Raw genomic sequence first — 106008 nt, 5'->3', positions numbered from 1 at the left:
CACACTTCAGGTGTCACTGTCTCCCGTTAGATCAGAGGTCGTAGATCAGCTGTCTCCAACCACTAATTCTCATTATTGTAATTATTATTATTTAATTGACTTATTCAGCCTTTTCTTGGAAATGATCAGTATTTCTCCTACGTTGAATGCACTCATCTGAAACGAATACGGTTCAACTCTAAATTGTGCCATTTTTGTGTTAATAGTGATATTAATTATGTTTCGGTCATGTTAACTTGCCAAATCTTTGTTGTAATTGATAGTCATATTAATATTCCAAAAGACTGACAGAAACATGACAATAAACTTTCAGGTTTGCTCTGATCATTTACATTTACATGATTTGAAATGATGATAAGCATTGTAAAGGAGACATTTTACTATTTCATCTGTTGCCTTTTACATGTAGAATTTTACATCTTCACTTGTGAAAACCAAACAAAATACTTTAGAAGCATGAAACAAATGGATATACAGGTATAAAGCGGTAAAATATCTTATTACGCTGGTTTGTTCATTGATAGGCTTACAGTATGTTCTTCTTCTGACCTTCCTCTCCACACTGCACTGGAATGCAAAGTTGCCAATGGCAGAGTGGTCAAGAATGTTGAGTAGCAGAGTACCAGTGTTTAAATACAGAAGCAACAGCCAGAGGTATGAGTGGGAGAAAGCAATAGTGGTTGTTAAATAATGGTTTCAGAACAGCATGTATTTACACTAATTGTAGGAGGAAGTTGATGACCATATATGAGGTGATTGGTAAACCATATGAACACTTTCTGTTTTCAAGGGGGGAAAAAAAAATTGTAAAGGTGAATTTACATTCTACAGTCAATGGTGTGGAATATAGAGCCAGGTCTGAATGTTATATCAAATCAAGCAATGTGGTTAAAAAAGAAAAATGCAGCTGTTTTAATTAAATTCACCTGTCCACCTTCATTGATGCAGTTATATTAACCTAAGTCGTATTTTATCTGCAAGGATGCTGAGAATCTCATTATTCAATCTTAAAACAATTAAAGACTATTAAAATTCTCACCGCTGAAAATTAAATTTCCCATCAGCATGTTTGAGATGCTACCTGAAGCACCAATGATAATCTCACCAAACACTTCTTAAAAACTTATTACAATTTATGTTGAATAAAACCTGACCGTCCACATTTTAAAAACCTCCCAATGCTTGCAAACGCACTGCATAAAACTATTAGAGAAAATATGCAATCAGCTGTATATCATGTGTTTTACCTGGAGGTTGTAAAAGCATCAGTAAAGGACTGTGGTCACTCTCTGAGAAGAAATGGACATTATAGTTGCTCTCAGTCATGCCATTTTCAGTAATGTGCTATGTCACTGTATAAAAATAACTGGCATTATGTGTGTGAAGTCATTTGGACTCCAAAATGGGGAACAGATGTAAGAAACCACAGAAGTCATCGCTCAAATAAGTATGACAGAGGGAGGTTTTACTTCCCTTTCCCTTGATTCTTCCCCAATTACCAATTCATGCATTTGATTGTAATGTTCTGACCTAACAATCTCAAGATTTATTTTCTTTTTCATTGTCTGCTTCTTGATAACAAGGTAAATTATTTGGTGATCATGGTGAATGCAGAAGCATTCACCATGATCAGATTGAAGAGTCATTCTAAATGGAAAACTGGATGGAACAAATAGACGTTGAATGTGAAAAATTTGTCTCTGGGGACAGATACGTTGATGCCTGATCAAATGCTCAGCATGCTAAACAACTTTTGGTGATTCTATTTGAAGTAAACCACTCAGTGAATGGTACTAGCAAATTAAGCTGATTAAACGGGAAAGATTAAAGCTATACAGAGACTCTGTGAGTCAAAATTCCTGGGGAGGTCTTCCATTAAAAAGCAAGAGAAAATTAACTGCCTTGTTTGGACCCTGGATTTTGTCATGGTTGAAATTCCCTCAGAAAGAATTCAGCACAATACATCACAGATTTAAACAATTTCCAGTCCATATAGCCTCCATCAGTGTGGTTCAGGCAAACTGACCCCCAGTATAACAATCAAGATCATGTGAACACACGAGAAAGATGACCTCACTGCCAGACAGAAAACATACCCCCCTGTAGCTTTTTATTGATGACCATTGGGACCAACATATTTTTCATAAATGATAAGAATCATGGAAGACTGCACAGTGTTGCAATAGCACTATAAGTGTGGCAAAATCCTCTCACTCACCAATTCTTCCAGACCTTTCTGAAAAGCTTGTGTGTCATAACTCACACAGCCACCCGCGCTTTGCAGCCAAGCCCAGGAGCTTTCTTGGAGGAAATTAAAGAGGATAGCTCAGAGCATGATGAAACCTTCAATTCTATAAACACAAAACCTTTGATACATTAATACTCTTAGATAGAAAAACAGGAAATTGTTAACAAGTACATAAATACAATCAATGCAATATATTTTCTGCAGCAGCAATCACTGAAGCTGTAAAGACTGCTGCTTTTAATAGGAAAAGTCTTCAAAATTTAAACTTTTTAACAAAAGTCCAATCCATCCAGTCCTCCATTATGAATGCATCTTCCCATCAGATATCACCGTGGAAACAGGGGGCTGCTAAATTAAATCTAGCCTGTTGAGAATAAAGCTATTTTTACCATCATCATGAGAGTGAGAGTCAATCCAAGCCAGAGCTGCCTATAAAGAGGAGATGCAATCTTGTTTCTGAGTGGATCTGAACACTCAATCAGCAATGTACTTCACTCCAAAGGAAATAAGGCTACCACTTCAAATGTGACACTGATTTCTTTCTCTTTCGTCTCAAATGTTCAGGACCACAGTCTCATAACTCCACCACACATACCTTCATACTGTACTTACTAGTGACAGTGTTATATCTTGCGCAGATGTATTGTGAAGCACTTTCCATGTGCTTGTTTTTTGCTCATGAATTGCAGATTCTGATGCAGAGCTCTAGCTCAGTCACAGCTTCTGCATAGACTATCAAAAGCTGACCGAGCAAACAGTTAAACCAATGTAATATTGCTTCAAACCACAAGAGGGGAGGCATCACCTATTTTATTCCAACTTGATGAACGTGAAAGTACGCTGACATGACAGTCTTAATGTAAAGTGTAACTTGAAGGGCTTGTGTACTGACTTTTCCAGTTATCCAGAGGTAATTTGCAGTGTGGATCAAAAAGGCATGTAGTGGACACATCAAAGGTCAACATTCTTGAGAACATAGCCACATATCAACACAGGCCTGAACCAGCCCGTTTTAGTAATGGCCATAAATCCAAGAATCTGCCTATAAATGCTCCATAGGCTGCAATATATTATATAGATATGCTGGGAGTTTACATACATGTAAACAATATACTCACATTTATATTTTGCAGGAGTAAATTAGATTTATATCACAAAGTTTGTATGATCAACCAGAAAATTGAGAGGATGAGGATGATATGCAGTGTTATCACTTGACCAGTAGGTGGAAATACATGCATATTAAGTGGCTGAGTCAGTGCCAAAGAGCTTTCACTGCAGTGCTAGGAGCAGAAGGAAGAGCATTTAAAATGATAAGACACACATTTACTTTTCCTTTTAAACAAAATAAATATTTGAGTATCCACATTGATTTTTTAAATGCTTTTATATACAGTATGTGTTACACAAGGAACATATTGTGGGTCTGAGAGGACTGTAATTTCATCTGTGCTGTATGTTGTGTATGTATGGTACATTTGATAATAAAGTCGACTATGACTATGACTATAGTCACTATACCATTGAAATAGTGATAGCATTACGTCCATTAGATACACTCCTTGAGGTAATTTCATTTTATCAAACGACAAAAGAGTATTATGCCATGTTCTGCTTACAGTACTCTGACATTGACTTTTCTGAGTTGTAATGGAAATGTCAAGCATATCTTTGACATCTGTTGTCTATGTTGATGTAAGCGACCTTGCCAAAGAAATTCCATAATACCAATATAGTTGTGCAGTTTACTAGTATGTTAACATGGTCTAAATCGCATCCAATATAAAATCTATCTGTCTGTCAGTCTGTCTGTCTGTTTATCTGTCTGTCTGTCCGTCCGTCCCTCCATCCATCAATCTGCCTGTGTTGAGAAGCTGCTTTTATATGCCAGCTCCCCTGGTGTCTAGTAAGCTACCTTCAACAGTATCACTCAATAGAGGGCCTCTATAACTACCAGGCCAGTGGGGCTGTGGCAGCATCATATACCCATGTACTTAGTGGCAGCCAAATTTCTAATCTAACTTCTAGGCCATACTGCAAACTCGGGTGTTTGTACATGTAATATATTTATTTTTGGTTTGGTGGTAGCATGGATTGATTGTGATTTCAGGGGTCCTGTGGATGCTGTGCTTCTTACCGAGGCATATTGCAGGATCCCTGTACAGAACAACCTACAGGGTTCTTACCAAGCTGTCAAACTTTGGCCATCAAAAGGTATTTGACAACATGAGAATGAAACCCAACAATCACTTTAAAACTATAAATTGCTTACTGCACCTTATTTATTCATCTTCTTAACTGCTTATCTGAAGTGTTTGTTGTGGATTTACTGGAGCCTATCCCAGCTGAATTAGGCAAGAGGGGGGGGGGGGTATACCCTGAACAAGCTGCCAGTTCTTTGCTTGGTCACAAATCTAAAAGGTCTTTTAATGGTTGTGTGTATTTAAAATATTTGTTTAAAATATACAGTACGGTAATCAGAAAAACTTGCTTGACCCCATGCTCTATCTGCATCAGCACCTATTCAAATTATTCATTAAATTTTATGACTAGTGAGGAGAGGAAATTGCACAATCCCTAGTTGATTAGAACAACTGTTTTGGAGCCTGTGTATTACTCATAAATATAGCAATAAAGTACAGATCAACAAATGGGCTGGATGGGTAGGCGGGGGTTATGCCACAGAGTTATTTGCAGACCTAGAGGCATGTGTGCTGCATACTGATAATGCTGAAACCCCAAAGACACAACATGAATCCTCAGATGCCACAGAGAGGTGAGAGCTTTCTCTGCGGAGAGATGTTGAGCAGTGAACATTAATTTATAAAGTGCGAAGGGGCAAAACATAATCCATTAAGTGTACAGGGGTTTTTTAAACATATTTTTATAACAAAATAAGCTGTGTATTTCTGGAAATCTGATATGTTGGTGTGCACATATGCCCCTCACACAACCATCAAAAGACCTTTTAAGAAGAAACTGTGGAGAGAATGAATTAATGATGTGAAGATGTATTTGAATTTCAAGCTCTTTGATGACAATATGTGCCCCCACCCCCCACCCCCATCCCCTTCATCTTGAAGAATGGAGGGAATAATTTACTTATAATCTTCAGGTGACTAGAATGAAATGATTCACATTGATTTGGAACGTCTCCGATCTGGCCCTACATGAGGCAGTGACACATACTGTGTTCCCCCACAAATAACACATACCAGTTGATCTGTGTATAAATATACCTTGTCTTCTCATTTGTTATTTATGCTACATTGGTAGAATCATCATTCCACTCTAGGAACATCCCATATTTTTTGTCTCCAAGTTTGATTAATTTTTGTTTTACTGAGTGGGTGGTGAGAATTCTATCAAGAATACTCAGACTATGTGTGAGTTTAATTAACCACATATTAACTGTGCTTGTGCATCATTTGTTTTGCATGTCAACTGATTTACAAATGGCTACAATCAACCTGATATAAAAAAACACTTTTTTGCCTGATCCAGTTCTTTAAAACACGTGCATTTACGATGCATCACATTTCGTTGACATCCAAGAGACATCTTCAGGTCTTGTATGAAAGGTAAACAGATTTTCGTAGGAGACTAGTTGATTTATTTACTGTAATAAAGAGATTAATGTGACCGGGATGACTGAGAATATTCACTGACTTTTATGAAATACTGTATATATTTTCCAAACAATGAGATAAATCATCTTTAAATGTTTGACAAGTACAGTAGCTGTTCCCTGGTTGTGGAATTGTGCTCATCCTGGTTTAAATATCATGGATGTCAGTGTCTGGGGTCTGAAACCTCTTAAAGATAGGCTTGCTGTTTGGGTAGTCTACAGGTTCACTGAGATTCAGTGAGAATATGTAACACACCAGGAACATCCGAAACTCACAATTAAACTTAATTTTCTTTAGTATTCTTTCTTTTAACTCAATACGACAAAAATAGACATATATAGACAAAATAAAAAGTATAAGGTATGTAGCTTATCTTCTTCAAGCTTTCTTTTCTTTACATTTCTTCCCTTAAATTATTTTATGGTCCCCCAAGGTTAATGGTTGGGAAGCTCTATTCATCTTTTCTGTGCTTTAAGTTATTAGACAACTTTCAAATTCGTTAATCTTTGGTCTGTTTTTGAGCATTATGGACCATTGCTAACAGAGATTTAAAAAAGTGAATTGGATTATAGTTCTGCGCTGGTGACAGGCATATTTTGTATGTGTACATTGTACATTGATGTTCTAATGTAACTAGGAAAAATAGGGAATTATTCATTTTGATAACAGGACATCTTTGAAATCTCTGTGATATATTAGTTATATGTGATATTTATACTTTTATCCTTCCCTTATTTGGTGGGCCATTTATCTCTTTTCAGTGGGAGTATAGCCTCTGAAATTATTATATTATGCTTATGTTGCTTATCTTTCGCATTACACATTTGACATCAGTAAAGACTACCAAGAATCTACACTAAAGATAATGCAACATACAGTATATACCAACTGCTGCTTACATGCTTTTTGTTTGCTGAGACAGCACAACATTATCCAGAGCTTTCTGTGTCTCCTGAGGTATTTTCTCCACAATGAACACACTGTGACTGTAAAACCAGAAACAGGTCACCAAGGGCTATACAAGTAGACAATAAATATTGAAGATATAATTGGTGAGTTGTGCACTCACAGAAATGGATTTGGCTTCCATGAAACTTTTCAGAAAGCTATGCCAGAATCAAGTAGATGTATTAGTAGATGCATTAATCACTATTAGTTTTCCACTGTGAGTTTAAAGGATTGAGACATCTCAATATTCTGGGAAACTAATTCACAACTAATTTTAGTCAGTGTTTCATTTTTGTAAGGCGATAAAGAAATTTAACAATGAATCCTATAAGTGACATTTAGCCGTTTAAATAGTTGACATTTTGATTTGTTACAGAAGGAAAAGTACAGATTAAAAAAACTCTAGATAGCATTGGCTCAATTCTATTAAGTGTTCCAGTAGGCCATTCTACCTGAGCCAGTATCCACATTACTAAAAGTAGCTCATATACAGGACATGGAATGAAGTCAGTAATCATCAGCAAAAAAAAGAAATATTAAATGTATCAATTATGTGTCTGTGGCAGGGGGGATTGCTTAGCTAATAAAGATGCTCTATTATTTACGATTTCTTTTTAACTCTTCTTTCTTAAAATGTCCTTATTCTGACATTCTCTATGCTTTTTCTGGAGCAGTACACTATAACAAAAACCAAATCCCCCCTCGGGAATCAATAGCGCATGTGTCAATAAAGCACCACAACTGACCTGTTCCCCTGTGAAACACTCCCATCATGATGTCACAAGACATTATGAAGACCTTTTCTTGGACTGTTATCACAGTGCAAGATTCCTCAGCGATGGCAGCTTGATAGTGATTGTTTTACACAAAATTAATTGAACATAAACAGTGGCTTTGCAGCTGATAATACAGATGCTAAGTTACTTTCCAACATCTGTTCAGATGAGTGTCTGGCATCAGCAGTCTGAAACAGACTCTAGACAGATCAGTTCCAGGTCTGCAGCATGAATGAAAGAGTAATCTGCACACAATACACCTGGAATGATTCTTTCTTCCTGGGCCCATTCCCCTAACACACAGACAGACACGCACGCACACACACACACACACACACACACACACACACACACACACACACACACACACACACACACACACACACACACACACACACACACACAGGCAGACAAACACACACACACACACTCACACACACACACACACACACACACACACACACACACACACACACACACACACACACACACACACCTCTTGTTATGTTTCGTGATTATTTGTAGTTGTAGTGTCCCCAGTGTAGTGTAGATCAAGCATTACAATGTTTTACCTAATTCAAATGCACTTTACAGAGAATTTACATTACAGCCCAGTGCCATAGTTTGAACAATATCTGAGCTAATCTCTCCAGATATCTCTGGATATCTGAAAAGGTCATATAAAGTATGACATTAGAGAAAGTGTTCACTTAGTCTGATATTTGCTGAGTTATTTCGACATGATATGAAATCTTAATCTATGAGGTGCTAATGTTGCATTTTACAAACCGTTCTTGCCATGTTTGTGTGATCAGCACTTATCTACGTTCCTGAAACCTAATTAGAACATCTTCCAAATCATGGCCCGCACAGAAAATTAAATGTTTCATGTTGTTTCAAGGTTGTATTTAATATGAACGTTCAGCTGTTCACCGGTTGGGTGGAAAAGAAATCAAAGGAAGATAAGAATAGGGAAAGAGAAAGAGAGACAGAGAGAGTGGCAGATAGGCTGGATAGAGTCAGTGTCAATGTGGTTAAAGTTGTGTTTCACATTGCTAAAGTCAAGGCACAATTACAGCTGCGTGGATGACTGTATGGCAGCACGGAGGAAGAAAGGAAGCAGGACCCCAGTTGATGGATAGATAAGGGGTGGTACTGGTGGGCTTGGAGGTGCAGGTCCACAGAGGAAGGTCCACAGCGGATGGGCGGATGAGGGGTGGAACAGTATGATGACACAAAGGAAGAGAGGCAGCAGGAGGTGAGGGGTGATACTGGTGGATGGGAGGTGCAGGTCCACAGCAGATAATACAGCTCATGTATTTTAATAGTGAATGTCGGGGGTCTCAAACTCATTTTCACTGAGGGCTACATCAGCATTATCGCTGTCCTCAAAGGGCCTGATGTAACTTATAAATGTAACTAAATGTAACTCCTAAATGTAACTAACTAACTAAGTGTACTCCTTAATGTTAATTTATTACTTATTCAAGTTAAAAACATTACAGTTGCACACAGAAAATATGTTTGCTTGTTGCTCTGTTGTAACATAAATTCATCAAACACAAGTTAGAACTATGTTCAAAACATTTTTTGTCAAAGTTAAAATGGGCTTGATTACTGCATGGTGGGAAATGTGTTTTTTGGTCAAAGCACACTTTTGACCTACTTATTTTTAATACCTGGACCTTTTATGCTCTTGCGGGCCACATAAAATGATGAGGCGGGCCACATTTAGCCTTGAGTTTGACACATGTGGTGTATGCACTTGATATGTAATTTGAAATGGACCAAAGAAAAAGAAAAAGCAACACATGGCCATTTTCTAAGGAGGTGGACACATGTAAATGAGACCAGAATATAAAGGTACTGTAAGTGACTTTGAACTCATTATGCATTCATTTCATCTGACTTTTTATTTGGTTCATCTCTAATCTCAAGAATGACTTATTACTCAGAGGACAATATCATGCATTGTTTTTGACATTGTCCAATGAAAAATAAACACTATCAAAAGTATGCAAGTTATGTGAAGAAACCACAAGGATATATAAAGACGTTTATCTCAACTACACAAAAGAAAATTATTTTACATTTACCACATATAATCTTTATTTGAATCAGGCGACAGGTGATCGTTTCATTTGAACCAGCATGTGTGCTGGTTCAAATGGATATTGCAGATTTGTATCTGCACTTCACAAACAACCTGTGTATGCTTTTGTCTTACATTTGTTGGAAATTTGTTCATTTATTAAATTAACTGAATTTTACTTTACTTTTTCAAGGAAGATATTTGGCCTTGTACATTTCAGTTCATATTGTCGTAATGATTATTGGGCATACTCTATTGCAGTCAAATATACAACGACATTTCCTAATAAAATTGGAGACAGCAATTCTTGTTGTTTTCTTCACACCATCCAAGAGGTACCAGATATAATGTATCTTTCTCCATCCCACCATCCCAGCCTTTTTCTTGGGTTGGCAGCAAGACCAGCCGATGAAGGCAAATTCAGGATACAATCTGATATGGTTAATTGACGTTCGGTTTAGGATATATTGGACAGAGATGCTGAAGGAATTAGAGGGGTGAAACAACGTGATGTTTTGGGTCGCATCAGCGCTAAACAACAAGACCATCATGTTTCAGTTTCTCAGTTGCAAAAGAGCTGCGACATTAAGAATAGTCAAGCCAATTATCAAATGAACTCCAGCAGCTTGACTGGAAGAAGATCAAAGCAGCTGGTGGTGCTTTGGCAGTTCCCTCTAAAAGGATTTGTCTGGTCATTTTTAAACATGGTTGGTTTGCAAGCTTTTAAGGTGAAGAGTTCAATTGAGTCAGATGACAATTGCTGGAATTGAATGAGGTGAGTGGTTGCTGTTGCTCATGGTGTGAAGCAGTCAAGCAGTGGAAGAAGTAATAATATTGTGCAGGGGTGCAAGAAGTCAGTTGTAAAATTAACTAAAAACCAAGGCAGTCAGACTGCGACATCCCGCGACTTACCCTGACCTACTTCCAGGGTAGGCCAGGGTAATCAGTTTTTTGTTTCATTTTTCTATCTGCAACGGTTACAAGATATTTGGTGGACATACTAACAAACGAACGAACAAACGGAAGAACGAACGAACGGACGAACGAACGAACGAACGGACGGACGAACACTGACAATTACAATACATCACCGCTTTAAAGCGGGATGTAATAAAACTAAGTTGAGGGGAGAAAAACACTCAGAGATGAAAAGAAATCCGAGATATGCAGTATTTTTATAATGTGTAGAATGAGACTGGACAGAATTAAAAGATTCATTATGGATTGCAGAAATTGAACAATACATACAAAATTGCACACTAAGGCCAGAAACCAAGACATTTGTGAACATAGATGCAATGAGTAGGGTATAAAATATCTGTAAAATGATAACTTGCCTTGCTATTAATCACTGATGGGTGATGTGAGCATTTCAGATGTAAATGGGAAGGCAATGAGATTGGTATATTTGCGGTGAATAATCATAAGATATTAGCTGGATTCATTTTAAGTTTTAATAATAGTAACCAATTGATTGCATATTCTCCTTTAGACCCACAGGCGATACCATTAACAATTTACCAGAATGAGGTTACAGAATTCTAGCGCCTATTTAATTATGCTGGATATTTAGTCCTTAGTTCACAGATGTACTCAAACGGTAACGTGGCACCATTCCACATACAGCCTGCTCCATTTCCATTGATTGGTCCTTCGTACTAAAATTGGAAACAGCTCACCCAAAGACACTCATGTATGAATCTTAAATGAATAGGAATGAATGCAGATGAAGAATTAAAATTACTTTTTTTAACATAGTTTTTATTCAAAGATTAAACCGAAGACAGGGAGATGTACACATAAATGACGATACAAATTGAAAAAAACAGTTTCCATAATATTACACATTAAATTGCATAAAAAATAATCGTTTAAAAGAGACAGAAAGAAAAACCCCATAGATAAATGAAAATGTATTTATGTATATATACACATACCTTCTTATCCTTTCTTATGTACAGTACGTAAACATATTCATGCACATTCATACATAGAGATGTATTAAAATGATTATTTAACTTACTTTTGGGCAAAAAGTAATAAAATGATTATTTTAACTTACTTTTAGGCAAAAAGATCCAAAATCTATTTTACGTGGCAACACATCTGGGGTGTACACTGCCCTTGCACTCAATCTGGGATAGGCTCCATACCATACCATAACCCCAAGGGGTAAAAGAGGCTGAAGGTGAGATGGTCATCTCATCTTCAAGAAAATGGATGGATAGATGGATTCTGACTGTTTTGTCTGCTTCTTGGTAAGCTAAGTAAAGTCAAACTAGATTTTGTGTCATTCCTAACAAAAGAAAAATGTAATTATTGATACGCTCCAAACAGAATTAGTCATTACTTGAACCCAGAGAGAACCCACACAGACACAGGGAGAGCATGCGAAATCCACACAGAGTGGGACTCGAACCTGGAACTGCTGTGTTGTGAGGGGACAGCAATACCCACTGTGCCACCCGGACTTCAGGTCTTCAGTAATATTATAATTTTCTGATATGCCAAATTTGGAATTTTCATTAGTATTAAAGGTATACTTTCAAAATTAAGAGAAATAAAAATTTGAAATATATCAGTCTGTGTATAATCAATGAATATATCCTGAATTGAAACCAGGCCACTGTGGTAAAGACAGCCTTAGAACCTTAAGGTACAAGATCTACCAGGGCAATCAGTTTGTTTAGTTTGTGGACCATGTTCCCGACGTCAGAATGATACATATACCACTGCAAAGACATTTAGACAAATAGTGTTACCGTTGTGGATCCTTTGGCTTCCAGAGAGTCAATCAACAGCACTGCTTCTTGGTATTTTTGGTTTTTCCCCCAAAGAAGAGAACTCACTCACAAGATTGACCCTCTAGTCACACTTGCCATCTCTTGCCAGCACTTCTTTGTCAACTCAATCTACATTTTTCAGGTTCTACCAGGTGAGTGTGGTGGAGTTTGTTTGTTTTTTTGCCTCGCTGGTACCCATCCGTTGGATATAAACAGGAGTAGTGGTGTGAGAGTCAGTGACAGTCAGGACACTACCGATACCTGTCAGCTTAGCCTTTGCAGTGATGGCCCAGAGGGACTTTTCCATCCCTATGGATCCCTATTGGATGAGGATGTTGTGATAAAAGGCCGAAACACCCAACGAGTTCAGGGGTGTTCAATGGATAATGGGTTGAACTGGCAGCACCAGGCAGTCACTCCCCCAAAATCTTCCAACCGACCCCACTCAGAGAACATTAATAACTGTTTGACTGAGTTGATCATCATGGGATAATATCAGTTTCTTCACTCAGAGAACAATGTTTGCAGTGTAACCTACAGGTTCATCACATTGAGCAAGACAAACAGGACATTTAAAGCAATAAGACATGGAAGTTTTGTCGGGTCAAGTTTTAAGTTATTTTTTCTATTTTTAGTGTCACAAAGACAATGACATATGCATCAGTTTGCTGCTCAAACAATTTTGTTTTAAAAAAGCTCTTTCATGGGTTTGCCAGTTCAATGTTGTTGTTTTTTTGGTTTTGTTTTGTTTTTTTGCTTATGTAGCATCCATGTTCTTTCTCTTGTTGTGATCGGGTGATGTCTTTTTGACAATTTGTGCAAAATTTTGGAAATTTTCCAATCCCATTGCTGTAATCATACTATCTCATTGTGGAATAACATAACTTGAAAAAAGTTACAATTATGTAGTCCAAGAGTCCACTATCAAGATGGAAATACAGTACACCAAAGCTTCTACTATCCTTTGAGAAGTTACAAGATTTGAAAATTGAGATTAATTTCTGTATTCCCAGAACTGCTCTTGGTCTAATGTATGAAGTTGTCTGTTACAATTAAATTGTCATTTAAGTTGATAATTTCTCATGATCATACTATCTTGTGCTCTCATTCAACAATTTCTTGCCTCACACATGCACAGGTGCACATGTGCACATGTTCACACTCAGGAGCTGACCAGGGCAAGCACAGTCCTCCGGTGTTGAAAACTGAACAGATGAGAGGTATGACCATTTAACCTCTCCTTTCTCATGGACTCAGTGACAGTTGTTGAAAGAAAGAAATGGTCCATTTATCTAAAATGTTCCGATATTTCATAGAATATATACAGTAAAACTCCAAACATAATTTTCCCAAGATTAACCTGAATGTCTATCTCTAGGGAAAAATTTGAGCTACTTATTACACTTAGATTTTGGTACACAAGTCTGATGATTACTGTTGTTGACAGAAAACAGGAAACCCTCAATTTTAATCAGTGTTGTTTTGGTCCTCTCATCGTGATATGAGAGTGCTAAATCACACCAACTGGACTTTGAATGTAAATAGAAATTAATAACATTACCTTTTGGGCTGTGGATATTTCTTTTAATAATAAAGAAATATCCGTATAAAAATACAGGAAAGAACAGAAAAACAGCACATGGACAGCCCATTTTGGCAGAGCTATAATCAGATACTGCTTTTTAAAAATATCAACAACATAATTGCAATAGATAACCTCAGTTCTTTGTCCAAGGGTGCAACTAATCACTGGTTTGAGAGGGATAAAAAAAGATCTTCAAAGAGCCTTTGGTAATATGCACTTTCATTGAAATCCAAAAGGAAGGACATCCCATTTTATATAAAACAACTGGCTTAATTGTAGGAATACATTCTCCGATAAAACACCTTTAATAGACACATTCCAGTGCCTCAAGCCTTTTGTGATGATATTGGTCATGTTTTTAAGCGTTAGAGAACACACGCGCGCGCACGCACATACATCGCGCGCACGCACGCACACACACACACACACACTCACACACACTCACACACACTATACAAACTAGTTATCATTTGCGGGTGAATATGGATTGCATGTTATCAATGGCTAATTTATCCTTCAAAGGAAATCCTGCCACGCTGCAGAACGTGTATGGCATTGCCTTTATAAAGTTACTAACAAAAACATCAGAATTTGAGCATGGTCTTTAAACTGTATTGGAATACATTGAAATACTTCCTGATTTAAACGTGTTGTCAAGTTTCAGTATTAAGCACATCACAATTCTGGGAAATAAACTGGACGGGAGTCTTATCTTATTTTATAATACAGCGAATGATCTTTGAAGGGAGGGAACTTGTATTCCCTGAGGCGCGCACTGTGTTTAGCGCAACAGATGAGCACGCAACTAATCAGATCAGAGTTTGCTTTCGGGGGTACCAGGAACAATCATTGCCAAAGATAGGCAGACTTTATTAGATTGTTTTAAATAATTTAATATTTATGAAAGACATCCTCGCCAGTTGGAGCTGAAGTGGAAGATTGCTGCGCTACTGGAGAGCGTATTTTTGCTGCCTAAGTTTGGAGACTGGAATCCGTGGGAGGAAGTCCTGGTGCGCGCGTTAATTACAACCACGTCGAAGTGATATCCAAGACGATATGAACATGAATGACACGGAAACATTCTGTCAAAACAACCAAACTGAAAACTTGACTGACCAGTCATGTTTGCCCTCAACGCCGTCACCTTACAGCGACGCACACCTCGCCACTTTCATGCATATATTCCCTTTAATTTATGGCGTCCTGTGCGCAGTAGGAGTTATTGCCAATGGACTGGTAATCTACGCGGTGAAGGTATGCAAGAAGAAAATGGTATCGGACATCTACGTGTTGAACTTGGCAATCGCAGACATGCTGTTCCTGCTGGTGATGCCTTTCAACATTCACCAGCTGGTCAGGGATAGACAGTGGATTTTCGGAAACATTATGTGTAAAGCAGTCGTGGTGGTGGACGTCAGCAACCAGTTTACCACCGTAGGAATTGTTACTGTGCTGTGCATTGATCGGTAAGTTAAAAATTAACCTGTATAATAATAATAATAAATAATAATAACAACAATAACAATGTATTAGATTAGATTAGATTAGATTAGATTAGATTAGATTAAATATACTTTAATGATCCCAAACTGGGAAATCCACACATAAAACATATTATATATTATAATTATAATTGATATTATTGTTTTTAATTTGTGCTAAGCTGTAAAAGTGTCAAACCTATTTTTGAATATAATCTGATGTAAGGGTTCTTCTCAGTTACAATGTCATATATGTTTATTACTTGCAATTTTATTATAATTTTATTATTTCATTCAGTAGGACCGCCACATTTTTCTGATTAGCAGCATCACATTCACTGGTACATAATCATTACTGGTAGACTATTTGCTGTTTATTTCTGTTGCAGCTGTCATAATTTTTTTTGGTATCACATGAAGTTATTTTTGTGAATTAATTTCAGAAAATACTGGAAAACAAAGATCAGTGAGTCCTTTGAATCAGATTCTTTGAAAAGAAAAGAATTATTTATCCTCCAAATGTTTCATGTGGCTAACTAAATATCTTACTTGACTTCTACAATGTCGCTATTGTGATTATAGTTTTCCATTTGACTATTTCGTCTACACTTAGCCCCTCATCCAAAATAATGAACAATACAATACGTTTCTTTGGATTATAGCAGCTGGTCTGAGTTTAAGAGCACGGTGTGTTCAAAATCAAGTGGCGAACTTATAACAAAACTATTATTAAATAATTCGGGGGGAAAAAAATCTATATTTCATCATTGATATCTCAAATATGTAGTTTCCCTCAAAATTAGAAGCGAAAAGCCAAATTCAAAGATATCAGAAAGAAATAGTTTCAATGTGGATCCTATCAGAGATCCATTCCGACCAGAATCTTCTTAGTCTCATGCTCACTCTACACCCCAGTTTACCACCTACATGTATTATTGGTGTATGCCTATAGTTGTATCTGACTTTTCCTCTTTAGAAACTCTGAATGATACAGCTGTATTCAACAACTCTAAACCATAAATAATTTTGTGTACTAGAGTTATAAAATGCATGATATTCAGAAAAAAAAAGAGTAACTTGGCTGCTTTAAAGGAATAGATGAAAGCAGAAGCAGTACTGTAAGGGTACTGTTTTGCATTTACTGATTCAATTTCCAAAAAAAGAAATTTCAGCTCATCAGAGGATGCCAGATTTGAATGCTAAATTAATTATTAATGGTCCAAGATAATTAAAGTTTATAGGGATGATCTGGAGACAATTGGAAGACTGCTGGTATTGACTGCTGAAGTTTACACCCTTTTATAATCTCACTTGGCATGACAACCAAACACCCCTTGACGGTTAAATCTGAATCAGTTCTGGTCTGAAAATGTTTTATCTCTCTTACAAAAGGCTTCTTCTGTTCCTACTGACTGGAGGGGAGTACAGATGTTTAAAATGTTCTGAGGTCATTAACATTGACACCAACAGTCAATTTTAAGACAGTCACTGAAGACATAAATGGTTCCTTTAAATCAGCGTTTCTCAAATAGGAGAGAGCGGTGTGTTTACTATGTCTAATAATGTTGTCAGCAGACAGCATGAAGCCTAAAAAATTAAGTTGTTAAATAAAGACATTACACCCCAAACATGCTGATATGCTGTTGGAGTTTTTTCAGCAAAATCATGCCGAATATTGCCAGCAATCATCCCTCTTTGTGATGCTACTTCAGTAAACCAGCGAGATGTTAGCATCATACTGTATAAGGTGGAGTGCCAAACATCTCTGTGCAAAAGATAACCCCAAACCATAGCAGAGGAGCTGAAACATTGAGCAGGAGCTGGGAGTTCAGTACAGTAAAATGTGTCAAACCTCGCTTTGAACAGCAGCACTGCCTAAACGAGCTCATTGTAGCCATTAATCCTGACATTTTGATAAAAAATGAGAAAAAAATCAGCACAAATTGTGTTATTTGTTTTTGTTTCATAAGTTAAGGAGTTTTATTTATTGTGCTCCTCAGTTGATATTACTGAACTGAATTTGATTTTTTTTATTATTTATTTTAAATAATTTTATTTTTCAATAACAAATGGTGTTGGTCAAAAATGTTTCCAGTTTAAACAGTTTACAATTTGATTTAAAATGTTTCTGTTATAGACTAAAAAACAATGTTAATATCATTCTTTGTTATAAATTGAACTGCATTTTTTTTGTTTTCTTTATTATTATTATTATTATTATTATTATTATTATTATTATTAAGTTTATTTTTTTCGGACATGTTGATATAACAGACTTCACACCTTCATCACATTTACAACATCAACAACATCCGAAAAAAAAGGGCTGACGGGTAGAAGCCAATAGGCTTATGAAATTCCCGTCCCCCAGAACACCTCTCTCATTAGAATATGTATTTCTTTAATGTTAATAAGGATACAACGTTATGCAGAGGTGTACTTATAACAATTTTATAGACAATTGATATTTATAGTTGCGGCAGAGAATTGTGGGGCGCGAATTGTTTCCTCCTTGCTAGGGGGGGCAGAAAAAAAAAACCAGAAAATAATTGAGAAGCACTGCTTTAAATTGAGCATCGTGTGAAACATTACCTTTTTTTATTATTATTTTCACTTGACTAAAAGAGTAATGGCATTGGCATTGTCTGGGGAGAGATGTCTACACTGCATGGGATGTGGGTTAGTGGTGGTGGTTCAGAAGTCCACCTCTATTGAGGGACAGTGATATTTATTTGATGATGTTTTCTTTTTTTATCCAGCTCTAACACATGTCATCTTTCTACTAGGTACGTAGCTATTGTCCACCCCACATCAGAGAAGAGGACAATCCAGTGGACCGTCATTATTAACATGCTGGTGTGGCTGGGCAGCTTCCTGCTAAGCATCCCGGTCATGTTGTACGCAAAGGTTGTGCACAAACAGAATTTGCAGGTGTGCATAATGGACCTGGACGGACCTGAAGACATGTACTGGTATACGCTCTACCAGTCTATCCTGGGCTTCATCATCCCTTTAATCATCATTAGCACCCTCTATTCACTCACTCTCTATCATGTCTTCAGTTCCATCCGTCGTGTCAAACGTAAGCAGTCAGTTTGGGCTAAAAGAGCCACCAAGATGGTCCTCATGGTTATTGCCCTGTTTCTGATCTGCTGGTCACCCTATCATGTCATTCAGGTGATCAACCTGACCAACAATAACCCCACTATTATTTTTGTCTATGCCTACAACATTAGTATCTGTCTCAGCTACTCTCACAGTTGCATCAATCCGCTCATGCTACTCATCTTTGCCCAGAATTACCGTGAGCGTCTTTGCTTTGGAAACAAACATCAGAACTCCCAGCACTCATCCAAAGTCACAGTAGTCAAATTAGATGCTTCCAGCACTGTCAATGATCCCAACCACCGCTGCACCACCGTCTAATTAGAGATATGTTTTGGGGGTAAACACATCTACATTTTTTGCTGTTGAACTTGCAAAAAAAAGTAACTTACCATTCTCTTAGTTTGTACAGTCAAATCTTGTCAAGAGAAAAATGGTCACGTTGGACAGATGGTCTTCTTATAGATAATGCTTTCCAGTTCGCAAGTAAGACAGAGACATAACAGTTTCAAGGATATTGTACTGTACTCATATATATATACGTATATGTATATATACATATTTGCTTTAACATAATTAAAGAAGGAAATTGGGTAAAATGGACAATTTCTTATCTTATTTATATGTTAACTGATTTCTGTAAATCATCTCTGACCCGAAGACTAGTGTCTAAGGGCACAGTAAGGTTGAGCAATCCTCATGTTGGGGACATTGTTGCTCTAACCCACAGAGACTTTAATGTTGATATTCTTAGACGTATTCCACTGGATGGGTTAGAATCTGAAACATGAAAATAAATTTGTGTGTTTATGCAGCATAAAATGGGACTGAAACTTACCGTGATTTTGAGGAAGTGGATGCTTTATAGAAGTCAAGACTAAATCAGGTTGGACCGTATGCACATAACTTACACAGTTTTCATGTAAATTTTGCCTGATTTTGCCTGTTTTTAAGGTTATGGTCTATCTTAGTCAGCACAGAGTGAGTGTAAGTGAGTGAACCCAACTGTGACAATAACGGATGCATTTGAGTCCTTTGTCTTTGTTCAATCTAAATTCAATGTATATTCATTCAGATTCTGTCTTTGTGACAAGGAGCTTTAATAATTCATGCAGAAACAGCATGAAGGACAGAAAATACTCTTGTACACTATCAGGCCATATATCTAATGTACAAACGCTTGAGATTTAGTGTTTAGAATGCTAATTGCTTTGTCTGCTTTTTGTTCTGTCTTGTTTTTTTGTAAGTTTCCATGGTTGTTAATAGACTATAGCACTAGATGTAATGTACTGTCAATTGAGCAAACAGATCAATTAATGTTCAAGCTGTCATATATGATTCTTGTGAAAAGATGAGCAAAGTGAGCACTGCTTTACAACCAAGGCTGGATTATAAAATAGATAAACGGAATGGTTAGGCCCTTGGAAGCAAAGGTTCACCATTTCAAAATCAGTTTATGGTATACTTACAAATTATTTGTTAGTATACACTAGTCCTATCTGACAGCTGGAGTAACCCATTTTATATCAAGTACTGCTCAACTAGGAAAAGTATTACAGGACTCCATCTTTTCTTTAAAACAGTCAGGCAGTCTTGAGAAATGGCAGTGACTTTGAAAATGCCCAATTGCTTGTGTAAAAACCATCAAGCAGAAACTGGCTTTCATGGGGACCTTCACAGGACAAGAAGGTCAGGACTGACCTCTGCTGCTGTGCATGCGATCAAACTAGCTTCTCTTCGTTGACCAACCAATGCATAGGTTGGTCAACGAAGTAGCAAGGGAGTGGCATTGGCAATCCTTACAGTTGGTTCGGCCATTCTTCTCAATTAAGCTGCCATTTTCAACACAGCAGTCTCACCTAAAATTTGTGTAATGTTTTTGGGCTACAAAAACATTCATCAGGCATAAATAAAGAATGAAAACGAAGAAAATTGTTTTTGTGAGTTTTATTAAATCTTTTCTAAAACAATTTTTGAGCCAAGTATTTCTGAAGAAACGTCTAACACATGGAGAACATCTTGTCACAACCTTATTCCAGAGGTTGGCAACCTGTAGCACTGACAGCCACTTGGACCACTTTGCACAGAAAAAAAAACTCTGGAAGCTGCAAATACTTTTTGACATCTAAGATGGAGATGGTACTCTATACATTGGTTTTTTTTTTAACCTTTGCAATTTGTTTCACCAACTATAATGTGTTGGTTATGAGATCCATGAAGTGCTACAGAGAAAATTAAATTTCATTTTTGTAATGAACACATTTGGAACATTTGGAACTATTAAAACAATTAAAAAACACATGTCATATTAAAGGTCTCATTTATTTAATTAAGAAGCTGAACTGAAATTATCCATGTTGCAAACAAAACATACCGCATGACGTCGTACTTATATTGCCTTTGGTGTTTTGGAGTGTGCAGCTGAGCTTTAACATGCATTAAAAACAAAACAAAAACAGCATTACTTCACTGAATAATGAAAAATAATTTTTTTCCAAAACATATGTGTGAATATTTATTTTACCTGGTAAATTGGACTTCTGCTTCTAACAGCTTTTAGTGAATGTGACCCAAATTTTGAGCAAGGAAATCTTTTTTTATATATATTTTATTTTAATGTTTCAAGATCATAATAATCTTCCAATTTACCATTACAATAAAAACAAAGTAACACAAGTGAAGTAAACTTCAATTGGATATTTATATTCATTTCCCCAAGCCACACAGAACCACAGCATAAACATCAAAGACAGACCTTATGGTTCTCTCTCTTTCTCTTTATATAGGCCTGTATCCCTGGAATAGTTTGCATAAAAGCACAAAGAATGGAATGCATTGTGTTTCATGAAAAGTTATGGCAGATTACTAAGGACCACAATGTGAATAGATTATCCATTATTACTGTGTGTGGGTTTTTAAGCTCATGACAATGCGTAAATGCGTTGTCCAGTGGGTCAAATACGTTTAAGATGTGTAGGGATGTCAAGGTCTGTTCCCTATCATCCCTGAAAAACAAGATTCTTCTGTACCTGTGTACATTCCCAAATCCTGGTTTTATCATATACATAGAATGTCCTCCTCCATTGCTTAGAAGAACATAAACCTAGAAGTAATAAGAGAAAAGTAATTATGCCCAGAGGTAGGGGTAATCTAGGACTTCTAGAGGAGTTTTTTTTTTTTTTTTACTATCTTGCTTTTAACACCAGATAGCCTTTAGACTGGGTTTTTAGTAAAAACAAGAGACAACAGAAGTTGGGAGTGGTTGGATGAGCATCTGTTAGATGTCAAGAATGAGTCAGTTTCACAATTATCACTGTGGCACAACCCTCTACTACCTCTAGAATTTGATTATGAAGTGTTCATGTGAGGTTCCCAGAAGGATTAAAGACATTTATGATAAAATAAGATAATCCTTTATTTTCCCACAGTGGGGAAATTTGCAATGTATATAATGTACATCAAAAATTAACTTAACCATCCTTTCTAATACTATACAACTATTAAAACAGCAGGCAATCCATTGTCAAGTCATGTGGAGCAATTTTATTAATATAAAAACATAAATATTGCAGATTGTAGAAAATTAGTTTAGAATGAGATGCATTTGAAACAGAGAGACAGATATTTATCCCTAGCATTATAGATGAGCACTGCATAAGATTTATGGACAATAGTCAGACTTTCACAGGACCCAGACTTGGAGGTTTTAGTCACTTCTGCAGAGTTGGGAAAGATTCTGAAAGGATTCTGCAGAAGTTTAGTCAGATAGTAAGTTACACAATGCAGTCATGCAGCTTATATCACATCCAAAATAGTGAAAAACAAATAGATCCAAGCTTCTCTAATTTATGTTTCCATGGTTGTGGACAAGTAGGAATATTGAATTATCCTGCTCTGCAGGAAAATTATTCTGAGCAGAACTGTTTCATTGGGTTTCAGAAAAAAGAATTCAATCTTTTCTGTCTGTCCTGTGATTGGGACTATATAACAAACTACAAAAAATGTAAAATTATAAACATGATTTACTACTGGTTAATACTATTATTGGCGTTTTATTCGGGGTGTACCCTGCCTCTCGTCTGTAGCTAGCTGTGTCTCTGTGACCTGCAGAGCAGATAAGTTGCTGTAAAAGAGATGATTACTATTTTTTTTTGTCTGCACGTATTCTCATAGTTTAACCCCATCAAAGGGGGTCAACTTTTTAAAGTTTTTTTTTAATGGATGGATGGATGGATGGATGGATGGACGGACGGACGGACGGACGGATGGATGGATGGATGGATGGATGGATGAGCAGATGGATGGGCGGTTGGATGGATTGATGAATTTATTACTGCATATTGACAGCGACTATGGAGCTGTTCTGAGTCCACTTGACTTTTGCCAGTAGATTTGATTGAAGAGTGAGGTATGTAAGCTTTATGATACATTTGTATGTGTCACTCTTATGTTGTTTTTAGTACCTTTCTTTTAATTTGATCTTTAGGCTTTACACTTGAGCATTAGTAATTTAAGTGGATATTTGTAGTGGAAACAAAGTGGTAATTAAATGATACAGGGACATATCTGGATGCAATGGGTGTTTGTGTTCTCTCACTTCTGTCCACCCTTATAGGGCCAACCCAATCCAATAGGTATCAGCATGCTGGTGCGCAGGTCAGACCCTACAAGAATGCTTCACAAGGTTCAAGTAGAAAGCACATCTCGCATTCACTGCTCAGTGGAGATGACATGAATGTAAAATGAAGGTTGTTTTGCAAACAACCAACACAACCAGTGTCCATAGATGTACATGATGTACAAATATGTCAGGAATCATGAGGAACAGAGCCCAGTGTTGTATGCTAAAAAAAAACAAGACCCCACAAGCAATACTTTGATTATCTGTATTTTGAGGTCGGTAAAACCAAAACCACTTTTCGTTTTACTTAATTTACTTGCTTTCTTATGCTTTTTTTCAAAAATCATAAAGAACAAATAGATGAAATTCAAGATTTTATTCATTGGTTCAGTGGTAATATTCAAGATGTAATCCCTTATTTCCTTTGACCACACCAAACAGCAATGCATGACTATACTCCTCATAGTTTCTTTTTCAAAGAAACTTAAGATATTTATGAATTTAGTAGTTTCTAGAGAATGCTAAGTGAAGTACTAGCGTTCGGTGGTTCGATTCCAGCTGGGGACTTTGTTTGCTTGTGTGGATTTTTCAGGTTTTCTTGGCCCTCCCCCCACCAAAAACATGCACATTAGGTGAATTGGACAAGATAATTGTCCATAGGTGTGAAAGTGAGTGAATGTTTGACTATGTGTGACCCTGTATTCAGCTGGCATCTACCCCCTGCCTTTCAAATGTAGCTAGCTGGGATAGGCTCCTGCGTAACCTGACCGGAGGGCAACAGGGAATATACTGTACAGTAGTACACTGCATTTGATTGTCTCTTCAGTTGGTGCATTGTAGCTTTGCAAATGTCACATTTTTTTTCCCATCATGATGGCAAAACACTTTGAGAATTACGGATCCTGTGTAATCATATTTGGAAGTTATGTACACAGTTAAATAAAATTATCATGGTCACAGAAACTGTGTCCTTGCAATTTCTTTTCCCTTAACTTTTGCAATCCTTTCTTTTCAGATTACATGAATTGACATAGCAAATTTGTGATGCTAATGTTCAAACTGCCCTTTGAGCAAGACAAAGAACACATTTATATATTAACAAAATTCTGTAATGATTCTATTTCTGTAGGAATATAACAAATATACATTGTATGACAACTTTAATCTAAACGGATTTATTAAAGTCAGAGCAAAGACATTCTCCTCTTCTTCTAGTTATTTAAATACAATGACCTAGTATTATTGTTGTTATAGCCAGCATTTTTGTTTCAGTTAAAAATTTAATATGTATCTTCTCTCCATCTCCTTCACAGTCACAGATACAATCTGCACGTGTTCACACATTCCAGTCCTGATTAAATCATAACTATAGCAGCAGCCCTTGGGTAAAATCATGCATTAGTGTTTTTCTCCTTATTACTACTTACATTTACTACTTTACCCAACCTTTTCAAGATGATGCTTCATGCTTACATCACTGGTTGGAAGTTGACTCGGACTACTGAAGAAAAAAATGCTAAACCTGTGTTATCCTGTACTGTAGGACCATCAACAAAGACGACTTAATGAGGACTAAAATGATCTGCTTTGGTGCTGAAACATTAAATATCTGTGATTATTGAGGAAGTGGCCCAGTTTTACAGCCCTTCAGATGGCTAATGAACCAAATGCGTCCATGAAAAGGGTACCTGTACTATTGTTGAGCTGAGCTGCAGGCCGCGCTCCCCTACCTGGGTGTATCAGGTCTGGGTGTGTCTCCCTGCTGGAAGGCTGGAGATTGAGGTGCTCGAACAATCAATGGAGATGAAGACATTCACACAGAAGACAGTGAGGAGGGAGCTGTGGGAAGGAACAGCTGCATTGTCTGGATTTGGGAAGAAGAGACTGCAGAATTAAACTTGATTCAAAGAAGGAAGATGGAGCTGGTGAACATTTAGAAATGTTGCGCGTCTTTGCAGTTTTGCAGTGTGCTGTGGGTTAATCATGCGGTCAGGGTTATGTCTAATGTATTAACGAAGTCATGTGATTAAAGTGCAGGGTAAAATGTGATTTATTTAATATCATGTGGATCAAAAGTTAATTAAAAAGGCATTTTAAAGGAGATTCAAGTTAAAAGTAACTTAATATTTGTGATGTTTGTATTTATGGAAGTTAGAAGCTGCCAAAATTTGTAAGATTAAAATAGTTGAACGATGCTTTAAAATGTATTTAATTTGTTTGGGTGCTTTAAATGTGGTTATTATCTACTTATTTTCAGGGCTAATTTCTAGTAGTTGAAATGACTTAAAAAATTATTTGATTTTGGGGTATATTGTTGTTTGTGGTTTTTCGGGTTAATTTTTTTCTGAATTTCTATTTGTGTTGTACTTGAAGATTTTTCACCTGTGTGGATTCCTGGTTATTGAGTGAATTCCAGTCCAATCTTCTGAAACCAATACCCTGTCAAGTGTGGGAAACTGCTGTTTCAACCCTCACAAGAGTGAGAAGCACTTGAAAACTATATACTGTATATTGTAAATTTCCTATAATGACATTGAGCTACGTCATCCTGTGACCACACCCAAACAAACGTACATCACCATAACACTACCGTTTTTGTATTGTTAAGCTATGATCATGAAGATGGGTTATCATAACCATTATGGGATGGTTTACTAAGAAACTAGTATAATTGGCAGATTGAGATACTTTTAAAGTTCAGCAAAAAAATTATCTCCTTTCAGCATCTAAATGAAACAGAAATGCCATATTTCCAACATTTTTTATGTTGCTTTCAAGAGATTTTGAACTGCTTTATGGTGTCACCTGTTCATGCATAATCATGATAATCATAGGTGTGAATAACTGCATTATCCATTGACTGCCTCTTGAGGCAGTTTTTGATAAACACCTATTTATGTGAACATCACAGATTATTTACTGACAAGGACTAACAATGTGGGAGGCATGTGTGGCTGTTCAGGCAAATAAACAAGAAGATTCCAGTTATTTGGAGGGGTCAATTTGTCAAATTTGTATCAAAAAGTAAAAGTTATTTTGAGTTCAAAACAGGCAATCAAACTACATAAATTACACAAAAAAATGTATCCGAAAGTCATTCCTCAAAGACATCAAGGTTGGTGTTTTTGAAATAAATTTGTCAAAGTATAGTGCATGTGAGATATTTTTAAAACTGATGCCCCATATTTATGATTAGTTATCAAGATTTATGCATTCAATCAACAAATGGGCTGGGAATTGATAATGTTGTGCCACTTTGAAAAATATGGAAAAACACCCTTCAGCCAACCCACAATTCTCATGTGATCAGTCAACATCTATCTTAGCTGACACAATGGAAGTGTTCTTCCCATCTAGTACTGACCTCAATTCCCGGCACAGAGAAAAATATTAACTTCCCCGTCTGAGGGGAGTGTAGACTTAGAACAAGCAGGTGGACGGGGTGGAGACGACACTTATGAAATGCTCCATGAAGCACAGCAGTGAACAATGTGGCAGCAGGCATGGTAGCAACACAACCTGCTGGATGTGAATATAAAGTAGACTTGTGTCAGTGGCGGCAGATGCAAAGTGAAAATGTGCTGAAAGTCCAAGCAATTGCTTTGTCAAACAAAAATACAAGGACAGCTAGAGGCTTGAACACACAGCACATAGCAACAGGAGGGGCAAGCTGTGAGGACAGACAGCATTGCTGGCATGCTGTATGCACACAACAAATTTTATTATAGCATGGCATTTAAATAACTGAAACTTGGACGGAGAATTTAATTGTATCCTGAAATCCCATGTTATGAGAATACTAAACATGAAATACTCTTTTTATGACAGAAATGCCATCCTCGTGTTGTGATATTACATGAGATTACGTTATTATAATTAAATGTCATCTGTGCCTCTACCACAGTCCTATCACTCTGTGTCAGAGCATGTTCTCAGATTTCTTCCACCAGTACGTTAGAACATAAATGTCTACATTCCAACACTCTTAGAGCTTCCAAAGACAGTCTTGTGATGCATCAATTTGTTTTTTTCCACACAAGTTCCCAAAGGGGTTCATTGAGCTTGATGTCTTGTGACTGATGGCAGAAAGAGTGATCACTTGTTGCTGCTCTTTAGGCTAGATATAAAAATAAAAAAACAGAATAGTGCTCTAATGTTTGGCTTGGCTGTTCATCACTGGTAAACATATCCTCCACAACATTATTACATGTCAGGATTTGAAAGCATTTGTCTGTATGTCAGACTGGAAACAGACTTCTCTTTGCTGGTTGTGTAGATGATAATCCACAAATCAACTACTTTTGGATTGTGAACATTCTTCTCACATGTTTCCATCACAATGTTTACCTCTATGGTGTATAAAACCTAGAGGACCCAGTAACTATGATTCAAAATTGTTTTGTAAAAAAAAGACATTTTTAAATCCATTTTGGCTTTCTCTTTTTTGTTTGGTTTGTTTAGTTTTAGTTGTTTTTTAGTACCTTTGATTGTTGAGAAATGCTTTCTCAAGCTAAAATTAGGCTTTTGCAAAACATATACCATTGTTAAACTGAAAACTTTATGGACCTCATGACAAAAACTTGACTCCAGTGAGGTTTCCCAGTGAGGTTTATTAACTTGGTGTCTAAAGTTGCTTTCTTACTCCCTTTTAATTTGAAGCTATTTGTCAAAGTGCCCATCTCCCTTAGATTAGGTAACGTGATTAATCCTCAGACAGGGAGTGACAGAGATGAATAACTCCAAAAGTTAGAAAGGTCCTGGGGAAACAAACTCAACATGATGTAAATGTTTGATACTTGAAAATTGTTGATAGTTGAGTAGAGGCTGACAATCATTTGCAACTAAATAAGTTCCAGTGTATGAATGGGAAAAAATACCCTCATTTGACTCATGGTCCAATTTCTATATTTGCTTTGTAATTTTCAGGCACACCTTGCGGCCTCTGTGAGAAGACAGAGCTCCGTTTTCATTAAGTTGCTTTTGATGAAGTATTTCCATGAAACCTACTCCAGACTGTGAGATGTGGCTGGAAGACCTTAGCACAAGTTGAGAGGCTTTTAGGATTTCCAAAAGGACCCACATTATCAGCACAGCAGGATAGCTGAAAAAAAATCTTGACAGCTGAATCTTCCCCTGCAGGGAATAAGTGGCTGGTTTTTGGATGGATGGAACTAATTTGGGCAATTGTTAAGGGGACAAGAGACAAAGACAGAAAGCGTCAAGTGAAATGCGACTGGAGAGAAATTACAAAATAAAATACAAATAAAGGGTTTTGTCTTTGTTCAAAGACAAAGTCTTTGTTAAAGTTTTCAGGCAGACTCAGAGACCCCAATGGAACTAAAAGACCCACATCTAGAATCACAGGTCAGATGCAGGATTCAGGCAAAACAGTGGGTTTAATGTAAAATCAGATAAGTTTAGTTTGTTCCAGAGTTCAATACCAGAAGATCAGATGCAGGCAGAAGAACAGAAGCATTAAGCTGAGGCAAAATCTGGAAACAGGCACAGGTCAAACTCCAAGCAGTCAAGAAACATACAAAGGCAGGATATGGAGCAGTCAGGAGCATAAAGAACAATCCGACAAGGTGGTATAAATATTATGGTAAATCAGAAAGAAACAACGGGTGTGTGGCAAAATGAGTTGACTCGTAGCTCATTGGCTGGCAGACAAGGTTTGAAGGAGCGGTAGACGGTGAGTCTCGAGCAGCGGTGGGAGAAGGCTGGCCAGTACTGGCTGAGGGCTGAGCAGGAGGGTGGGTATTAAGAGGAGCAGGAAGCTCCAGCAGGGTCCCTGACAGGAACGTGGCTCTGAGAGGCAGGAGACAAGCTGGTGAGCATGAGCCCAGCTGAGGACTGACTGGTCTGTGGGCTGAGATCACTGAGGCTTGGGTGGTGATGGCTGGAGTGCAGAGATTGCTCAGGAATCCATGGAGCAGGAGAATCAGAGATTAGCATAAAATCCACAATGAGACAATGAATGAATGAATAACTTGGGCGTGAGTACAGAGACTAATGGTGTTACCGCTGAGTGAGCTGAATAAACTGTCGACGAATATATTCAAACTATTTTTATCTGATCTTCCTTTTGATCTTCCAATGTGATCCTTTAAAGCAGCCGTAATCAAGCCCCTTATAAAAAAAAAACCCCATCCTAGATGATAAGTGTTCTTTTGAATTACAGGCCTATCTACAACCTTCCCTTTTTTGTCTAAGGTCATGTAGAGAATAGTTGCCAGAAAATCTGAGCGAATAATGAATAAATAAATTACTATAGGATAACAACCTGTTAGAGGAATTCCAGTCAGGCTCAGACACAATCACAGCACAGCGACTGCTCTTCTAAAAATAAACAATGACCTCCTGATGGCATCAGACAGATGACTCCTCTTTCTATTAGGCCTCAGTTTTGCCTTTGATACAGTTGGTCATAACATTATTCTGACAAAGCTAGAGAATGTGGATATCAAAAGACAAGCATTCAATTGGTTTCAAAATTCTCCTGATTACTTATAAAGCTCTTCAATCACAGGCTCCTTCCTATGTAGGATCCTTCGTTCAGAGGATGTGGGACCTTTGGTTACCCAGAAAGTCTCAAAAAAATAGATCAGGTGGTAGAAGTTTTATTTATGTAACTCCATTGCTATAGAACGGTCTTCCTGCTATAGTGTGTGTGGGGGGGGTGGATGGGGGGGGTGAGTGGGTTTTGGGGAAAAATATCTTATTCCATAAAACTTACAGTTGGGAACAACAAGCTGAAATAGGCCCAAACTGCTGGGGGAGTTGTCTCCCTTAAAGGGGTGTGACCTTAGGTGCAATCTGGAGCTTCTACTTCTATTTCCTTTACCTTCCTCTAATTCCCCGAAATCTCCCCTCTCCTATAAAAACAATGAAAAATGATACTGCTGCAGTGTCTGTGTCTCTTTGGCAGATGTTGATCAAGACCTTGCATGGCAGGTACTGGAGACCCAGCGCCGACATTCCTGAAGTTTTCACATCTTCAACTGAAGCCATGACTCAGGGCTAAGGATGCAGACAAGTCGATCTCATCTAAACCTAGACTCTTTGAAACTCAGCAGCCTGTGTATATGTTTGGATGTTCTCCCACTGGCTCTCTTTAACCTATTTATTCAGTTCATTTTTCTTCTTTCCAGACATGCTATTACAACATATTTCACTTTCATCAGTGTTGAAACATCATCCGCAACATCCAAAAAGAAAAAAAAAAAGGGTTGACGGGTAGAAGCCATTGGCTTGTAAGATTCCCGTCCCCTAAATTATCAACAAAAACATCTCTGTCATTAGAATATGCAATCAACAAACTCAGACATTAAAAGTCTTCAACCAGCTCATACATTGAATTTTGACAGATGTTCATACCCTTATCCACTTCCAGACATTAGCCTTTTACCGTAGAGTATAACATGTTTACATTCTTACTAGGAACACAAGGTTTGTTAACATCATGGATAGTCAAAACTAGTTGACCTTGCCAGTGTTCTCCACAAGAATATAATGATCATATTAACCTCTTTCAGCAGACAGTGTTCATACAAGAATTAACCAGTTTGTTGCAGACACTTGAACAGTTTCACATGGTATTATATTGTCAAAAGAAATCAACATGCTCTTTAAAGTCTCAAGTTAATGTTAACCCATGTTATCACAAATACATGTTGTTTTTTTGTTTGTTTTGGTTTTGTTTGTTTTTTTGTTCATTAGTCCATGTTTCTGACGTCAATGGTGTAGATTTTTCGACTGTTCTATGAAATACTTGACGTGTCCAAAATCGTAGAGCTCCCAATACTGAAGTGACTCTGTTGTACTGATCTTTGGTGTAGTAACAATTCTTGTCCGTCTTTATTGCTCATATTTCACCAACTCCTCTGCACTCCTGATCGCCATTGTTTTCATCTGGTCCAGAGAAAGCCCCTTTGTTTTGATGAAGATCCTGCAGTTGTTCGTCCAGGTGTTGTCGATCAGTCCATTCTTCTTCAGTTGTCGAGCTTTTTTGGCAATATCAGCATTCTTTTTAGTGAGATTCTCATTAATGTAGACATTTTTTCCTTTCAGTTTGTAGCCTTGTTTCAGAAGAACAATTTTGTGTTTACGATTGTTGAATTTTATCAGCACTGCAGGTGGTCTCCTACCTCCAGATGGTAATGGGTAACATGTCTCAATCTGGTCCGGATCTATAGTTATCTCCAGGTCCCTCAGTTGAGAACTCTCTTGTTGCTCCAGAGATTCGATGTCAGCGCTAGCCATAGCATTTCTGTAATTCCTCGGCTTGATTTTGATTCCAGTGATAATCACATCATTTATACGAATGCTTTGTTCCAAATAATCCATTCTTTGTTGTCCCTGTTCCAAGACAACAATTTTTTGGTCTCTTTCATCCATGTCTTTCTGCATTTTCTTCATTTTGCCCTTCATTTCTTCCAAGGCATCTAGCACCGGTTTGAGCTTTTCTTCCAACTTTTAATCAAAGTCACTCCCTAACTTATCAAAGTTGCTCTTTAACTCACTCTTTAATTCTTTCATAGAGACCATCTGGTCTTTAGTATCCTCCGATTTTGCTTTTGGTTTTGTCATTTTGCAGAGAATAAGTGAGAGTCAGTCTGGGTATAACCTATCTGCTACTCTAGCACTATCTCTTAAATTCTGTATTTCCTTTTTCACCCCAATGGGTCAAGGCAGAAGACCACCTTCCAGAGGTCAGGATCTGCCCTTGGTTTTAATCCCAATGGGGAGTTTTTCCTGGCGACTGTCGCTTTGTGCTTGCTCTCAGGGCGATCGGTATGATTCAGGGCTGGATAAATAAAAACTAACTTGATTCCACCAATAAAAACCTAGGAAGTGGACTCTGATTTGAATGTTTTTATTGGCCTGTTTTCAATAAGGTCAATTATGTATTCAAATATAATTACTACAATCCATGACTCTAATAATTCAACACCTCCTTTATAAATTTTGTAACAGTAGATATCTATAGCAGGTGCAGAACTTAAAATTAGACTGCATACACTGGAGAAGGGACATCTAGGAAGTGCAGTCTTCCATTCTCATATATCACAGAACTGCCTACATAAACACACACTGGCACAAGAATCCTCCTCCATTTATTGTACTACATCAAGAGTTCAATAGAAAGTTTCCACCTGCATTAAAAACATTCGCTGACATACATTTATTGACACCACAGAATCTAGTTACTTTCTCCAATTAAGTGATTCTCAGTCAGAATGAGCAGCGTCAGGCCTTTCAGTCATCGAGCAGGCCTGTGTGGAAATGGTAATGTAAGGGGAAATAACTGTGATTGAATATCGATCAGGTGCCCGTGCACAGCTCTGAGGCACCTCTACATAATCATTTACACGCAATCTGTCTCCTTATGACCAGGAGTGATAGTGATGACAGAGGATGTAACCACACTGCATACTGTGCTATGTCTCACAATCAATAATATGTGTATACGCACGCGCGCGCGCGCACACACACACACACACACACACACACACACACACACACACACGCACGCACCGAATGCTATGAAACAGAGATTAAGTTACATTGCAAAAATTACTCACCTGGATATATAATAAATAATATATTTCATTCATCCATTTTAGGAAATATGTGATACTTAAAAGTGTCCATGGCAGAATCTCAATTATATCGTACCATCAGCTTCATTAAAAAGATTTGCCTGGACTTGGAAAGAGAGTTTTAAAACATTGATTAAAATATGACCCATCACACACTTCTTTACAACACCTGGCACATGGCACCCCTTTTTTTGTGATGACACAAACCTGACAGTTATAAAAACTGAAAAGTACCATCAAATTTAACATGATTTCAGCTCACAAAAACATTTTTAAACTTTCATGTGTGCGGCTAGACGCTGGGTTGTTTGTCTTCCTGAGGGGACTCCTGCTGACGTCTTTCTGATGCAACTTGGCCTTTAGCACCGACAAACATCTTTCTTAAGATTTCTTGTTGTTTGTGTTCTGTTCAAATTTTTATCATTCAAATACCACACAATCATAAATGGATTTACAGCAAGTGTGTTGTAATGAAAATGTTATCCATATTTAAGACCTAATAAATAAGAATGGTGTTATATTTCTTTTTTATTCCTAATTACAATAATGTGTTTTATGCAAGTTTCATTAAGAATCAGGAAGGAGGTCATGACTGCTGTATTCTAGCCAGGGCAGACACTGTTCATATTGAAATACTTACAGGGGAAAGTATAGGTTAAGCTATTGGCTCAGGTCTCAGAAGGCAATAAAAGACAAGGAGATGAAAGTTTTGTCTGCAAAAAACAGTTATTCAGACCAGAGTTTTGAAAACCAAATACAACCAGCATTCTTTTGCATTAGTCAATCATTTCTTTTGAAGGCAGTTCATTATTGAGCATGCAATTTTGATGCTACAGACTGGATTTTTATAAAAAGTTTTAATGAGTCAGCCAGACAGAATTTTGCATGCAATCCTTCAAGCATGAATGTAAGTCTTGAAAATACTGGTTGGTTCTTAAATGGTAGTGGAAACAAATTAAGTGTCTTTGGACTGTTTCTGCTGTCTTGCATTTGTTTGGTGGTGCTTGGTTTACGTGTTTTTCACGTTAACTGTACAATATAAGCTCATTAACTTGCTCTACAGTCTGCAAACAACAGATTACATGAGGGGTATGCTCATTTTAAGGATTGCAGTAAGTGAGAAATAATCTACCTCAGACTCCAGTTGACTCACATCAAATAATCTTTATCTGTGGAGGCGTGCTCAAATTTCTATTGAAGATCTTCCTGAACATTTTGGTTAAAGCAACAATGATTAACCATACTTGTACTGCTAGTGAGGATGACATAGTTGATGAAGATGATTGGTTGAAAGCTCCAACGGTCTCAACATGAATCTTGTGATCCAGTTCCTAATTAGAGTTCAATGGTTTCAGGTTATTTTCAGTGGTTTTTAGTAGTTCAAAAAGCAAAGATCTGCAACTGTTGCCTGCATGATGGGGGAGAGTGTCTGGTTTGTGAAACCTTTCCACACATAAAAAGAGTGACTGATTTCGCTTCAGCTATCACACAAAGACTTCACTGACACCAGAAAAGAAAGACGTGTGGTTACATGTCCCTGTAAACAAGCATTCAACACTAAGGAAAGTGAAGAAACAGGAAATGTTATTGACTGTTATTAACATGACTGACTAGGTGTTGGCTGGCAGCTGCATATGTTCAAACGCTGGACTTGAAGGCATAAAGATGAACAATGTAATGTGGAATGAGCTTGTAGATGGGTATGTTTTTTTAATCTTTTATTTAACCAGGTTTGTTTAACCAAGTCCTGCTGAGATTAGAAAAGTCTTTTAAAACAGAGACACAGGATTCTACAGTATACTTCAATTTTGTGTATGAGCCAGTTATGTGAATCTGATTGGTCTTCACTTTTATAGATTTTTTCACGGTTACCTTAGAATTAGCATCATGGTAGACTTTGATATGATTTATATCATAGAGGGGGCGGCATGGTGACGCAGTGGGTAACGCTGTCGCCAAACAGCTGAAAGGTTCAGGGTTCAAATCCTTTCTGTGTGAAGTTTGCATGTTCTCCCCGTGTCTGCGTTGGTTCTTTCTGGGTTCTCCGGCTTCCTCCCACCTCCAAAAAAATGCAGCTGAGGAACTGATCCCTCTAAATTGCTTATAGATCTGAGTTGTTGTTTGTTTCTTGTGTGGCTCCGCAGTGCACTGGCATGAAATTTGGAGTGTCCCCCGCCTCTGTCCTGTAAGTCACCTGGGATAGGTTCCAGCAACCCCCGTGACCCATAGAAGAGTATTAAGCTGTCAGGAAGATGAAAAAATGATTTCTGTACTGTAATGTCACAAAGATTAATTCTTTACCTTTTCTGTTACAGTATATGTTTTTGAAAACCTGTTGTAGTACACTCTAAATAAATAAAACACTCAATCATTATAGCTTTTATTTAGTGTCCTTGTATGTTTTTATCTATTCCACCAATTTATTCTTTGATATTTTCAATGATAATCCAAAGTATATACAAATAATGTCCAAGCAGTCAAAACGACTGCCTATGGGATTTCTAGTAGTTGCAGGATTCTGGGAGACCGAGTGTTAATAGGTACATAATCAGAGATTTTTAATTTGTGTGTCTTGAGGAATAAGGGCAGCATTTTTGGACCTACAGTAGGTCATACTGAAGGAGATGCCATTTGTTTTTGAAGACTAATTAGTTTATAACAACTTCCTTATGCTTGAATGTGGTGCCCTTTTTGAAACAGGAAAGAATATAATGGCTATCTGGAAACTAATTATTCTGTAGGCCTATTTCTGCGGAAAAAAAATCACAAATAGATCATTTGGGGAAATAACATTGAGAGACAGTGAGGCAAAAGAATACTTTCGTTAATACTAATAAGCACTGTCTCCTTTTGCAGTTTGATCTGAATTTGATTAAATAGTGAACTTTCCGATAGCTTGTTCAAGTTAGAACCGTTGTGGTTCATCTACTCCTTTCACTCATCTTGACAAATGTTAGACACAAAGACAGAAAAGATTCAGAATTTTTCTCCAAACTAGCAGTGGAGGTAGAAACATCTAAACATGTGTGAACAGATGAAGATGTATGACAGGTTGGGAGGCTGAGGTCTGTTATCATCAGTGAAGTTACATTTGGTTTAGTTAGTGCAAAGTGTCGTGAATGGCAGATTCGCGTCGTTCTCCTTGATATCTCCTGTTTTCCTCTGACTGTGTATGTGTGTGTGTGTGTGTGTGTGTGTGTGTGTGTGTGTGTGTGTGTGTGTGTGTGTGTGTGTGTGTGTGTGTGTGTGTGTGTGCGTGTGTGTGTGTGTGTGTGTGTTTGCGTGCATGTGTCTTCAAGGAATGACTGATTGTTCCAGTCTGGAGCTGCCCCCCTCCTGTCCTGGTCACCTACATGTGATCGTCTCATCAGGCCTTTTCCACATGGCAGACTTCAGCTATCTGCTGGTCTTGCTGTGCTCTGGAAACCGATCCATTCACAGTTTGCTGGTTTATCAGTGTTTAGAACATGTTGCCTGTCTACCTTCCTCTCTGGCCAGTCAGCCTGATTTATTGACCCTGTGTGCTTGATTCATTATTTTTAGCTCGAAAAAATTGCTCAAATTCTTCATCCCGTCTCTGTCAACTGAATGATGCATGTTGGGTGACTTCTGAGAAAATTCAGAAGACTCCGTCATCTCACACCTGCAGCAAACTCTTATCAGGGACACCTGCTCATACGACAGACACTCCACACCCATTATGAACAAAACACTACATAAACAAGTGACTCAGTTGAACTCTCAGTACACTCCTTTGTCTCCTCTCACATCCACATAGCTCATCTCTTCACACCTCACCTTTCACCATCATTGTGATTGTGATATAGGCCTGCTTCGATCAATTGGCTTTTCATCCTGTGATGATGAGAGATAAAAAGTCTTGGCTGTACTCACCCTTAGAGATAGGTGTGGGAGTTCAGAAATTTGTAATGGGCTCAGAGGGGAGCTGCTTCTACACATTAAGAGAGGTCACTTGAAGTGGTTCGAGCATTTGGATGAGATACCCCCAGGATTGGGGAGGAGGACCCATGACACATCGAAGGGGTTATATCTCTTGGCTGCTAGGTAATGCTTTGGTGTACCCCAGAAGAGCTGGGGATGGATGGATGAATGGATGGATGGATGGATGGTACTTTCACAGTACCACTGCCCACAGCTCCCCAGAAATGGTTCTGATGGTCTGGATAGTTGTGTGAGAAAATACATTTTCTTCAGGAAAATAAATCAAAAGCAGATTTATTCAGTCCACTTGGAGTCATGCCATCCTTCTGGGCAAATCAAGGATGTCTTACATGATTTTCTCAAGTGCTTGTTTTTATTTAAATGATATTCTGATGTGCTCCAAAAATCAGAAAGCATAGGTCTCCCAAATAGTGTTGTCTGATAGACAACAGATCGAGAGTGTAAAATGTGAATTTCGCACTCATCCAGTTACATTTTGTCTATGTCATGCAGAATGGCTAGGTGAAGTTGAATCCTGTAAAAATCCAAGCAGTGACAGAGTAGCCCACCTCTGGGACCTGTAAACGGGTTTTACTAACTTTTACCTGTGGTTCTTCATTTCATTTCAGCTGGGTAACAACTCCTTCAACTAAATTAACCTACTCTTCCATCCATTTTAGTTGGACACCTGAGACTGATTAACTTTCCTAGTGTTAAAAGAACTGTTCATTTCTACTTCAGCACTGATCCAGACCCCATTCTCCACTTTGTGGTTACAGTCAATGTTTTAGTCACTGAGGCTGGAACTGTCCTGTTCTGTATCAGTGGTCAGTCTCTTTGTTCCTTATCCTGTCCGATCTAGAATTTGCAATGGGCCCACACATTTCTCTTAATTTACATCTGGCACCAAATACCCCTAAAATTGTTAAAGTACCATTTTTGGTGGCCAACGATCAAGATATATGTGTAGTTCTAAGCTTATTCTACATCTGTTCAAAGTCAAGACACATATTGATTCCTGTCCCAGTCCCATGTCAGCCGTGAACACAATAGACTTTGTCACAGGCCTGTATCCATCCAAAAGTAATACTGTCATCTTCATCATTGTTGACAAGAGAAAAACATGGAAAAGAGGTCTGTATTGTTTGATAGTAACCCAGTAGTCTATTTGAGTTTTTCGTACATTTATTCATTCCTTGTCTACCGCTTCATTCGCTGTGGTGGGTCACGGGGAGCTGGAGTCTACAAAGCCACACAGAGACACAAACAAACACACAACACACTCACTCAGTCCCACAGTCAATCTGGGACCAGCCAATTAACCTGAAGCGCATGTTTTTGGAGGTGGGAGGAACTTGGATGGAAAACGCGTCTCTACTTACAAAATTTTCTACTTAAGAAATTTCTTCCACAATCAATTAATTTCGTAAGTAGAGGTACCACTGTGTATGTATATACTCTACAAATTGGGGAAACAAGGCAAGTTCTGGGAGCTCAACCTATTTATTAAATGTCAACTAGACAGGAGGATGCTGTATTAAAGGTTGACATAATATCGCACATATTAAAGTTTATAGTTTGAAGAAGATTGCATAATTGGGTTGTTTCTGGTAAAAATATGAACATTTATCTCGATAGACACAAACAATAGCAGTGTGTCTAAAAATCTGAGTAAACCTCAAAATTCTTCAAGTAATTTTTATTTTAATGCACACAAATTCATTGGGGACACGTCACATTCTATTTCGAAGCAAGGAAAGTGGAAAAAGTCATTGAATATGATAATATTTTACAGAAAATCAACAAACATAATGTTCAAAAAAATAGCAGTGTTGGCATCTTTCTTTAAAACTCCAAAATGTACTGCATAAAACTAAAAAATACTTGAAAATTAAACTTTCCTGAGATTCTTAAACTAATATTTAGTTGCGTAATCATAGTTTCTGATAACTGCTTCACATCTGTGGTGCATGGCCTTCACCAGTCAGTCTTGAACCCGGACCCCTGTGTTGTGAGGCGACAGCGCTACCCACTGCGCCACCATGCCGCCCTGGCCTTGAGCAACTATGTGTAAAATCATGTAAAGAGGGCAGCATGGTCGTGCAGTGAGTGGCGCTGTCGCTGCACAACACTGCGGTTCCGGGTTCTCCAGGTTCCTCCCACCTCCAAAAACATGCGCTTCAGGTTAAATGGCCCGTCCCACATTGACTGTAGGTGTGGCTCCACAGTCCACTGGCTTCATGCCCGGAGTTTCCCCCACCTCAAGCCCTCAGTCAGCTGGGATAGGCTCCAGCTCCCCGCGACCCGCCACAGTGAATGAAGTGGTTGAGACAATGAATGAATGAATGAACATGTAAAGAGAATTTTCCCTCTTGTGGATAAGTAAAGGATTGCTCTTTTTATTACCAGCACAAGTCATGCCATCCTTTGGAACTCCATGTGTCAGACTGGCCCAATGGCTCACTCTTGTGACTTTGTTGTCAGCAGATTAAGATCAGATTAAGATTTCATGAGTTTAATTTCATCTGAATTCTTTGTAGCCTTTATTTAAATTGATTACCGATTCAACCACCTCCGCATTTTCAGACAGTCATTCCATTATATCACATACCAATCAGTTCTGTTAAACCACAATAAACAGAATAATATACTATCAGGACATTTTAATTGATGTCTGCTTGTCTTGTCTAAAATTAGGCTATTGCCTGCAAGCATGGAGTTGTGGATCATGTAAAAGTGAAAACACATGGACAAAACTTCTAAAGGGCATTATGCCAAACTCTAAAAGAAAACAAAAGAGGTGTTGTCCTTTAAAGGTTAAATTCTGTCCTGTTTCTAATTATTTTCATAGAACTGTCAGTTGTCTAACTACACTGTACTGTACTTGACATGTATTGCCCCAAATTGACCTGGGGTCCATAATGTCTTCTATTCAATTTTACTGAAATGGCCTCCCCAGCAGATACTGTTTGTCTGGGCTGGCTATTAATAGGTAATGAACTCCCTCTGTAAATGTTGATGGGATGTGCACACACCACTGTACATGCACACCTATGCTGCAGCTCCAGTATTTATACTGTCAGTAACTTTTTACTGCATACAGTGTATTTTTCTTATTATTTCTCTTGTTTTCTATTCCTATTTTTTATTGAATAACTGTTAATTTTTCTGTGGTAATCATGGAGCTACTTTCTAAGTTAGCTGAATGTAACTCCATGGCTTCATTGTGTAAACACCAGATCAGATGATCAAACTGAGAACAACCGGTAAACATCACAAAGAATTTCTGGAGACAAACACACAATGCTTGCAAATGGGAGAGAAATTAGTGGAACCAGCGGATGAGTATGGAGAGGAGATAATAAGTCAATCCCTCATAGACAATGAGAGATGGCTGACTAACAAGATGGAAGGCCTAAGCTAATGCAGGACGCAGCCTGATGTGCTTCAGTTAAACATGGTTATTGTGCCAGATAACTACGTTTTCATTGAGGGCTTTCAGATGTCATGCCGTTTGTTGATGGTACAGGAACGGTAAGAGGAGATGTGGAGGTCTTGTGAACTACAACGAACACTTTTATTCTGTTATCTATTTCCTATTTATTATGATTTCAATTGAGCTCGTCATTCTTAAATTCTCCTTATTCTGACTTTCTGGGGGTTTTTTCTGGAGCAGTACAACTATAACAAAAAGGAATTCCCAGTGGCTTTAACACACATGAAAAGTCGAGCGCTGGGTTCTGTCATGTGATGTAAGAATAACATAAATTCAGTGACGCAGATGTGACGTTAGTTGGTTCTGAAAAGTCTCCATTTACAGGGATAGTTCACTACAAAAACTCTATAAACAGAGTCAGTTGCAGTAAATTCTAATGGCATGAGCTAAATGAATATATCAGGAGGTTGATACAGCTATTTCCCTCGTGAGGAACCACAAGAACTTATCCTATCACAACTTCCTTGTTGAATGATTCAGATAAGAGGAATTGGTGTCTTGCTACACTGAAGATGGATGAGAGAACAAAAAATATTTGTGTTACGCTTTATCAGATGACATGGAAGAGGAGACACTTAAATACAGATGTTGCATTTATACATATGTTAAACCAGGACATCAATCTAATTTCAACCACATGGAACTTCTTGAAAATGAAGGCTTTCTATATCTACAGTATACTACTTTTTCCCCACTCCAAATGACAGTTGATCCCATAAGACTGGTCACACTCAGAAATAAGACACTTTTGTTCTCCAAGTGTCAGCTGGAGGTCCACCAGCAAAATTCTGTACAAATTAGTTTGAACTTTGTGGATCAAACGTAGGTATTCCAGCAAACATCAAAACTGTTTGGTGAAATTGTGCGTCAGAAACTGTAGGGCTGCATCCTTGACCTCGCTGCTGGAATTCACATGATCATGTCTATGGTGTAGTGAACACTTTCACAGAATAACAAACTGAACACACTTGAAAAACAGGACAAAGGGAAGCTCAACTGCATGCTTGTCGTCCTCATCGGGGTCTGAACCTGACTCCAGATCGTCGCCGTAACAGACTTGAGTGGGCAAATGCTCACATTCAATGGCATCTGGCACATTGGAGAAGTGTTCTCTTCACGGATGAATCTCGGTTTACATTGTTCAAGGCAGATGGCAGACAGCGTGTGTGGCATCGTGTGGGTGAGCGTTTGCTGATGTCAATGTTGTGGATCAAGTGGCCCATGGTGGTGGTGGGGTTATGGTATGGCAGGCATCTGTTATGGACGAAGAACACAGGTGCATTTTATTGATGGCATTTTAAATGCACAGAGATACCGTGATGAGATCCTGAGGCCCATTGTTGTGCCATACATCCATGAACCTCATTTTCCAGCAAGATAATACACGGCCCCATGTTGCAAGGATCTGTACACAATTCCTGGAAGCTGAAAATGTCCCAGTTCTTGCATGGCCAGCATACTCACCGGACATGTCACCCATTGAGCATGTTTAGGATGTGCTTGACCGGTGTATACGACAGTGTGTACCAATTCCCACTAATATCCAGCAACTTGATAATATCCAGCACAGCCATTGAAGAGGAGTGCACCAACATTCCACAGGCCACAATTGACAATCTGATAAACTCTATGCAAAGATGTGTTGTAATGCATGAGGCAAATGGTGGTCACACCAGATACTGACTGGTTTTGAGTCCCCAGACCCCCAATAAAGTTAAAAAAAACTGCCCATTTCAGGGTGGCCCTTTATTATGGGCAGTTTAAGGTACACCTGTGCACTAATCATGATGTCAGAACAGCATTTTGATGTGGCACACCTGTGAGGTGGGATGGATTATCTCAGCAAAGTAGACAGATTTGTGAACAATGTTTGAGAGAAATGGTAATATTGTGTGTCTGGAATGAAGTATAGTTCTTTAAGTCCATCTCATGAAAAATGGGAGCAAAAACAAAAGTGTTGCATTTATATTTTTGTTGAGTGTGTATATATATATATATATATATATATATATGTATATATATAGATAGATATAGATAGATATATATAGATATATATAGATATATATAGATATATATAGATATATATAGATATATATAGATATATATAGATATATATAGATATATATAGATATATATAGATATATAGATATAGCTCCTCTGTTGCAGCTGTGAACCTGGTACATATTGACTGCATAGGATGGTAAAAAAGATTGCGCCCTTTCACGAACACTTAGCCTGAAGTGGCTAAGAAGATCATTGCTTATAATTCTTGACACAATTTTGACAGTCACTTACACAAAAGACTGATTTAGAATCCTTCTACTAATTGGAAAAAAGGCTTGATCATTGCCTGAGGAGATCTGCCAGACACGGCGTCATGTGGTCTGAGTCTGTGACAATAAAACTTGATCAACATGACTGCTTACTGATTTTATTTATTCACATTTTGATTTGTCAGTGTAGACTGATGTCATTGCCTCACTGCACAGGCTTAGCCCAGCGTAGGAAATCAGACAGAGGAAAACAACAGAGGTGTTTAGTTATGAAGAATGAGATGTCTGCCTTCTGGCTGACATTAAGAGAAGACATACCTGGCATAAGAAATAAAACTTATTCTTTATGCATGTTAAATCAGGAGAGATAAGGGACAGAATACTATTCAGTGACTTTTTCATTAAAGGTATCTGCCCTGACCTGCAGGCAGATAAATACCTCTGTTGAAAGCAAAAACTGGTGGTGGTGGCTAATGAATCTGTCGAGACTAATGAAGCCAAATAAATGATTGTTCATGAATTTATTGATGACTGGGTAATGATGGGAAGGTAGAAAATACACAAAATAGTCTCATGAAATAAAAAGAGGTACAGGGAATGAAAACAACATTAGCAGGATGATAGACTACAATAAATGTTAATTATTGTGCTCCTAATGTGTTCTAGAAAATGCCAACAGGAAATTAAGGCTGATTGTGTGAAAGAGGTGTGAAGAATAGGATGATAATAAATAGAAATAAAGTATAGAAATAGAAAAATAGTCCTCCTAACTCAGCTTTCATTGGAGCTCCAAAGTGTCAGTTTAAGATTAATGTGAAGTATTTGTTTAAAATCTGCTGCATCTACAAGTGTTACATGTTCATATTTATAACATCTTTTATTTTAACATCTTTTATTATATTTTCCTCAATTATTACTAATGTTTTGTAAGTTAGTGGCATGGTTTTATCCCATTTTTTAAAATGGAATGTAAAATCAAAGATCTGAATGTCGAAATGTCCAAGGTTTGAAGACAAAAATGATTTTAACGTCATAGTGATAGCATGTTTAGAATCATCCTTAGGAAATTCACTTTACTCTTTTTGTTCCCTTAAAGAATCAGTAGGTTGAGACCAACTTTATAATGATGAACCAAAATAGTTCTTAGGCTACTCTTAATCTATGTCTTAAGTTTCCCTTGAATAAAATTAAACACTGACACAGACCTGTTCCTGTTTCCCTTGTTCAGTGTTAGATTTTGTCATTTCCTTTCTACTCTGTAGTATGTTGTGATGTGTTTTTCACTAACTACTGCCTGAATTTCTGTAAAAAAAAATAATCTTACAAAATTACTGAGGTCAGGATACTTGTTAGGTAATAAAATTAGATTTGTTTTCTTCCAAAATACAGTTCAGAACAGGATTTTTTTCATTCTCTTGATGACAAGACAATCGTGATGGGCTTGTCTGCTGCCACTGAATCCAGGTCCCGGGTTACGCTGGAGCCCAGCTAACATCAGGTGCGAGGCCGGGCGCACCCTGGATAAGTTGCCAGTATATTGCAGAGCCACATAGAGAGACAAACACCCATTCATGCATACATTTACACATGTGGTCAATTTAGCATACATACAAACTCTGCACAGAATTGAAACAAGGATCTTCTTGCTGTGAGGCAACGACACTGCCCACTTGTTGATATTTCTTTTCTTTTCCATTGGTATTGAGGTAATACAAAAGTAACAGTAAGAAATTACATTTCTTTGAACCCATTTATTCCCATTATTAATAATCTGAGTCACTCAATTGAATCTTACTTGCTGCGCTGAGCTTACTTGTAATACCTTTTATTTTTTTTGTCATGGGATTTTCTGCTTCACAGTAGGAAGGCTCCGAGTTTTGGATCTGATTTTAAATCATGTCCTCGTCTGTGTGGAATCCCTGCAGGTGTTCCAACTTCTTCCCCAAGTCTAAACATTGAATATGGCTGACATAAAATCAAGTGAACAAACTTCTGCATTAAAGCAACAGTTGTCAACACAGTTCTCAGATCAATAGCCAACTGCATTATGAAGTAACAGCAAAAAAAGATTATACAGTCTCTCTTTTTTTGGTTCTTGTTTGTTCTCAGCCTCAACTTAACATAACTTGAACATTTTTTAAATGCACTAGCACAGCAGACTGAATGGCATCTACTGTTAAGATCAGTCTGATTATACGCATGAACACATTTTAGACTCGCATTTAATCAATGCATGACAAACCTATCAAGTATGGAGATAGCAGTGTGAGAGCCTTGACACATTTATAATCTTCACCTATAAAGGGACCAGAATGCATATCAAACAGTGATGTCAATGTGCACTGCATATAAACATGCCCATTTAAAATGATTAACTGCGGTAGAGATGAATGGCAGTTGGTACTCACTGCCCAATGTACATGCCATTTCCTGCGTGGATAAAAGCACAAGGCCAGTCATATTTATTGGACTGATGTTTGTGATAGCAGCCATTTCAAATCAAATCACAAGGCATCAACCTCAGCTACAGTCACTGTCTTTGCTCCCATGAAACGCAATCTTTATTTCAGCAGGTACTGCATTAAACTCATACACTTTCGAGGTTGGTTAGGTTTACATTTGATTATTTACTGCTGCGGCCAAGAACTGCAAAAAGAACGGACATAGATTTGTGAGGCTTTTGTCCATTAAGCCATTTGCTCACGGACGAGTGAACGACTCCACTTTCAGAACCCCGTTAGAAAGATGTCATCATTGAGATGCATGATAAAAGGGCATGAAAACAGTCTCTGAATTTGATGGATTAATTTTGAAGCCGAAATATTTTCTTTGATCTCTACATCAGAAAGCAGAGCTTCTAGCTGGTCTCCAAAAGCCATAAATGGCAAGAATACACAGTCTCTTCAGCTTTCTTTATCCATTTTCTGTTGCAAGCTATCCAGTGCAGAGCTGAGCCCATCCCTGCTGTCAGTGGTCAAGAGGCAGGATCCACGCAGGACAAGTCACCAGTTCATCACAGGGCTGCTTCCGTTATTGTTTCCATTGCTGTGTGCATGTTTTCACTGCATGATTACTTCCTATGAAGATTAAATCAGAAGTGTATCTTCGTGCGATCATGACCTCCATCTACAGACGTCATCCACAAATGATACGTTAAAGAATTTCCTAATCTCTAAACAATCCACCCAGTATGAGACCATTATTACTGAGGCATGAACACATGATCGATATGTTAATGTTGCAGCTGGTTGAGGCAGTACTGACTGGAATGGCATACTTCATTGATTTTGATTTGGTCATGTTTCATCTTGAAGCCTTTGTCCAATAAATAGTCACTTCATATTTCAAATATGACGCTTGTTCTTACACATAATTCCTTCTGAAATATATAGGAGTGTCAACTATTGCACCTCAATACAATTCTATCAAAATACAGAACATGGGTGTGTATTTGTCTGTGAGTTAAAAAAAACCACAACTGTTATCATAAATCCTTTAATATATGAAAGAAGCATATTTTAACACAAGGTACAGTGTAACAGACCATGTCCCACAGTTTTAATACACAATATTTCTTTACAAGGCTACACATCCGTGTAGACAGGTCAAAAATTAAAAAAAAAACACGCATAGATAAGGATTTCTTTTTTGTAATCTGCTGTAAACTACAAACAAAATGAAAATCCTTTTGTTGCCAAGCTTAATGGGATATCCATAGTGGTTTGTGTGTGGCTGAAAGATCTGTAATCACTGTATCCATGACCATTAACAGAGAAATCTGTAAAATCATCATATTCAAAGAAAACATCCAAATCTGGCAAACATCGTGCTTGTCCTGAAATGATGTCATAGCGTGGTATGGAAAGAATAGCCCTAACTACTGTGATATTGTGGTTAATCTGCCCACAAACAATTCAATTGTCCTGCTCATTTGCTCTCTTATATGACTAGCATCTGCTCACAGTGAGGTAAGACTGGTGGATGTCTCATGTGTTGCCCATCATTCTAAAAACACCATTAATAACAGTGCCTGAAGTCTACTGCAGACTCAAAAGCAGGAAAAGGATCAGCGCAAGTAAAGAGGAGTTTTGTTAAAAAATAAAAATAAAAAAAAGTTCTGTCAAAACATTCATGCATGCACACAAAAAAAATCTAAAGAACTGGACTGGAGTAATGATTCAGTCATGAGATTGCTCATATGGTTGCTTGTTATGATTAAAATTGTCTGAATGAATCCGTAAACAAACCTGGAAATAGAAAGAAGTGGAATGCTCACCTTCTTTCATGATCATGAAAACAAATGTAAATACTAGTAAAATGTCTAAAAAATATCCCCAAAGACATTGAATTATTTCACATTTCTAAACTTCACTTTTCATGTGCAGCGTGCTGCATAAGGGCAACAAGACATCCCAACAGAGTGTGGAGCAATGGGTCTGTGATGATATACTTTACATTCATGGTACATATAAGGCTCCTCCTGTGGAGTTATTTAACTGCCAAAAGGGAAATCAGAGAAATTAAGAGGGTGTCTCTCAATCAAAGGCCATTATGATAAAGGACATTAGGACATTTAATTAGTTTGTGTTTTTTCACTCCCTGTATTGAAATACAACAAATGGAATCATCTAAAGCTGTCAAAACGCAGTCCAGTGTTGGGCCTCGTTGTCGATGGCTTGAAGTAAAGCAAAGCCCAGACTGTTTGTAGGATCCAAAGCCTGCTAAGGCAAGAAAGCAAGAACAGTGGGAGTTCAGGGGAGGCTGCATTTCCCAGGGGGCAACATTACACCTGGGGTGGAAATTCCTTCACTCCAACTACCTGTCATTGGGTGAGAGGCACGAAAGACCACCAGGTCTCCTCCCCTGTGAAGTCAGCAAAGGCAGTTAATGTGGAGCTCCCTCAGAAACAGCTCACTTGGCTGTTGGTTGGTTCCCAGCTTGCTTTCTCCTTCCTGCTCCCTCTTCCTTTTCTTTCCCGTCCTTGTGCCCGGGCACCACGTCTGTAACTCCACCATGTGAGCATGGAGTATGTCGCTATATCATGAAAAGCGATGGATAATTCATGTCTTCAAGTCAAAGTAGCGTCACTACCACCCTCACAGCCTGCCAGAGCCAGCAACCCACGCGCTCGTAACACGTGCCGAGGATCGGCGGATTCCCTCACCTTGGTAGAATAGAAAGTCTCTGCTCCCGTTCAGCTGCAGTGGTATCACTGCCACCTGCACTGCATTGCAAGAGCCAGCTCATCATTAATCACATTTTAATAACAAATTGGCTCCAATAGACCCAACACCTGTAAGTCACCTTTGTAAAGTACGCATATTTACTTCCTGCCACATTACTCTTAGCAGTTATTATAGCCTTATTACCAAGGTGACAGTCTGATCATTGGTTTATCCATCCAGACACGATGCTGGCTGCAGAGGGAGAGCAAAACAGCTCATTGTTTAAGAACTGCAGATCTGTGCTGCAGCAAAACACAACACTTCTGGGCCGTAGTCTCAACAACACTCAAGGGGCAAAGGCTCTATGCAGAATCTTCTTGCATGATGAAAGAAATTGGTTGTTTACTATGACAGGAAGGGGTTTTTTAAGACCTTTAGTAAACACGTACAACACAGACGCTTTGAAAAATGACTTAATTTTTAAAGATTTCACAACCCAATTAATCCAACACCTGTTTCCACCCACTTTACTTACGATTACACTAGAGAGGTGAGAGGAGGGGAAAGAAAGGTGTTCTCGTCAAGTTCTTCTGGACTTGAGTGGGACAGATTGATTAGTGAAGTTATTGAAATCAAAGAAGCCCACAAATTTAAATTTATTGGATGGAAAAAAAATTAAGCATGGGGATAATTTAGATAAGAATTTTCAAAAGCTGTGTTGTGTTTCAACAGCAAATGTTTCTACATTTTAAGTAAAGGACATAAATGTGTACTCAGTCAGATTGCTTGAGGCTCAAACTCATTACACCTGAAGTACTAAAATGAATGAGCTTCTCTGCAAAGCCATCAGTTTACTCTGAAAGAAGTCATTAAGACTCAGCCAACCCGATGCACACGCGCTGCGCTCCATGGTTATATTCAATTTATGCCAACTAAATCAAGAGGTGGTTGTTTTGTCTTGTGTTTCACTTTGTTCAAACGAGGCCAGTTGTTAAAAATACCCGCCATGACAGACTCTGATACTGGTGCTGTCAGATCAGGCCGTGCTTTGAGTCAGGAGCATGTGGGTGGAAGAACATGTGACACGTATGCACTGCAGGAGGGGGTAAGATGTTGCCACTGAATGATAGACAGACTAAAGCTGGAAAAGGTTTGGAGTTGTGTTTACGAATCATAGTTCAGCTCCCGTCTGCCGCAACATCAAAAGCTGTTTTTTGCTGCATGTTTATGAGTGGAACTGTGTGTGTGTGTGTGTGTGTGTGTGTGTGTGTGTGTGTGTGTGTGTGTGTGTGTGTGTGTGTGTGTGTGTGTGTGATTGATGTTACTCAAATGTGTTTAACATCTTAGTGGTATGACCACAACCGTAGGTGGCTGTCCTGATTACACGCAGCCTACAGACAAAAACGTACAATTTGATCAAGTTAATCCAGTCATATCACAAACTACATCCTGTGAGGAACACAGAAAAGATAAAGCGCGGCAAAGGCAACTTAGAATGCAATGGTTTTATAATGAACAACAAAGGGCAATATAAAGTGTAAACTTAAAATCAGAATATTCCCTCAGCCTGGAAACAATAACATGGCGAATAGTCTGAATGCCATCAAGTGAAACTTTGTTACTGTAACATATATCAAGAATGTCGTCAAAGTTTAAGCAGCATTCATGTTATATTGAGGCTGTTGCTTATATCATAGTAACAGCATAATTACTATTCTATCTGGAGAAAAAAAAACTGTCCTAACAAAAGACACAAAATTAATTCAAGATAAAATCCATACTGAAACATATTGAATTTTTTGTTTGATTTCTCACTTCAACTGGCACTTCTCACAAAAAGAGACGATAAATTTGCATTTTGGCTATTTGCAAATGCTATTTGTTATTCTTGGCATTCCTAACAACATCAGAATTGCAGCCAGACAAAACCTTGGCAATTAGCTCGTGGCCAGCTGTTATTATTTGGTCTCCATTAGGACTGCCAACAACATCAACAATAGGAAGCTATTTTGCAGTTGAGTGCTGGGTCAAAGGCAAAACAGGTGCCTGGTGAAATTGAACAATGAATGTGTCTGTGATCAAACACATAGAAAACAAAGGATGAATGAAGGACATCTTTGAAAAGACAAATCTGATTTCACTATGTCAAGGACAAAATGTAAGACAAATGTGGTAACATAGCTCAAGTACAAAGGCCCCAAACCAGCAATCCCATGTGCCCGAGGGATGCTCAGAAAAAGACAATCTCAGCAATCAGTAAAACATTTTCCTGTAAAGCAAAGACCAACAATTCAAATCACATAAGGCTGTTCCATTTCATACACATCCTGTAAATCTGATAAAACAATCACTGCAGGGAAAACAGGGCGAATTTGAAGAACTGTCAGTGGTTTCCTGCATTGTGTTATTATAAATTCAACAGACATGGATGGAAAAAATTGATATGCTTTTGAATGGTGGCAGAAAGCATATATCTTCAGCCAGGCCCTGAGGTATTATGAGTTGGGTACAGAAATCCCTGTAAAGAGCAGGAAGGTGATAAAGATATCATGGTAAATTAATGGCACTTTTTCACATTTCGAGTTGGAACTGAAACCTCCTGAATGATTGGAGGTGGCAGGCATAACCAGATGGTGAGTCTTTTCAGGGGAACTAAAAAGCTCACGATAAAGCGAAGGGACACAGAAGAATCCATGTGTGTGCGTGTAGGCCAGCCGGTCAGCCAACCATAATCCTCGGCAGCAGAAAGTGGAGATAAAAACGTTAAAAACAGGCTGTTGGAGGAGATGCTGAACCCCTCACTACGTGGAAAGAAGCTCTCTGAAAATTAAGCTGTAAAAGAGACTTGTTGTCCCTTTATGTTTTTCATCTTTTTGTTGTCTCTTGTTTTTATCCATGGCTTTCAATCTCAGTTGACAGAACATCTTGTGCAACCGTGTCCCATAACTACTGTCCAAAGAACAATATCAGAGGAAACAAAAACTGTGATGTAGGCAGGAACATCTTCAATAAATGTGGGTTAAAATCCCAGCTGAGTGGTAAAGTGTTGACTAGTCCCATATTCGTCTTTTTCCTCCGAGGATCGCTGATAAACACAAAAGTAAACTTTGTTTTTTGGAAAAGTAGACAGAGTGGACAGTCCTCAGCTCTCTGTTGCCCAGCTGGGTAAAATTTTTGTGTGCTGTGTCGGCCTAGCTGGCCTAAGAGACGGAGCTCCCTCACATCACCTCTCCTGTCACCAGTTAGCTTTGACCGCTTTGACATCGCTCACCAGGTTTTGAGCGAGGCAGATCCCAAAAATCTGCAGAGGAGTAGAACCAGACACATTCACATAAAATGAGCTGAGAATCGTCCAGTAAATTTAACAAAAAAACAGCAGTTGTTTCCTTTGTCTTAACAACTGTCACCACTAGATGGCTCTGACGACACAAAAACAGAGGCAGTCATAGCATGGGTTCAACATTTAAGCTCAAATGGACCAGATTTTGTTGTTTAAAAAATGTGAATATTTGTTGAACACAACAACAAATACTTACTTGTAAAAGTGCGATACCAACAAAAATCCCAGCTACAATGATCAAGTTGTCCTGAAGCCACTTCTCAAACTGTCCCACACAGCCCTTAGTGTAGATGTACTTCTGCCGGTCCACCTCCTTCCAAAAAACAGAGTTAGATTAGGAGGTAAAAAAAAAAAAAGATGAATATTATGAATCACATGGAAATATGTTCTGTGGGACGAGATTGGTCTTTTGGTGGATTTAAACAGACTGCTGAGCTCTGACTTATGATTAATTTGAGGCCAAACAAACAACACAGATAGCATTTTGCCCAGTGACTCCCTCGCTGATGGGGAGGGCATGAGAGTGACTGATATGTGAGTCACTTCCAGATTATAACATATCAGTGTCTGGAAATCACAAAAAAATATCAAAGGGCTGAACAAACAGGCAGAAGGCAGAGGTTTCCTGTTTCTGGACAGATGGTTGCTGGCTTTGTTAGATTCAAGCGATGATGTATACGGTCCATTCAGTGAAGGAGGTGAGGTGTAATTTAGAGCTACACAGACACTAGAAAAAGGGGAGGGATGGGTGTGAAAAGGACTCTTTACAATGTGCTCTTTGTTCCTCTCAAACACAAGTCAACCAAGTAAACGCTTTTGTTCTCTGGTAAAATCTGAACGCTAGCTTTTAACCAATGAGAGGTAATGGAAAGCAGGAAACGCTCTGTTATTCTGGCCGCGGACTTCCTCTGAAACTATTTCAGCCCTTTGCCTTTGTTGTGCTTCTGTCCTCCCTGTGTCTGCAGCCCTTCCTCTGTCACAGTGATCATTCCACAACCACACTTCACAGGAACCATCATTTCAGTAAACTGTCAATAGCCAAGGCATTAGGAGAATAGCACATCAGAAAATTAATTCAGACCAACTCCGCGGCAGGTGGTTCCCTGTATTACAGTGTCCCTAGCAACAGCAATCTTTCTGACTGCAGTGCAGTGAGTTGTAACCACCACACCCACACACAGAGGAAAAGGCAGCGGACTAGCATAACCCACTGAGTCAACAATTACAGAGTGTAGTAAAGCTGCTCTTTGGGCTATAACTGGAGCCTAATTACCCCTGTTAGAAGAACGATCTGTTATTACGGTACAAAGCAAGCCAGAGAGAGAGTTTGTGAGCCATTTTCTCCTATATGTTCTTTTTGGGTTAATCAAAAGAGGCAGGTTTTCAATACCATTTCTATCACAATTTTATATACAAATGCTATAAATTCTGACTTTTACCTGCTCCATTTAAATGTGTTTCAAGTGGACTATTAAGCCATTTCACAGGGCCCATTCAAGTTAGCCTGATTTCAAATCTTCCTTCAGCAACTGTTTAGATCAAGTTACAGTCTGTCAGTCACCTTCAGACTGAGGTCTTCAAGATAGAAATAATTAGAGAATGAAGTAAAACAAGTACAAAATTAAGTGCACGGATGAAAGTAGAGAACTGAATATACTAACCAGTTTTTTTCGAACATCATAGCCACACTGAGTGTTGATGACATCCTCCTGCAAGAACAACACAAAAATGTGAAATCCTCTCCACTTCAGCTACTGGCCAGTGTCTGAGATCCAAATAACTATTCTAATGCAGGGGAATATAACTTAAGCGCTTGCTACAGAGGGAAGCCTCTGCAGTATATTACAAATAAAGCTCCAGAATAAGTGCGACAAGAATTGGTATGTGTCATTTTCGATTACAAAATTAATCTGAAAAGTATAAAATAATGAAATACTGACTACCTTAGGGCTGTAAATAATTTTTAGCATGAATTCTGACCATTATTTTTATTTGTTGAACCTTTATTTAACCAGGGAAGTCAGTTGAGAACCAGTTCTTATTTACAGTGATGACCTGGCCAATAGGCAATGTAAGAGACATCTATTTGTTGTTTGAATGGAGTCTTCTAAAATATCGGGTTTTGTTTGACTCACTGTCCAAAAGAGATTGTTTTACTCAAGATCATCTGATATAAGTCACTGAAATAATTAGCATTTCTCCTAAAAGTTTTTTTTTTTTTTAATTCTTAAGTAGCTCTGAAGGAGCGGATTAATATGTATTGATTAACTGCTAGAAATGCACGGGAGATTTCTGCATGATTAATGTATTGCTATCACTGAGTGACTCACTGCAGGGTCTTTGATGCAGCATGAGAAGGGGACTCCACAGCGCTCTCTACTGGGGTTCAGGAGTGTACAGTTGAAATAGATGTTGAGGTTCCAGTCCTCTGGTCCATTAGCCCCACAGCAATACCACTAAGATGAAACGCAGAGACCAAACATCACTCTGGTTATAGACAAGTTTAATGACTGTGACTGGTTCAGGCTAGTCTGGGTAGTTAGTCAGCTTATCGTAACGAGTAGCAACCAGCGAGCGGACAGCTTATCTAACTGCCTTCACAGTGTGGCATGGCACGGCCCACATGGAACACAATCATCTACTCAGCTTCACTCATAAACAGTGTTATCATTTGAGGAACAAGCATATCACATTTAACACACAATTACATTGGCTTGTTGTGCTGTCTGTTCAGAACTGAGCTGAATCAAGATCTGTCTCAAAGGAAAAAATACTAGAGAAGGTATTACCTTCCTCCTACGAGACACATTCCCTTTACTATTAGTCACGTACGAGTTTCACACAGTAGGTGTGGACTCACATATTCCTGGGCAAAGTCGATGAGATTCTGCAAGTCAATGTCATCGCGGTACGCCTTGACATTGTTATTGATGAAGAAGTTGAGCTGGTCTTTGATCCAGTCCTTAAAGACGAAGGCAAGGATCCCCGCAGTCAGCTCCAAGAAAAAGATCAAACCCAGGAACACAGAAAACTGGAAGACAAACAACACACACACACACACACACACACACACACACACACACACAAAGGTAAACACAAAAAGAAACCAACAAATTGCTTACATCAATTAGGGGATCAAAACCCTGTTTTTAAAGGTCTTGTAACATTGATAACAATTATTTTTGTATCCATGAAAGAAGAAATGAAAAGTGAACCACTATGATGTAATGTCGCTGTTCAGGTCTGTTGTCAGGCCTGTCCTGATTTGCTGAGTGTGGTAACAAAAACCGCGGTCCCAGAGGTCACTGTATCATCGGTTTACAGTAAACGAAGGAAGAGAGGAGACGGAGCAAACGATAAATGCACAAAAGCTACATTAGCTCCTCTCACTGACGCCTGACTCACTGCGGTTAATGGACGTCGGCCGGGGCTAACAGCTACTCAGAATTCCAGCAACAAGGCAAGTTTATTTCCATCAGTTCCATGTTGTTACCAACAGAAACCAAATAGATACCAATAAAACTCAAAAACGTTTGTGCTGTCATGTCGCTGGGCTTTAGAAGAAATATTTCTTTACGGATTAGAAGGCAAATGTAAAAAGCAAAGGTGAAGGAAACAGTATCTGGCATAGAGTGATCACATGATATTATATATCTGAGACATGTGACCAGAAAGGTGATTCACATGGCTCGAGAGACACCTGCTACACAAACAGGTTTGGCGTTAGTGTGAACTGCAGATCTAAATGGGTGTGAAGTGCTGCAAATGTTGTTCGCACTCTGAATGTTTGGCGCTGGCTTACAAATTTAAGCAGGAACGTGTTCTCTCTGAGCGCTCCGATACAGCCAGCAAAGCCCAGGATGAACATGACCCCTCCGACAACGATGAAGAGCCACACAGGGTCGAAGCCCCCGAGGTCTGTGATGGATGACAGGTTGGACAGCACACCCTGAGAGACAGGAAGAGAGATAAAACAGAGTGGATAAAGGTCTGATCCTAATACTTTCCAGTGTGTGTTAGTTTTTCCTATCGCTGTTACTTAGTCCGAGGGAAAATTCTTACTCTAGAAAAAAATGGTTATTCTTGAAAAGGGAGTGTGATGTCAAAGAAACAGTGAGAACCTAACACAAGAAACGAGGTGAACTGGAGTCGCCCTGTTTACAGAAAAACGCACTGAAAGCAACACTGTGATGTTATTAGAAGACGATTTATGAAGTTTTCTTTCTCAATAAAATTACAAATGCCAGGATGTTTCTTTGACCATCATGTTTACTATGTAGCAGATCTCTGTATGGTTAATACAACTTATGAAAGTGGCCTTCCTAAGTACGAGTTACAGACTTTCCTTCCTCATTATGTCCTGTTAGCCTCCTCTCGATTGGTCAAACAGAAATGACATCATTCATGATGCCAAAGATTGGACTCATCGGTACATGTCGTTAAGTATCACATTAAAAGATGGCGCAGTGGAAGATCACAAAAACCTCCTTGTGCTTTGTTGATCACACATTTCACATATTCCTTCTGTTTCTTTTTCTCACTGTATAGAGCGGATCTGTAAACATGTGCTGCTCCAGGCAAATGGAAACTCTCCAATAATCCTGGACAACCTTCCAGACACGTGCCACTGACATTAACATGAGACAACTATCACTGTTCGCCATGGTTTCAAAAATAAAGGAAAATCAGTAGCATGGGACTGAGTTGGATTGAAAGGAGGAAAAATGTCCAAATATTTGAACTCTAACAGAGCAACGTGAAGACTGCAGGACAGTGCATTGCTCTCCTTTTATGGCACTAATGCATATTAAAGTGCCTTCATTTGGATTTAAGCAAGAGGCCCTGAAACAATAAACCTGTCTGACTGAGCATAGCAGGATTAAAACTAATTATTTTATCCACTGAGACCGAAAGTCACCATTATGCCTTCCCTGTACCCTCTATTCATCATTTGGCCTAATCCCTTTAAATTATTCATGCTGTTCCACCAAGGTACTCCACTTGCATAAAGTTCATGACCAGACTCTACAAATCAGTATATGCTTCTATAATGGCGCAGCATTTACGGAATTGGCTGGTAAAAATTTGAGACAATTAATGAGCAAATTGACTTTTAACTCAATTGGAGGGACTTTTAATGCAGCCATGATCCACTGCGTGTAAGAGGTTAATGGCAGCACCTGACCTTTGTAGCTTGCATCCTGTGGAAATAAACAGTGACTGACTTACATGCAAATTTAAGGTCTTCATTCGGTGATAGGCATAACGGAGGAACTCGTGGTGGTAATTTGATTGATCCTTTATTGCTCCAAAAGCCCCAGAATTTAAAGGTAAAATGGAAATAACTATATTTGTTTGACAAAATAACAGTCACAGCTAAAACTTGTAGCGCAGTCAGAGCAATGACACCTTCATCAAAGCCTAAACAGAATGAAACAATTTTTTTCCATGTGACAGCTTTTGGAAGATGAGAAACAAAGACTTGAGAAAGTGCACATTTTGTACATTCCACTTTATATCGCAATGAGGAGATCATTAATAGCATCACTGCACTCAGGCCAAATCAAGTAATACCAGCTACTCCCTTGAAGACCCTCCAACTCACGATGAAACTTGGCTTTACAATTAGGAATTTATGCGTTATTAAACAATAATGCTGGAAATCTCCACAATGGCAGTCATGATGCATTTTCACACTAGATTTAACTTTTTGCACTAGATGTGACTGGCACTGAATCTACATTATCTCAAATTTGTATCAGTGGCTCCATCATGTCTCCATACCTCACCCAACATACTGCATATTTCCTCTTTCCAAATGCATATTTCACTGTAACACTCTATGTTGGGTGATCACATGACAACCTCCAGCATTCAGTGGTGGAGGTAATCACACTTAAACTGAAGCAACATTTCATTTCCTGAAACAACTAAGACTTGTTTACAACTGTGTGGTAACATGCCTTTTAGAACAAAGCATTGGCTTCACTTCCTTTATTACATGTCTCAAAGTTCTGTTTCCTTCTAAACTCTCTTCTGTTATTTAGAATTCCAGCTAATCCTGCAATAATACGGATGGGTGAGAGCTTTAGCTCTGCTATTGCAATCATGTCCTTCATCAACACTGTCTGTCAGTGTGCATGTGTTTATACTCACCTTCTCTGCCCATGCCCACAAGCCGATGGCCAAGAATGCTGCTCCTAGTAACTGTAAAACAAAGGGCAGAGATTATGCTTCATCAGACAGAAAGCAAAAAAATATATAATAATACACAGTAGAATTTAATAGCATTGATAGATGGTAAAGGTTAAAAAAAATATTGCAGTTACAAATAAATCTAATCCCTTCATAAAGAACTGTCGGGTGTGGTTTGGATCTAAAACGTATTCCCAAAGGCATTTACAAAGAAACTGTCAAGTATGGATTCTTACATGTTAAAACACAGAGCGATCCATAAAACTGTGACCAACCCCTCCCTTGTCCTGACACAGTATTATAAAAATCAGATGTGTGAAAACACCATCAAAACACAAACACAACCATCTCCCAAACACATAAGGGATTCCAACTATGCACATGCCCTTCCATTTATAAAATAATCTCTTCTAGAAATGAGGGTTTTTCAGAATGTCTTTACTTCTGCACAAAGAGAATCATTAGATCTGCAGGTTTTAGTCATCGGGCTGAACCAATTACAAGGCTGAAAGATCTGATAACCTGAGAGCAAAGGAAACGCCTCTGGTCCAACGACAGATTAGATGTGAGGTACAGCAAAGAGAATGCCAAAAAGAAAAGGAACTTGAAAAGTGTCTACTTAAGACAGCCCTAGTACTGGAATGAGGTAAAGGTACACCGTAAAAGACTGAACAAGACTGTGGTTTCAGGATTAAACTAATGAGGGCGTATTTCAGTAAAAATCGGTTACTTATGGGTAGCATATTTTCACTCCTAAAATGTTATTATCTAATCATCAGTGTCCTCTTAGGGACACAATGTCATTCCTAACAGATGTGGCATGCTAATGAATTTAACTGGGACACACAATAATGGTTGAGACTTAAGCAAAAAAATAAAAAAGCTCAATTGAGACAGGGATAATATTGTTGGGAAGCTGATTAAATCACACAAACAGGTAGTCTGGTGTCAGTCAGTCAGCACACATAACAAAATCAACAGTGTGTCAGAATGCCAAAGCAACAGCCGTTGTGAAGTGTTACTGTAAGATTGGCCTGGTGGTTATACAAGCAGTTCTAGTGAAGGGCGTTATGGCTTCAGCCACAAGGTGACATCCAGGTAGAGCTAAGGTAAGGAGCTGAAGGTCAGGTACATATTCAAACAATATCATATCTAACTTTATATACTATTCCACAAAATATACAGTGGTATGAAAAATTTTGGACAACCCGACAATTTCCGTTATTTTAATGTATAAATAAACGAGTGTTTGGATCAGCAACTTTATTTTGATTTATCAAAAAATTAATGGATACAGTGAAACAAATATATAAATGCTTCAACACTTAAACACTTAATCACAATTATTTAATACTAACTAAATTAACTGTGCTGCAATTACTCTTTGATGTGGAACAAAAATCTACATTGAAAATTACAATTGTGTAAGCAGTGTTATTTTGAATTAGCTTGAGATCATTTTATGAAAATCCATATAAATTCAGCTGCAGAATCTATAAATGCTAAATACCGGTAAATACTAAATACAAATGAGAGTTTTCCACAGCAGAAGAATTGGGTTACCGTCACATAAACATCTGCTGCATTATAACAGTATTATGGTTTGAAGTAGACATGTTTGCATAAGTGCTTCACACAATTCAGTAGCACAAAACAAGCAGTCACTCCCTTTCACTCGTTATCTTCTGTCATCAACTTCCTTCCAACCTTTTTCACAATTTCCCAAGAGGCTCCTGGGCCCTATTCTTTTGCTGGCTGAACTAGATTTGGTTCTGATACCCATTATTTACAGCGTCTTTTCCACAACATGGGTTATTCACTGTGTTCTTGTCTGTCTATGACAACTTTCACTTGATAGTCTCAAGTTCCAGTGATTGCTGTGTGAAAAACAATATTAAGTAGCCAGTGCATCAGAAACACCTGTAACTGTAGGTGTGAGTTAGCTGTACAGCTAACCTTTCCAGTTACAAGTAGCAGCACCTTCAGGTTGCTTTGAGGGAACAGAGAAAATGTTTTCTCCAGACAAAGTGATTTAGTTATTGATCCTATGATTTGTTAGTAGGTGGTGTGTATTGTATTGTGCATAGTAATGTAAAGTGGTTTCCAGGATTTCCCTAAGTTTACTGGTTCAAGGAGGCAGAATGGTGTCTTTAATGCACATACATACTGCTGAACATACAGTGCTAACATGAGACCAAAAGAAAACAAACACGATGTCTGGGTGCACCTGCAAAGCTTCACCAGTTCTTGTGGGACAGCATACCACAGGTATGAGTTTAATAACTTTTGGGATACAATCTGACTGTAACTCTACAACTTATAATCCCAGGTCCCGGAGACAAAGCCTAAGTAGGGATGTGCTTGAGGAAACTGGAAGTCTAAACAGAACCTGTACATTTAAAATGAAAGAATCCAGAACCAGAAAGCTTAAACTGAATGTTGCATTTAGCAACCCCAGGACTTAAACACCCAATGTCTTCAACAGGAAGTTGCCCTGAAATGGGCAACAAAGCAGCTTTAATTGCAAAAACTTTGTGTCAGATGCTGAGTCAACATCACTGTGGCATCAATCTTTGTCTTGACCATTCCCAACGTCAGAAAATAAAAGCCTAAAATGAAAAGAGCCCGATATCTATCAGTCAGGATTTAATGTCTGAAGGTCTTCGAGTGTAAATATACCCCAAAGACAATATGTACCTCAGACTTCAGATGTAGCAATTCAGTTTATGTTGCTTTCTGCCATTCAACTGCTTGTCATACAAGGGAGGCATACCAATCCCCTCACAGAGCCAACACATACAACCTTTGAATATAATATTTGAATATAATATTCACATCAAGCTGTGCCTCATAAACGTGTTAGGTATAATTTCAGCTCAAGGTTGCTAAGCTAATGTTGCTGATTGTTGCTTCAAAGGGGAAAAAGGTAGACAACAAGAAATTGTTTGCACCCCAACATGAGTTTTCTGTTTCTTTTGCATTGTTCTGCTCTAAGCAGGAAATCAAGAAGAGCTGATGACACTGTTATGGACAATATCCTGCGCATGCGAATGCTTGAATTTCATTAACTAAAGCTAGCATATGCACTTTCCAGGCTTATGAATGATTAAAGTGGTAAGTGAGCAATTTAGAAGTATAAGAGGTTACATTATCAAAATCTAGTGTTGCCTTATCGTACTTCAAAAGTATAAGTGCAATGAGGTAAAAGCAAAGGTCAATATTACCTGATTTACACATATAATTTACACGGGGCGGCAGTGGCTCAGCGGTAGAGCCATCGTCTTGAAGACAGGATCGCCCAGCCATCGCCAGAACATCCCGGAGTGTGAGCTGATCGTGGGAGCTGATCGTGGGAGGCTCACCTCCCAGCCACTGCTGAGGTGCCCCTGAGCAAGGCGCCGTCCCCCCTACAAGATGCTCATTGGGGCGCGACCCTCGTGCGCGACCCGTCACTCCACCTCCGTTGTATCACTGTATGTCCTCTCTTACTAATTGCATGCCTACAGGCCCCTAGTGTGTGCTGTGTTCAGGGGCCTGTAACCTCTAACCCATGTGTGTAATTAACACATATATATACATGTGTGAGTGTGAGTGTAAAAACAATTTCCCCAAGAGGGATAAATAAAGTATAGATTATTATTGATACAGGTTATAATGATAGATAGATAGATAGATAGATAGATAGATAGATAGATAGATAGATAGATAGATAGATAGATAGATAGATAGATAGATAGATAGATAGATAGATAGATAGATAGATAGATAGATAGAGATAGATAGATAGATAGATATAGATAGATAGATAGATAGATAGATACTTTATTAATCCCGGAGGAAATTGCATAATGCAGCATTCTATGTCAAATATGGACACTTATACAATAACAATATTACTACTACTACTACAACTAATCTGGCAAACTGCTCACAAAGTGTTTCTCTGCCATAACCTCTAGTGCGTGTCTGTGGCTGAATAGCTGCATTTCATTTGTGCATATGTTATGTGACGTTCATCTAAGTCGACTGAAAAACTGAGTTGTCAAACATTATCATAATGTTGGTAAACTGAAGGTAACAAACCAAGCATGTCTTGGGTACAGAACAAATTGAACAAAGTGCGAGGTTTATAATTTACAGTAAGTTCTTCATCCTGACAGAATAACTGACTGCTAAAGTTTGAGATCTTATCGGTGCAAAACATTTCAATTTATTTCAAAATCATTTAATTTCACTGAATTGAAAAGTACAAGACTGACCAATTTTCACAAAGTAATCACAAAGCATGAACAAAAAAACCTGTCAAAGTATGTCTGTTTCCTCTTTTCTGTAAGTACGTAAATTTTGGAACAAGAATTTTGTAATGTATTGCAAAAGTCATTTTGCAACCTGACACAAAATATTGCAACATGGAAATTTACCAAAATACTCAACTCCACTGGTACCAAAATCTATTTACCTATCTATTGAGAAGGATCTGCTACTTTATAAAACTAACATAACATATCCTCGACAGTTTATTTTATGCAAAAACATGGAAATGAACGATGATGAATTCAATGGCAATAAAGGACAAAACCAACAACAATACTGTATTTCTATTGTTGCTTAATTTACACCTCTTTGTTTGTTTGGAGATGAGATGTTTTAATAGCCCCTTAAAGTCTTTAAATCTCATCTGTTTTTGTCAACAGTTTATTTTTATATACTGTACAGTGTTTGGCTAGAAGTCACTACCTTGATTTAACTAAGCAAATATGTAACAGTATAATATTGAATAGATGTTAACTGTTTGGTGAAACGGAACTGTAAAAAAGGCAACAATAACGAAAGGAAGCGCATTTCCATATACACAATGTGACGATTACTAAATGGATTGCCTCCAAATAGCCACACAGCCTCAAGGCAACCACTTATCGGTGAGGCCAATTGGAAAAAAGAGGGTTCAATTTACTAAAGAGCATAAAGATTGGACTCTGAAGCAATGTAAAAAAGATCATGTGGTCTGATAAGCTCCAATTCACCCAAAGAGATGGGTGCACCAGGGTAAGAAGAGAGGTGGACAAAGAGATGCATCCATCATGCCTAGTACTGACAGTACAAGCCTGTGGAGGCAGTTATGATCTGGGATTGCTTCGGATGTACCAGGCCAGCTGACTACCTAAATATACTGAATGACCAGGTTTTTCTGCCCTGATGGCAAAGGGATATTCCAAAGTGAAAATGCCACGATTCATCAGACTCAGATTGTGAAAGAGTGGTTTGTGGAGAATGACATATCACTTCCACCCATGGATTGTCCAGCGCAGAGTCCCAACCTTACCCGTGTTGAAAATCTTTGGGAAGTACTGGAGGTAGTGGCCTTATTTCATCTCACTTTTTGGGCCTGGAAATGTTTATTTCTACTTACTCTGTTTAATCCCTGTGCTTTCATCGTTGTACTTTTAAGATTTCTTCACTTTGCAAACAAAAAGTACTAGAAATACTCATATCTGCTGCTCGAGTATTGCTGTCAAATAAAGCTGCATGATGTGCACGTCTCTGAGCAAAAGGCTCCTCACTATCTGAACAGAGAGAGTACCCACACCTGAAAAGGTGCCTCCCTCAGCCTGCTGATCCCATTAACCTCACCTAATTAGCAGACAAACAAAGCTCCACACAGCCTGGAAACACACATGCAAGCAAAAATATACACAGCAGACCAGCTCAAGTTTGACGGACTTGACCATGGCTCATTTAAAAGTAGAATTTCTAATGGCTTGTGCTATCTGAAAATTGCCAGGGCTGAGGATATCAATCTATTGTGAACACTTCATCTGATTTTGCTGTACGAGAACACTTCAAAAATGTAGCATTCACACGTCTGTACACAAGGCTGTAAAATCAATATACAGTATTTTGCTGACAAATTAGAACACCGTGTAACCAAAACAGGTTATAGGGCTGAAATGTTTCTGCTGCAGTGCACAATGAGCACAAGGAGTTGGTGCTAGAACAGAGAGGAGCAACAGCCTTCATTGCTATCATATTTTTCCAAAAGACCCAATTGAGACAGACTCCACCTAACAGCTATGCGTCAGAACAGAGATCAGAATGGTTCATGGAAAAAAAATCCCTATGTTGAGTGGTCTTTAGCTCTTTCAGTTTTGTCTGTGGGAAACAACAGATACCACTGAACAGAAAAACACATTAGGAGAGCTTGAACGACAGCAGACTTTCAAAGGCCAATAGTTTGTTGCAGGAAAAAGCTGATGGTAATTAGTAGTGATTACCCTGCCAATAATTATTTCTTTTGATGTTTGTGGTCAACATATCATCCAGAAACGACAAAAATGGCCATTTTGATTTCCAAGAGCAAAAAGGTGGCATGTTCATATTCTCCATATGAACTGAACAGCAACAAAAAAAAATCAACGGCATTAGAAACAACTATCATCACTTAGGAAGCCATTAAAGGTGTCAATTTCTGAAGTTCAGATGAAAAAAAACATTGCTTTTACAAGAAATAAAACTTAAACTCTTAATTTCCAAAGGGACTGATTAATCAATTTGTATTACTTCCTACAGTAAACTGCTTCATACAATGAAAACAGAGAGACCTTCAAATTGTACAGACACTATATTGTTAACAGCTGTCCACCTGTGATGTCACTGCCAGACAAAAATTTTAGTGAAAAGTGTAAACACTGAAATCTGCAGCTGTCTAATAACACACAGCACTACCACAATCAGCACACCAACTTGGTCACGGCTTATTGAGTTCTTAATTACAGCATGCCGAGCTTCCAAACATTTCAGCAGATCAGGCAGAAAATATGATTAAGTGGATGCAAGCAATGCCTCTATTGTTAGCACAAGATGCGCTGTTTTTGGGTGAGAACATCTGGCTGTCAGGAGTGAGCTCAGGCCCTGGAAGAATTTACACAGTAAAGAAAGTAAGAGCTTTATCGCTCCATTCTGTTCACAACATTTGGGACTTTACAAGCATTCTGTCTCAATTTAGGCCCCATTTTCAAGTGTGACAAGAATGCTATAGGAAAGATAAATGGGTTGATCTGTGAAGAATAAATCCCATCTCTCTATTTCAGTAGTGAACAAGCTAGCCTATCAAATCTAGTGTTGTAGCACACAGTTGAGAATAGAACATCTTCCCATGATTATTAACAGAAACATCCAACGAGCTGGAACTTGTTCCACTGATCCGCAAACAGCTCAGACAGGACCGCTGGCCTGGTATGACTGTAAGACAGTCTGAAAGAGTATAATATGAAGCAGCTACAACGATAAGAACTATGACTCAATAATTCCTGGTGGGTTGGTGAGTCATAATGCATTGTATAGTACTTTTCATGTGTAAAAACTAACATTTTGTTTAATACTAGGGTGTGAGATTCACTTGAAAGTGGATCCTGTCTATTTTATAGATCAGAAACAGCTTATGAGCAAACACAGAATCACACCCGGTCCTCCCCAGAGTCTTTGTCATCACCATTCGTTGTTGTGCGATTGTGGGAGTGTGACAGAAAAACAATGGTGTCCTCCAGAGCCCCATCACTCCAGTGGTGGTGGGGGTAAAGGGGTGCTTGAAAAGAGGAGGGACAGTTGGTATTCAGGCCTATGGGGCCTTTTTTCCAACAATGTGTGGGAAGAACGTCTGGGGCAAACAGATCCGCCATTCCTTCACCCACAGACATTATAATACACTAGCTGAGCAGAGGCAATGCAGACGGGAGAGAAGGGAGGGGTGAAGCACACAGAGAAACTTTTCAGACTAAGGAGGGATGAAGATGGAGGGGGTGTTGTAAGCGAGTTGTGGCCTCATTTGCCACTGGCTTAACAATGCAGCTGAGACTGCCATTTCTCAAACTCAAACACAATGGAAACAATATTTATTGCTGTAGCAAAATAGGGAAAGAAAATAATTGTATAATGATACCTACTACAGAACCGCCATCAAATGTCCCTGTATTCTTCTTCAAACTTAATTAAACTTCTCTAATATCATGTTTTGTGTCATATTAGTGTCATCTGTGATTTCCTTACCACCATTTACAAACAATACAGTATAGTGTTTCATCTCATAAAACAAAAGTCACAGGGGTTCACGACTTGTTGTGGGAAAAAAAATCAAGGAATAAGTAAAGGTCAGCCAAACAAATGAAAGTTAATATTATTATCTCATGAAAAGTAGTTTTAGCTCTTTTGAAAGACTTTACAGTCCAACACCTGACTCCTATGAGACACCAATTACTATCTAACTCGACTTTGGCGTAAATTATCTCTCGTATAAACACGAAAAACAGCCAAGTGCAAGTTGGCAAACATTTAACAATTCCCAACTATAACGAAAACAATATTTGACAGATTGAATAAGTTTGTAGTTGGTTAGCTTAATTAAATTAAACGATTGTGAGACACTGGGATCAAATGGATCATGCTTGCTAACACCCACTTACACCAATGGTGCTAATGTTAAGCTAATGACAGCATAATTCATACTTTACTTAAAGTTTCTAACTTCAGAAATACTCTACAAACATGTATTTACTTACCCAGAATAAAATATTGAATCCAAATAAGAAATATTTCACGCAGCAGCTGACTTCTGCTCCCTTGTAATGATGATGTTTTCTATTCATTCTCTCAAGGAGAGTGGTGGCTAACAGGCAAGCTAGGTAACTCCTACGGTCGTCACTTCAATGCCTTGGGAAAACCGAGAATTCTTAAACTAATGAAGCCAATATTAGTTAGCTCCATCAGCGAACCGAAACACTACAAACGTTAGCCGCTGGACAGCATGAAGTAAATCGACCCTATGAGTTTCGAAAGACTTTTCCCTCGCTGAAATATTTAGCTTGCTAGTCCAGCTAGCTCGCAACTTCTATGGTTAGCATTAGCAGCTAACAACAACAAATCCAGGGACACGTAAGGCACAGACATTCATCTGCAGTTTAATCGATATCCAAGTTGCCTGGCGTTGACTTCGTAGCGCACACCGTTAGGCAGTGGCCCTTCGGTTACCTAAACATTTCCTCGATTATCTCTATTGCCACATCGTCGCTGGACATATTCATCCTTGTTGTTTAGTGCTGTAAAACAAGACCCTGCTGCTGTCAAACAAGGAAGCAACTAAACTGGCTTACAGGCGTTTCACCTCAACAGCGACCCCCAGTGTTTGAAAGACACACCGCAGAGGTAGAAGCCGCTGAAACATCCTGATTTTACTGAAGTCGGCATAAAAACGGGCGCCCTACGACCGGCTAGTTATTAAAATGAAAGGAAAAAATTTGCCATGAATAAAATTTTGATATGGCTGACATATCCCATTCTTCCTTAATTTGCTATCAACAGATAATTGGCTTACATTAAATATCAAAGCATGAACTTTATTTAATGCTGTTTGTGTAGGTTCTCAGGCATCCAGGCGAGTTAAATCAATGAGAGCAAACAAAGAGTCAAATGGACTTTCTCATTTTTGAAGATGTTTCACTTCTTATTCAAGAGTCTTCTTCAGTTCTAACTGACTGGTACAGATTCCAGATACAGGTCTCCCCAATGTACTGTACAAGTCACTACATTCCTCACTGCACTGGACAAAACCACCTTACTCTGTTTGTGACATGATGTCTTGTCCTTAGGATGGACAGTTTCTGTCTCGGTGTGTTGCAGGGTTTGAAGTGCATTGGTATCTTGGGTTTACTGAAAATTCTCTTGAATTTTTTTTTGAAAAATCAGCAAAGTTGGGGATGACGTTGGGCTCCTGTTCGTTGTTGTTTTTGTTGTTGGTTTCGTTCAACCAACAACAAAAACATCCCAAAAAACCCCCCAATATGTTTTCATTTGTCTCCCATCTCCTGTTCATTGTTGTTTTTGTTGTTGGTTTGGTTAAACCAATAAAAGCAAAAACAAAGCAACAAATTGTAAGCGTAATTTTTATTTTATATTGAAAAACATGCCCAGTTTCCAAACTCTGTCAAAGTTTTAAAAACAAAATATGAGTTATGGGAGAATATACATCTGAAATGTTCGATTTGGAAAATAGTTCAAGTCATGTCAGTGTTCCTTCATTTGAACTTCTGTCTGGAGTCCTACAGATGGCAGTCTGTGAGCCTATGATGAATGTGATTTTGTTTTTGTTTTTACCTTGAGGGGTAACTATTAGGGATATATCAGTGCCCAACCTATCACTGAAAATATGCAGCATGTTGTACTGGGAAAGAAATCTAGTACACGACTGTGACACAATAGAAATACATCTGCAAATTTGTTTGTTTATGCTAAACACATGTCAGTGCTTTTGGAGATAAAGAAGTTTTCAAGGATAAAACCAGGAAAAAGAATAAGAGACGCATTTGTTTTGTGCTAATTATGCTGAATCCATTAAGGTTAGGTATTTTAATATGACTTAAAACTGTAAATTTATTATGTTTCCCTTAGACCATTTAAAGAAAATTGAATGTAGTAGAATTGCTCAAGGGGTGATGTGGAGACCATATAAAATATGAATACTTATTTATGCACCACCACACAGAATTATTCACCACCCAATTGACTTGAATGAGCAATAATTCAATAATATAGCTCTTGTTTTTGTGCTCTATGCAGTACTGTGATTGATCCCCAATAAATTCTCCTTTACCCCAGCTAAGACACAATGAAAACAGTGTCTCAATGAGCTTTTGAAAAAAATATTTTGCAATTAGTGATACATCTTTGTATAACCTTAATTTCTATTCGTCAAACAGTTCCTTCATATCCTGGGCTTGAGGAAGATCCTACTGTCAAGTTCTTCTAATTTATTGGGTTCCTCTGGGAGAAATTCTCAGTTCTCACTTATTGACTGCATACAGTACATGACTACAAATTCAGACAAAACATATAGATGTATATGTTTACTGATGCTCTGACAATATACAACTCTATGCCCCAGTAAAGCCTGGTACCATCAAAAATGTCCTGAATTACGATCTACTCATCAAATTAAAGATTTGGAATGAAAAATAACTTTATTGGTTCCATTTACTGTAGTTTTCAGTACTAGCAGTTGTCTTATTTAGTCTTGTGGTCTTAATTGATAATGCCTGAAAATATGCTAACTCAATGTTTTCTGTGTGCACCACTGTGTACACACCTGATCTCTGAAACTGAGCAACACATATACAGTATATAGTGGGTACAGGCCCGTAGCACACACACACACACGCACACACACACACACACACACACACGAGGGGTATGTAGGCACTGTAACCATGCAGATGACGGGAAGGTACGGTGGGGGCAGCTCCTTCATAGTGTGCCCCAAATGAGCAGTTTATAACAGGGACAGCGCCTTACTTCGGGGCACCCCAGCAGTACTCAGGAGGTGAACTCGGACCTCTCACTGTCAGTTCAAACTCCGAAATTTTTGTCGAACATGGGTGTTGAGCTGACAACCCTGCAGTCCCCAGTCCAAGGCTTAGTGGACTGAGCTACTGCAGCCCCAGTGATGTGCATTCAAGATTAGGCCATCCAGGTTCACCACTAGTGAATATATTGGTAGAAGGATGCTGAGTTTTGAACTGCCAGGCAGGAGGCCTAGAGGAAGACCAAAGAGGAGGTTTATGGATGTAATGAGGGAGGACATGAAGGTAGTTGGTGTGAGTGAAGAGGAGGCAAAGGACAGGGTTAGATGGAGGCAATTGATTCGCTGTGGCGACCCCTGAAGGGAAAAGCCGAAAGGAAAAGAAGAGAAGGTTCACCAGTAGCAGCCCACCTAAAAACAGAATTTACCAGTGTGTGGCCTCGTGATGGAAGAGATGCTTGTCAGGGCTGTACCCCACCGTTCAATAAATACCGTAAAATATATACAGTAGTTGATTTATCAACCTGTATAAATATGTTGTTATTTCTCTTGTACTGCATATGCACATCACATGACTCACTAGTTCATATAAAATTTTATGATATTAAACAAAATTAAAACGATAGCTCCAGGTTAGACTATGTCCTATTTATTTAATTAAATTTTTAATGTAATTGAATTTAATTTTTAATTTAATTTTATACCATTATATTATACCATTATTCTCAGCTGAGGGTGTGATCAAGTGTAAAAATAAAACAAGAAACAAATATCCTTATTGAAATTGGTTTGTGCTAACTTTTTATTTTGTATTCATGACTTCATACAGTTATGAAATGAGAGAAACACTATCTGTATTAAAAGAATGCAAGCATGCACAAAAACATAACAAAAAATCAATTTGAAAATTCAAAGGTGAAATGAATATTCTCAATATGTGTGGATGTCAGCAGTGTTTGCTTTGACCAGAGGTTACCCAGTTTGAAACCAATCCATGACAGTGATAAACTTAATCCGGCTGAAGGAGCCAGGTCACCATGCAGCAGGTGTCCTTGTCAGTCAAAAGACACATAGAAGTTAATATTTGAGAATGTGCTGATGCTTTTCGTTTGAATGCCACTCAGTGAAGGGATGACTTGTTGTGTTGGCTGGCACAGGACTGAGAAAAATGAAAATGACCTTCAGTGACCCCACAATTGAAAGAGAATGTTTGCTGTGGTCTGAAGGCAATAGTCGGTGACCAACATTATGTTAGTGTGTTGAATTGTGTGATTGAGTGTTTTCTGATTTGTAAACTAGGATATGCATTGGCTGGTCTTTGAGCAAATCAAATATTATCTTAAAAATGACATGGAATAAACAGAAGTGCAATGAAAGTATAAAAATATCACATCAGAAGCTAAAGAGTATGTACATTATGGAGTTACGATATCAAAATACCATTTGTTCCTCCGATACCTTTCTCTCAATCAGTTTCACAACATACAACATTCACTTAAATGCCTTTCCCTATGAAATTTTAGTTGTTCCCTCTCTACTTGTGTCACACGAGCATTTGCTACTCAACCTCAAAGAGACACTGTGCAATAAGAACTGTCAATAATATGAAAAAAGACTGGTATAAAACAGAATGTTCATGATCAGCAAAAGCAAAATAAAAATCTGTGTGTTGGTTTCCTATTGGGCAATCAATAGTCTATTAAATATGGATATCAACAGATATTGGGTATTGAGTGAATTGCCTTTCATCATTCGTTATTAAATGCTGTGAAAACTTTTAAGTCTACTCATAAAGTTTACATTCATTTTAGCAAATGCAGCACAAAAACAACATATTCACACTATGATTATTGCACTGTGATAATTTTGCATAGATTTTCTACTAATTAAACTAAAACAATAAACTGTGGTAACACCTTGGCCATGTGTAATAATGTGAATAACACGTGTTCCTACCAATGGGAACATGCGATGGAAAAGTGATGGAAATTGATTTTAAGCTGTGTAATCAGAATCAGTATTCATCCTATATTTAATCTTTAACACAGTAAGACAGGAGTGTTTTATGTCTGCACAGTCAAATGAGCTTTATATTTACACGTTATTATTCCACACTGCAAAGACTCCAAGTTTGAAGTCTCTTCCCATTTTGACTTGAGTCAGATGAGCAAACATTATGACTCTACAGTAATAATATTTAAAACTAACAGTCTTCTTTAACTGAAACAGTGGCTGTGAAAGTCTGTTTGTTGTGAAGCTGTGAAAAATATTAATTCATTCAAGTGCTTTCAAATCTGTTTGGTTAATTTGACTTTCACGCTTTCTGTTAGATAAGAATCTGACAAGCCACAGCATATGTGTTAGATACAAAGCTTGTTTTCGTCAGTCCATACTCTGAAAGTGAGTCATATCAAAGACTAATAATATCATGATACAACATAGTTACAAAGCAGTACCTTATATAATATTGATATTTTGACATGCCATCAAAAACTCTTTTTGCAATGCCATGAAAATCTATAAAGTGAAATAATGGTTTAATTGCCATTTGCACCCTCACAGGTCAGTAGAGATGGTGCTCCTCTTCACCCTCAGGCTACCCCCCCAGCCACGGGGACAAGTGTTATAGGAGTGGAAACCAGGGGATCGAAGGCCTGAGTCTTCAGACTCAACAGACGCATCAGAGTCAGTGAGGGAACGAGTATTGTATAGCCTCACAGGTGAGCAAATCCTCTGTGTTGGAGTGGGAGGTGGGCTGGTGAAGGAAGGAGACTGGGCCCCCAACACCCGTGACTGTAAAGGGCTGATGGGTGGTTTTTGACAGTCATAGCCATAAAAGGAATGTCCCACAGGTGAGATTGGGAGGCTGTGACTGCTTAGTGCTCCAGGCGACGGGCTGTTTTTACGTTTGGCTGCATTGATGATGTTCTTGGCAAGGAGGCGATGGCTGGCTTTAGAGTCTGCATTATGAATAATGGGAGACATGCAGCGATTGTCTTTTGGTAGAGAAATGGGAGAGGTAGCAGAGGATGTGTGCACAGGCTTGAAGGATAAACTGGTCTGAGAGAGTGCAGGAGACTGGGAACGTGAACCCCAAGGAGGAGAGACTGGAGATGTGAATGTAGATGTTTGGATTGGTCTGGGTATGGAAGCGGTACTACCAGTATCATTGCTTGGAATTGGGGACTGATATCTTGATCCCCAAGGCAGAGCTTGTGGAGATGTGGTTGGAGAAGTTTGGAAAGGTCTGGATGTGTATGTGGCAGTAACAGTGGATGATTGGGTATGCTGGCTTACTAGTGGGGACTGACATCTCAGATTAATCATGGATGTTTGAGAAGGCCTGGGAATGGAGGAGATGCTGGAGGAATGGGTATTCTGGCTCACCATTGGGGAATGACATCTTGAACCCCAGGGAGGAGAACATGCAGAAGTGGCATTTGATGTTTTAATGGATGTAACAGGAGAAAAAGAGATATTCTGAGCTGCCATAGGTGATTGGCATCTTGTAACACTCGGAGAGGACACCGGGGAAATAACCGTGTGACTGGAGACATTGGCCGATGGCTGATTCGTTTGGAGACTAGGAGTCCAGGTTCTACTGGCATGGCCTTCTGGGCTGTTGAAACGTCTGATGAAGCTGGGTGTTCTGGTTAGTGTCGGTGTCTCTCTGGAGGTTTCAAGTGAAGTGTCCCTTGGTTTCTGTTGGACCATGACAAACAATATTTTTTAGACCATTGGGAGCAAAGAAAATATAACACATGCATGGCAAATATCATATTTTTATGATTTTATGGTGTTTAATGAGCTTTGGAATAAATAAATGTAGTTCTAAATTACAGTATATGCATTTAAAATACACACAACAAATCTTGTTCTCCATATAATCCTAACAGACCAATATTTTTGGTGTGAAACTTGATATACCTCAACCATTGAGTCAAAGCTTGACTATGCTAAGTGGATTTGTTTTGATAATACAGTAGCTGCCGCCTGCATTGCCTGTGTTCTCTATGAGCCTCATGACTTTTCAGGTCATCTCTTTTTTCCCCTTCATATGTGTAATTTCCAATAAGCAAAGCCACCAGCACACATCGGTATGATCTTTAATGTCTCTCTCAGGTGGCTGTCATCTGAAATTCCTGAGTGGTCAACCTTTACAGGGATATAAAGTTACTGGACTGAAACAAGAGAAGCGTTACAACTTACGCACATAATTGAAAGTTAAAGTATCTCCACTATTGCAATAACATGAAGATTAACTTAAGTGTTACAGAAAGAACTAATTTGTTTGTATCTTGTGGAGGTAAGTTTTTTTTATATTAATCATACATGTCATATTTGTAAAGTTCACGTCATTTGAGAAACAAACAAGGCCCATGTAATGGGTCGTTCCATTAGTCTGTATGTCTGAGACCCATAAAGACATAAGTAAGAGCAACGGTCAGGCCTTAACATGGATACACATAAGTGAAATTCACTGAAAAGCTTTAATAATTCGTTGTGGATTTAAAATGTCACATATTGTGTACTAAAATAGAAGTGTATTGTGTTGTCTGTGTACATAGCAGTCACAGGCAGGAAAGTGAAACAAAGATATTAAATTTAAGGTTGATAAAAGTAAAGTCAGAAAAAAGAGAAAGAGATACTGGCAGTGTTAACACAGAGCTTTAATGAGAGAAGGAAAGATTCAGTTTAATAGAAACATGAGTCCAACAGACAGTATAGTATTAGGGCAGAAGAGAGCAGTAAAACAAGGTTTATGAAGTAAACCACAGATAAATCCGGTAGTCTAAAGCAACAGTGACTGATGTTGTCCTATATTAAATGCTTCTGGAATTACTGCTTTAACTCTCAAAAAGAAGACATATATAGGTCCATGATGCAAATTAATATGCAGCCTGCAGATCTGAAACATCATAAAATTCAATCACACATCATATATTTAGGTGGAAAATACTGGAAAGCAGAGTAAATTTCCCTGAAGACATTAAGACATAAAAAGAGTTCTCTCACTCTCGTCAGTGAGTAGCATTAAATTTCAAATCATAGATCATGAAACAGATGCCAGACCATCTGCTTAAGTGCTTTGAAGCAGCATCACCCGCATGCTGACAGAACTGGGAGACAAAGTGGGAAAAGAGTGAGGTTGTGTCAAATCATATTTTAAAAACCATTGAAAATTGAAGTTGCTTTGGGTTAAGAAGTTATCTAATTACATGAAGTCACATTTTTATTTAAAATACAGTAATTAATAAACTAATTATGATATTATAAAAATTTAATAGTCAAGATGTTTTCACTTTGACATGTTTGTAAGATACAAACTCTCACTTTTTTGACAAGTATTGCAGCATGGAAACAGTTGCTTTCCGATACATGAGAATAAAACAATTGCATGTGCAAACTATGGCTGTCAGTTTAACGCGTTAATAAGATTAATTAATTACGCTGCAAATTAACGCGCTATAAAAATTAATGTAATTAATCGTGAGTGGTAAGTCAATACGCAAGCATTTTAAATTTGGCCTATTGAGTGACCCATAGGCTGCAGTGACGTCACTTCCTACCTGCGCCACTAGTCAAAAGAGATGGACGCGACACAGGAGAGCGAGGCAAGCCCACTCGGACCTCTGGGTGAAAAGTTTATTTATAAAAGAACAAAGACGGGACTATCAACAAAAATTCAGTGATTTCTACCTTTTTTAAAAGAGAATTTTCATATCACCGAAGCAGCTCCAGCCTAATGTATCATTTAAATGAAAAACATGTCAAAGACACAGAGTTGTCTGTTGTCAGTTCCTGTAACGTTAGCTTACAGTTTTAAAGGAAATGTCTGTTGGCATCTTGCTATTGATGTTGCCTTATTTAGAGGCGTGTTACACTATTCATTTTGAATTGCTGTATTGAGTCAGCTCTAGTATTTATTTTGAACCAGAGTCTGCTTATGTGCCTATTTGAGACTCAGCCTTATTTTATTTCTGAATTTATTTTATTTAACTGTATTTGTATTGCATTTTTGAAAAATGCACCTGACCTAATTGGTTTGCTGATGTTCTTGGCCTTTTTTCTTTTGAATTTCATTTATAAAGCACATTTTATCAATAAAAATGCAGATTTCAAATCTTCTCTTCTTGGTGTTATCTATTGATTAGTCATACACTACAATTTTGTAATGTCCTGGAATTCAAATTCTTTATTTGGGGGCCTTCAGCAGGTATGAGATTAAAATGCAATTAATTAGATTAATTAATTACAAATCCTGTAATTAATTAGATTAATTTTCCTAATCGCCTGACAGCACTAGTGCAAACGTAATCTACTGTTTGACTACTTAGCTAAAAATAAAATTAAACAATATATGAGCTGAAGCGATAAGTGCATTATATTGAATTAAATCCATTAAAATCATGTGTGATGTCCACAAAATAATCTCCTAAATCTAAAGATATTTTCTAAAAATGGTAGTGAGATGGTCTCCACACCTGTGGGGTAATCCCTGCCTTCGTGGCAGAAAATGTAGGTCTTGGTGTCTGGACACCTGAACGTGGAGAAGACACTCGATCTGGAGAAAAAGAGGACATGGAAGAACCAGCTCTTGGCTGAGCAGAGGCTGGACTTGATGCATATTCTTCTCCACCTCTTGTGGGGCTGAGAGGCAGCTGTGGAGACATATGCTGAACACTGAAGTTAGAAGGAGGATTGTTAGGTAAGGAAACCTGTCGAGTGAAAGATTGGGTAGACATCAGGTTCTTGGACTGTGGTGCTCTTCGGGGTAGAGTACTAATGGGGTCCTTGATTGGGTTAAGGATGAAGAGAGAAGAGTTAAGTTGGTAAGGCCTGTGCCTTGACAGATCCATCTCTATCTTGGAGCAACCATTTTCCAATGGAGGTGGCTCTGGAGTTGGCTCTGGTGCTGAAGCTTTTGCCTTTGGTTTTTGCTTGACGGCTTGTTGGGCCTTAAGATTTTGTGAAAGCTGTGCAGTCATCTCAGAGCTTTTGGCCATTGCTTTGACTCTTCCTGGCATGTTTGATGGATACACCCAAGATGGAGGCAGGGACATTGTGGGAGACTGAGACCTAATTTGACCTGTGCTTTGTTTCTCAACAACATATTTTTCCATCCTAGACTGACGCTTGGCAAACAGCTCAGCCCCTTTTCCTGAAACGTTAGTGAGTGTCTGCTCTGGCCTGTGCACTGCCCTTGGTTGAGTCCTAGAGCTCTTGAGGCAGGAAGCCCACTCTGGAGCTCTTGCCTCTTCGACCTTGTCCTCTTCCTTGGCAAGGAAGTTGGAGGCCTCAGCACCCAGTGCCAGCAACTCTTCCTCAGATGCTGGATCAGGTACAGGTCTCTGTCCATGTTTCTTTCGTTCATCTGCCCCCTGCACCAGAGAGAGCAGTTCCGGGTTTGGAGATACCACTGGCTTCTCTTTGAAAGTGAACATTGACTTCTTGTTTGCCCTTCTAGCAGCACCATCCTCAAGTATTCCTGTTTTGATTGGTGTTACCGCTCTCCTTTCTCCAGCAGGTTGTGGAACATAGGTGGAGGGTTTGGGTGATATGGGAGGTCCATAATGTGGCATGGGTGGGTACTGAGATACAGATAGAACAGGGAATTGGGTTGGTGGAGGGGAGAAAGCGGACATGACTGGGGACAGTGAAGGAGGACTGGAGTAGATTTGTGGGGGTTGGTTTGTAAATGATGGTAGAGGAGGTGTGGGATATGATGGAGGTGGAGGAGGAGGTGAAAAGGCCCCTGGTTGCGGAGAGGTGAAGGGAGGGAGAGGTGGTGTGTCATAAGAAGGAGGAGGGGGAATGTCCATAACAGGACTGACTGCCCCTGGAGATGCAACTGTCAGTGGTGACAAAAATGGCCTGGCAGTTCGATTGATGATGGTGTTTGTCTGTTTGGATGTAAGCACAGATGGCCTCTCAGGTCCAGCGGTACTATGGCAGCCATTAAGAAACTTTCCAGGGAGAGTTGGTCTTGTATGGCATCCATTTATCTTTGTCTCCCCAACAGTGTGTTCAATCAGGACCACATCGTTATTATTATTATTTCCAGAGGGAATCTCATACTTGACTTTGTTCTTAAGTTCTTCGTGGATTTCATCTCCTGTTGCTTCCTCTTCTTCCTGCTCTTCCTTGACAGGAAGAAACAGTCTGTCTTGGATAACATGGTCCTCCATGTCTTTTTCTTTGTAGTCGTCTTTACCTGGGTCCTCCATGTTATCACTGACTACATGCACTCGCACAGGGTGTGACAAAAGCGGGTTAGTAGTGTTATTTTTAAAGTTCAGTTTTCTATCCTTTTCCTCATTGCTCTTCTCTGCCCATGTTAGCTTGTTAGCTGAGAGGTTGGTTTTCACATCCTCAGCTCTGCCCTCCTCTGACCCCTCTCCACAACTTTCAAGTGTGAAGGCGTTGACCCTCTGCTTGCGTCGATTGAAGAGCTGCACGCCTCTGGAGTTGGAATTGGAAGGGATAGTAAGCTGCGCAGCTATGATCTGACTCCTGACTCGAGCCTCCTTTAGTTCTTTCTCTGATAAAGTGGCACTCCGGGTCAGATCTAGAGTTAAAAAAAATAAAAAGAGAGAACAGCCTAATAAATGAGAGTTATCTCGGTAATAATAAACAGTTGTAAACTTAGCAATAGGCTACACATACTTTTTAAACTACAATAACTCCCTGAACATAACATTAAAGATCACTACAGTATTTTCATGAACAAATACAGAATCAAAAAGGGCGAACCTTTAACAACTCTGGGATTTAATATCCTCTCTAAAAACCCACATAATTGTTCCAGTACCATATGGTTTTGATAACTTTTTTTTTGGCTGTAGTTTTTGTCCAAACAATTCAACAAGGGAAACAAGGCTTTGCTTTAGTTCATTATAAAGGAGCATGAGACAGAAATGAAGAAAGCATGGCAGAGCAGCATTTCAAATGCACATTTTAATGAGAAAAACAAATAAGCTAAAGTTAATAAAGAGGTTTAGGTCAATGTCTCCTACCGAGACTAAAGAAATAGATGTCAATCATACTGTTACACTTTGGCTGCTTACTCTACAATTGTGAGTGGGGACATGTCTATGTTGAAGTTATCGTTTGTTTTCTGAGCTTAAGAGCTCTGTTTCAGGCAGCAGAGCTATTTCCTCTGCCATCTGCAGTAGTCCCTCCCTGAGCATTCCTCTACCACTGGGAAAACTCCCTGCATGAATTTCCAACATGCCTTTGGTTTCTCTCCCTAGTTAGCCTGTGCAGAACTGCAGCTTAAGCGTTTAGAATCAATGACAACCAAAAATGACATATTGTTACTGCTGTCTATAAACATGCTATACAATCAACTCTTCCCATCTTAAATATAGTGACTACACCCAACATCAAAGTTATTCGCTTCTTTTGGCATAGTAAAAATTTAACACCATAGATTCTGTGATGGACATTGTTAGGGGGAATAACCCATTGTGGTGGCACATGGTTTAACATTCATCTAATTCATGTAAGTTTGACAGATGGAAGATTTTTAACTTCCAGGAGGTTTTCAGACAGTTGGTGGAACCATGACTCTTTCATTTAAGAATGTGATGTATCCCGGAAGTCATATCATTTGAGATAATCATGTGTCAAAAACATTTATTTTCTGTAAATAAGTACTTTCAAAGGGTTTCCCGTGGAGCTCATTCTGTTAGCAGTTTTTCCTGGCACAGAGTAGGCCATAAAGCTACATGATTACTCCCCAATAAACAAATAATATCCATCTGTCATTAATTTTATACATTTAAAGTCTACACTCACCGTAATAGAATTAACTTTTGCAAGGTTTTTGAATTCCTTTTTTATAAACTCATTTGACGTTCAAAAGTGAAGGTTTAGTAACATTTTTACCATATTGCTTTGATAAAGTTGGGACTATAGAGCCTGCAGTTATTTTGGACAGTTGCAAACAATTTACATGAACAAAATATTGGATGATGTCAGTGGGGTTTTTTTCAGCAAGGAAGTATTTCAACATTATCATAAATTATTATAATAAGTTATCGAAACTAAAGGTAACTGGGAAAAAAACAGGATGTGATTAAATAAAATGTTATTACCCACTTTACAAATTTGTGATAACAATATATCAAGGGTGACAACATTATCAGAGGGCCACCATTGGAATCAATCAATTATAAACTGCTGAGAAATAAACAAACCTGTACACAGGTAAAGAGATGTACACATTATTATAGGTACTTACAGAAGATTCAGTAGTTTCTATCAAGCTCTGCAATATGGGTTAGTATTTTAAGACAAAGCTGAGTTGTACCCTTTTAACTAGCTGTGTCTTTTTTTTAAAATAATTCAGACTCCTTTAATGTTTCAGAGGGAGAGCAGTGAGGCTTGAAATGAAGTGTCCTCAATATAAACGTCTTGCCTCCAGGGACAGGGAGACTGGTTATTGAATAACATACAGGTGTAAACCCCATCAGACATTAATATCATGGCGAAAACAGAGAACTGATTTGAAAACAAAATACAACCTTTTAACAGACTGTGGACTTACTATAAATGAATATGTACAGTCGATTTGAACATTGGTTATTACCAAATTAAATATTCCAACCATTTATTTATGGCATAATATTGAGGCCAATAATAACGATGTTAGCTATGAACAACAGGAAAACAGTATGATTTGAGGGGAAAAACCCCTCTTTTAAAATGTACAGCATTATCGCAGGTGTCAAAATTGAGTGACAGATTATACAGCAAGGCTTAAGTTAAATGAACTTCAGTCACAACTTTTTCTTCTTTGAGGAGAAAAGTGCCTTACACATTAACTTAAATGATGTCTTCAGAAACACTACAAAATAGCAAGTGGTATAATAAGACAGACAAGTACAAGCTTTACCTCCATTTTTATTCAAGGCTATAAAACATCCTAATGATGAAGTTAAAGTAAATCATTAGGGATTTAATCTTCCATCTCAGCGTCTAATCCCTTACCTTTCTCATGTCATATTCTGAGCTCCGCTGGTTTGAAGTACTTCCACAAGAGTTTTCAATTTTAACTGCGTCTGATAGTTTTACACCCCCTTTCTGTAGCGAGACACAGGATCAGATTACTTTTTCTGTGCAGTCCAGCACACAGACAGGGAGGGAGGGAGTCTGCTGGAAGCTAGATGACAGACAGCACAGCCTACAGCTCTGTTTCACTTTTGCAAATCTGTGGCACCACCTCTACAGGGTTTCCACTTATTATAAACACAGAGACATGCCTCTGAGGGAAGAGCTCAGGGCTTCTGCTGTGAAAGTATTGATGTTTTCGGCAGCTTGACACGGACTGCACTTTGTTATGTTAGTTCTGGAGTGGTATCCAATCAATGGCCGTCATTGAGTGACTTATCTCTTATGTCCTGTGACGGTGACGAAGTGTCTGACAATTGTTGCAGTCTCTAAAGTGGAAAGAGAGACAAGATAGAACAGATTATCTGTGTATGGATTAAAACGTTGAGACTACAGGGGTCTAGCACCCACCCTCTGTGTCTGGATTTCACCATGAGTGTATTTATTGAGCATGCTCCCCAACCGCCTGCCCTCTCTGAACCCTCTGGGCTCTAAGCTCCAAGGGCAGTGCAGGAATTTCCTGTCTTCCTGCAGAGTCAAAGCTAAGCCCTGGGCAATTATTCAAAAAACTCCACATATCATTGTTCAACCTCTTTTTCCACTTTCTCTACCTCATCCCTCAACCTCTTGGCCCAGGGCAAACAGCAAACTCCTACACAGCAGGAGGATTTAAGTCAGAGGCCAATCCCACATTTGTGTATCATAGGTCAGATTACGTTATTGGATGTTATCTCTCTTTGGGCGATGGCCGTGGGGTGACTGGGATGACAACACCAGCGCTGTGGGTGATGTGAGAAGCACTATGGAAAGACAAGGATTAACAAAGGTCCTGGGATTTTACCCACTGAATGTGACCTAATGTCTCATTTACTCCCATGGGAGAAATAAAAGAACAGCTCAAAAGAGGAAACCAAGCCCTGATGATTGTATTGTTACATTTGTAGAAATGTTGTCAATTAACTGTGCTTTGTGTTGCTTTTGGTTGATCTTTGCTCCATTTGAGAAAACTAATTGGTAAGGAATGAGTGATGGGAAACTATGCTTGACTTAAAATGTCCATAGGTTTATATATGGGACAATTAGAAGAAAAAAAGAAGAAACACACTTTTGTTATCTCCCTGGGGAAATTATTTTTCCGCTTCAGCCTTTTTTTTTTACACACATATGTATATTGTACAGGACCTGAAATACACACACACACACACACACACACACACACACACACACACACACACACACACACACACACACACACACACACACACACACACACACACACACACACAAGGAGCCTGTAGGCATGCAAGCAAATAGTAAGAGATAGAGCATCGGGCAGCTGCTTCATGATGCGCCCTATGAGCAGCTTGTATGGGGATGGTGCTTTGCTCAAGGGTGCCTTGGTAGTGCTCAGAGGGTGAACTCGCACCTCTCTATTACCAGTTTACACTCAAAATTTTTGTCCACATAAGGCTTGAGATGGCTATCTCTGGTCCCTAACCCTAGACCTAGTGGACTGATGACTGATGGTCATTACTGCTCTGTTGTGCTTCCTTACCAAGTAATATCTTGTAGACTATCACACCCCAGGGGTAATTAGCTTCCCAGATGAAATTGTTCAGTCCTGCTCCATGTTGTAATTTAACACCATAATGGTCTGTGTTTTTTTGTGGGTTGTGAATGCCTTTTTTGCATATTTTACATACATCAGTTGTAAAAGTAAATAAAACTTTCAGAAAAAAGTTTCCTAAAAGCATTTGCAACGCATTAGCCCATTATTGTCTGTGTCTGCATTGTCTATTGACTCCCCTTTGACAGAGATGAATGATTACAGTTCTTTCACTTATAGGGCGGCCACTATTTTCATTTTAATCATTTAAATTGTTGGTAGGTGACAGCAGCTCTGTCCACAGGGATTTGACTTGGGCAATGGGGATAGCTGGTACAAAAGCAGTGTGGACCACAGTATGATGTGAGAACTGAACTGATAGATGAAGAATTGGCAGTTCACTGCTGAGGTAACCCCCATTAAGACATTAAACCGCTGACTGCTCCCAGTATGTCACTACGTGGCAGCCTGTCACTCCGCCATCTCTCTCTCCCTGTTGATGGATCAATATAATTGTTCTATTTTTATGGCATGGATTCCAATGATTATCAGAATGCCCGACTTGTACAGGTATACCTCGTCCTACTTCATTTCAAGTTTTGTCATTCTCGATTATACGTCAGTTCTCTAAAAACTACACGTAAAAATAAGTTTACGTCATTTTATTTGACTTATAAATAATAACAATTCTTGTATTTGTTTAGAAACTTAAAAAAGGTATTTATTTTATCATTCATTCATAAACACATTGTCTGCGATGTATGGCAAACATTGCCAAATTGTATTTTTAAATTTTGATATTTTTTTCTGTACTATATTGAAAAACAAATTGTATTTGTTTCTAAGCTTTATAGATTCCTATTAACCATGTATTAATGAACATGCATTCATAAATGAAGTACAGTCCAGAACCAGGAATAATTATTTTCAGTTTAGCCTGGAGTCAAGTTAATTCGACAAACGTCGTTTTTTGACTTACATCATGCTTCCTGAAATCAATTAATGATATAGCATAAGGTATACCTGCATTTGTCTATTCCTCTCTGTTGCAGGCTTTCTATTAAATATTGATTAATAATGGTTAATGATTAATGATTGCAATTCAGGCCACAATGTCATATTAAGGCAACACTCCAACAAACTACTGCAAATACATTTGTAACTATGTCATTGTATAATGAAGCAACTTAGAAATAATACATGTTGTTCTTCTTTTGTTGTTGTTGTTGTTGTTGTTTTTTAAGAACAGATACTACACTTGATCTTAGCCAAAAGGCCAAGAAGCGATGTTGTTCTTCTTGGACTTCCCTAAATAAGACCAGAAATCCCAAATAACTAAAGACTTACTTGTTTTGTGACTCATCTGTTCTTTGTTGTATCCTGTCTTCTCCCATGCTGCATTGCACTCCATCCCAGGTGTTTGCACACTTTGTGTTGCATTGAAAGTTTTCCTCAATCCTCCTGGACTCCAACTCACCCCTCTCCTGAGAGACATATGTCCCTTCTCCATCTCCATCTTTATCCACAGTTGAAAATTCCTCTGCCAGAGCAGAAACAAAACTCCTCAGCAGGGAAATGTGTTTTGTTCTAGTCAGTTCAATAAAACTCACAGTCCATTTGGAAGATGAAAGATTTAGTCCTTGCTGGCAGGCACTGAATGCATTTAGAAATAAAAAACACACATAAAGGAACGAAGAGGGTAGAAGCTCAGCTTTCCAAGTTGCTGCATGTGGTCATGGCTCTCTTTTCAGCAATATTCCCTCAAATATTCTGTAGGCAGCCAGAATTTGACAGCAGAAGTGACATCTTACTTAAGGTCCTTAGAAAGCCTTATTTTAGACCTAGCTGGACCTTCCAATAAAGTCAGCTTCGATGTATGAATATGTTCCTCTGGATGCTCTCCACAGAAGTTGTAGTTTGTTGTGATCTCCTAAAAATCTGGCAAGAAGTGCGGAGAAACAGTCCAGCCCTCTTTATTTGCATCTTTCCACTCCTTTTTTATTTCCCAGATCTTGCTCCCCCTCTTCTACAATTTTGGTCAGTAAAACATGTTTTCAGTCTACATCCCTATCTCCAGCAAACAGATTGTTTTTCTTTGGGAGAAAAGGTTCTGCCCTTTATCTTGGAGATCATAACTCTATGGTGCCAACAGTTTATATGATGGTTTCCTGCTGTGAGGTACATGTGAGGAATAACATTCAATCTGAAAAGGCTGTTCCCGAGACATTCAGAGTTCCAATGTCATTAAGCTTTCTTTGTTCTGAAGGCCTGCTTTATTTCTCATGCATCAAAATCATACCCCACTGCTGACGGGAGGAAAATTATTCTTATTTTTTTTGTGATAGTTTTGATTAATACGTAAAAGGTTTGTCATGAATACAGCAATGCTATAGCTTTCAGCTCCACAATTCAGATTTGAAGTTTGGACTAGGCTGTAGAAATGATGGGTTGCTTTCTTTTATTTAATCCCTATCCATGCCCTTTTTATGTCCAGGTCCACCTGCAAAAACAGAGAAATATGCAGGTTAAAAGGAGTTACAGTTTCATCAATGCTGTCTGCAGTTGTGTCATCTGAATCTGGCAGGAGAAAAACTGGATGCTAAATCTATCAGCATCTTTCAGAAACCAAAGCTTGGCACACAGCTGGTAAAACTACTTAATTTTCCATCATCAGTCTTTATGTAATGGCACGTCTTAAAGCCCATTGCCTTGTACAGGATTTAAAGTGTTACACATAATGGTTTCAAAGAACTAGTCCAAAAGATGTGACCTCTGTAATAACAGGGAATCTGCAGTTTTTCACTAATTGGAATGGTTTTTAGAAAGTGACTTGAGGAACATTTTAATATAGTCTTCTTGGCTGGTTTGCTATGAGACAGCATAAATCTATCTCCTTTTCCATTTCTAAGACAAACAAGAACCAATGCAGTCACGGACTGCAACATCCCGCGACTCCCCTGAATTCAAATGTTTACCCTGACCTACTTGCATAAGTCAAAGATCAAAGCTAGTGCTCTGATCTACTGTCATAGATCAAAGTTCTAGCTTTGATCTATGGTCATACTCACACTGGCCTTCTCCCTCGTCTTTATATCTTATCCGGTTCCGGAGTGTACAAAAGTTGAAATTTGACCTTGACCTAGTTTTCTCGAGGTCAAGGTCATCATCTCATTTTGAGATGATGACCTTGAGATGATGACGTATGAACGAACACACAAATACTGAAAATTACGATAAATCACCGCTTTGAGGCGGGATGTAATAAGGAAGATCAGCCTTTGCTCTTTGAACTCCATTCAAACTATAAAGGTGGCAAGGAAATAAAGTAATGCCTTCATAAAAGTCGGAACATGATAAACTTAGTTTTTCCTCCAAGCAGGGAAGGAAGGTCACAACTTATTAGAGCTGTAATGTTTGGGATCAGTTCTAAACCTGCCAAAAACCGTTATATCTCTACCCCGGGGCCTGAGATGCACAACACAGGGAACTGTGGATTAAAGGCTTTTATGCAGCATGAAGAGACAAAGATCTGAACATCCTACAGTGACATGTGTCACCCCCCACCGCCACTCCTATCTGAAAAAGCATTTCATTAGATCAACAGTATCGTGGCCCCCACTCCCCTAAAAGCTAATAAGCCCCTGGCAATGTTTATTATAAATCAGTGCTTTCACATCTTTTTCCTTGATCGGACTTGTCTGTTCTTGAGGCTGATCATGGTTGTGTTTGTTGTTGCTGAGGTGCAATCCTCAAGAGTGGGTGGGCTGTGCAGGGAACTACACACATTGTCATTTTTAAAGCTTTTCTTGTGAATCCCACAGTCATTGCTAACATTTCCCACATTAATTGCTCCTAGAGGTGTGCATGCACTTATGTGTTTTATGGAGACAGTCTTTGATAATTCATGACAGTCGTAGGAGGACCCTCCATTTGATCCTAAGCAAATAAATTCAAAGAAATCCATTCTTAATCTCATTAGAAAAAAAACAAAAACCCTGCACAATTCAGCCTAGTGTTGTGACCGTGTCTAGAGGGAAAAGATCAAGGCCGGTATTGTTATTGTCAAACTGCTATTGTCAGGACTCTAACAATAGCAGTTTGATTCCCTGATTCACTCTTTTCAGACACTGATGCTTAGTGGCTATATCCTGCTATATTTTCATTATTCAGAATTATAATTGTTGTCCCAAGATCTCATTGTTCCTGACAACACGCTGAGGGTGTACCCAAACACTGCTGCTCCCAACTGATTAATAAATGATTTGATTACAGTATTCAGTCTGGCCTGCAAATTTTCATAAGCTGCCAGACCAGGAACAGATGCTGCATATTCAACTTTGACATGAGAAGTGTTGCAGACTTGAAGCAACTGCGGCTCAAGATTCTTGAAACCCCCATCTGCCACGACCTGTTTTGTGTGTTTTCGGTGGATCCTAGCTTCTTAATATCCACCTCGAATGTAGGATTTCTTCCAAACTAATTTTGATATCCAACCCCCATACCTAAAATCTGATGTAATCTCTGCTTCGCCTCCCACCCTTCAATTACCTTAAAGTTCAAAAAGAATTATACAATGCCCACCTGTTCTGCCCAACTCCCGCCCCTACACATTTTTACTGTGCCTCCCATTGACCTCTATGATTGAGCCAAGGATATCATTTCTGTCTGGCCCATTTAGGCCACTTTAGCGTGTAATCAAAGGGTTCCTGTATACATTACTGACATATGATTGATTCATACCCTGACAACTAATCTATCCCAGAGCTCCCTGTTACACGCCTTGTATAGTCGTGATGAACGTTAGTGATGTTTTTGACAGCTATTTGTATTGAAACCATTCATTTGAGTCTCAGGTTGCTGTAATGGCAAAGACTGCTATCTCTCAGCCTTTGCCATTATACCAAACAGTTTGGCAAGTAAAAATATTTCAATGGTAAAGACCATTTACAAGTGAAAATGAGTTTGCTCGCTCAGACAAAAAAACAATTTAAGAGCCTTCAACAGCACTAGAAAATAATTGTAGGTTGTGCTACAAAGCTAGCATTGCTTGTTCACAATTCCACAGAAGCCTGTGATAGTCAACATGCCTCTACTTGTGCTGGATGATGACTGACATATTAAACATTGCAAGGAACAGATCCAATAACAGTGGCCTTCTTTTTGTTTCTCTCTTCACTTTGAGGACTTGTAAAAGTGCAGTCAAGAATCATTCAGAGGAAAAAACATCTTTGTAGAGTCTGCTACATCTGCAGCTCATCCAGCACAGGTGGAGAACTTCAAGAGGCAAAGATAAATAGATGAAGTAGGTGTGCATGAACGACTGCCAAGAGGGAGGAACCTTCCAAAATAATTAGAGTCATAATTTGACGACTGTTAGACGTGAAAGGGAGAAAGCTTGAGCATTTTTAAAATTGTACATGTGTACATATATCATTAAAAGTTTTAACATTATTTACTATCCTTTAGGGCATTTGTCACAGCAAACGACAGGGCTATTGTTAGTGAATACTTGCACAGTAACATATGGCAGAATAACCCTACATTTGCCCCTGTAAAGCAGTTAATAGGTCTCAACTGTTGTGTGAAGAGGAAGCAATTAATTATATAAGAAAGTCAGTACAGCTCCAGCCAGTCTTTAATTGGATACACCTCCTAATATTACACAGCACAGTCTCTAATCTGGCAACACAGCAGGCTCTCCACAGTGAGGACAATGGGCTCAGATATCAGTGATCACAGTGCTAATGTTGAGAGTCAAACCCCTCTACAAGTCTGCACCGAGGGAAAACCAGCAGGCACAGATGTTTGACATCTACTCAAACTAAGTCTCTAAAATGTTCCCTTTACTTCTCTCCACTCTTTCTCTCCCCGGGTCTTTTGCTCTCTCTCTCCAAACAAAGATAGTGTCTTACCCTAAAAGAAATTGGCATGCGGGTGATAAAGCAGGTAAAAGACAGGATCAATTCCAGGGTTCTGTCCTATTTGGTGAGTGCTGGTTTGGCATGCTGCTCACCTGGGTCTGGCTGTGTGAGCCAGCGAGTGTGTGTACTGCCCCTTTTCAGTTCCTATGGCTCTGAACACACACCTCCCTCTTTTTACCTCTCTCTCTCTGTTTGTCTGTCTCTCTCTCTCTCTCAGTTGAAGTAGACGAAAGATGGGGGTGGAAGGGGGGTCAGTTGGAACACAGAAGGCTCTTTGTCTGGGATCTTTTCATATGGTTTCCTTCAAGCCTGCATACTGAACACATTATGCTATAATATATTTTCATATTCAACACAGAGATGTTGAGGGACCAGTGGGCCCCACTCATTTCTCAACCCGCTCTCTTCCTTCTTCAACTGATTTTCCCCGCCATGCACAAAGTTAACCCAAATAAAGACTGAAAGCAACGCAAAAAAAAAAAGTAGACTATGTTCCTGCTAAACTCACAGATTTCTAATGCACTGTGTCTGTTTTTGGACAATGAAATTTAACACAGAGAGCTATTTCCTCTCCAGACAAGACATGAATAATAAAGACCCCAAAGAGCTTTTTTTCTTTTTACTGCGTGTGCAGATACCTCTGCACCAGAACACGACTTTTGCCCATCAGAGACATGGAAATACAATCCTCACTAATGTCACTTTGCATTTCTAAACTTTGATTCATTCAAAAGTTCCCACAAATACAGTGAGAGGTCAATAACTTCTGGATTTGTGTCTCCAGCTTAGAAATGATTAGATTTACATAACTTGTTCAGAGAAACAACTGCACTTACATTTGATACACGAGAAAGTGCTGCATGCTTGGAGCTATTTCAACAAGAGGACTTCTGGTTTTCTAGATCTACAGCTGAGACTACTTGGTTGATTTGTATGTTGAAAAATGTGTATCTTGAATGGCTGCCAGGCTTTAAGAGTAATATCTTTACTTGTTTTTTGCCACAGGATAAACTAACACACTTGATGGAGTAGTTATCGTGCTTTGAGTTCAACTCTTAAAAACAGCAGAATGCCAGAAGGCAAAACACTACGTATGCAAAAACTTTTTCAGCTTCCGTCCCCTTCATACTGATGGTGTTTGTTGGTGTCTTTGAACTTGGATGGTTATTCAGACTTTTCTTTTCAGCACCTTTCCTGCCTTGATGGATAGTCCTGCCAGGCTACGTATACAATCCATCACCTCCAGGCTACTTAGAGGAACGTCTCAGATCTGTCTCTTCTCTTCCTTCTACACCCCTTTCCCGCTTTTCCCATTTCTCTTCTCAGTGTCCTTTATCATTTTCTTTTCTTTTCTCACATCTTTCCACCCAGATTAATTCTCCCTTGAAATGTCAGTGTTTCTTCTCTCTATGAGTCTAATTCAGGCTACTTTTTCCTGATATTTTGTTTCCATTTTGTGATCTATTCATCACCATTCTTGCATGCTTTCTCCTGTGACCCACCTTCTGCTGACATGTTTAAGAAGTGTAAGACCCCATGTAGCTGGGAAAGCAGCCATTACGTGCTATGCCCCACCTCCCCCTCTCGCTCATCCTCTCTTCCCCTGCTCATCTGGCGTGACTCTCTGAAGGGCAGCTGTGTGTGGGAGATCAGGGAGCTGAGGGAATTGTTGCTGCACATTCCTTCAGAAGAGGCTTTTGCTGCAAAAAATCCACTGAGGAATTGGTTCAAATTCCATCCAAAGTCAGACCCATCTTTTATGGCTAATAGAGAGCGTTGCTATGGATAAGTCTGAACTGATTAGCATTACACACAGGCACCTCTCTGTTTTCTTGCTTCCCATACCAAATCTCAGCTCATCCCTCTGGATATGAAGGGAAACAGCCACTGGCCTGTTTGAAGGCCCAGAATATGCTTGTGGATAATTTGAAGGATCAATCAAAATCAAGAAGTTAGGTTCATCACCAATTTTCAGAGATACGGTGTGTATGTAGGACTAACTTGTTTAAGGCACACTCCTATCATCACTGCTCCTGTTTATTTCCACTCAAACAGACATCTGTAGTTCTCATCAACGACTTCAGACGGTGTTGTGGTCTGAGGCATACATGAAATACTTTTCTTAGATTCAGGGAGTGTCCATGTCTTGGTTTGATAGTGTGTACTATTGCGAGCCACATATAAACGAAGGATCTAATACTCTCATTCAGGAGTCACTAACTGGCAGCCCTGTGGCCAAGCGTGCACCATGAAAAGATTCCATCTGAACCTCAAAGCCATTTGAGAAAATGATAAAAGGCATAGATCTATTTTTAACGTTCCTCATCAAAATTACTTTTAACGTAAGAAGACTAGGCCTTTACAGTCAAGTGCATCATACTGTATTTGATACATTTGGATTTTCAGGATTTTTGACTTCGTCATCAGAAGTTGTTTTTTTTTTTCTTGAAAATTTGGATGTATACAATCCAACACATGTAGTTGTATTTTACAATGTTTTTTGGGACAAATTTGTCAGAAAGTATAGTTGTCAGACCTTGTTTTCAAAAAATTTGATTTTTCTGAAAATTATTTCATGGTTTAAGCTTTACATTACATCACATCTACAGTATGGCCATAGACTTTCTTTTTTTTAAGTTATGGCATGTACACAAATGGCAGTGCTCCAAAAATGATGATATGAAGTTTGCTCTGAAATATTGAAATGTATCTTAAGACATCTGGGTAACATTGTATATCAGATGATTTAAAAATAAAATGTGCATATAATCTTCACAGTAAAAATAATTGTACACCACATGTCTTCTTTGAAATGTTTTGCACAAATGTGTGTATTTTTTTAATGGCTTGAACGAGTCACTTCACAGATTTGTGTACCTCTCCTGTGAATGCGCCTGCATTTTTGCTTAGATATGTGATTGCAGTGTGAAAAATGAAAAGAACTAAAGTGATAAGCTCAATAGATGAATTCATTTAGATTTGCTTTGATAGCGTCATATTTTCGTGGTCTGAAACGTATTTATTAATTTGTGTTTGTTTCTTTGTTATTTAATCAAGGTAAATTGGTAAAATTTTGCACTTCAAAAAATGTCTAAATTGATTAAACTGACTTGTAGGTATTTAAATCTTCAGATATCAACAGTAGCGGGAGGCTGATTCATCGGTATTTAGGTAAATACTCCTGCTTTGATTATTTAACAATATCCCTGAAATACTGAAGAAATTGATTTTTAGGATAAGCAGGCTTTGATGAACCTGTAATCCTAATCCTAATGCTAAAACCAAGAAAAAAATTCTCATATCCATCAAATTTCCAAAGCCAATGCTATAAATATACTCCAAGGCACGAGTCTCATTGCTATATAACTTTAGGAATAATATGGACACCACAGGGCTTCTTGGCAACTGTGGTGTGTGTGTGTGTGTGTGTGTGTGTGTGTGTGTGTGTGTGTGTGTGTGTGTGTGCGTGCGTGCGTGCGTGCGTGCGTGCGTGCGTGCGTGCGTGCGTGCGTGCGTGCGTGCGTGCGTGCGTGAGTGCGTGCGTGCGTGCGTGCGTGTGTGTCCGACTTATATCCACAACACTATTAGCCTATGGTGGGAACCCCAGTGTGTTAATACGCAGACTGGGACAGAGTCTAAACCACAATGAACTGGCTCAGTGTGTCTGTCTGCCTGGATAATGTTGAGACACAGAGCCAATAGTGTTAGTTACACATAAAACACTAATCAACTATGTGGTACCATGGCCTCCTCCCTGATGTGTTCTTGGCAACAATGCCTTTCAGACATGAGGGAATCAGATATAATTACCTCAGAGGATGGACATGATTAGCGTCCTTCTCTGCCAGCTCATCTGGATTTGATTTGTAATGTTTTAATACAATAAAATCCTGATGACACACAAAGGAAAAATACAAATCACAGTCACTGATAGTGACTCCAAGAGTCAATATGCAGCAACAGGTCGATTTGACCTGTTTAAAGTGATGGTTTTATTTCAGAGGGTAGTTACTGAGTGAAGGGAAAATAATACCTAAAGTCTGCATGAAAAACCAGTGGTTTGGGTGTGACTAGTACTACACAGGAAGCTTTCCAGGCCCTTCACATGCAGGTCAGGTTGTAATCTGTACAGGACATTACTTTATTCAGTGGAATGTCATGCAACTCTCTTGCTTTGCTATTGCTATGTTAAATATTAAAGAATAACAGGAAGTGGGTGGGAGATTAAGTACCCCCCACCTCCACACACACACACACACACACACACACACACACACACACACACACACACACACACACACACACACACACACACACACACACACACACACCACACACACACAGGCCAACTATAATCTGTAATTTAGCTTTCTTATACTTTCTTTTCAGTCATTCATATTCATCCACAATCAGTACAAATGCATTCCTTATATCCCTTAAATGAGCACACACACAAGTTTATTAGGGAATTCTCTTCTGATTTAGCTTGGTTTAGTCTATCTCAGTCTAAAAGCATTCATACTTAGTAACCAGTTGAGGAACAAGGAATTATTCTCCCAACGGAGGCTTTTTGTTTGGCTCGACACTCCAGAAAGTAATAAAAATTTACCCGCAGATGAAAACAAAACGCCAAACACTGATCCGGTTCACTGTCAAGCTAGCTCACCCTATGCCACACAATACAAAGTCCAGACAAAATGTTTATTCCTCTTTCCTTTCTGCACATTTCATTAGCAAGTGAGCCCAAAATATGTGCTGCAGTCATTGTGAATCTGCAATTTAGCCAAATGCCACGAAATCAGAGGCCACAGAATGTGTCAGGGTGAGACAGAAGGAAAAGGTCAACCACAAAGAAAGAAAGAGAAAAATCTTCAATATATTGTTTCTAGCCTAGTGCTCACATTTAAAGTGAAGTTAAATTCTATGTGAAATATTTGTACTTTGAAACCGTTACCATTTCATTTATACTCTTATTTGTGGATGGTGGTTGTAAAAAATGAAAGACTTTCACATTAGAAACCCATTCGTGGTTAGTATGAACCCAAGCCTTTTCATCTCCAGCACACTAATGTTTTAGCCAGGGTCTTAGACCTGCACTGACAAGACCATGAAGAAAATAACCCTACATTCTATATCTGTGTCATCTTTGGATAGAATTGTGAACAAAACAGTTTTTTCATCTCAAGACCACTTGGACTTCACTTTATAAACAATCATTACACAACAGAATTACTGCCATCAAGGTTAGCAAAAGTTTTACACTGACACCGATGAAAACAATGTCTTTCAATGAGTTAAGTTAAAGGACAGATGATTTATTCATAAAATGTTCATAAAGTGTTAATGGAAATTTATGGTACCTCGATATGGCTGCCTGTCACCCAGCATTTCTAAACACATTTGCATATCAACTGTATATTTCAAGCCTTTATGTGTAAAAATACTTGAATGGAAAAAGAATTTCTCTATTTAGGGATTTATTAAACTCTTGTTTTTATCTTTCTGTGATGGAACCAAACCTCAGACTCCAGTTGTGCATTACCTGGTAATGTCTCTCTCTCTCTCTCTCTCTCTCTCTCTCTCTCTCTCTCTCTCTCTCTCTCTCTCTCTCTCTCTCTCTCTCTCTCTCTCTCTCTCTCTCTCTCTCTCTCTCTCTCTTATACACGCACACACGAACACACACATACACACACACACACACACACACACACACACACACACACACACACACACACACTGTATATAGTGATATGAAAAAGTTTGGGCACCCCTGATCATTTTCAAGATTTTCCTTTTTATTCCTTTTTCTTTTGTCCAAGGTTAGTTTTATTTATATATATATATATATATATATATATATATATATATATATATATATATATATATATATATATATATATATATATATTTATATATTTATATATTTATTTATTTATTTATTTATATATATACGTTCTGGATTGTTCTGGATTATATATATTATTTATATATATATATGCAAATGTGTTTAGATATATTTATTAAATATATATATATATATATATTTATTTATTTATTTACTCCTGGTTCATATTGGGCACTGCATAGAGTGTACCTTATTTTGTTCTAATGTACCTGTTTTAACATATTTATTTATTTTTGGTATTTCTTTGTATATGTTATGACATGAGTGGATGGAGGTTGTTTGTGGGTGGGTTGGGGTTTGTTTTTGTTTTGTTTTTTTGGGGGGGGTTCTGTTTTTTTTCCTTCTCTTTTTTCCTTTTCTTTTTACACGATTGCACAACATAGTTTATGTTTTACGCTGTGAATGATTTGTATAATTTTGCAATTCCTGAAGAAAACCTTTTGAAAAAAAAAATCATTGTTTATTTGGATCAGCAATTTCAGTTAAATACATCATACAGCAGACAAAAACAGTGGTGTGTGAGTAGTGAAATGAAGTTTAAACGATTAGCAGAAAGTGTGCTATAATTACTTAAATAGAAGTAGGCAGATGCATAAAATTGGGCACCACAACAGAAAAATTAAATCAATATTTAGTAGATCCTCCTTTTGCTGAAATAACAGTCTCTAAACACTGCCTATAGCTTCCAGTGAGGGTCTGGATTCTGGTTGAAGGTATTTTTGACCATTCTTGTTTACAAAACATCTCCAGTTCAGTCAGGTCTGATGGTTTTCTGAGCATGGACAGCCTGTTTTAAATCACACCACAAATTTTCAATAATATTCAGGTCTGGGGACTGACAGTGCCAATCCAGAACGTTGTAGTCGTTCCTCTGCATGAATGCCTTAGTAGAGTTTGAGCAGTGTTTAGGGTTGTTGTCGTGTTGATGTATCCAGCCCCGGCGCAACTTCAGCTTTGTTACTGATTCTTGAACATTGTTTGCAAGAATCTGCTGATATGGACTGGAATCCATGCAACCTTCAACTTTAACAAGATTGCCAGTACCTGCACTGGACACACAGCCCCACAGCATGATGGAACCGCCACCAAATTTTACTGTTGGTAGCAAGTGTTTGTCTTGGAATGCTGTGTTGTTCTTCCGCCATGCAAACCGGCCCTTGCTATGTCCAAATAACTGAATTTAACATTCATCCGTCCATAGCACCTTATTCCAACATGAAGCTGGCTTGTCCAAATGTGCTTTAGCATACCTCAAGCGACTGTTTGTGGCATGTGCGTAAAAAAGCCTTCCGACGCATTACAGTACTCTCCCATACAGCATCTCCTTGAGCAAAGTGTGTTGAATGGTTAAACATACACACACACACACTCACACAGACACACACACACACACACACACACACACAGTTTAAAAATAAGTCTTTGGTCTGATTGCAACTGGTATTTTTAGCCCTAATGCAACACATACATACCCGAGCTGATTGCTCTTGATTGGAAAGCCTGTAGGCATTTTTACATTTACATGCAGCTCTTTTGAAACTTTATCTAGATATTTTTTAACAGAGCAATCAGGTTTACAAAAACCTGCTAGTGCTTACTACGAACTTATGAAAGACATGAAGCACAACCCAGGGTTCTATAGCTTTGCATTGGCATCCATTGCCCCCATCATGTCGCCATTCACACATCTTTAGCTAAAAAACATTAACAGACCCGGCCTATTTCAGCAGAGATTGCAGGTCATTGTGAAGGTGCTGCTCTTCCTTTTGCAGGATGTCATATGCAGTAACTTATATTTATATTCATTCAGTTGCTGCTCCTTTTGCCCCATCTGTTTCCCTGATGTCTGGAAGCAATTAAACCCCTACATTCATTTCTTCCTTCATCCAATCTCTGCATGGCCTTCTCATTTTTAATTCTAAATTAAGAGACTAGGTTGAACCTTTTTCCATTCTCTGGACTCACATGTATTCTCATGACAACAGAGACTTTGTGTGTTCACAGATTTTTCTTTGCCTCCTTCTGCATTTTTTAGTGAAAATAAGTAACCAGAAAAGGTTTCAATTTCTCACCTGGGACTAACTTGCTGTAAAAAGATTTGCTGAGTTAATGTACAAATAACACAGCTGTAAAAACATTCTTTCTTTTAAATGGTTTATATCGAGCCATAGTCTTTCAAATGATTTCATTCCAAATGCAAAAGTCAGCAGCATATTGTGTCATGACGGCTTCAGGTAACACGTCAAGATTTGTAAAAATGATGATCCGGGCTATAATTTGTGTTCCTGCTGTTCACATTTACGCAAAATCTCCATGGTATGCTGTGCTCATTAGTCAGTTTAACACTTTCTTGGTCTATCATATTGTGGGCAAGACTAAAGTTTTTCCACTAAAGGAAAGTGGTGGAGAAACACTGCGAGAGACAATCAGTTTGTGAAAAGAAGCTGTAAACCACCCACGTGACAGATGGGACAAACAGCAGAGACAGCTGCCAAAATATGGCGGAAACATTATATATAGGATCTAATAATGAGCAGCAACATTCCCCAAATGACTTATACCAGTAGCTCCCTCTGTCACTGAAGTGATGAATAATAACAGGAAGGTGCAAATAATACCAGTCAAAAATACGTTGTTGTTTTTTCTTCATGCTTTTTCTTCATGAATTTAAAGTAGCCAGTGCAAAGAATTTGAGACGTTCACTTTGGAAGAACAGTCCTGCAAGTGTCATGGAACATTCCCACGAGAAGTGGAAGTTGGGGCTTTATGCCCCTCGGTGATTGGTCAGTTTCACTGCTATGACTTTTACAATAGCGGTTTGTGCCAGTAAATACTGTAGTCATCCCCAAGTCAAACCCCAGAGAGTCTTTGGAAAAAAAATCCCCTTCAAAAAGTTCAGGCAACTTGTTCATAATCGTTGTGGGAAAGTTGTGATGCATTCATGAGGCTTCACATAAAAAAGTTAGTTTATGTTCATTTGATTTTTAAAAAGAGGTGATCCTTAGATTTTATGGAACTCCAACAAAATAAAATTAAACTGCAAGTCATTGTGGAAGTGGTGAGCAGTCACACAATGAAAGCTATTATCTTGGGGCTCGATGTGTTTAACAATAATACAGAAGAAAATTAAGACAAAAACAGATAAAGAAAAACGTAATGGTACAATAAACACCACCTACCTAACTACCTACTAATGACCCAACTACCTACCTACCCACCTACCTACCTATGTACTGTATCCATCCATCCATTCATCCATCCATTCATCCATCCATCCATCCATCCATCCATCCATCCAGCCATCCATCCATCCTTCCATCCATCCTTCTATCCATCCATCCATCCATTCATCCATCCATCCATCCATCCATCCATCCATCCATCCATCCATCCATCCATCTATCCATTTATTCATCTGTAAATTCGCAATTAATGATAAATTGGAAGATTGATGATGGATGGACATCAAGTAATGTGGACCGCCTTGCATTGTTCTGTTCAAAATATAAAATCAAAATCTATCGCTCTGATTCTCTCTGGTCTGTGGTGTTTCTCCTTGGCACTTTTTTATCCCTAACAGAGACGATTGCATGAATTACATTTGTAATTTCAAACCTAAAATCATGTCCAAAAACTGTTACTGATGCCACTGTTGGAATAAGGTGACTCAAAAATACTATTGCAGTATTGTTGCTGGAGACAGGCTATAGTCATCAAGGAAACTACGCAAACTTTAATTAATTTTTACATTAATTTAGATATTGTACACTCTATTACTATATATGCAGGCTTTGAAACACAGAGCCCTGAACAGGAGCATGTTTCTGGGTGTCTTTCATATTGTAGATTTGCTTTATGATTACTTGAATATTATCTTCCTTCAGAGCTACTGTACTTGGAGACAAGGCAGGGGAAACTGACAAGTCAAAGATTTGCTAACCTCACAGTCTCATTACCTGAGACAGAAGAGAGTTCTTTTTATTTTTCTTCTGCTGTTAGTAAGGGTGGTGTTACAGACGAGGGCAGTGGAAGCAGATGATGTGCCGTTGAATTTAATGACAACATTAGCAAGCGCTTCCATTTTATTAACAAATTTCAAAAAGGGGTGAGTTTGGGGGGTGGGGGGGATTAGGTACTCAGCCATGAGTCAGTTGTGAACACATTGACATTGAGCCTAGTAATGTTTTGTCTTACTGGCGCCGAAGCTGCTGTGTGTCGGAGCACATCATCTTTGGCCCGGCTGATGGGCGTCACAAGCTGAACCATAAATGGTTCATTAGTACTTCAGCTCCAGGTCTGCTGAACCTGTTGATCGTCCTCCTGACTGTTGGCCGTGGTTCAGTCGTGGAAGACTAAGCCTCATGTTTCTGCCCTTTAGGTGACAGTTAGAAGCAACCAGTGAGTGGTATCCCTAAATTATCTTTTCACTTTTTTTCCTGATAGCATTTCGTTCAATCACAGTAACATGTGAAAGCATTTCTTTTCTAGAGTTGGTATGAGACTTTTCGACATTAGCTGAGTGGTTTTTTTAACACTCTGGTGTCTACATGTCTGATGTGGGATGTAAGCAAATCTAAATTCCAAGTACTGTCTTCCTAAATACAAAATAATGTTCACTCCCTTAGTTACTGGGGTTTCTATGACAGTGTGGAACACAACCTCACTTTGACCCCCTCCTGAGAGTCATCTAACCCCCTTGAAATCCACACCCCTGTCACATTCTCCTTAGGGGACAGCGTGGCCTCCTTGCTTGCAGACTAATGATGTTAAAGCGCTGCAGCATGCGCATACACCCACACAAGAACACACTGCAGTTTTTCAGACCTCCTCTACAGACACACAGCTAGAAGTTGGAAACTAAATACTACCTTCTTTGTGAGTTTAACATGTATTTGCTATCACAAATTATGAAGGAAAAGGTTGATGGTACCATAAAAGTGTAAAACAGATCATGTAGAATAATGGCACCATGAGTATTCAGAGAGGCTCCCTATAAAACCTGCTGTCTCTACCCGGGGACAATGAAAGGCAACTGCTGATCAGACTGGCAGCCTGCCACTGTTATTATTTGCTTTTATGTCTTCATTATGGTTTAAATGAATGAATAAACTTTTGCTTTTGTCCTCTGTCGGTGGCGGTTACCACTCTAAGGACAATGGAAAGTAATCCTGTTGTCTTCATCACAATTACACCAGTAACAATACCTCATGAAAACACTCCAATAACACAGCAATGTGTTATGTAATTTTTCTCCCTCTTAAACCATTAGAGAACATTTTATGCTAATTACTGGTTGCCTTTCTCTCTTCTTCTTCTTCTTCTGGCTGCCTTTCTCTGACACTGTAAAAATATATTCACAGCAGTGATGGTTTAATTGGCTCCTCAGCCTCTCCTCAGCCTGGTTTTACCCAGGTGCTGCAGTTTGTCAGCAGCAGCACAACAACAGCATGCAGTGTTTGTCATTCTCCTCTTTACTACTGTATATCCAACATCCATGCGCTTTTCCTATTTCTGTAAGACGAGAACATTTCATACCTCATTTGAATCTAGTGTTATAATTTTGGGAAAAGACATACATGGTTATATAACAAATTGTATTTTGTATATGTTGTGCCTTGTTAAAATTTTAAATTAAGGAACAGAAAATACAGAAAATATATACATAATGCATGTTATTACAGCACAGTGTAGAATAGAAATGAAGTGAGGCATCTTCACATGTTATGCATATAAACAAGGACAAATCCTATTTATAAGGCAGACAGACAGACATACTGACAGACAGACAGACAGGCAGACAGACAGACAGACACACAGACACACAGACAGACAAGACAGACAGACAGACAGACACATAGACAGACGGAGAGTTGCATTGGCAGCCTGATGTGTACAAAGTGAACAGGAAAGGAACTGTCATGACTTCTATGTAAATATACTTGACACAGACTAGAAGAACTTCATTGTGTTATATTGATAACATTATCCCTGAGGTTAACTGTGATCCAGCCACATATCTAACTGGCTTCACACTGTTTATGATGACATAAACAACTAGATTAATTTAACAGTTAATTGGAAGAAGTGAATGCCATTCTGGATAATTCCAGCCCACTTCAGCCCTTGTTAATCTGATTTATTAACTGGCTAATCAGTTTAATATGTCTTCGTGTTTTGGGAGATGATACAACTGTCAGCGCGCGCTGAGAGGATTTACCTTCTGTTGTGTCGGCATCCTCCATGAACTCCTATCTCAGCTCAGTGGCCATGGACACACAGATAAGAGTTTATTGTTGTTATAAGTTATGATTTATGTTATTCTGCTCATTTCTAATGTAGAAGATTTTAGGAAATTTTTTTTTTTTGTCTCAAAAGAAGAAGTCAATCATGTATTGAAAAAATATTAAAATCTTGTTGCCTGTAGCTGTACAGAGGAAATGCCCATAAACACCTATAATGTTAGGCTTGAATAGCAATGCAACTTAAACAAGCATTAAGCTTTAAGCTGAAAACACAGTGGAACTGAAGTATACGTTAACCCCAGGTGTGGTCTGAAGGCTGAAGTTTAAAGATCTCATCACTTCTCTGATTGATCTATTGATCTATGTATTGATCCAGTTGGCCTGTTGGATTTTTTTGCCATTCCTATCAGATCCCAGCAATTTATTTAATCATATCTGATATATGAATCTGACAAACAAAACTTACGTTCAAATGTATTTTTTTTCCTCAAACTTAAAAAGAGCGGTGGTGTGACAAACCTTTTTGTTCCATTAGTGGGAAAGATGGAAAAGAAATATCTCAGCAGTTCACATTCCAACTAAAGTTTTTTTTTGATGATGATGATGATGATGATGATGATAAGAATTACAGCTACACGGGGTTTGCAGTACTTTTTTAAAAAATAGCTGAAATAATAATTCCACTATCCACCTTATTTTCTCCATCAGCTGTGACTGTTAATGGCACATAATTCCTAAAATTGCTCACTTGGAAAAGTGAAGAGCAGACAAGACTGAAAGCATTCTTTAATACCACAGCTGGGTGTTTCAGTCGGCGATGGAACAATACCCTGTAGTTGGTACATCACCTGAATCACCAGGTGATTCAGACGGCTGGAGCTTCATTTAACACAAGAGATGTGTGTGGGGGGGGGGTGCATGTGTACACAGACACACACAAAGACACACACTTTTACCAGATCTGCTGTACCTTCCTGACAGCAGACCTGGCTTCAGACAGATGTCTGGAGAAGACGCTGCAGCTCTGATATCATTTTTCCCTCTCATGAATACCAGATCCTTTATCATAGCTGCTCCAGCTCATGACCCCTGACATCTGTTTAGCAACACAAGGCAATGTGGAATCAAACCTCCAAATCACTCAGATGGCATACAGAGGAAGTATCCTGCTCAACTTAAAGCAGGATAGTTAATCGCAAAGAGAAGACAGCTCTTTAGGCCATGAAAGCTGTTCACCTGTAGCTCCTTATGAATGTGAGTTAGTTCAAATCCCATCTGCTCAGCACATGGCTTAAGAGGAAAATGCTCTCTGCTCTATAATGATCAATTAATAAAACATGTTTTTTTATGTGTTTGTTTGGTTGTTGTTGGGGTTTTTTTGTTTGGTTTTTTGGGGGGTCTTCTTTTTAACCATACCTGAAACAATTTGTAATGGAAAACCTTCTCATGCCTCAAGTAAATCTGTTACCCTCCACCCCACCTTGATTATCCACTGTAGCTTTGCTGTGCTTAGAAACAAAGCATGCTAAATAAAAACAGACACTATCGACTCTTTTTTTTGCAAATGTAACACGAGCATGTTTAAAAAGGGGTTTTTTTTTCCTCCTGGTACAGATGAGAGACAAATATAGCTCCCCCAAGCTTCTGAATACCAATAACTTCTCTTGCATCTATGCCGTAGCCTGCAGCCTTCTTGATTACTGACTTTCCAGTCGAATGCAGAGATTCCAGACAGCAGTGTTGTAAATAGACAGAACAAGTTGTGACAGGTTTCTTACATTATACCACAGTATTGTATTTTTTGTAACAGTTTCTTTCCTTTGCTTAGACACCCAAGCCATTTTGGTTTGGAAATCTAGGGTAATGAATTGTCCATTCATAAACAAAGCAGGACCTGAACAGTTAGAGAAGGGAAGTTAAAGTCACAGCTCTGCAGTTTGTCTGTCTGTAATGTGGGTGAAAACAAATTTCAGAAATAGTAACCATCTGTGAGGAACCCCTTGGACTGGCAGGATGAGTTACAAGTAAGATGTAGAGCAGTTTTAAATGGATGTACGGCATGTTGAAGAGTGAGTCTCATAATGTGTTTTTTATATCTTTGTATGCGGTGGAAATCGATCGTGTATACTCAGGAGCACATCAACGGCTGCATGTCTTTTTTACAAGTGTGTTTAGTCTACAGGCTAAAAGAGCTTGTGATTTGAGAGAAATGGATCCTGAGTTTGCCACTCTCCTATGAAGGTCTATCACTGCGTGACATTAACACATCTGCTGACATACATGCACTCTTCTTCCATTCAAAGTACTCCGTACATAGATAAGTGCACAAAAATATTTTTTAAAAATGGATGCCTATCTGTTATCTGAAAACCAAAGGAGTGAGGAAAAGAGTTGGGTCAGGTGCAGTGCTTAGATGTCTAATATTCCCATTACAAGCTGACGATGTAGAATTACAAGCATTTTAACTATCAGCACAATTTCAACACAAATAATCACTCACCCAAAGTTGCAGCATATTCTGTAGTCATTTTGGGGAAATATATTATAGCTGTTTCTTTACTATTAAATATACAGACTATATAATTTGTGTGGACAGAATGGTGTCATGCAATAAATTGTTTTTTGGCTGAATTTAGTGTTCACTGTCTTTTCAACTCTGTTCTCGTTCTCCACCCTGGTTGTAAATGTTCTTCATCTACACACAATACCTTCCTCTGTGTGCTTGTTGATGATAGCAGAGCAGATGAATTAAAAACAATAAAGTTGTATGCAATAAAACCAAAATAATGAACTGAAAGACTCACTGCTGATTTTCTTTTGGTTCACCATGACAGGCAATCCATTTCGATGATACGCTATGTTTTGATCTATTGTTATTGTAAAAATATTGATTACTGATGTTTCAAATGCAGTATCACTGGGGAAATTCATGTGAATTGCCAATATGTAAAACCTAAAATTACAACCACTAAAAAAACCTTACAGCCTGTTATACAAGCTGAGTTGTCTTCAGTCCCACAATATGCAGCACCCAATAAACGGCATTAAACACTGTCATGTGGACACGTTCTCTGCAGAGGTGGGACAAATCTGGGTCCACAGTGATTTTGGGAGCTGGCTCCAAAGTCCGGAGGTGTAATTTGTTTTTGTCATTTGAGTCTTATCGCAGTTCCTGTAGTCCTATTTTCCTTGCTTAGACTCGCTAACATTTCCAGCCATATTCCCTTGATTAGTAGCACATCTGACTCCCATTAAAACTTCCACATGCAGTTCCAGGGGCCGCTTTGGAGCTGGATGGAAACTTTTTTTTTTCTTTCTTTCCTTTTTTCCTCATCAAGCCAGAGGCTAACTTGAGCCTTCAGTAAAATGAGCCACATCTACCTCACAGAGAAGATTTAGATATAAGAAATAAATTGTCAGAGTAACTGTTTTCTCATTAACAGTGTTCAAATTTAGCAACACACTCCATGCTTTAATTATTCAAACCTGCCCACTTACCATCAAATGAGCAATTAAAAGCTTCTTTAATGGCTTAACCAACACATACTGGTCTATATTCTGGTTTTGAAAGATTGTTGGATAAGTGCCGTCTGCTCCTGGTCACACAATAAAACCCTCTGCCAAATGAATTCAAAGTCTGGGAGTTGTAAAACGGACAGTTCCATCGCAGTCAAACTTCACAACTTATTTTCCAGAAAACATAAAGCTAAAAAAATAATGTTTTTACCAACCATAAGGCCATAAAAACAGCCATGGACAAAAACCCACACAGCAGGGTTGGCCATTGCCTGCAAGGACGATATGAAGTGACAGGACTCCAGGAGAAAATGACACGCTGTGGAAAGCCTCGGAGGCTTTGTATCCCACATAACATGAGGCGATGTGAAGTCCACCAGAGAAGGAAAAGAAATTATTTCAATAACTGGGCACATATTCTAACTCTTGTGTAAGGGTTGGTCTAGCCAGCTAATCCACCATGTTGGTTTCAGATTGAAATAATGACTGTACAATTGGGACCATATTTTGTACAGTTCTGTGGTTTTCAGATTAAAATGACTGATGTTTCCATTTCTGCATTTATATTTTCACAGATGTTGAAAGCCAGTGCCATTCTTGAGTCAAAAATATAGCATGCTAGCATACCATGCCACAATTACCTTTGTAATGGTAACATTTGGCTAAATGCTCCACTTTGTCTGAATGCAATCTCAAATGGATCAGTGGCAGCATAGCGGTAGAATACTGATGGATCTAGTATTCGCAGAATTTTATACATCTTATGTCAATACTGGAATTAATTAAAGGTTAAATGTTGTTTAGAAAATAAATCATATGTAGTTTTGATGCATTGAATAGTTTACAAGAGATGAAAAGAAGACTACACTTCATTAATCCCCAACTGGTGAGATTTCTGTCAGTTTTCTCTTCCCTCAAGGATGAGAACTTTTCACATCGGAGGAATCTCTCAGTGATGAAGGTCAGCAAACCCAAAGTCAGATCCTCAAAATAATTTAGCGCATTTTACAATGGGATAAAACTGAGCAAAATTAAGTTATGGTTGGCGTGGTCCTCTGACACACTTCAGGTTTCTCATTTTCTCCCTTGTAAAAGTGAATTTCCCACCTCTGACTTACTGTGTCTGACAATGATACCACAGAGAGAGATCTGTTAACTCTCCGGCTTGTCAGACTCCAAACTGAGAGACCAGAGATGAGTTGGGCTGGAGAGGGAGAGGTGACTTGCAGTACTGGTAACAACCAATGACACTTGATTAACCACAGAGTGCTAATGTCTACTGAACAAGGTCCTTGTTTATCACTGCTCTGCATGCAGTTCATTGAAACGCAAACAAATTAAATTTAAAAATTTAATTAAAATTAATAACTATACAATCTGCATATGCTAAAAAAATATTTGTAAAAGCAAATTAAACCATTTGAACCTAGAAATCTGCACAAATTTGATTAATTTTAGATATTGTGCAGCAGTTGTCACTAAGCCTCTTTTAAGCGACACAGATAAAGATAATTCTATTTTTACATAGCTTGTCATGATTTTGAGAGACTGTTGATTGGATGGGTGTTCACAAATGGCAAGATGCAGAAGAGTTTATTTTCAATAAATATTTTCAGGGTTGGTTATTAGATTTTTCATTTGATAAAGCAGTTATGGTCTTTACATAGAATGCCTGCCGTTTTCCTTGCTTATTAATAATTATGCTCAAAACACCGATAACGAAATAAATTAAATTAAAGCCACTGCTCTGATATTTAACACGGATTTGTCCAATTCAACCCAATAACCATCTTGTTCTACTTTACTGGTAAATATCTGTAACCTGTAACAATTCACTTACAGTATATAAATATCTCTCTGGTCTGTGCTGACTGTGTTTCATGAACCCATGGAATGCGCGACAGATCGCTGTCAGGTGTGCTCTGTCCAACACGTCTGGATTTTGCCGAGTACGCTGTGGTAATTCTGTGGCAGGCTCGACCTCCACTTGGGGTGCAATTGAAGTTCAAGCAGACAGGAGTTATTATCATATATTGCAAATGAGTTTGAAGCGGAGTGCGACAATTTTTCACCAGTTTCAGCCTCTACCAATACATCCTTCATGTCTCCATCAGAGGAAATTTTAGTGTCATTTTATTATCGTCATGCAGAAGAGGCTTTTGGAACATGATTCACGATCAACACCAGATACATTACACTAAATGTTTGGAAATTGATTTCAAAAGAAGACACAGATGATTCAGACATCAATGATGCTATTTTAAAGACACAAAAACAAACTATTGATACTCGATTTAAAATGTATTAACTTGAATTTAAGTGGTTAATGAGAATGTACATAACTCCTTTCAAGTTCCATCATATGTCTGCAGATATTCCTGAAGTGTGATCTAAATGTCTGGATGGGTAATAAACTGTATTCCAGTTCTTCAATGTTCGTGGATGCAAAACTTTTGGAAAGAATGCTTGTTAGAACTGGTTCACACCAAAAGCTCCATCAGCGCCAAACTATGTGTGGTCAGAATATTTTCAATAGACTTGCCATACACATCGAAACAAATCACAATACTGGACTTTGGACGTCTTCAGGCCGGGAGTTTTGTTGCACTTAGCAGTAGGAGTGTGACACTCCATCAATGGAAATGTGCATGAAGGAACTGTCTGGTTGCACAAAAGAAGACAAACCAAAGAAGAAGACTTTGGTGAATGACGGATAGAAACACATACACAAATACAGTACATACCTGTATACTTTCCAGAAGAGTACAACAAATCGTGTTTAGTTAGCTGTTTGTCTACAAGTCACAAACCTTGGAGTTAACTACATTCCTGGGTCAGGAGTGTCCTCCACATTCACTACTGATGACACACTAGAATTTTCTAAGATCGCTGCTGCTGCTTCTTGAGCACAGTGAAGATGAGAAAGATTGTGGGGGGATGGAAGTGGGAATCACTACAGAGATTTAGAGATGAGTGGGCCTGGGGCCATTCATCCTGCAATGTCTACATTCATACATGTAATATGTGTGTGAGTGCCTTGACATTCAGAGGTTATCTTCAGGAGAAACCATTGAGCGA

General features: G+C 38.6%; 3 protein-coding genes, 1 long non-coding RNA gene and 1 pseudogene across 5 annotated transcripts; 2 read left to right on the top strand and 3 right to left on the bottom strand.

The window, feature by feature from the left end:
- Nucleotides 1-14906: 14906 nt before the first annotated feature.
- mchr2b (melanin concentrating hormone receptor 2b) lies at nt 14907-20546 on the top strand. The gene is made up of 2 exons (XM_068326049.1): nt 14907-15527; nt 18329-20546. Exons 1-2 carry the CDS (start codon nt 15118-15120, stop codon nt 18966-18968), a joined length of 1050 nt encoding a protein of 349 aa, XP_068182150.1. The 5' UTR covers nt 14907-15117; the 3' UTR covers nt 18969-20546.
- A 25522-nt stretch (nt 20547-46068) lies between these two features.
- tspan17 (tetraspanin 17) lies at nt 46069-66386 on the bottom strand. The gene is made up of 8 exons (XM_068325398.1): nt 65834-66386; nt 57243-57293; nt 54889-55035; nt 53947-54117; nt 53417-53542; nt 52748-52795; nt 51283-51399; nt 46069-51047 (listed from the first exon to the last, which is right to left on the bottom strand). Exons 1-8 carry the CDS (start codon nt 65918-65920, stop codon nt 50982-50984), a joined length of 813 nt encoding a protein of 270 aa, XP_068181499.1. The 5' UTR covers nt 65921-66386; the 3' UTR covers nt 46069-50981.
- LOC137602556 (uncharacterized) lies at nt 54157-57235 on the top strand. The gene is made up of 3 exons (XR_011037179.1): nt 54157-54546; nt 54901-55074; nt 55635-57235. It is a non-coding gene; the product is annotated as an uncharacterized lncRNA (long non-coding RNA).
- A 3025-nt stretch (nt 66387-69411) lies between the features above and the next one.
- Nucleotides 69412-87392, bottom strand: LOC137602626 (synaptopodin). 2 transcript variants are annotated; one of them, XM_068325512.1, is made up of 4 exons: nt 87259-87392; nt 82694-83846; nt 75111-77194; nt 69412-72327 (listed from the first exon to the last, which is right to left on the bottom strand). In XM_068325512.1, the coding sequence occupies exons 2-4, from the start codon at nt 82860-82862 to the stop codon at nt 71182-71184; spliced, it is 3399 nt and encodes a 1132-aa protein (XP_068181613.1). In that variant the 5' UTR covers nt 82863-83846; nt 87259-87392; the 3' UTR covers nt 69412-71181. The 2 variants fall into 2 exon arrangements, with proteins under 2 accessions (XP_068181613.1, XP_068181614.1); XM_068325513.1 differs by having other exon boundaries at nt 87360-87370.
- On the bottom strand, nt 82466-82634 carry LOC137603264 (U2 spliceosomal RNA; annotated as a pseudogene).
- Nucleotides 87393-106008: the final 18616 nt, after the last annotated feature.

Source organism: Antennarius striatus, chromosome 10 (assembly GCF_040054535.1).
Source record: "Antennarius striatus isolate MH-2024 chromosome 10, ASM4005453v1, whole genome shotgun sequence".
NCBI classification, from domain to species: Eukaryota; Metazoa; Chordata; class Actinopteri; order Lophiiformes; family Antennariidae; genus Antennarius; species Antennarius striatus.
The sequence above is the reverse complement of the archived record's forward strand: the minus strand, read 5'-3'. Positions and strand labels throughout refer to the sequence as shown.

Bases quoted from the DNA above. Each gene is read 5' to 3' on its own strand.
- tspan17 (XM_068325398.1), bottom strand. From the start codon at position 65,920: ATGAATAGAAAACATCATCATTACAAGGGAGCAGAAGTCAGCTGCTGC. The intron at 57,294-65,833 runs GTAAGTAAATAC...TTTGTTTTACAG, and splicing joins GATTCAATATTTTATTCTGG to TTACTAGGAGCAGCATTCTT. The intron at 52,796-53,416 runs GTGAGTCACTCA...TTGTTCTTGCAG, and splicing joins GCTGCATCAAAGACCCTGCA to GAGGATGTCATCAACACTCA.
- LOC137602626 (XM_068325512.1), bottom strand. From the start codon at position 82,862: ATGGAGATGGAGAAGGGACATATGTCTCTCAGGAGAGGGGTGAGTTGG. The intron at 77,195-82,693 runs GTAAGTCTTTAG...TTTTAACTCTAG, and splicing joins ACAGATGAGTCACAAAACAA to ATCTGACCCGGAGTGCCACT. The intron at 72,328-75,110 runs GTGTGGAGACCA...ATGGTCCAACAG, and splicing joins AGGCAGGGATTACCCCACAG to AAACCAAGGGACACTTCACT.
- mchr2b (XM_068326049.1), top strand. From the start codon at position 15,118: ATGAACATGAATGACACGGAAACATTCTGTCAAAACAACCAAACTGAA. The intron at 15,528-18,328 runs GTAAGTTAAAAA...TCTTTCTACTAG, and splicing joins ACTGTGCTGTGCATTGATCG to GTACGTAGCTATTGTCCACC.